Below are 144,179 nucleotides of genomic sequence, written 5' to 3'. Positions count from 1 at the left end.
GTAGCCAACAAATTACTAACAGTTGCAACAAAGGACTTTTTAGATTGGACAAGAAGATTTTTAAGTTGTATAACAAGACAATTTTAATGGCAATCTTACAGTACTGCGTGGCCATATGGGGACACCGAATTTTTATGAATATTAAACTAAAAGAAACATTGACAAGAGTACAGAGACTTATTTTAATAAGGATAAATAACTTAATGAAGACAATCCCAGCTGAAGTACTGCAATTACTCACATATGAAGAACCGATACATCTCCAAATATTAAGAAAATGTATCAAGACCTGGATACAAAATAAAGAAATGACGAAGATAGTAGGAATCACAGAAAAAATACAAAGCTTCGATGAAGATATTGAAAGAATCATCCGAACAAAATGGGAAGAAGAATGGAAAAATTCCAGGAAAGGTGCCAGGACTAGATTTAATACCAGATTTAAAAATAAGAGAAAGGATGGGAAATATAAGTAAAGATGTGATAGAATATATATCAGGACATGGACCATTTAATTGTCCGTATATGTACTTTTGTAAATAGTATATTTTTAAAAAAGAAGAAAATAAGGCATGGTTTATATAAATAGGCGCCATGCCATAAAACGGAGCCTCACCTCAAATCTGCTGAGGACGAAAGCCGAAAAAGAGAGAGAGAAAAATGAAATAAAAGAGTATATGAGAGAGAAAAATGGCAGAGGCAAGTTGCGACTGCCCTATAATAAGCCCGTAAGAAATCGGCCAAGGCAGGGGGAAGTGGAGGCTTATTTAAAAAAAAAATCACCATCACCAAGTTTAAGCAAAAAGGAACGTGTCACTTGACCCGGGAATTGGGGTAACACCGAAGGGACTACTCTTCCTCATTTACTTATTTCATTAGTTTCAAATGGACCACTTTTATGTGAAGTGATGTAGCTCCAAAATTGATTTATTTTCCAAGAGAGAACTTCGAAGTTCAATATCTTATGAAAAATTCATACTTCTTTTATAGTTGCAACCAAAAAAAAAAAAGTTGATTTTCTAATTCTGATCATTAATAACATTCTCTTGATACGATTTACATGAATTATTAAAATTCAACTTTCAGAACACGTCCACTTATAGTTTAGACATAATCCGCCTTATGCAGAATTGTTTTGACGTACGATTAACGTCATACTAAACGCCTGACTACTGCAGGAAATATATATTTTAGTCGAACTCTTTAGTATGACACTAATCACGCATCAAAACGAATCTGCATAAGGACCAATATATTTATAAATGTTGACAACAAGGAGAAAGTCATTCAGCATTTATTTTACGGGATCATCAATTTGCTGTAATCTATACTTCAGAGTTTAAAGATGTTTATTTGTAACAAAACAAAGTAGTAAATCGTTTAATAAATTACTATTTTTAGGATTTTTTAAAAATAACAATGTAGTCTATATATTGTTGTGGGTGATTCCGTCATATTTTAGGTGATACTTTTCTATTTTTAAGGGAATCAATGCATACATACTAGATATGTTTTCCCCATGCCGTAAACGTCCCCTAAACCTAGTGGCCCACTTTCGGGTAAATGTCGATCGTCGATATAGTGATGCGTCGAAGGATTGCCGCTAGTGTCTCACTGGCGGCAGGCTTTCGTCGAGTAGAAACAGACATCTCGAGTCGGGGTGTTGAAGTTAACACTGCGTAGCAGCGATGACTTCGTTTTGGTGCGCGCTCCTTTGATTCGTCGCCGAGAATCACTAAGGGACCAACACGAACTATCGCCAGTCATGTGCATGCGGTTATTATTATACGAATTGTTCCTAAAGTGTGCTCCGGGGGTCAAGAATAACCTCTGCCTCAACATCATGAAGTGAAAAATCTTGAGTTAAGTGCGATAATTGTATGAATTTAGATGGCAACTGTCGTCGATCATTAGAAAGTGAGTATGAGAGAATATGAAATAAAGTAAATAGACACCCATTATTTTATTATAAAATTACATGGCGAATGATTTTATCTTATCTCAAACAGTTATCGTCTAATATACACGGTTAAAGGAGCTCTGATTCATCAAATTAAAAAGATCATAACAATTTATCCCTTTATAAATGACATTTTCTTCATCGCCTCCGTAGTGAAGTCGGAAGAACACCTGCCTAGTAATCATAAGGTTACTGGTTAGACCCCCCTCCTAAGTACATTTTTTTAGTGTTTTTTAGACTCACTTTAAAGTAAACAAATCACACACATAGGCGATTTAACATATTTTTGGGGATTAATTTTGTGGTTCATTGGCGTTTTGTCGCGTCTCTGCCGCTGGTGGTATAATTTTCAAAACGTAAGAGGGGCCACCGCAGATCGTCGTTGCGGAGCCGCCAATTTTTGGCGAGATATCGTTAGTTGCCCATCGGTGGTTCACCGACGCTTACGGCATGGGGTTAGGTCTTAGAAATGCCAGCCCAACTCATTACAGTTAGTCATAAGCGGATAACGTGTCCACGTAATGCCCAGAATTTCTATTAGACACTGAAAGTCCCTTAGGCAGGTTTTAAGGGGCCATTTGCACATGCGAGAGCACTCTCTGTTTTTCATAACAAGGGGTATGATTTATTATGAATATGAATTCTTTATGAAAGTTATTTTTTATATATACAGACAAGTAGCACTAAACTGAGAAAATACAGAACCTCGTATTTAGATTAGTCTAGGGGCCGCCCCCCTAAATTTTTACTGCCCCCTTAAAATTTTCACGGGAAACTAGCAAATGAACTATAATATGATGATGAACTATAATATGGTTGGATCGAGCCCCACTAACTTCTACCGCTCCCCCCTCCGCTATATTTTTGGGCTAGCTACTGGTCTGCAAGCAATCTGTAATATAATTCTGGGATGGATTCGTAAAAGAAGTAAATACAGTTCGGTTAATGTATACACCGTAACCTAATACACTAGATTCTCGCTAATCCGGGCCTTAGTAGTCCGGCCTCTCAGTAATCCAGCGCACATCCAACCAAAAACACGTGCACATTGAAAGCCATTGCTGCTGAGTTCAATGTTGGACGAGCAACTATTTTTGACATCAAAAAGAAAGAAGATGTTAATCTTCAGTACTCAACACAAATGGATAGTGAGTTGGGAAAAGGGAAGGTTATGCGATACTCAATAATCCGACACTTCCGCTAACCCGGCACCCATATGTGCCAGGAATAACTGGGTTATGCAAAGTCGTTTTTTCATTGTATTAAGAGCTTGATTAAAGCGTGATGGTAACTTTCGTATTTAGTAATACGTAAGTGAAGTTATCAACGATTTATGTCGTAAAGGCCAACCTGGACTTTTTCACGGAGCTGTCCAAACATTTTCGAAGAAATTAAATTAAGTGAGTTCTATTTTTCTCTTATATTGATTTCTCCGATTGGAGAGCCCTATGGAAAAGTCGAGGTTGTCCTTTCTCGATATAAATCGTTGTTAATTTCACTTATTTGTTAAAATACAAAAGTTAGTATCATGCGTTAGTCAAGCTGTTAATACAATGCTGTAAAAACGACTGTGCGTAAGAACCAATATCTCGAATATTCTTAAAGTAAATAGATAAAATCCTGGTTTCTGTGGACTAAAGCGTGATATGTATAAAACACAAAACTTTCGAGTGTTCAAGAGTTCTCATGAATGTTATCTGAACTTTGTAAACACTCTTCAATACACGTTCAATAAAAAGACCTTACTTTAGGTTTCACTAATTTGTTTTCGTAAAAGACATTTCAGTATTGATTTGAGAAAGAAGAGAGTTTAAATTAAAAATTTGAATTCCCTGAGTCAAACGACGGAAACATATTTTTATTAGCCCTGTGTTAATTATGAAAAGCTTACAACATATATTAAAGTCAAGTAGTCAGCCTATCTAAGTGTAATGCATATCCATTTTACAAATTATTTTTCTGCACGATTATGAATATTAAACCAATCATTTATAAATATTGAATGGTGCAATTCCTTTCCAGTCGCATGTGGACATAAAATGTAGAATTCGTTTCTTATAATTATTCATGATTTTCTATTATTCATGTATTGCAGTGATAACAATGCTAAAACATAATACATTGTGATTATGTTATAGAAAGAGGATAGTGCAGTATTATAGCAAATACTAGTAGAATGCCCGTTCTTCGCACGGAGCAGAATAATTTCATTTTGGACATAAAGGACATCAAAACTATAACCAATCAACTTACAGACCCCCAAAACTATGAATTCTACGTACAGTAATATCGGTTATCTTCAATTATTTTAATGCATTATCCCTCTTTAGGAATACTAAAGGGGGCTGAATTTGGATTTAAACGTCATCGGAAATGTCGCTATTCATGTTAACGACACCGAACACTATAAATTCGACACTAATGTCGATAATTTTTTATCACTTTTATATCTCTCTCATTTTCTCCCCTAAGTTGCACCATCAAAGTGAAATGACAAAATCCATTCCAGGCCCCAGCATCATTTATGTTTAAAGTTTGAGCGAGATCAGTCGAGTGGTTCAAGAGTTGTTAAACCACAAATACAATAACTTTAATTTAAAACGACATATGACATGTAACACTTGAAATGTGTCATTTACTTAATTCTGTTTATGACTAGATTGAGAAAGTTCCGATAATAGGATTTTTTTAAAAATATTTTTGAGTACAAACTGCGACCTGTGCGAACCTATTCAATATCAGATAACAAAAACTTCTTTGTTCAGTTGAACCATGTTTAGTTATTCCTTATTATATCCGAAGTGTGAGAGTTTAAAAGTTTCCAAAATGGTAATGTAAAATTGGTTGTTTCACTTTCTATTGGTACGTAACAACGAAAAAGAAAAGGAAACATAGCGTGGTAGCTATTATGAAACATGACAATGAAAATAATACTTTTAGAAAATGGAATAAGGACATAACTGTTGCTCAACTTTTATGCCAGTGGACAACAAAAGCCATTCAAAATAGGTTGAATACTATTTAGCTGTGCAGGATTATAAAATTTGTTAGTTATTTACACGAATTACAAACAAAATTTACAACAACGTTTAATCCATGTGATTTCTCCCATCACTCGATACTGTATCCACTTTTCACCAGCTCAATCTTTACTAAATTTTATGACACAAAAAACACAAGAAGCATCGTTATTGATCCTAATTTGCTTCATTGAACTAATTTGCAGTAAGTAGTATTTGCTTATTTACTTGCGTCGCAAACGATTGAATTTTTTTTTATATGAATGGCTGTGGTGCAGGGCTGCCAACTGTCCCGATTCTGTTGGGACTGTACCGATTTCTGACTTATTTGTCCCGCGCCCCGACCGGACACTCGTCGGGACGCATATTGTCCCGATTTATCGATTTTCAAAGTTAATTAATATTTTACTGGGCCATTTTTAGAAAGGAATAACCTATTCTTTTATACGCACATTTTTATGTATAGAATCAATTTAACAAATTTGTGTTTTGTTTATGTTAAATAAATTACAATTGTATGGTTTGAATTTGTTGTATGATCGGAGGCAAAGAGTAATACTTGATTTTAGTAATACTTTTTGTCAGTAATTCCTTAACAATGTTATGTACTCATTTGTGATAAAAGAAATCTATACAGTTTTCTATTTTAACTTTGTTTATATTAAACAAATTCCAGAGGAATGAGCAGTGAGGGAAAAATAAAATAAGGTGTCGCATTCATTGAGGTTCATGTTCTTCAAGTGATTATTTACACTGTTTCCAACGGTTCGCCGTACGTGTAGTCGTCTCCTGGGGTGGGAGCTCCAACATTGATTGTCTCATCCCGATTTCTTCTTTAAAAAACTGGCAACCCTGCCTCTAATAGTGCTTTCTTGAAAGCGAGATAGTATGGCAGACAGAAAGCACATCTATGACAGAAGACCTTGAGACGAAATCTCTGTACCAGGTTCAAGTTTGGACATGGTTTGGATCTCGTTAGATCCCCCCCCCCCTAATGATATTCGCATTCTGGTAAAAAGATGTAAAGCTAAAACTATGAATGGAAATCCCCTTTCAATATTATTTTGCCTGTTTCCTTCTTTCTTTTTCGCATGGAATTTTTACTACTTAAACTGTGCACACGTCAGCAGAGTCATTTCAAATTTTGTTTCAGAAGGGGTTTCAAGATCCTCTATTGATATAATTAGAATTACGATGATTTTCAGTAGTTTAATATTTTAGTATTGATACTACATACATATACACACACACACACACACATACACACACACATTCACACACACAAATATAGGCGGCAATTATGCCCCAGAGGAAGTAACAGCACCTTAGAACTATCTTACCTCTAAAGATATAACACAAACTATGATAACCACTAAAAGACTTGTAATATTATCCATAATATAACGTAACTTAATCTTCAGATCTTAGTACTGCAGCAGACTGACACAAACTAAAATGTCGTGACATGCACTACACACACACACTGGTGAAGTGGGGAAAAACAGGTATACTACAACAAAGGACAAAAAAAAAATAGCATGACAACCGACCCAACAGTTTTCTAAGTAATATTGAGTATCCACGTAATGACAAAATCAATGCTATTCTCTGGTTGGTAGGTTAATAATCAATACATATAAACATTACAACTAAAGTATGGTCTTGCATGTATGAAGTTAATATGAAAGTATGAAGTACATGCGCACATAAGTTTTTCTCGGGTAAGTCCCGATTTCGAATAAAATTTCCCAGCCTCCCGACGTGGCTTTTAAATATCCCGACTTTCATGTTTATGGTGAAGTTGGTGATCATTCATAATATTATACAGAGTCTACAAAATGCAGAGAGCACCATAACAATGCGAGTCAGACAAGAAGAAACATAAAATATAGGCCTAGAGTATTTAAATTGTCCTATTTTATTATATACTAGCTGAAGTACCCGTTCTTCACACGGGGAGAATAAAGGTGATGCAATATATTATTATTGAAAGTGAAGAAACAAGTAAAATAAATAAGGAAGAACAGAACGTTCGCTTTTATCGTTGTTAATTTCCAAGCCTGCTTACATCTCACTTTCTGTCTAAATGTGTGCTTAAATCTAATAAGAACTATCACCAATCAGTTTGGCACTCCCGAAAACTATGGACTAACATCGGTAAATTAGAACATCTCCCTATTTATCACCTTCCTCTCTCCCCGATGACAATGGGAAACTGAAGTTTGACTTGAAAGGCGTCAAAAGTGTTATTATGCATCACAGCGACTCCAAGAACTTTGTATTTGACACTAATATCCGTCGTCTAGTGTATTCATCCTTTCCTTTTTATATCTAATATCAGTCTTGACCCCATTCCAATATTCCGAAAGCTGAAATTTGAAAAAAGAAGGAGGGATAACAAAATGAGTGAAATAAATTAATAAGGAAGAGTAATTTCCTTTGGCGTTTCTCTGTCAATATGAGTACAAAAAATATAGAAAAAAGAGTAAGGCCTCCGGTGTTGCCCCTTCAGTGTGAGTGAAATTAATAATTAACAAACTGCAACACCTCCTGCAATACCCCTGCTAAATCCCAGGAAAGCTGATATGCCTGTTTTTAAATAAATTTGGGTTAACTTTCATCGGAATAGTGATCAAATGACTTATTGATCCCCAGACCATGGATTTGATATTAATGTCGGGCATTTTAAAAATTTTATTCCCCCTTTCCCGTTCTCATCTCCCATGCTGGTGAGGTTGAATTTTGAGTTTAATGATATCTAGAGTATAATTATCTCAATGACCCCAAAAACTGGACTGCACATTAATACTGATCATTTGTGATTATTTGTATACATTTCTTCTTTTCACAACCCCAGGGGCGATAGGACACTTTATCACCCAGAATGTGAAAAACGTGGACGTAAACGGCATCGGGATGTGTCACTAATTAACTTAAATACGCCGAAAACTATTGATTCGACACTAATGTAAAGCCTTTTCCATTATTTTCACCTCAGGAGAGCTAACGGAAGTGAACTTGAACTCAAACGGAATAGAAACTTTGAAGATTCGCCTCAGTGACCACGAAGACTATGGATTCAACACTAACATCGGTTACAAGCGATAATTTTTATAAGTTACCCCTCCGACTGCCCCTGGTGTACTAAAGTATTTTACTTCGCTGGGGGCTGAACTTGGTTCTTGGTTTTGTTTGATTTTAGCGTCCCTTTCAGCATCAAGGTTGTTTAAAATGTGGACGTACTCATTAACGTGGAATCTTAACCATATAAGCTCACGAAGGGAATCGAACCCAGTTTTTCCATGCCAAGGTCGCGTACGATAACCGCTTAACCACTTAAGAACTCAAGAGATGAACTTGGAGTTAAACAGAATCGACACTGTTACGAATTAGCTTAGCGACCCCAAAAGCTATTGATTTGACACTAACATCGGTCGTTTTCGATTATTATTCAATCCCCATAAGGTTAGTAATAGGAGTTGAATTTGGACTCGAAATGCCTCGGTAGTGTCCTTTTCCTCAACTTTGAAAAGCTAATGTAATCTATATATTAATAGCGGTGTCTGTGAAAATAAAACTTAATAACTTTTGAACCAAACGATCAATTTCGATCACATTATCAACGTAGATGATGTTCTTGCCTGGGATGGATTTTACCATTCACTTGGACGGAACAATGTAGGTGATGAGGAGGAGGGAGGGAATACAAAAATCAATAAATATAAAAATAAAAGTTACCATGTTCGTGAGTTAATAACTCTTGAACCACCCGATCGATCTCAATCAAATTTTCAACATAGATGCCCCATCAGGATCCTGCCGCCTATAGTCGGACAATTTGTCCATGCCGACCAGATGCCGCGGTCGGATTGCCGGCGCCGGACACCGGCGTCTTTCCGCTCGATTTTCGACCGCGACGAGCAAAAAGAGATTCGTTCACCAAAAGATAACAAAGAAAGTTAGAAGGTAATTTGTTGCTTTAAAATACGAATTAGGGCTTATATTTCCCTCGTATAAAGCTTTCTCGAAACAGTCGGCAGACAGTCGGACGACGACTGCAAAAAGAGACTGCCGGCAATTTCTTAAAAAGCGACGTCGGCACGACGTCGGCGAAAGTTGCAATAACGCGTACCAGCGGCAAAGAGTCGAATTTTGGAAAACGAATAGAGCCTGTATCTTCTTTAATGATGAAGTAAAAATTGAAACTGTCCGAAGGTTTTTCTTGTGAGTGGGCACTAATTCCATAAAACATGTCTTGTGAAAACGGAGTCGGCAGAAAGTCGGCATACAGCGGACGGTACGACAGCGACAAATGATAGTTGTAAAGACGTCGAAACGTTGACGGCGTGCCGACCATAAAAAAAAGTAAATGCATTAAAAGAAATGTAGTAAAGGGACTGCACGTAAAGGGTATATGAGAAGTAAATACTTAAAATAAAATACAAGTACGAGAGGATCCTTGACAAACATTTTGGAAGGAGACGGCAAACAGCGGACGGCGACCGCGGCAAATGTCGGAAAGACGCCGAAACGTTGACGGCGTGCCGACAAGTAAGGGAGCCGGAAGAAGGTCGGCAAACAGCGGATGTACCGACCTTGAAAAGATGCTCGGACAGGCGCCGAGCCGCCAGTGCCACTGAAGAGCCTGATTGCAGAAATCGTAGTCTGGTTGCGCTGCCTGTATGTTTGGTTCGCGTTCTTCATTTGTCACATGGTGATGCAGTGTGGCCCAGAGTTCAAACATAAAGTTCTTTGGGGTTTCCAAATGGCGATAAAATGTTTATAAATATAAATATATTGCTTTAAAGAATATAGGCCCTATCATGCTGCAACAGTTCCCGAAGGAGCAGGACGCTCATAGTTTTATGGAAAATTCATTGAGTATTAAGTGGAGACAGCAATATACATTTGGTGAGTTAATTTAATATTATGCGTATACATTTCAAATTGTCATAAATTTTATATGTTGTGTTACATATGTTAATTGGTAGATTCGGTTATAGTATGTTCCCGCGCAGGCGTCTGTGGCATGTAAAATTTGGGGGGAAGGTATCAAAGAAAGTGATTTAAATGGTACTACCTAGCCCAACCTGTGTATTAACTTCAATTATATTTCTTACCTTTCTGCTTACCTTTACGGACCCCCTAAGGTATATCAAGAACTCGATTGCAATTGTAGGGTCCGCGCTGGTTCAGTGGTAGAACGTTCACCTCTGGTGCTTGGGGTCCCGGATTATATCCCAGCCATCACCATGTGAAGTTTGTGGTGGGCAAACAGCGTCTGTGTGGGTTTCGTCGGGGTTCTCCCGTTTATTTACACTTTCTTCATTCCACCATTTCATTCATTACTCATCATCACCGTCTTCTTTAGCCTAACCGGCATAACCGTGGGACAAAAAACTTAAGGATTTCACTTAATTTTTTACTTAAAAAAACGAAGGACAGTTAAGAAACTGTAGTACACGATTTTCTTCTTGAAATTGCAAAAGTTTACATGCCTTAGTTTTTAAGGTAAGTGGCTTCTAACTCAACGGCAATGTATTTCTACACAGTGTACGAGAGCTGTATTTTATGTTTAGAACTGGAGCGTTAATAGTATGAAACCATAACAAGTGATATCGAAATATGTATGATTACCAAAGCCCACATGTTTTCACTACCCTCGCTTACGCGTATACCCACCGTCGCTGACGCACTTGTTCCCTTCGAACACACCCCCGCGCGGGTCCACCAGCGTTACCCTGCTTGACTCAGTTATATAGAATTCGTGCTTTTTAGTGGCCAACTAGCACCAGGGGCGGATCCAGGGGGAGCGATCGGGGCGATTGCCCCCCCTTCCAAATTAGGAAACTTTCTTATATATAAATAAAACCCATTCCAGAGTTTGGAGTACTCAAAAGTAGCTCTAAGTAGTAGTATTACAACCTCCCTCCCTCCCCCCAGAAATCCGTCCTGGATCCGCCCCTGACTAGCACAGGTTGGTTTGTGTTTTTTGCACTGTAGTTTGTATGTCCCCAATCTAATATAAAGTAATCGAACGTAACTTAATCTAATCCAACCAAATATAACTGATCGGAGTACGTTTTGGTACTTTTTTTTTTCGATTTTCAAATTGGTTCTGCGATACAACAGTAAATCCCTAAATTTAGGTTAGGTTAGATTAGATAATTTTTAGATTAGGTGCTCTGACGTACTACTAGAGGTGATAGCTTGATTTTGTCTTTTGTGAATAGTTGTTGCATAATAGAGTGAGAAAGTGACCTTTTCTTATGGCTAAAATACTTAATAAAGCGAGGTGGTATACAGGCTGCACTCTTATAATACAATCAAAGGAACGCTATTTCCAAGCAGAAATCCTACTCCAGGGGAAAACGTCAGCGCGAGTGGTACACTGAGAAAATTAATCGGTAACCAACTGGAGGTTAAAGGATAACTTGGCTGCTAGAAGCAGTTAATAATTTTATCTATGCCAGGTGTGATATTTTCATGTCGCCCAGTGGAAATACTTTAGAAGCAATAACAAGGAAATTGGTGAAATAATTAAAATGTTTCATCAATTATTCCGGGTGGTGCGCAGAAAATAAACCTGAACGAACACAAATTCGGATTTGTACATAAGTTTTAAGCCGAAATACCAAAAAGGAAGGTAATTATCTTAGAGAAACGTGGACAATTTCTCATAATGCTTGTGCCATGACAAGGTTTGTGTTCCTTTAGTATTCTCTAGTATTTAGTGTATCTTTAGTAACCTAATAAGATCCACTAGATTATATACTGCAGGACTTGTTTCACATGTGAGCGAAAACTTCCAATTAAAAAAAAAAAGGAGAAATGAGGTAGTGGTTAAACGCTCTTGTGTACAGGTTTACTTGTGGCGCAATACTAAAAAAAAAATGAAAAATTATAATTCTTTCACCAGTTTCTTATTTGTTGTCCCCTAGTCGGTTTCAAATGGGCGGAATATATTTTACTTGGCATAAATAAAATTCAAGGGGACCTCTAGAAGTAATTGTTGAAAAATTATAATTCTTTTACGATTTGCGTATAAATAAGGCTTCCAGATGTCTAGCATAAAAACAGCGCAAAAAAGCACAAAACAATCTGTGCTGGGTGGCCACTAAATAGCACGAATGCTATCGAACCGAGTCAGATAGGGCGAAGCTGGTGGGCCCGCGTCCGAAGGGAGCAGGCACGTCAGCGATAGTGTGTATGCGCAGAAGTGAGGGTAGTGGAAGGAGGTGCGTTTTGAGAATAATACAAGTTTCAACAACACTTGTTGTTGTTTCATACTAGTAACTCTCCACTTGTAAACAAAATACAGGTTCTGCACACTGTGCAGAAATATGATGCCGGTGTACACGGTGCAGAAATAAGCCGCCCGTGGAAAATAACATCTAATAGTGCCATTTTTCATATGCACTCATTTGTTTTATTCGTCGTAAAGCACTTGTAATGGTTTAACATTAGTAAACGTAAGATACACTTGTATTACCTTGTATGTAATTAAGTTACCTGTAGACATTCGTTCCTTATAAACATGCCTTTTCATGGAAGTATTGAATTTTACCTGTAAATCTTCCAAAATGTAGTGCACCAAAACTACACCTGCACCAGACTGTCTTATTTTGATTTTTTGCTGGCCGCGGTGGCTCAGTGGTAGAGCGTTCATCTCTGGTGCATGGGATTCCTGGTTCAAACCCTGCTCCTGTCAAGTGAACTTTGTGGTGGACAAACACCGTGTGCGTGGGTTTTCTCGGGATTCTCACGTTTCATCCCACTTTCTTCATTCCACCATTTTCATTCATCTCTCATCATCACCGTCTCCTTTAGCCTAACCGGCATAACCGTGGGACGTAAAACTCAAATCTTTCATTTTCATTTTCCGAGTGTTAACCCTTTCTCCTGACACTGTTTCACGATGTGTAGGTACAAAAACTTGGACATCGGAAGTTTGAAAACATTAAACAATTTAACATTAACATCTGTAGAAAACCATTAGTGACTACTATTAAAACTTTTTTGAGGAGAAAAGCTCATCATGAACGAGGGTTTGAAAAAACCCGGGCTTTTTTGAAAAAGCCAAACCCACCTGGGCCCATTTTTTCGGGTTTATTCGAGTTTAATTGGGTTTTTTCGGGTTTAATCGTTTTTTCTCGAAATATTTCAATGTTTTTGGGGTAAAAGTGTTAAAATGTGATTTATATTTCAATATTGTCATTGTCACAACTTGCAACAATTTTCTACTCACTGCCGTTTTGAAAAAATGGCCGCCATTTTGATTATTATTTTTTTTTTTTTACATTGGACCACCGAGAAAATCTACACAGCAAATTTATCATATCTTGTGCTTCTACCGTCAAAATTTCAACTTAAAAGACTGAAAATTGCGCTTCGTAGCGTAGATAATCGTTCATTTGACAAAATGGCCGCCATTTTGATATTTTACGTTGGTATGCCGCCAAAATCTAAACAGGAAATTTAGTGTGTCTCGTGCTTGTACTCTGAAAATTTTAACTTAAAAGGCCGAAAGTTGAGTTGATTTTGTGTTTAACGTCCCTTTCAGCAGCGAGGCTATATAAGACGGGACCTACTGATTAAAGTGGAATCCGAACCACGTGAGCTCCCTCCGGGAAGCAAACCCGGGTCACCCACGCCTAAGACGCGTACACTAACCGCTTAGCCATAAAGGAGCTCGGCAGACAAACGAACAAATGTAAAGTTATAGTTTTGTGATTTTTTTTTTTTTTTTTATAGCGTTTCTCAAAGTTATGTTCATTCGATTGAATTCTTATTACAGATGGTTTGTGTTTTAGATATGTTACTCAAATTGACTCCTAGGAGAACATAAAATGTATTTGTTTTGAAACTTTTATCATTTTTGCCCACCTGATCGATTTTACCTGTAGTTTATTTAAGTATATGTGCATTTTATTTGTTCCATTAACAAGGTTTTATTTTAAGATGTAATATTTTGTATTCAGCCGAATACAAAATTCTTAATTGCCAATACAATAGTGTCGCAAAACCCTGACGCGTATCGAAGTTCTATTTCAAAGCAATATAATGCTATCTTCACTAAATATAATATTCTATTTTAATACATCTTTTTGTCTGGTGAGGGACTTAGGGATTTATTGTTTAACTTGCAGCTTCAAGGTAATGTTTCAAAGATTTCTCAAGAAACTCAAATTCCTACCATTGGATATACGGCAGGATTTCTTTTCTTTTCTGATTCTCGTTTGGGGTGGCGACCGTACTGTTGTAATAAAGATTAAGTAAAAGTTAACTGTTTCGACGTAATTGAATTCTTCATCAGTGACTATAGTTTTCATTACTCTTACAGGTTTTCTTGTAACATATAGCGTCTGACATATAGCGTTGAAGCCGGTTCATTGCAACAAGGTCTATTACACTGTGTAGTTTGGTTTGGTTTTGGTGTGATGAAGTATATTTTCGATTGTAATAAATATACGTGATGTGCCAACGCCGTACACATTGAAGAGTATATTTTACAAAGCATTATATTTGTTCTATTTTAGATACTTCATTTATTTCTGGAAGCAAGGGGAAATGTTGCTCAAGAAATACAGAAGTGTTGCAATGGAAGAAGACCCACAGAGAGCAGTAGCGTAGCCAGGATGTGTGTTTGGGGGGGGCAAGTGCTGTTATAGGTACATATGGAACAATTCCAAACAAAAAATATATAAACATAAAAATATATAAAAAATTACAAACATCAAACTACATTGTCGGACCTCTTTGGGGGCCCGGCCTCTCTGGGCCCCCCTTCCCTACGCCACTAACAGAGTATTGACAAAAATCATATGTACTAACATCCTTAAAGATATTTGTGAAGAGTGGTAGGATATATGTGGGAATACAATTTTTTTTTTCCTTTTAGAACGGGTGAATTTCATTCAATCATAACATTTGTAAAAAATTTCCCATTTTAATGCGGTTTATTTCAAATCACACGGGAATTATGGTCATCACTTACCTTTCAAGTGAATATTGAGAATTACGGTTTTGAAATTGATTTTTGTTTTGCCAATATTACCTTAGTCTCCCTATCCCAGTTTTTGTCGTTAAATTCTTTTTTTATTATTACTTCATCTTTTCTATGCAGTGTTGTAAAATTTTCTGTATCTCTCTATATTCTCACAATCCTGATTCTGAGCTATTTAAATTCTACATTACTATTTCATAGGTTTGAAGTTTTCTTCAATTATAAAGACAACTGTTGTTTGATATTGTTCTTAACTTTTTTTTTTTTTTTTTTTTTGCGTGGAATCAGTTAAGAGAGAAAGTGTAATTATATTTCTCAGAGTACAAGCTCCTTAACGGTGAGGTTCAGTACCATCGCCTCCTTTCTTTTCTATCTCATTGATTTGTAGGGGAAGTATTCTTCCTTTTCTTTGAAATGAATAAAATTTTTGATGTTCTGATTTTACTTATTTCTTCTGAATATCTATTTAAATGTCCCTTGCTTTGTCAAAATGATCTTTTAGTATATATAAGTATATTATTATTTAAATTAGATGTCATTTATGAATATTAAAAACATACAACACAGAATTTTATTTCCACAAAGTAAGAGACATTTAAATAGACCTGAAGAAAAATAATAAAAAGTAAAACCCTTAAAATCTCAAAGAAACAGAGGAAGATTTCCTCGTATATATCAATGGGCTAAAAAAGAAAAATGGCTGAGTTATTCAAGACAAAATATGGATAGCAGGAATTCTTAAGAATAATATAGTGCTTTTTTGAACATTGTAATCACCTCATATATATTTGCTTTTCTGATTTTACATACTGTATGAAGGCTATCTGTGTTAAAACTCAATGTTATGGAATGCTACAAATTTCTGTTTTAAAAAAAAAAAAGTAGTAGTACATCCGAAGGTATATTACATATAACTTCTAAATGATGATAAGGTTCATTACATAGGCTAATGTATATAAGTTAATACGATGTGCATTGTATTTTGTTAATACAATTTGGTGTGTTTTTAGTGCTAATATAGACCAGAAAAAATTGTGATCTTCCCTTCATTTATTCTCTTAAAGAATTCCTTTAAAACAAAGGATCTTTGCAAAGTATTATGTTAAAACACTTCATTTTTTATGTAAATGACTTCATTAACCTTTTTTCTCTATATAATGGGTATGCACTATGAGTATACTGTACATGTGGCTGTTTCATTTACGATATAAATTATTTTCTCACATTTTTCTGTTTCATTGTATACAATTAATGTATAAATCATATAGGAACGCATTAAATGAACAATTAGTTACCTACTTAATTATTTTATCGTAATATGATTTCCACTTTTAAAGTGTATTTAAATAAATATTTAAGGCATAGAGTTAGAACTGACAGCTTAGTCGTTAGAACTTGTGTTTAGTGCATTTCAGTGTTTGGTTTCTACGAATATAGTCATGGGTGTAAGCAGACAAGTGATCGCTCCGGCCACTTTTTTTTTTTTTTTTTTTTTTTTAATACCAAAGTTACAACAAATGCAGAGACATTTTGGCTTGGCTGCTTGGATACACGTCTCTGTTTTCCATATATTGACAAACTAACATGGTTACTGTCCACCTTTTTCTTGTTTACTTTAACCTTTTTTTTTTTTTTTTTGCGTGTAGGCTCGGTTGGGAACCGGTCAAAACCCCCACAGCCAAAACCCCCACACTCAAGAAATGTCAAAACGCCCACACGATCGGTCATAACCCCCACACAAATGGACAAATCCCCCAAACGCACGAACGGTCAAAACCCCCACAGCCAAAACCCCCACACTCAAGAAATGTCAAAACGCCCACACGATCGGTCATAACCCCCACACAAATGGACAAATTCCCCAAACGCACGAACGGTCAAAACCCCCACAGCCAAAACCCCCACACTCAAGAAATGTCAAAACGCCCACACGATCGGTCAAAACCCCCACACAAATGGACAAAACAGCCACACATAGCAACGGTCACAATCCCCACATAAATGGACAAAACCCCCACACAAATGGACAAAACTCCCACACAATCGGTCAAATCTCCCACACTCTGAAATGATCCTGGTTGTATGTCTTGCCCTTGTACTTTTTAATAACATTTTTTATTCCACTTAAACCGATGTTGCAACTATTCTTCTTGCACTGTTTTGTAATGACAGAAACACTAAGGTGGGCGTCGTAAAGAGCCGCAACAAAGACGTGCAATCACGGTATTTTCAGAGTGTGGGGGATTTGTCCGATTGTGTGGGGGTTTTGTCCATTTGTGTGGGGGTTTTGTCCATTTATGTGGAGATTGTGACCGTTGCTATGTGTGGGAGTTTTGTCCATTTGTGTGGGGGTTTTGACCGATCGTGTGGGCGTTTTGACATTTCTTTAGTGTGGGGGTTTTGGCTGTGGGGGTTTTGACCGTTCGTGCGTTTGGGGGATTTGTCCATTTGTGTGGGGGTTATGACCGATCGTGTGGGCGTTTTGACATTTCTTGAGTGTGGGGGTTTTGGCTGTGGGGGTTTTGACCGTTCGTGCGTTTGGGGGATTTGTCCATTTGTGTGGGGGTTATGACCGATCGTGTGGGCGTTTTGACATTTCTTGAGTGTGGGGGTTTTGGCTGTGGGGGTTTTGACCTAGACCCGCTCGGTTTGAATCTCTCCGCCACCACATACCTTTTATTACAGTATTTTTATTTATAATTTTTACTTCATTAATTTTTATTTAAATCTCATTTTCCATTGGGAGTGTGACCCCTGTACTTTAAAAAAATTTAGAAAATCATTGACGTTTAAAATCCCTTTCCAATAGTTGATGGGAAAACGACAACCTAAAAAGACCGTATTTCCGACGGATTGCTGCGGCTTTTTTTTTTTTTTTTTTTCGAAGAAAGCGTTTGCAACTAGCAAATTTTGATTGCATAGAACAGTGTTGTTCCTAGTGGTCGTGATAGTGAAAGATGTGCTTTCAGGGGGAAAATGTAGTGACTGTTATAAGTTTTTCACATTAGGCGCACAGACATGTTAATTGAATTATTCTTAACGTTCATTATTAGCTGCTCAGTTGTTATTTTTAGTTCGCTTTTAAGCATTTGTAAGTCATTCCCAGATACTTTTCCTCTATATAGCACTTAAATCGTACTGAGAATTGTAGAAATGTACTGCGTATGTACCGAGTGCAATATTACTGGTGGGGGGGGGGGCCGCGGTGGCTCAGTGGTAGAGCGTTCACCTCTGGTGTTAGGGGTCTCGGGTTCAAACCCTACTCCCGCCAAATGAACCTTGTGGTGGACAAACACCGTATGCGTGGGTTTTCTCGGGGTTCTCCCGTTTCCTCCCACTTTCTTCATTCCACCATTTCATTCATTATTCATCATCACCGTCTCCTTTAGCCTAACCGGCATAACCGTGGGACGTAAAATTAAAGATTTCATTTCATTTTTATTACTGGTGGGAATCCGCCATGATTTTCATTGCAGTGCTACGCATCTTTTCTGCTGTCTGTCGACTGGTCGGAAAGGCAACTTTCCACCGGCGGCGCTGGCGCATTTTATGCGCCTTTCCGGTTGTTTGCCGACTGCTCGAAAGGACCTCTTTTCGATGTCAGCTTCTCAATTCTCCCACAGGCGGCATTCGACCTCTTGCCGCAGTCGAAAAGTAGCCCTTTGCCGACTGGATATCAACCCTTCAGGAAGGCAAAATTTTCACCACTTTTTAGAGTAGCTTTGCCTAAGTTTGCCTCCGTGCTATGATTTCTCATGAAGGGCACAATTGCTAGTTCTGAAAGTATATAATACTTCCATGTCCCATTCAATTTCTTGTTTTTTGGCTGAAAGTGCTACAAAAAAGCAAAAAGAACAAATTTTGTACTGGGACACACAAAAAAATGCAAGTATTATACTTCAAGAACTTCCAAGGGTGCTCCTTGTCGAGAAATCATAGCATGGAGGAAGACTTAGGCAAGACTAATGTAAAAGCTGATGAAAATTTTGCCTTCCTGAAGCGTTGATTTCCAGTCGGCAAAGGGCCACTTTTCGACGGCGGCAAGAAGTCGGATGCCGCCAGTGGGAGAATCGGGAAGCCGACGTCGAAAAGAGGTCCTTTCCAGCAGTCGGCAAACAGCCGGAAAGGCGCATAAAATGCGCCGGCGCCGCCGTCGAACAGTTGACTTGCCGAGCAGTCGGCAAACAGCCGGAAATGAGCATTAAATGGGCCGGCGCCGCCGTCGGAAAGTTGCCTTGCCGAGCAGTCGGCAAACAGCCGGAAATGAGCATTAAATGCGCCGGCGTCGGAAAGTTGCCTTGCCGAGCAGTCGGCAAACAGCCGTAAAGGTGCAGTAAATGCGCCGGCGCCGCCGTCGAAAATAGGCCGGCATAAGGAGTCGGCAGAGGGTCGGAAAGAGGTCTTTCCGACTGTTTTGCCGACTCTGGCGGTCGGCAAAGGGCATTATTTTTTACGATTTTCGACCGCTTGCCGCCTCGGCAAAAGGTCGGCAATTTTGAACAAGTAGATCGTCGTGCCGCCGCGGACGGGTGCCGGCGGCCTGCCACCGTCGACGGCGGCAATCCCTCTTGCCAACCGCGGCATCCTGATGGGGTGAAGTTTTTCATTATTTGATTTTGTAGGTAGAACTTAGGGGAGGGGAGGGAGTAAATATATGAAAATGAATAAAACTTAATAACTCTTGAACCACCCGACAATCTCGATCAAATTTTCAACATAGATAAGGTTCAGACCTGGGATGGTTTCATCATTTTACTTTGACGGCACAATATAGGGAGGGGAAGAGTGACATATGTAAAAAAAAAAATATAAAGAATAAAAAATAAAAGTGACTGTCTTTGTGACTTTATCACGCTTAAACCACCGAACCTATCTTAGTCAAATTATCAACATATATGACGTTCGAAAATGGGGTGTTTTTTCATCATATCCCTTTTACGGTAGAACTTACGGTAGGAGGTGGGAAGGGGAGAGAGATATAAAAATAAATAAAACTTAATAACGCTTGAACTACCTGACCGATTTCGATCAAATTTTCAGCATAGATGACGTTCGAGCCTGGAAAGATATTTTCGCAATACTTTCCCTTTGACGGTAGAACCTAGCGGAGGGGTAGGGAAGGGGAGATTAATAATATAAAAATAAATAGAACTTAACTCTTGAACCTTCCAACCCATCTCTATCAAATTTTCAACATATATGACATTCAGGCCTGGAATAATTTTTATCATGCCGTGCCCCGCAACATTCAGAAGGGAGAGGGATAAATAAAAATCAACGAAAATGATCAATATCAAAGAGCGCTTTAGTAATAGTAAAAACGGAACATATTACTATTTTTCCTTAATTAAACCCAGCGAAATCGGGGTTTGTCTTAGATTCGGGGACGTTCGAGTAATTATAGAGAAATTCTTAATTAAAGATATTATTATCGTGTTATTCAAACTACTTTGCTAGCCATAAATATTTTAAATTTTGTATCATATTCAATCATTCAAACAACAATAGTGTCCTGCGCTGGTGCAGGACGTGCGAGTTTGCTAGTCGATATTAATGTTAGTCATTTTTCATCACTTTTATAAATTACTCCTCCCACTCCCACTCCTAGACGTGCTAAGGGATGTTGCCTCCACAGTACTCTTTTCCGAATTGTAAATAGTATGTTACCAAGATTGGTTGAAATTCCTCTAGGTGTTTCAGAGTTACGCTAGGATATACATGTATGCATATATACAAATAGACAAGCTGAAATGCCCGTTTTCTGCACGGGAAAAATAGGTAAGTATATTTATTTTATTTTGTCTTATTTTACATGGAGAAGTATGGGCTAATTATGAATTGCCTCCAACTTGACAATCCAATGATCAGGATTAACATTACGAAACGAGTATTTATAGAATAATATTGAAATGGCACACACCTACAGATACAAATACAAAAATTATTGTACATAATACAATAATGTATAAAATATGAATTTTTACGCACTATAGTAAATAATGCAACAAACAAAAGTTACACTCATAATCACATATACACATAGATTACTACAAACATTTAATATATTCACATACATTTAGAGAATAAAAGAACAAATGAAAGGTAAGGAGAATAAAAGTCAGCATTTTTGCTAGGTATCAATGAGCCTAGAGACACTAATAGAGGGCCTGTTCAACCAAATTCTTAAATAGATTGATTGAGTGAGATTTGTTTGTGTTGAGTGGCAAGTCATTCCATGCGCGAATAACGAATGCAAAGAACGCATTAGAGCAGTGGTCTTCAATCTTTTTCATATGGCGGACCATTTTCATATTCATAAAAGACTGCCGGGCCGCACGGTTCCGGTCAAATAAACAAAGTAATTGCAATATATATTCAGTATTTTATTCAGTAATAAAAAATGCTCCTTGTTTTTAAACATAAATGCAAATTGACAAGTAGAAAGTTCAATTGCAAATCGTAAATTACTCGTAACAGTTGAAACGGACAGTGTAAAGTTTTTCTAAATTATTAATTACTATAAATAATATATAAGAAACAAATATAGTTAAACCTGTTCTAACTAAAAATTATTTTTCCCAAAAGTTATTTGTATTTTCAGTGAGAACATTGAAATTGATTTTTCTTTACTAAAATATCAATATTTGTCATACATTTACTACTCTTTTTTTTTTTTTCAGACAACGTAAGTGAAGATTGACAAGTTGAAAGCTCACACACAAATTGTATAGTTCTTGCAACAACAGAAACTATATTAAATTCTAAATTATTAATTATTGTATATACATCTAACATAGGAAACAAGCATAATGAAACTTTTTCATGTCAAACTAAAAATAATTTCTCCACTCACACACACATACACAAATTGTCATTTTTACAATCAGTGAGAACTCTGTGATTGCATGTTTTTCACTAGCATGTCAATATTTGCCTTGAAATTGGATGTACATCAGTCATTCGATTGCGTAACTTTGATTTCACATTTTTTATTTTGGAAAAGAGCTGTTCACATGCATAAGTTGTACCAAACAGAGAGGTAATAAAAAGGGCATGATTGTATAAAACTGGGAATTCATGGTCTTTCACATATTTGGAGTAAAACTCTATCAGGTCCACAGGGTTGAATTTTCCTTTGAGTTCAGTACTACACTGCATCTCAATTAGTTCCATTTGCATGTTGCCTGGGGCACTTTCGACATCTACAGTGAATGGGCTGGAGAATATGTGAAACATGTTGCTCTGTGACCGGAAATCTTGAAATCTTGTAGAGAATTCATGCCTTAGCGCTGACACAGCTTCAGCATACTTCTCACTGTCTTGAACCTTCTGCTACGACAGCGCTGGAAAGTGTGTGAGATCGCCATTTCTAAGCTGATTTTCCCACAGGCGTAGTTTGAATTCAAAAGCTTTCACATGGTCATAAAGATGAGTTACCAAGTTGTTCTTCCCTTGGAGTTTAGTGTTCAAATCGTTGAGGTGCGTTGCAATGTCCGTGAGATAGGCTAAATCAGCCATCTAGACCGGATCATTGAACTGTTCAAGTTCATTACCTTTACTAGTCATGAATTCACTTATCTCATCCTTAAGGTCAATAACTCTTTTAAGCACTTTACCTGCACTGAGCCAACGAATTTCTGTAAAGTAGAGCATGTCACCGTATTCTGAATCCAAATCACTAAGGAAGACTTGGAACTGTCTGTAATTCAGTCCTCGTGATCTTATAAAGTTCACAATTTTAATAACGTCTTTCATAATTTCCTTGAAACCTGCACTTTTGGCGCACAAATTTTCCTGGTGCAGAATGCAATGATAGAATACAATATGTTCGTTTCCACGCGCACTTGCCTCATTACGTAATAATGTCACAAAACCTTCATTCTTGCCAATCATTGCGGGAGCCACGTCAGTAGTAACACCAGAGATATTTTTAAGGTTTAAGTGTATCGCTCCATGGACAACAAGACGACCTTAAAAACATCACTGCCTTTCGTGGTACCTTTTAAAGGAAAAAGCTCCTCACAAACGCTAAAGTTTTTTTGTAATACCTCTGACGAAGATAGCTAATTGCGCTGTATCAGATACATCACAACTTTCATCAACAGCCAGTAAGTAATAAACGAACTGAGAAGCATGTTCTTTAAGTGAATTTTCGATATCCCCTGCCAGTTCTTCTACTCTTCTTCCCACAGTAACACCAGCCAAACTCACTTTGGAAAACATTTTCTTTCTATCAGGACACAGAACAGCTCCTGCTACCATGCAGTCTTCCACAAATTCCCCATCAGCAAAAGGTTTTGACCGTGTAGCAATTTCTTGGGCTATGATATAACGTACTTTTGCAATGGAGTCATGTTCGGAATTACATCTTGTAAATGTGCTTTGCTGATCTCGGAGTTTCTTCTTCAATTCTGCAACTTTATTCACACAAAATTGTCCTTGGAATTCTTCAAATTGGAAAGCGTGATTTGTTTCGTAATGTCTCTTCAGATTGTATTCCTTCATAGAAGACAACGAGTCAGTACAAATTAAACACACTTGTTTGTCTTTCACACTCACAAAAAAAAAAAAAAAAAAAAAAAAAAAAAACATTTTCGTCCATTTTTCTTGAAAAACTCTATGTTCGTCTGTAATCTTACGCTTTTTGCTACAGCTAGCCATTATTGTGCAACTGCACGGAAATAAAAAAATCTCACACACAAGCAAACAATACACGCAAGTGAACTAGTCAAACAAATGAGCAGCAAATGATTTAATAGGGGAGGACCGCGAGGAGGGCGAGTCCAGTCACTTTGGCGGGGGGGGGGATCAATCGGCCCGATAGACTTCACATGTGCAGTGTTGCAGCCCCTGCGTGTTTCGAATTATTAAGGTCCGACAGCATATTTCCATTCTAAACATTGTTTGAAATATTACTGTCTGGGGGAAAGAAGAGATCATTGGCTCGTTCCAGTCAATTCCTAACTACAGGTAGTTAAAGTTTTTTTTCTTTTGGTTTGGATACAGTTACTATTAATGCGGAAATGGAATTTACGGCCTTGTGTTTCTAAAAATGGAAACAATAAGAAAGGGGGGATGTAATTATGTGGCAGAATTGTCTGAAAAAAGTTAAAAATCTTGGCTCGGTCCTCCTTTGTATTTCAATTTAAAACATAAGGTGGTCGCTTTATAGAAGTACAACGGTGTTAATCCAGTTTTCACATCATAAGGAAATATATTTGAGAGAACAAGCCAAACTTGAACTATCCTGCTGTCAGGAATTGACTGGAATGAACCAAGGTTCTCATCTACCTCCAGACAGTATAGCTCAAATAATGTACAGAATGGAAATATGTGGCTCGGCAAGAGTCATAATAATTCAAAAATTTATGATTTCTCTTTTAGCAGTTTCTCCTAAACGGAAGGTGATGAAATTTAATTTTCATGATTACAGGTAATATTTTAGTGGGCCGCGGGTTGAAGACCTCTGCATTAGAGTATTATTTCGAAGAGTGTAGTGGAAGAAAAAGGAGTATTTTAAACTTGGTCTTGTATTGTGGTCGTGATGAGCCTTTAATGATTACAATCATTGAAGTAACTAGGAAGATTGTTGAAAGTGTAAACTAGGGATGGCCACATTTTTTCGAAAAATACTTTTTCGAAAAATGGCTTTTTCGAAAACGAAAAACGAAAAATTTTTCGAAAAACGAAAAATTTTTCGAAAAACGAAAAACGAAAAATTTTTCGAAAAACGAAAAATTTTTCGAAAAACGAAAAACGAAAAATTTTTCGAAAAACGAAAAACGAAAAGTTTTTCGAAAAACGAAAAACGAAATTTTTTTCGGAAAACGAAAAACGAAAAACAATCGAAACAGAAGGACAAAGTTTGGAGATGGAACACGAAGGGACGAAACGAAACTGAAGAGAAATTTGTAGTTGCGAAAGAGCAACATTTCTTTCCCTGCCTGGTTTGATTGCAGTTGTAAACAATAGAAAATAAACGCATCATTACATACAGATAAGCTTTACTCCTGGACTGAAATTGAATAGTATCTTATTTCGCTGATGCGGCGTGTTCTAATCGTAATAGCTATTTGAGACTGCTTTTATCTCGTACTCGCCTTTGCTGATACGGTACGTGGTTTCATATTCGCTGTGACTGCATATTTTGGTAACAATAAAAGATTGTTGTTTGGAGAAAGGACACGTGTCCTACGATATCAACACTTCTGATATGTTTATTGGCCTAGTGGGAGAAGCATTAGTTCGTTATGAGGAATACCCAACCGACGTTCATTATATCAGTTACCAGCGCAGAGCTTGTTTCGAACTAACTGCAAGAAGATATTTTCGGGAAGTATTTACAATGGGAAAGTCAAATATATGGGAACATTTCACTCGTGAAAAGGGTGGTGTTTCTTCAAAATGCAATTACTGTCAAAGTATTATCCACAATCGAAATTCAACAACTGGCTTGTGGTACCATTTAAGATCACGACACGTTGGTGTTATACAGGAAACATCAAGACAGCAGTCACTGGAAGAGATTATTGAGGCCGAGGGTGATCCAGAGATGAAGCCACAAAAGAAACAGAGGTAAGTGGTTGTATATAAGGTCTACATATCTATTGGTGTCATTTGAAGCTTCTACCTTCCTCCCCGAGTGGGGTAGTTAAGATTTATTTAGGGGACACTCGTGTTTAACACTCTTAGGGTAAAAATGAAAAATAACGTGACACGAACACACTTAGTGGACTATTTATCTTTACACTCTTGTAACTTTTAGAATAATATAAAAAGAAAAAAGGCTGAAATTTTGTTACAAACTAAGGATGCTACAGTATCACGAACATCCACAAAGATCCAAATGTTTTAGGCTTCTATAACAGTAATTAATAACATGGACGGGCATGCACATCCACAGTACATTAGTGTTACATACTATGATCATGATATGATTTATTTCAAATAAATAGGTACAAAAAGTTGTCATCATAGGTATTCTGCCATTATTGGCAAGTTACTTACCGCAAATGAGAAGCTTCCATGCTACTTAGTCTTCATGTAAGGGGTTGCAATTTGACTTTTTTTCCCGAAAGATTTTATTTCGATAACTGCTTGGATGAGTATCATATCCAACAACATAAAAGGTTTTCAACGGACGTAAAGATAATAAAGCAGTTTACAGCAATTTGATATCTCAAACTGATCTGGAGATATGATACACATTGGTAAAGTTTGCAACACTGGTTAAAATTATGTAATTGCAAGAATTTATTGTAATTACAAGTACCAAAATCTGTTTCTGTAATGTTATAAAAGTATAGAGGATCAAGATAATTACAAACAATCCCCAAATACGTCATTTTTAGGAGTATCGCTATCAGTATTCACGTTTTTCATACCCCCTGAACGATTTGAGATATCAAATTGTTGTAAAGGCTCTGAGAAGTTTACGTCTTTTGAGAATCACCTACGTGATTAGACGTTCTATTTATGTAAGAAATTTTTCGAAAAAATCTAATTTTCAATTTCTTGTATTCATTCGAAATAAGCCATGGTCATAGTATTCGACACTAAGGTACTTCGGGTTTGCATTTCACCGTCTGTCTCACTTCTATTCATAGACAGATCAAGGGGGGAAAGGTCATTCACCTCCCTGAGTTTCACAATCACCAGTGCTGCAAAAGTCGGTGAGAGAGAAAATAGAATCTTTCACTACCTTCTTTCCTCACCGTTGAGTTCGTCCTGAATCCGCCTATGCTTTTATTAATACTATTAACATATGCCAACATATTGGACCGAAATCCGGACGTTGACACATACAATTTTATCCACACATAACTCAATGTATTAATAACCATATTAGCATGGGGGCAATTTGAAGAGTTTTCTCATAGTAAACTTAACCATTTAAATTTTAGGTAGAGCAAATAATTAGTTAAGATGGATGAATTAGATTGTAGAAATAAAAGTAAAGATATCAGATTAGAATATTACCCAAATCTGGTGCTGAGGCCTTACGTTAAAATTTATAATAGCTGTCATATGAATTTTGAAGATAGGATAAGAATTAAACGAATTTTGAGACAAGGTCGAATAATAAAGTGTGATATCAATTAATAACCAGCATTGTACTCACCCAGACTTTGACGAGTGAAAATTTGAGATGTCGATCCTTCCAGTCAGACGGTCACTTCAGAACTCTCTTTGAGTTCCCTACTCTTTTTCCACCTACCTTTTCTTTCTAGTTTTGGTAGCGTCATTTCTTCCGCTTACCATTACATTTTTAGACTTACTTCATAACGTGAAGTGGGGAAGTGTTATTATTTCCTTGATACATTGCTACGTAACATATTTTTATATTTCCTATTTAGAAGAATGTTTTAACTAGACATAGTTTTAAATTATTATGAGACTTCCTTGATTTCTTTGCATGTGTGAATGACCTACAGCACCAGACTGGGAATTGGATTTTATTTGCAGTTAATATAACAAGGTTTACAAAATATTGAAGTCAAAACCAATAAAATATTAATCGCCCTTCACCAAAATGCTTTAGTCATATTACATTCCTCCCCGCTTGGATATTCGGCATTTCCAATGTCGATATAAATATTTAAAAATCAAAGTAACACCAAAACCCTAAAAAATTGAATATATGTATATGACGTTTTGTTAAAGTAAAATTCAGTTTGTGGCAAGCTAAAATAAATGAATTATAAAACACTGCTTAGTCCCAGATAATCATATCAAACGTAGAAAGAAAGACGTTATGATTACGTTTGCATATTGCAAGGTCAGTAATACAGTCACAAGAATATGCATGCGTCCTTGCAATGTCACATGTAAAAAAATCTCCACACAGCAAAACAGAATATAGGTCAGTTATACATTGTTTGTGTTCTGTGATGGAGTGAATTGTATTTGTTTTTAAGATTTGTTCGCTGATATATTGGTAAGTAATTATTTATATCATTATATAAAACAAAAATTCACTTGTTTTTTTTATATACACTGATTGTATGTTATGTGAATTTTTCACTGATGTTCGCAACTGTACTACACTAAATAATTGTGAATATATGTATATATGTGTATAAGTAACATGAAGATAATCATAATTATATCCATCACCAAATTATTCGTGAATTCACTCTCACTTTTCTTTTTGCTAGAATTTAAAAATATGCACTAAAATCACCACACTATTCACATAATTATATATATAACATTTCACTATTGATACGACATTATTTCACACATAATCACTTAACACTGTTCATTTTCACACATAGATCTGGGGGAGGGAAAATCACACTAGGGGGGGTTCAGATGAGTATTTCCTGGTTCATCCTATTTCCAGTGGATATGGCAGGAATCCAGATGTGTTCTCTTCCGTTGTACTTGTTGAAATTTTTAGTGTCCATGGAAAATATATTGATGGAATTTAGTAGTTAAATATCGTCTTGATGTAAAGGATGATTATTTATTAGCATATGGTATGTCGACATAGCCGTCTTGAAATATATTCTTTAAAGTCAATGGTTGGCGATTTGTAATTTCAAAACTGTGGGGATGTCTTAGAGTACATGCATGCTGGTTTGATTGACACGACACAAATTCGACTTAAGAAGAAATATTTGAAGTATAGTTGGAATAAGTAACTATGTAATTTAAACCATGAACGTGCAGAGAAATATTATCTGAAGAGAAATTAGGAATGTTTTGATTTTGTTCATTTTCGTAGTAGATATCATCATATATAGGGTCTAGTTGAGGTAAAGATGGGATTTGGATAGAACTAATTTTCTGCTGTGGCTGTTGATTTACATTTTCTGAAGATTTTCTGCATTGAAAGTAAATAAAAATGGCTAACATAAGGAGAATTAAGATAGAAATGACAGTGAATATAATTATATAGAATATTGCGAAGTTCATGTTGATTATTTGCCTATAAAGGAAAACAGAAGAAAATGCTATATAATTTTAGTATGGGAGTTTAATGAATAGATTTATAATTACATAAGACACAATATATATTTGTTTCATATGCGCATACACACTTCCAAAAATTTGCTTTGCGAATACCTTTTTGTGTACCACTTTTTTTTGTCCAGTTTGATGTCTTGGTCTCGCTTTGCAAGAAATTGATATTCAAAACTGGAATTTTTCTTTAAAAAATAATAGTCTGTCTTTGGATTTGCTTTGCAAATCATGTTATGACTATTATTTGATTACTTCAGTAATATATAATCTAAGTTTCTATCATCATGTTGCAATGATATTTTTCGTATAAGGAAACCTTTATACACTATTCGTTTGCACGTGCTTAAAATCGTTTAAAGTTTCTTCATTATGTAAATGTAATTTCGTATTTATATTCGATAACTCCCTATTAATTTTAAATAATTTTATAGATAAAAATATGATAATGAGAGGTGACAGTACAGCACTTGTAATAGATATTATTAATAGCAACGACATTGGGTCATTAGAAATTTGTAAAGATGGAGTGTAGGCATTTACAGTTATATTTTCTATTTGCTGCGCTAAAGATTCCAACTTATTCGAAAAAGTATCCATATGAGGAGAAAATGGGGGATAAGTGATGTTAGGTATTAACATTTTGTGAGTTAAATTTAAAGTGCGTCGTGAATCAAGAATTTGATCGGCTATTGTTATGGATTCAAAATCTTCGTACACGAAAAATGAAGCATTTTCATGATTGACGTTGACACTGCTATAGGCTGGTTTTCCGTGTATCCTTTTAATTAGGTGACCATTTACATTTGTGGAGAGAATTATTCCCAAAGGAGTATGCTTGAAAATAAACTTAGCATTTGTTTCTCTGGTTTGCATTTCACAAAATTCTGTAGAATTATGAAACAATAAGTTTGATAAACATTTCGCTTTAGGTAAGATTGACATTTGATTAGTGTAGCAGAGAAACAAGAAAGAAATCCAATGGCACTGATCTTTTTCTATTAAGTGAAGAGAATCTTGGTATAAGTATACATGTTCTGGAAGCTTGAAGGAAACAATACGATTTTGTGATAAATAACCCAAATTGGTTACTTGGTATAAAGGATTTATGTTTTGTGGAAGTATTAATGGAATGTCTAATAAAACAGATAGCGTATGAATGTTGGGATTATACTCTAAAAGAAGCGTTTTCGTAATAGCATAAAATAAACCTAAGTCTTTTTGAAACACACTATACTTGAGTAATGAATGATTAGCAATAAGTTCTTTGGCATGAATAGAATTTAGAATTCGAAAAGTTAATTTATTTGATAGCACATCTCTAAAAGTACGTAAGGTTTCATCTTTTGAAGCTTCGTAAGCTTGTTTAGCTAATAACCAAGCATCAGATGACAGATGGTTACAATATTGTTCAAACATGTCTTTCTTTAATTCATGAAGAGCCGATTGTATTACCAAAATAGTGTCATGTTGTATAGACATTTGATTCTTAAAATCTGCCTTCAATTTTGAAATTTCAGTAGTGAGGATTTGATCGTGATTTTTAAGATTGTTAACTACGTGCTTTAACTTTTGTGTTTCGTAATAATTATATGATGAAAAGCCAAGACTTAAAAGTCCAGATAAAGCTGAGAAGAATAAGGAACGTTTCTTCTTAGATTCACATGCTAACGTGTTGTTTTGTTCCAAAAACATGAAATGACATGGAATGAGATTCGCTAATTGGTCGTAAAATGTCGTGTCGTTTTGAATCCAAGATTTCGCAAATAAATGTGAATTAGAACAATGGTTAATTCGTATTGTTTCAAATTTCAAATCAAAATGTATCCTTAAAGGAACGAAAATTTGGTCACTATGTTGAATCGAAAGTCCAATTTTATGAATAGCAACGCCGAACTTCTGTAAGGTTAACTGAGAATGTTCAATTAAATCGTGCACACTTGCGTATGTATCAACACTAGCGAAAACAATAATTGAAGCTATGATCAATTTCCTAATGATTTCGTTCATGTTGCCTGAAATAAAAGGAGAAAAACGAAATAATAGGTTGTGTACTTTACTAATGCAAAAAAAAAAAAATAACATTAATTAATCTAAAATGCAATATGTATATATATATATATATCAGTTTCAGCTAATGACTCTAACGAAAATGTTTATTCTGGGGGGGGGGGGGAATGGGAGGGGATTGCGAAATCGAAATGACGTCCTATTCTACCCCAAAGATAGATGAAAGAGACAACACAATGTTACAAGAGTACTAAATCGTATTCAATGTTCGAAAAATGAAGGTTTGAACTACATTTCTGCAGCTCGATTTTGCAGCTTTTAGCTTAAGGTTTGGTTGAGTTTTAGGAGAGCGCCTTATACTCGCTCACCCACAAGGAATACTATTTAGTACAAATAGACCACACCAACATATAACCTAACTTAAACCGTATTTACAGAGGGGGAAAAAGGGGATGAAAGAAAAAAAAATTCTAATTTACTCTTTTCTTTCATGAATTTCCCTAATTACGTTATTTAAGTTATTTTGATAATTTAGATATAGACTTCTTCTTGCACAATTATGCTGTGTTTCACTGGTTGCATATTTCCAAGGATGACGTTTGTCTCTTCTTGTCCTTTGTTAGCATTTTCATTTGCTGTTGAAGATTGCAGCGGCTTTAATCGACGTACTTCTATCTCATCTTGGACATCAGCTCCTTTTGCATTTTTAAAAGAAACAAGATATTTGTTTGAGCTGGGCAAACGTGATAGTATCACACCTTGCTTGTCATAACGGAAATCAAATGCTGCTGGTATTCCTTTATGTCTTGTCACGTTTTGAATGAGAACCTTTTGTCCAGGGTGAAATTGTGTTTGCGCATGATGGTCTTCGTATTTCTCCAATTGCTTGAGATAACTTTTATACATATTCTGATAGGCATCATCTCTCGCGAGACGCATAGTTTCCATCCGTTCGATATTTTCTTCCTCTTGAATTGGAGTATTAAATTGGAGATCAAAAACAATCTTTGCTTCAAATCCATGGAGCAAGTAGAAACTCGAATATTTAGTAGTTTGATTCTTCAAATTGTTTAATCCAAACACAATTTGCGGTAACGTGATGTCCCAATTATTTCCAGTTGATTTGATGTAGTGACGTAACGCTCTTTGAATTGTGTCACTTGTTTTCTCAGCCAAATTGAGAGAATAATGTGAATTAACTGGAATGAATTTCAATTCTATTCCCAATAATTTTGCTAACTCTGACATGATCTTAGATTTATGAGATGGAAGACGGTCTAGTATTAAAGATGATGGTGCCCCGTACTTTAAGATGAGTTTATTATAAATAGCAGTCGCAATAGTGTCTCCCGTTAAATCCGGTATGCTTTCAGCTATGACATATCTTGTACACACATCACACATAATTAAAATATACTTGTGACGATATGTAGAAGATGTTGGAAAGGGGCCGCATTGATCAATTGTGACTACTGAAAATGGGGCCGCTTTTGGAAATATTTGAGGTTTAATAGTAGCTACTTGGCTTCCTCTTTTATTCACTTGACAAGAAACACATTGTCTAATTTTCTGACGAAAGTAATTGCGCATGTGTGGAAAATACACCTTTTGTAGCGCTAATTGATATGTACGATTCTGGCCTGCATGTGCTGCGGCTGACGGATGAGCGTGCAATAAGTTAAAAATTTCATCTCTCATTTTGAATGGAATACACAATAAATGCTTCGTGATATTTCCAAATCTATGTGCACGGTATAACTTTCCATCAATTAATTGAAATGCTCTAGCTTGCCGTTCGAGCCTGTAGTCTTCTCCTTGCTTATTTTCCTGTAAGCATCTGTATATGGGTCCAAAATAAGGGTCCGTCTTCTGCATTTTTCCAATGTTTTCGGGTGCTTGGAAATTTACTAAACATCTCTCTTGGTCCAAATCTTCTAATAACAGGTCTCCCGGTTGTGGGGGAACAACCGAAATGCGACTCATCGAGTCTACAGGGTTATTCTCACTGCGGACATGAACAGGGGTAAAATCATACTCCGACAAAATTAAACTCCAACGAAGTAGTTTGGGCGGTAGATTAGCTGCTGTCTTGAGGTAGACTAATGCTCGGTTGTCTATTTTCAAATAAAAATGCCTTCCTATTAAATAATATTTAAATGCCTTTACTGTGGCTAATACGGCTAGCAATTCCTGTTCTATTGTTGAAAGTTTCTGTTCTGCTGGTGTCAAAAGCCTCGAGTAATAACCAATGGGAGTCCAATCTTGTAATTTTTCGTCCGTACACTGCGTACACATTGCAGAAATTCCGATTTTGGATGCATCTGTCCATAAACACAAAGGTTTGTCTGGCCGGTAAGGAGCTAGTATTGGTGCTTCCAAAAGTTTCTTCTTTAATGTCTCAAATGCCTGTTGGTGAGTAGAGTCCCAACTAAATTTCACGCCCTTTTTTAATAACTTTTGTAAATTTTGTACTACTTCCGCGTAATTAGGTAAAAATTTCCTTACAAAATTGCACAAACCGAGAAACGATCTAACGTTCTTCGTCGATTTTGGGACAGGATAAGTTTCAATTGCTTTTAACAGCCGATCTGAAATTTGGTAGCCATAACGCGACACTTTGTGTCCGAGCGCTAAAATTTCTTGAAATAAAAATTGAGATTTTTCTACTGAAATTCTAAGTCCTGATTTTCTAAGACGTTTAAATAGATCTCTTAAAATCTCAATAATTTGTTCCTGTGAGTTGGCAAAAATGTATAAATCGTCTACATAACAGGCTATGTTTTCTGGATGGAGGTTAGCCAACACCATAGACATGAATCTATTGTACACAGCACCACTATTTACAAATCCTTGGGGAGTAACACAATACTGAAATGTCCCAAGTGACGGTAGAGAAAAGGCAAAATATGGACGAGAATCTGGTGTTAATTCTATATTAAAGTATGCCGAAGATACGTCCAAATTTACATACCACACATGTCCATCCATGGAAGAAATTATATCATGTATAGGTGGTAAAGCCAAGGAATGATGAACCACTTTTGAATTCAACAGTCGCATATCAGCTATTTTTCTCAGCTTTCCCGATGGTTTTCTCAAAAATAACACTGGCGAATTAAAAGGAGAATTAGACCTTTCCACAACACGTTGCTGAATTAAAGTATTCATGTATTCACGTACTTCTGATTGCAAGGCTTTCGGAATTTGATATTGTTTACGAGAGGTAGGTAACTCTGACTTTAGTTGCACCCTGTATTGATATCCTCTCGCACGGCCTAATTTATTTGGATTCCAGGTAAAAATATCGGCAAATTCCCAACATAGATCTATTACTTTTTGTTTATATTCCGGACTAGCTTTTTCTCCTATTTTCAATTTTGAAGCATCAAATAACCTTTGACCTTCTTCCAAAAATTCGTAATTTATATAATCGTCATCTTCTAATGCGGTAATAACATCTGTCGGTTGAATATATACGTCTTCTGCCTTACCAACTACAAGATTAGTATTCAATACTACCTTATGTGCTAATGGATTTATTATTTCAATAACTGGAGACTTATCTGACACAAGAGCTCTCGGAATTAGAATTCCTAATCTTTCCGGTAATTCTTGATTCGGTTCAAGAACAATTTCTTTATGTGACCTAGATTGTTTTAGCGTAAGTGGAACGATAACCTTAGATCTCGCTGGTAGCATAGATCTCTTCTTTACAACAAATTTAGGTGCAAGAGCTTCCTCAACCAAAAAGAATACGAAATTCGACACATTATGCTCCTTATTTACATCAATTTCTGCATTTTTGGGTGGTAACCCAAACCTAGTTAACGTTAAAAGATTCTTTCCTAGACACAAGTTAGCTTGGTATTAAGAAATCGTTTCCTATTAACACTTTTGGTTTAAAATGCTCCAAGACACGAAACTTGTGGTGAAAAGTCCTTCCATTAATGCAAAATCTAACAATTGCCATATATTTTATAATTACGGGGTTCTGAGATACACCCGACACTTTAGTCTGTGTTTCAATAAGTGTTACATTTCTGGGCAACAATGATTTTTCTATGATGCTGATAGTAGAAGCAGAATCAGCAATAGCATTAACTGTCCTAGAATTTACGTCTATAGGAAACTTAGCTATTTCGTTTTCTATATTTAAAGGGACTTGAATGAATTCCTTTTTCGATTTTCTAGCATTTTTACGCCATTCGTTATATGTGACTAGATTATCTTTCTGTTGACGGTTTTGATTATTAGGCTGTGCTTTGATATTCTCCGAACATGCACCGCCGTCATGCACGGATGAACTCAGTTTAAACCTTGCGTCTGAGATGCATTTGCGTTTGAACCCTGCATATTTTGATAAGTAGGAACTACATATTGGGGAAAGCTTTGTTGTATTGGTACCATTTGTGGAATGCACAGATTTCCCTGTGACATACAATTTGGGTCATTAACTACTGGTAATTGCCAAGTTTGATACATCTGGGGTACAAATGACCGTTGTGGGTAGTAATTATTTCGACCTCTACTTTTAAAATTATTTTTACCCCTAAAAGCTTTGCCTCTATATGAACCTGTTCCAACACTATTTTGTGACTGATAATTATTTTGTCTATAATTTCTCGAATTTCCTCTGAAATTTCCACGAAAATTTCCTCTATGGAAACCTCTGATGTTCTGATTAAAATTTTGTTTCGCAGAATTATTTCCCTGTGTTATCTGGACATTAGTTTCCTCACATTGTTTTTGTGTATCCTCAAAATTTTCCATTTTCAACGTTAATTGTTCTAGTTGTTTCTGAACATTCTCCATTGCCTGCGATATTTTGTCATGTTCTTTGTTATTCCGTTCCGATCCACTAGTTTCAAATTTATTATCGTCCTGTTTAGTCACTTTCGCAACCTGCGAACTAGATCTTATATTAGTACGCGATCTCCTATTTTGACGCAAAACTATATTATCTTCATCTTCATCTGACTCGGATAATTCGGCCTCACTTGATTCTGATGATGTTTCAGAATCTGACGACATATATTTACGCAATTTTCCCAATTTACGCAACTCCTTTTTCATTGATGAATTTAGTCTAGCATGAAGCTCGTGTTTCTTCCTATTTTTCACCCTATACCTATTCGTTTCGAGATTATTCAAGGCTTGAATAAACTCGTCCAATGAATTAAATTGCTGCACACCTACTCTTTCTAAAAAATATGGCCTCAAACCATTTGTCAAAATAGAAATAATCTGAGCTTCCGTTAATGTAGGTGCTCCTTTATCTATTAGTCCTAACACATCGTATATGTAACTCTGTACCGACTCGTGTTTCTTTTGAACTCTGTTTTGAATTTTGGCAAATATATCTACATTCTCTTTCGGTGTTTTAAAACACTTTTTTACTTCTTCCTTAAATGTGTCATATGACTTAGAATTTAACTGCTTTCTATTTATAAAAACACGTAATCTTTCTTTATCTTTTCCTGAAAAACACGTAATTACTAAATCTTTAGCCTCATCCGGGGATAATTTGTTTAGCTTTATAGTATCGTCAAATGCAGAAAAGAATTGCTGAATAGTCATTTCTTTCGGATCATATTTAGGAAAAGGAAAAGCATTGCTATACACATTTACAATAGGTCGTGAATTTTGGTTGGGTGTTCCAGACTGAGAACTAGATTGAGAAACATTATGGGATGGAGATGGAGGGGTCGCCATGTCTGATCTTAATTTCACCCTACGTCTGCTCATAAGTTTTATAACAATAATATTTAATTCTTGAACGTGATTTCTGTACTGAAACTAACTTCGTTTTTCAAGATAACCTTCGCACACGCTATTGACCACATAAGCATTTCCTGTTTCAATGCACTGCAATACGATATCCTAAGAATGCCTGACATATGAAAAACAACTCAAACATGAACGCAAAACGTATCTATATTTATATGTAATATTTCTTTGTTGTAAGTTACCACAGAATTCTCTATAGGAAGTGATATGCACATATTCAAACATATATATCAGCACCATCCTGGATAATAACAAATCTGATATCCTCTGTAATTTTTCTCTGCATAATTTAATTCCTTACTCATATATGTGTGGCTTAGGGATCGATATCTATATTTTAAACGGAAAATTGTTCTATAACGTGTTTCTAACACGGGCGCTAGCCACAAAATTCGGCGCTTATTCCACCATAACATATGCCAACATATTGGACCGAAATCCGGACGTTGACACATACAATTTTATCCACACATAACTCAATGTATTAATAACCATATTAGCATGGGGGCAATTTGAAGAGTTTTCTCATAGTAAACTTAACCATTTAAATTTTAGGTAGAGCAAATAATTAGTTAAGATGGATGAATTAGATTGTAGAAATAAAAGTAAAGATATCAGATTAGAATATTACCCAAATCTGGTGCTGAGGCCTTACGTTAAAATTTATAATAGCTGTCATATGAATTCTGAAGATAGGATAAGAATTAAACGAATTTTGAGACAAGGTCGAATAATAAAGTGTGATATCAATTAATAACCAGCATTGTACTCACCCAGACTTTGACGAGTGAAAATTTGAGATGTCGATCCTTCCAGTCAGACGGTCACTTCAGAACTCTCTTTGAGTTCCCTACTCTTTTTCCACCTACCTTTTCTTTCTAGTTTTGGTAGCGTCATTTCTTCCGCTTACCATTACATTTTTAGACTTACTTCATAACGTGAAGTGGGGAAGTGTTATTATTTCCTTGATACATTGCTACGTAACATATTTTTATATTTCCTATTTAGAAGAATGTTTTAACTAGACATAGTTTTAAATTATTATGAGACTTCCTTGATTTCTTTGCATGTGTGAATGACCTACAGCACCAGACTGGGAATTGGATTTTATTTGCAGTTAATATAACAAGGTTTACAAAATATTGAAGTCAAAACCAATAAAATATTAATCGCCCTTCACCAAAATGCTTTAGTCATATTACACTATTATCAGGTTTCTGAAGTTTAGATGCTTGTCATATTGCAGCGTCCTTAATATGAAACACTGGATAACAAATTTGTGTTGTAAGTTATCGTTTAATATTTAGATTTGAGATATGTAATAACATGGCATAGTGCCGTTAAAAATATAACTTTATATTATGTTGGCAACACTATTAATTTGTTGGTACTGCAGAGTTTATTAGACAGAGTTTTCTTGTTGTTATTTGCATCTTACAAAATTCCAGCCATTTTTATCAATTAGTTTTAAAATTACATGGCCGCAGTGGCGTATTTAGGGGGTGGCTTCCGGGCTTAAGCCCCCACGAAATCTTACTTAGTATAGTAAAGTAAATGAAATATCTTGCAGAATTTTCACATTTCCAGGCAAAGCCCCTCCCGAAACAAAATCGTAAATACGCCACTGCATGGGCGTATCAAGATCAATGGTCCATCTCAAATTTTTATACTATAAAGTGAAGAAGTTCCATTATATATAATATAAGCCTAAGTAATCATTTTTTTTCTTTCTTTAAATGTAAAATCTCAAATGATTGTTGCGTTTCCTTCGTTTAAAGAGACCCAAGATATTTTTCAAGTGAAAAGAAAACATATAAATAGAAGAATTGCAATCTAGTTTTTATTTTAAGCTTAACACCTTGCAAATGTGTTCCGATGATGATGAGGATATTGGTTCTGGTTTAGCGTCCTACTCCACTATAGAGACGTGAACTCAGCGTAACATGAGATACAAACCACTTGAGCTCCAGCCTGGAATCGAATCCGGTCTCCCGAGCCGAAGACGCATACGCTAAACATATAACCACGAGGGACCTCGAATGGGGCTGCGTAACTAAGGGAGGTGCTAATGGGCAAAAATAATGGAATTAAGAAATTTAAAGGAAAGGGAAGAACCCGGGAAAGCCCACATGCACTGTGTTTATCCAGCAAAAATCTATACAATTAGCGACGACGCCAAAGAGGGGAAGAGGGTAGTTCTTTGATGCAACGCTACGCCCCGACTGCCGCCTACAGACCTATTGTAATGTAGGCTAAACAATATCAGGATTATTTGATAGTCCCAAATTCATCTGTGCCTGAGTGGTTGATGGAAGATAAGAGATTCCAAAACACAGTTTCAACATAAATAGAAATTGAAAGCTAATTATGAATATTTATTAACGTTTATTTGTGAATGAGTAAACGTTTAAAACATAACTTTGAACACTTCTGGTGTAAGTTAAAAGCACTTTTTTAATTTTCTACTTTATTTTACAAAGGTAAACAAATATTTTTTCCTAATTCTGTACTGAAGCGCCATTTCTCCCTCAAAACCTGTGCCCCTCAGTCAGTAGCGTAGCCAGGATGTGTGTTTGGGGGGTGCAAGTGCTGTTATAGGTACATATAGAAACATTACAAAGAAATATATAAACATAAAAATATATAAAAAATTACAAACGTCAAAGTACCAAAGTGCATTGTCGGACCTCTTTGGGGGGGAGCGGCCCCTCTGGGCCCCCCTTCCCTACGCCACTGCCCTCAGTTGTATAGAACTATCATTTTCGCTGTACAAAACATAGATCCCTCACCATCACCAAAATTTTCTCTGTCCCTCTCTTTGCCCCTTGAAGAAATTAAAGCTGACGTCGTCACTGACCTTATACTTAACATTCATTATAATATACAATTTTTTTCTAATAGTCAACTCAAAGGTTGGTACAGAGATTGCCGTAGTTGCGAACAGTAGTTTTGAATATTTGATAGCATGAAGTAATTATCGACTAGTACTACAGGTTTCAATGTTTTAGTTAGTGGCAACATGGCCACATTGAGTAGGGACCACTGGTTGGTCCAAGTTTATGAGCAGTGATCCTAGCCCCCAATCTTCCTGTAACTTACAACTGATATATGACCAGTCAAATTTTCTTCTGATTTAGGCGCTAGTTGTAAAAATGAGGCGCCAACTCAGAAACTGCTGGCAGGTAAAAATGGGAATACTAATTTTTAAAAAATAGCTTGGCGCCCGGGACTTTTCGTGAAACTACTATATATATAAATATATACACAGTGGTGGATCCAAGGGGGGCTATAGCCCCCCTTGACGCTCAGGTATACACTGGATAAAATGTGGTTCACTCCTGCTTTACACTGGATAAAAGGGCAAAGTATGGTTATATAGTCCCTCCCTTGGATCCTGGATCCGCTACAATGTATATATATATATAAATGAAACTACTTCTTTCGGAGAGTCTCGTCTACTATCTTTCAAAGTAAAATTTAAAATGATGCTACTGGACAAATTTAATAATGGAATTACGTGCATAGTCCATTGGTTACATTTTAAAATTTTGGGGTACTTGTTTCTAAAAGGTTAATTTATTTTGGTATGAACGTAAAATGTAAGGCAAAGTTTCTGACTATCTATGGGGAATTAAGGTGAAACAAAAGCACAAAATCAGAGTACTATTCCCATACTCAGAAATAAAAACTCATTTACTTATGACGTTCTGTAATAAGAAAAAATCTTTGCTGCAATTTCAGTTTATTACTTTGGGTGTCGCGGGATGACTAACTCAAGTAAAAAAAATCTGTGATAAAAACAGAACTATAATATGTGAATTATGCTACCACACTTTTTTTTTTTATTTCTTAATGTCTGAAATTACGTGTTATAGCTATACTAGTTTTTGCGGTGGCCCGTTGTTTGCCACGATTCTATTTTGTTGTTGTGTGGCATGATTTGCCACAGTATTTTAAATGCGGTTTATTAGATCTCGTTATCGAGAAGATTCACATACTTAATGTAAAAGGAAAGGTTTGGCAAGCACCTCTATTTTTGATCCTCTGTAAATAAGTGGTAAGAGTTCTTGCCTTTGGGACAAGCATTAGCTTTTTTCCTGCAAAAGAACATTAAGCTCTAAACAAACAAACGCAAAACATCATTAGGGGCCACGGTGCCTCAGTGGTAGTGTTCACCTCTGGTGCATGGGGTCTTTGGTTAGATTCCAGCTCGCTCCAAATGAGCTTTGTGGTTGACAAACACCGTGTGCATGGGTTTTCTCGAGGTTCTCCCGTTTCCTCTTACTTTCTTCATTCCACCATTGCATTTATTTCTCATCATCATTGTCTCCTTTAGCTTAGCCGGCACAATCGTGGGACGTGAAACTTTTTTTTTTTTTTTTTTTTTACAAAACATCATTAATATCGCAATAGCTTCATAAACTGATGTAATTGCAGTACTGCATTTTCCCATTTAACATAGATCTTAATAATGCTTCTTGTTATATAATGTTCCATTTTTCCGTTATGATATGCGGCTATTGTCAGAAAAATGAAATATTTCAGTTTTGCGCCCCACGATTATGCCATGTCGGCCAAATCAGAAGGTGATGATAAGAATGCATGAAAGATGGTGAAATGAAGGAAGTGGAAGAAAATGAGAGAACCTCGAGAAAACTGACGCACACGGTTTGTCCACCACGAAGTCCACTTGGCATGAGTTGAAATTTAATCAGACCCCACGCACCAGAGGTGAATACTTGGCCAGTGAGGCAAAGTGACCCCTATATACATAAGAAATGCATATATAATACGTTTGGGTGGTCACAAGAGTAGAAAAAAGTTCCAAAATGCCAATTGTAAGAAAAGCACACATATTAACTTACGAAGCTCAAAGCTGATCTCATATATCCCTTCTGATAATTCTAACCCGTTTTTAATATTCAGCAGCAACCATTCTACAAAGATAAAATAAAGAAGTAAAATTTATGCGCCCCGAAGCATGAAATACGAGTAGTGACTATAATATCACTTCACATTTAGTTCATAGTTCTAGGTGCCTATTAGAACCCCGTCCTTTATATTCTGTATAAACTGCACATCGTTCATTGACAAAAATGTAAGTCTGAAATAAAATTCAGCTATTAACTACTGAAATTTATGTATATACAAAGCTCAAGCCACTGAGACATTTTCTCAGGTCAACATGTTCTCTCAAATTATGAAGTATTGACTGTATCCTATTGTCAATTTTCATATACATGGCTTTTCTGTTATTTTGATTGATGCTCAGCATTTCCATTCTTCTGAAAACATGATTACATATAGAATCTTCCCTCAATATCTTCACAAGACTGGAAATGTGCAGGGGTTCTGGATAATATTTTGTTTAAGCGTTTGTGTCAGTCTCTACTGCTTTATTTGTTCGATTCCTGTGACTGCTACAATTCGAACTCTCCGGAGAAAAATTTGGATTTTCCAGCCATTGCTCCGTAAAGTAATCATTAAAGACTTTGACTTTTCGTCTAATCGGGCAGAGTCCATGTTAATCAACAAACCCTCAGAAATGTATTCTACGGGTACTAGTGCCAGTGTTGCACATATCCGGACGTGACTGCGAATCTCTTTAATCTTGAGATAGTCATCGACTAACCCTAGACTTTTTAGTTTCCGCCAGATGTTCTGGTTGAAATGATAGTTGTAGCCTGAAATCACTGCATTTGGAAACGTAAAGTGTAATGCACTATTTGCTGCAGTTTAAAAATCCATCTTCACAACTCCAAGTTTTCACAAGTGAAAATAGATGTCTGTAACTGTTCAAAGTTGGAGAAATGCCATGTGTCTTTACAGGCGCGCAACCAGAAGTTTTTGTTGGGAGGGGTTCATTGTTTGGGGGGTCCAATATTACAAGACAAAGTTTGGGGGTCTATGTAGTATTGAACTGATGTTGTTCTACACCCGAAAAGACTATATGCGATTGTTAAGTATTACCACCTATATTCTCAGAAAAAAAAAAAAAAAAAACATACGAAGTAGATTCTCTTATAAGCAAAGAAGGAGTATAGATGAAATGTAAGATCAAATGTTTACCCTACATCTATCATTTCTCTGTCAGAAAATTACAGTTTTATTATGTAAAAGCGTACAAATGTATGTTGAGTTACGAAGTTTGGGAGAGTCCGGACCCGGTGGATCCTCCACATGGGTACGCCCCTGTACCGTATCTTTACTTCTGATAGCCAATGCACAACCTGCATTGCCTATTTAGCTTTATATATTTTGCAGTTTTAGTTACTTCTGATGGGTTGTCTGGCTTCATGGGATGGCTATAGGCTTCATTGTCTCAATGTATAATCCACCTTATTTCAGAAAGGCTATGGAAAGAAGAAATTCCCCACCAGTGTATTGTATTTTAATAATATTTGTAATAACTATATCAAATAGCCAAATAATAATACGTCACTAAATTATTGTATTGTCAACGGACTAACCTTCATTCTTATCACCAAAGGTTTTTAAAAGATTGTTAAAATCATATATTTAGTTTCGTTTAATTTAACCTCTAGGAAAGTAATGAAAAATTAAAAGGAGATAGAATTTTTAAGGAGATAAAATTTTTATCATGCCCCCTCTCGAAGGTCTGAGTCCCTGACATTTACCGGGATTGCCACTCTCTCTCTCTTTTACAGATTGCCCTAGTGATATGCTTAGATTTAATGTTGGGTGCAGGGGTAGAGCGCTTACCTCTGGCGGGGTCCCTAGTTCGATCTACGACGTTTATGATGGACAACATAGTGTCCGTGGATTTTCTCGAGGTACTCCTGTTTCCTCCCACTTTCTCATCCCACCAATTCTTTCATCATCATTCACTTGCTTTAATCATCGTATTCCTTAGCCTAAGGGACATAATCATGGACGTTAAAATCAAAGATTTCATTACATTTTTCAGCATTAAATGCACATTCAAAAGCACACAAGTTGAACGTCATATCAAATTTGAAACGCTTTTGGCAGATTTCTAAGAACAGTAATGATTATCTCAAGAGCTTCAATTTAATTGGCATTAATAGACGATAGCTCAATAATCTAATAACGTACTTGATACCATTTGCATGTATTCTGTTTATAAACATAATGATTTTTTCATTGTTATATCTTCACCCTGGCAACCCTAAACTTACGAGTGGATTTATGTAAATCTTTACGATTGTAATATAAGATAAATCAGCAAAAACAATACTATGAGAAACGACACCGAAATCGAGTCGTGGAAAACCGCACGTAAGCGTTATTGTGGGGAAGCATTCGGCTAAAATTGAGCTTCATAAAAGTTTCAAATACTGTATATAATAAATTTAGTTCTTATTTGGTTATCTCTTGAGTTTACCTACCAACCAACATGCGGCTATTCAAATATTAATGCTCCAATCTACGCAAGTATGGTTACAGCCCTTGTCTAAAAGTAAATAGCAAAGTACGTTCATGTTCAGTGTCATCACTATCTATTTTGAAATATTCAAATTCATTAAATACAGCTTAAGTTATAATTAAATCATCACAATATATCACTGTAGAAATACAAAGTTGTTAATGCATAAGTGTAAATATGATTACAGTACTTGCAGTCGCCTTATTTTGAAATTAAATTGAAACATTACAGTTCTTGGTTGCAGTTAAATTGTCACAAAAGTTCTAAATCGGCAAACTGCCTCACGCTACCGACATCTGTTAACAAAAAACGATAATGGAAATAAATAGTTATTAGCGTGACTGTTTACTATAGGAATTCGTGTGATGCACTGAGATATTTACTGTTTATGAATAAGATTAAATTGAAAAGAATGACCTCGAATTCTACCTGGGGTACGTACAGCTAAATCGTCTGTAAAATATTAAAACTTACAGACCTCTTTCATTATTGATAACTTTACTCTTTCAAAATCACGCGTGCTTTGAAGACATTGTAGACTTCAATTACTTGCAGTGAATCGCATTCAATATTTAGGGAGAAAAAAATCCACCAACTTCGTAGGTCACTTAGTAGTGGAGTGCATCACTGAGAGAATTCATGTTCTTCCTGTACTGTTAAACTACATTTCTTTCTATTTATAACCAGGCCTGTAGCCAGCCCAAAAATATACGGGGGCCCGGCTGAAGTTAGGGGGGGCCGATGCAACCATATTATAGTTCATTACGATATTATAGTTCATTTGCTAGTCTATCGTGAAAATTTTAGGGAGGCAGCCAAAATTTAGGAGAGGCCTAGACCCCCCTGGATACGGGCCTGTTTATAACCTTATCATGCCTTATAAAGTTATAATGACTGAACAAAATTGATATGAAACTCAGGATACAAATGCAGCAAAAATGTAGGTTTTATTAAGAGACTGATGAGAACAAATACTGAAGGAACACGAACTATTATTCATAATTTTTGCATGTTAAATATTTTATGAAAAAAAATATATAACATTTTGTTCTATTTCTCTCAAATGCCCCCACTTACAGTCCTGAATGGATTGTTTGTAATCATTTTTTCTCCTTCATGTTAGAACGTGATCTAACTTTTTTTAAACCTCACATTTAAAGTATTATATATGGTAGTACTAGTTCCAATTTCGCCTCGAAATTTTACGAGGGCTGACAATAAAGTAATGAGAATTGTTAAAAAAAAAAAAAACTTTACTTACATTTTTAACCAACTACAATGTGATCACCATCAAAGTACTCCCCTTGTGCCTCCACACACTTACTCCATCGGCATTTTCATTGTTGGTAGCATCTCTGGAAGTCATCTTTTGGGATGCCTGCCAAAGCCCGTGCTACCGTTGTTTGAATGTCTGTTTCTGCTTCAAAATGGTGTTTTTTAAGAACTGCTTCCACCTTTGGGAACAGAAAAAAATCACACGGGGCGATGCCCGGTGAATAAGCAGGGTGTGGTAGTACTGTAATGGATTTTGATGCCAAATACTGCCGAACAGACAATGCAATACGGGCTGCTGCATTATCGTGATGGAGAATCCAGGTGTCAGCAATCTCTGGACGAACACGACAGATGCGTTTTCGAAGTCTTACTAGAATATCTGTGTGGAAATGTTGATTTACTGTCTACTCGGGAGGTACCCACTCTTTATGGACAATTTCCCTCGAGTCAAAAAAGCACACAAGCATGCATTTCACTTTGGACTTCGAAATGCGGGCTTTCTTTGGTCATGGTGAATCTTTCCAACACCATTGTGCACTTTGACGTTCATGAAGAAGTGGTTTACTTTTCTTTTCGGATACCTTTCTCAAAATCGGTTCAGAGGCTTGTGATCATATTTCATTAAACCTTACAATGTGTCGTGATTTTTGATGAAAAAACCGAGGAGTAATTTTCTCATGGGATCAAGTTTTCTTTTCAGAAGATTTTAAGAAATGCTCAAGCGATATTTCTTTTATATTTTATAAATATATATTTTATTAACAACTTACAATATGGTATAGTCATTTCTAATAAAAAGAGGTCGACAGGTGATAATTTTCTCTATGGGGTGAGTGTTGTTTGTACTAAGTTCCCCCGTAAACGCCTATTATAATTTTGTCAATATATCATAAATAAACATTTCTATAATAGCTACATGCCACAGTGGTAGCGAGAAACTTCAGTGCAGTGACCCATACCCTTTATTTCGATTATTCCTTACTGTCGCTTAATATTCAATGGTATATTTTGCATTGTACTGTATTATGTTATATTTGACTTGTACATTCCGTTTCTATATTCAGAATTGTATTATTATTCCAGATCACATTCAGAGCCAAATGTGGAAAGTGGCATTGCATCGATGTCATCTATGGATGTTACACCAAGTGCTTCTAGTATAAGTGATGCTTCTAATATTACACTCATTGTTTCCACATCCCAACCAAGCACATCGGGAATACGTGATGTAGTTTCCACTTCTCAGCCAAGTGTTCCGTTATTAGAAAGTGAGAGAATTAAATTGAGAAAAAAACAAAGTAAAATCCCAACATTTTACCCAAGTAACCGGCCCTGTCCGCCATCGCGAAGTGAGTTATTGGACGATAAAATAACGAAAATGATTGTTGATGATCTTTTGCCATTATCTACAGTCGAAGGGAGAGGATTCCGCGAACTCATGGCAAGTGTTGAGCCAAACTATCACGTTCCGTCTCGCCAGACTATCACTCGTCGGGTGTAAGTATTATACAGTAAGTGCAAAAGTTATGTTATGCGGAAACTTGCTAATGCAGATTATATCGCGTTAACAACTGATTGTTGGACTTCTACAGCCACACAGTCTTACATCACAATTACTGCACACACTTTAACAGAAGAAAATAAATTAATAAATTTTGTTCTAGAAACAGTTGAAATGGAAGAAAGACATACAGCAAGAAATCTTGCTGACACGCTAACAGACAGTATATACGATTGGAAAATTCAAGACAAAATCTGTGGTATCGTGCATGACAATGCAAGCAACATAGTAGCAGCGACGGCTTGCTTACCGTATGAAAGCGTACGTTGTTTTGCCCATATATTGCAATTATCCATCAACAAGGGACTATCAATAGTCGAAGTAGATGACATCTTAAAATTGTGTTCTATCATAGTAGCACACTTTAAACACAGTCCTTTAGCCTCCAATGAATTATGTAAAAGACAAGAACTGTTCGAGCTTCCAAAACACAAATTAATACAACATGTTAAAACCAGGTGGAATAGTGCGTACGACATGATTGCTCGACTTACAGAACAACGCCGTGCCGTGGTAGACATTTTAATGGACAGAACTCTCACATCATCAAGTGATGTAAGTAAATTTGAAATTTCTAGTGACAAGTGGAAAGTGTTGGAAGAGCTTGTAAAGTGTTTGGAACCTCTGAAAGCAGCAACTACAGTTCTTTGCAGCCAAGAACATGTTACTCTTTCTAGTGTGCTTCCTATAGCGTATAGTCTTACCTTACTCTGAAAGACGAAGATTTAGAAATTATTAAAAAGATGAAAGTGGAAATAGCTGAAGATTTAAAGCTGCGCTTAGACTTAAGTTGCACAGACATAAAGAAGATGTCTAAGTCCGTTTTGATGATAGCAGCTGTCCGTGATCCGCGATATAAGCACTTACCATTTCTTACTAGTGAACGTAAGAAAGAAGTGCAACTTGCTCTTGAAACATTATTCATTGAAGAAAAGTCGAAGAGTATCAGTGATGATTCGAGGAAAGATGATCAACAAGAAATCCGTAGCGTGGTGGATATGTTGCTTGGAGACCAATACACTACTCTTCAATCTTCAAGTCATACTGATGAAGTAAACTCTTATTTGTCGGACCCACAAATACGACCCTCAGATGACCCATTACAGTGGTGGAAGAAAAATGAACACAGATTTCCCATACTCTCAAAATTGGCCAGAAAGTATTTGGTTCTTCCAGCAACGTCAGTTCCTGCAGAAAGAGTGTTCTCAACAGCTGGAATGATTGCAAGTTCGCGAAGAAGTAGAATCACACCTGAACACGTTAATATGCTGTTTTTTTTAAACAGGAACATGAAGAATGAGTGAGGTCGAAAAGTAGATTTCATGAAATCTCAAGAGTAGTCCTTGTATGAGGTGTATACTATTGGGCTTATTATTTTCAAATTAAACGGCGTGACAAACATCTTGGCATTTGAAGGCGGCGCTTCAAGTTCCCTTTAAATGCTGCTAGCAAATGAGAGGCCAGCGATATTGCCACATTTACTTTGTACACATTCACGTCTATCCCTGTCATCTGATCGCGCTGTAGTTTGTCTACTTAGCCATAGCCACACTCTTTTACCACTTGGCAACTTGGCCCCAGAGCTTGCGTTTTATTCGTTTAGCTGAAATGCCAAGATGTTTGTCACAGGCTTTAGTCCTTGATGAAACATAATATTAATAATTTTAATTAATAGTTTTAATTTTTGATGTATAATTCTTGAAGTTTAATTTTTCCAACCCCAGGGTATAAGAAACGTGGATAGAGTATGTTCCGCACCATTGTAAATCTTTCAATATTCTCTCACTGATGATTGAACCCGGGCCCACGTGCACCAAAGGCGAATATGCTAATCACAAAGCCAGAGGAAAGGGTTGGATTTTAATTGTTATGTGCATCTATATCACTAGTCACTGTTCAGTGAAATCACATTAAAACTATGTGTATATTTTTATAATTGATTTAAATTTGGTTTTAATACTTATTAGTAATTATTTATGAACAAATGTTGGAAACAGCAAAATCAGAGTTATAAACTCCCGAAAATGATAAGTAACTTTGGATTTTATGTAGTTCAAAACTATGAACCTATAAAAGGTTGTCCGAAGACTTCCTTAGAAAGTAAAGTATGTGCTATCCATTTATCAGAATCCTACGGAACATGTATAACGAATATGGTTGAGGAAGTCTACTTACTGAACACTGCACTCCCATTTCTACATTTGTAGCATAAAATGTGTGCACGTGATTCAAGATTGTAAAACATGTACATTTATATGGAGCCCATATGAATTTTTAAGCTTCTTATTAGTTTGTATCAAAGGCTCTCGAACTACCTCGATAGGTACACTCATGTCCAAAATGATTGTCGCATATCTACAACTGTTCTTCTTGTAAGAATATAATTTGATAATGATTTTGCAGGGTACTTTTAATACTGATACTATGTGTATAATCGGGAAATGTGTATTTATGGTAAATATCACAGGAAAAGAATAATAAATACAAAAATTAGAGTGAGTAAAACAAAATGTTGCTAAATGGACAAGAAAGTTTTATTTTTCGTTTTATTGTTCTTATTTACTGCTCTTTTAACATGAAATTTGCCACATACATGTCTTTGCCGATTATACACATACTAACATTATAAGAAATACCGGGCGAATTCGTTATCAAATTATACTCCTACAACAACATATTTATAGACATGCGACAATAATTTTGGACATGAGTGTACATAGTTTTAGAGCTACAACAGATCAAATTAATAACAATAGTGGTATTTACGATGTTCGTATGAGCTTTTTCTGTTATTTCATTCCAAGTATTTCACTAGTGATTTTTGTATAAAATTAACACCCTATGTATACTAAAATCACTTTATATTTTAGTGGCAAGGATAATTTGTATTTTGGTAATTTTTATTTCTATTATGCTGATTCTTGATATTATTTAACAATGAGTTCTATTACGGTTCAAGCAATATACTTGGACTTTAAATATTGCAAAGCGAATTAAGAATACTGTAATTTTAGAAAATAAACCAATTAGATCTTACTGTCTATAAAACGTCATGAAATTAGGAATGGCCACATTTTTTCGAAAACGAAAAGTTTTTCGAAAAACGAAAAACGAAAAATTTTCCGAAAAACGAAAATTTTTTTCGAAAAAACGAAATTTTTTTCGGAAAACGAAAAACGAAAAATTTTTCGGAAAAAGAAAAACGAAAAATTTTTCGAAAAAACGAAAAGCGAAAAATTTTTCGAAAAACGAAAAACGAAAAATTTTTCGGAAAACGAAAAACGAAAAATTTTTCGAAAAAAGAAAAACGAGAAACGAAAAATTTTTCGGAAAACGAAAAACGAGAAACGAAAAATTTTTCGAAAAACGAAAAACGAAAAACGAAAAATTTTTCGAAAAAGCGAAAAACGAAAAAACGAAAAATAAAATTTCCGAAAATCGAAAAACAGATTTTTCGAAAAAGGCCATCCCTAGTGTAAACCCTTAAAGAGAAGTGTGAGTCGATGCAAATAACGTTTATCGGGAAGTTTCAGAAGGACCAGCTTTGAGATTATAAGGAAACAGCATACAGGCATTTTGAATATGTTGTAAACAGTACTCAAATTCTTTACGTAAGTCCTATAGAGCTGCATCACAAAATTCAAGGTGAGGAAATATTAGAGATCTTACAAGTTGTAACTTTGTTGCAGTTTGTAGAGTTTTCATTAATCTAGTGAAAAGATGCAAAGACCGAAACACTTTCTTACATGCAGTATTGATGCGAGGTTTCCTCTCAAGAAATTGATCTATTTATACAGAAATTTATAGCTTTCAGAAAATGAAATAACTGTTTCATTTATGTCTGCTGGTGGTATATTCGAACAGTGTATTTGTACAAGTTGTTTAGAGAAGACAGAAAAGTGCTTAGATTTAAGTGGATTTATTGCTAACTCGTTTCCATTTGACCACAAGTAAATGCGGTGCAAATCATCAATCATTTGTTGAATTGAACTATCCAAATTTTCGGGTTGACTTTGGATACACATTTGCAATTTATCTGCGTATATGTGATGCTTACAATGTTGTAAGACAGAAGGAAGGTCATTAATGCACAGGCAGAATAGAAGATGATCACGAATACTTCCTTGAGGGACGCCATGAATGAAATTCCGCAGTGAAGAGAAAATATCGAATATGGTTACAAATTGCTGCCATTCCTGTAGATAATTTTGAACACATTTCAAAGCACCATAGGAGAAGTTAAATTTAAGTTCTGTATGTATAATTTAGTTCTCTATTATAAATCCCCATAAATTATCATTTTGCTATTTCAAAATGTAGAACGAGAAACAAATGTAATCTATTTGTTAAGGACACCTTTTAAAGAGTGATGATTTCAGAATGGAACCTCTGAAACTCAGTCTCCCGAACTCAGAAATTTCTCCCTTCAGGGCCATATCTTCGATCGTGCTGAATGTAGACTACCAGCGTTTTCGCAGCACTTCCTCCCCTGATTATTGAGCATCTCTCTGGAGAAAAGCTTCTGAAACCACCATTCTTATAAATTGCTTTTTCATTATAAATCAGAGGATAATAACATATTTAATATTTTGTTTTTAGCTATGGATTTTAGATTTGCAATGCGTATTATGTTCTTTCTAATCGAATATAAAGAAAGAGTAGTTGCCAAAGAGTTATCCAAAGAAATGTTGTCAGTCTCTAGATGAAAATAGGAACACACTTTAAAACAATACTTCCTACAGAGTTTGAACACATAATCATCTGATTGATAGACTATTGACTCAAACCGTTCGACCATTTCGTATGCAATCGCAGATCTTCTCACTTTTATGTAAAGTAGTTTCTGCTTCATACTATCTTGTGTTGGCACCGATTATGCATAAAAAGAATATGTAGACTTCTACATGTAATTAGATTATTATTCTTTCACTGCCACAAATTATTTCCAAAATTTGAAATCCCTAGTTGGATCCCAGCTCAAGTGAACTGGACTTTGTGGTGGACAAACACCGTGAACTGAGTTTTGTTGGAATTTCCGTGTGTTATTCCACAATTTCATTAATTATCACCATCTCCTTTAGCCTACACAGTAAAACCATGGAATGTAAAGCTGAAAAAATTCATTTCATAAAAGATACTTATATGGTAATGAAAAATATTGATGAGAGATAAATTTCAAATTACTTAACTGAGTGGAATAGGAATACGTATCATAACTATTAGGTTTATTACAGTTAGCTGTGAAGTATCGTTAGCTGCATTTATGCTTAAGTTTTTCGTTATACATACGTCCTGTTATTCCATGTTGGTATCTCTTGATTTCATAGTTAGTACGACAATACCAAAAGAAAGAAAAACATGTTGCTTGAGAGAGAAAGAGACAATACAAAATAGTTTTTGAGGCAGTGATTACTCTTAAAAACTACACTGACATGAGCACAAAATAAAAAAAATATATTTTTTCTGTTTTAATAAATTCCGTGTTTTACCCATACTTAATATTTAGGACCAGATCAGATATTTATTATCTACAGGATTTTTCCTCGCCCGCTAACGAGGAAGGGAAACATCAATACGCAAGCGAAGTCGCAACTACATTAACCTTGATTCAAACACTATCTTCATTTTATACATTTATTATTGAAGCAGTAAATTGTATTAACTACAGTATATATATTAAATACTATAGTAAGCAAGCATGATAATCGAAAATATTTGGACATGTATTTCGAAGATCTAAGATCCAGGGAAATGAAATTGCCCTCTCTTACTCTCCGCTGTGGAAGTCTATGTTTAAGACTATACTATAAGACAACCGTTATACATAATCTGGCGTATCTCAATCAGAAAAAGGAGGAAATCTGCAGACTACTAAACTAATTCTAGCCCACCTGCATTGGTGTCCCAAATTTAAGCCAATGCTAAAATTAATTTTCTGCATTACACCCAAACTTCCTTCCTGAAAATTTGTCCAGGCTGAAGAGGTAGGATCAAAACGCGAAGTGGCTGGACCAGATAGAATTGATTTTTTCTTAGTTCCGAAGGGCGATTGTACAACATCTTGAGGTCAACACACTCCATAATTATGCCTTGTAGAAACACTACTACCACCAGCAGGCCCGTGCTGGGATACTAATGAGGGTGGTGGACAAGTCTACTAAAAGGGCGCCCATACAAACGGGAATATATATATATATATATATATATATATATATATATATATATATATATATATATATATATATATATATATTATGTACAGATTTTGAAAGAAAGTATAGGTGCCATTTTATATAAAAATCACCACCAAATGTGTTTTAGTATTAGCGTAAATAGCTAATTTGTGAAAACCTCGAATCGAAATCCTCTTGACTAGAGAAAAAAATTTTAGTTCCTGTAACATTTCTGTCAAATAAAAAGAACCTAAATATATCAACAACTTAATGTAGCTCAGTTGCCTATGGACACTGGGTGTTCAGTGCCGCGTTTACAAAAGCTCTCCATTGATTTCTGTCCTTAGGCCACTGGACTCAGTTTCTACTTTGTCTAGGTATATTCCAATCTCTGCGAGAACCATTTTAATGTTGTCCTTCCATCTGCGCCTCGGTCTTCCTAATGGTCGTTTTCCTATTTGAATTTCCAGTTAGAACTTTGAAAGCGTTTCTAATTTCTTCCATTCTAGCTACTTGACCTGCCCATTTGAGCCTACTAAACTTGATGACCATAATAATGTTTGGTAAACGTATAAGTTATGCACCTCCTCGTTATGAAGTTTCCGCCATTCCTCTTGGAGTCCGAATCTTGCTTTCAAATACTTTCAGTTGCGATTTTCCCTCAGAATCAGTGACCATGTTTCGCGACCTCACAGCACAACAGGCATGATTATCGTTTTATATTTCATGCTGCAAATTCCTCAACAGAATCCGCAACAACAAAAGTTTATTAACTGAATAATAACACGAAATCCCTGCTTTCAGTTGACGTCAAATTTCATAGTGATTATGGTTTTGGTCTGTTAACAATGATTCTAGATATTTGAAAGTATCCACTTTGTCGAAAGTCAACATTATCTGGTATTTTAACGCATCCATAGAATGCAGTATTACGATCCCGATAAACTTCCATGTATTTAGTTTTCTCTGCATTTACTTCTAAGGCCATATCCCTGCAAGCCTTAATTAAGATTTCTGCATTCCTTTCTCTTGTTCTATCATCCCGTATAAGATTTACATCATCAGCATACGCCATAACCTGGTAAATACAATTCAGTTCTAGGACCTGATTGCTGTCTTTGATTTTCCTTATAGTGTTCTCAAAACAAAGTTAAATAATAATGGAGACAACGCATCTCCTTGTTTTAGGCCATTCTCAACGTGAAAGCTCGTGAACGAGAATTTCTCTATTCGAAGCTTACTTTGGGATTCATTTAAACATACCTTAATTAATCTAACTTTTTCGGCATTGCAAATTCTGTAAGTATGTTGTTTAATGTTTCTGGTCGATGGAATGGTAAATATCTGGTCGATAGTTTATCGATTTAATCTAAATCCGCTCTGATAATCTAAAATAATTTCATCTGCGTATGAGGTCAATCTTGCTAATAGAATGTTTAAGAGAATTTATTGGATGTTGACGGAAGAAAAATGCCTCAATAATTATAACAATCAGTTTTGTTGCTTTTCTTCTGAACTGAAACAATGATTGATTCTTTTCACTTTTGTGGCAGTTCCTCCTTGTTCCAGATAAAGAGAATGAGTTTGTGTAACTTGCTGTACAATTTTTCCCCTCCAGCTAAAATTAAGTCAACCAGAATTTCGTCTACACTCGGAGAGGTGGGTTTCTTTTGTTTTCTAATAGCGATTTCTATTTTTGTATGGTTAGGTTCTGGAATATGCGGTTATGCTGCATGACTATATGTTAAGCAAATCGTCAAAGAAATATATCCATCTATTTAAGATGCTATCCTTATCAGTGAGAACTGTTCCGTTGGCTTTCTTTAATAGATAAGCACGAGGTTGATATGCTTTCTTAAATTCGTTGATCCCTTTATACATGTCCCGATTGTTTTTGTTTTTATTATTATCTTCAAGTTAATTAATTTTTGCTTTCAAAAATTGCGTTCCTTTGTTCTAAAAATTTTGGAAGTTTTTCGCCAGATGACAATGAAATTTTATGTAGTTATTTCGTTCCGATTTTTTAACCAACACTGTTTCTTCTATTTCCTCTTCTCTGCTACTTTAGTGCATTTCTGGTTGAACCATGGTTTGTTCCTACGTATCTTTGCGTGCCCCAGTTTTTCTTTTGTTGAAATTCTAATGTTATCTCTAATTTGAACCAAGTGTCCTGAACACTAGTGCACTCTGAACCTTCTAAAATCGAGAATCTATTTGACATTTTAATCTGGCTCCCCTCTCACCTGACTCTCCTCAAATTTCTTTAAATTAAACCGCACCGTTTTCAGATTTGATTATTTCCTTTATTCAACGATAGTCTCTCTCTTTATTAACGCTGCTACCAGGTAGTAATCAGTGTCACAATCTGTACGACCGAACATTAATTGTGCTAGACTGTTTTCTTCTATATACTAAAACGTGACCAGTTTGATTATGTGTTTTTCCATATGATGAAATCCAAGTATATTTATGAATGTCACGATGTGCAAAGTTTGTAATCTTCACGATAAGGTCTGGATATTGCAAAGTTCACGAGTCTAATGCCCTTGTCACAACCCTTCTTATGCAGACATTTACTCCCTATAATCGTTTTAAAAATACCCTCTCGTCCTACCTTTGCATTAAAACTAACAGAATTTTCATATGGTATTGCGGGAGATGATCAAATACGCGTTCTATTCTTTCGTAAAAACTATCCTTTTTATTGTCATCCTTATTTTATGTTGGGGTATGTGCATTTAAAACAAAATATTACACCACCGACCCTTAAGAGAAGTAAAAGAAAATCTATCATTAACAAATTCAATCCATGTAATTGCTAATATTATGCGTTTGTGAACGGATAGCCCTGTTAATAGTAATCTTTAATTCGTTCCCCTTAAAAGAACGTAAAATTTCCCGACCTGACTCCTCCATTTCCTTCTCATCTAACTTCCTGATATCCCACTAGCTCCACAAATTTTAACTCCGCTAAATCTCATGTCAATTTTAGTTTGCTGAGTTCGTGCCAAGTTTATCAGTTCTAATCCGAGAATTCTGCGAATATATCTGAACAAGTCTTTTTATACAGGATGAGGTTGTTCGCCCCACATCAAATCCCCAAGCTGGAGGATCACCCCTCGTCGTCTGTCCGCGACTGCTTATTCAGTATATTCGCAGCTAACCTCTATATCTAGAGGCCTTCTCCTCGATCCACAACCTGAGGACGCGCCATGCCGTGGTGACAGGAAGACCACATTTCACAGAAATTAATATAGCTATATCTTAGAAATACAATAGGTACTGATTATCCGAACACCGCTTTAAAACACACAGGAGCAATCAATATGCTCAGATATATGGATGCATATTAGGACTGTGCAAGCTTCGATGCCGTAAAAATCGTAAATTAGAGACTAGTCAATGTGGTATTTCACAAATGCATCGTACGTTTGACTATCCGAACTATTCTTGATGTATCACATTGTTTCGCTTTATAGCTACATAACTTTATAGTTATTTTTGTAAGTGATTATACTCCTTACCTGATCTCCACCAATAACAACTGTATGAATTTATATAACACAAAACTGGTATCCAGAAGAACAAATTAAAAAAATATGTCTATAATGTGATAATGCGCAGGGCACCTTTTGTAAAGGGTGCCTTGTATCCTTAACGGGTTTTTTTATTAACAGCCACTATTTAATTTATTATACAAACCTGGTATACAGAACAACTAAAACCACTTATCTATAATGTGATGTTTCGTGGAGTGCTTTATATAAAGGGCACACTGTATCTTTCACTGGTTCTTTACAAATAGTAACTGTACGTATTGTACAGGACCGTAGTATACAGAAGAGTGAATAAAATCGTCCATCTTTGATGTGGTCTCGCAAGAGCGTCTAACGTAAAGGGCACACTGCGACTTTCACGGGTTCTTTGCCAACAAAACTAAGAATTAATTACTAAATACTTGTATCCTCGTCGCCATAAGTGCCTTTACATCGCAGTGACGGGTATGTGACCGCGCAGTACTCCAAGGAAGGGATGGTTGTATAAGAATTTGTGATTAATTTTGAAGAGTTTTTATTTTGACTAGGGAATTAACATAGGTGAAGGGAGTAAAGACATAGATTTGAAGCATCAGTTCACTGCTATTGAAGCATCAGTGCACGAAAAGATTCGTATTCTCAGTTTTTCTATTTATTGTTTTATATGTTAAGTTAAACACCACAATATGTATCACTGATATCGCAGATCGTATTATTTTTTAAAATCGTGTTTGTAACCTATTGTCAAAACATTCACCTCCAGACATGATGTAGAGAGAAGAGAAAGAGATATGACATCTGTAATATATGTATATGTGATTCACTAAGTAACTGTAGAAATTAGTTAAAGGACAGATAAGAGAGCGAAAAGGAGCTCTAGAAGTCTGAACTTTTTAGAAACGTCCTAGATAGGTGAAAATATAGTTAAAAATTGCCAAAGGTATCATGTAAATTACCTCTCTTTTCTTATATTCTAGTATACTTTTCCTTTCACATCCAAACATCTCTATTCAGAATTACGAGATAAAGGTGGAGAGAGAAACATTCCCATTTCAAGAATTATATCAGGAAAAAAATCTTTTGACTTAGACTAGATTCGAACTCGCAACCCTTGCATCCATGGCTCAGCGCTCTACCGATTGAGCTAACAACTACTGTTGGAAAAGCCACATTTCTACAACTACCGGTTGCTGAATGGTGTGTATTAACCAAGTTTGCCGAGATAATTGCTTCATATAGCTATAATAATAATAATAATAATAATAATAATAATAATAATAATAATAATAATAATAATAATAATAATAAAGCAGAAGAAGAACAGAATCTAAAAAGTCACATATGTTAAAAGTTTGACGTGCAGAGTAAGTAATAATATGAGATTTTATTAATTATATATAATAAATGTAAGCGTGGTTTATTCGTGTGTGCTTCTCAAACTGCGCAACTCACTACCTAGTCCCATAAGGGTTGTACGCTTATGGTACAGTAGCCTTGCGTCCTCCAACCGTGAAGAATGTTTCTGTTTGAACCTATGCGTGCCCAAAGAGGAAGGAGATTGAAAGAAAGAAAAGTGGTTTAGAAGCGTGTCTTTCAGCTACTACTCTATACAAGACGTGCATCTACGACTTAACGTGGAACCCGAACCACACGACTCCTGACGGGAATCGAAACCCATATCACCTCTAGTTCTATCATGGGAGGCACAGGAACATGTAAAAATAATCGAAAATTTCTTCTATCTTTCTGATAAAGAAAACAAAGTTGATACCAGATATAAATAACGAAAAAACATATGAATTTAAATGTAAAATTTGAGTCCAAAATACCCACTTATAAACAACTGCTGAATTTTAGAAAATAAAGACATGTAAATTGAAGTTATGTGATTAACTTGGAGCTTCAAAAACCAACACCCAGAAACCGCCGTGTAAAGTCTAACTGATGCAAATTTTTTTATTGCATAACTTGCTTTCGTCTAGGCGGGAGTCCGCCCCCAGACGCTTGCATTTGCTCTTTCTCCGACCTCTCACTTCTCATATCCCTAAGACCTCTGATCTTAAGTGGTTTCGAGATATGGCTATCTTATTGTAACAATTTCAACTCCCAACTTTGACTTCCTGCTGTTTTTCTTCTAACCGTAATATATATATTCTTAAGGGATTTTGGAATATGGCCAATCTATTTTACCAATTACAATTTAAACCTTTTTTTTTCTAAGGAAAAATGAAAAAACGCAGAAACATGTCTTTAATTGTTTTACTTGCAAAACCTAAACACCAATTTTCATTCCCGGCGGGAGCTCATGTATTTCGAATTCCACGTTAATCAGTAGGTTAACGTTTCATATAGCTTCGCTACTGAATGGGACGTTAAACTCAAAATCAACTCAACCAATTTTCATGTCAATAACCTTAACGATTTTCGAGTTATGACCATCCAATTATAACAATTGTAACTTTACCCTATTTTCTTCCTTTCTAGGGCAAATATCATAAAAACGCTTACATACATATCTAATTATTTTAAATGAGAAGTCCATATACCAAATTTCATGTCGTTAACACTCAAAGATTCCAAGGTATGGGCATTTTAAGATAATTGCCACTCCTCTTTCTCCCTTTTCCCTTCAAATTTCCAACTATTCTTCTTTTAGTGGAACCTTACATTACAAATCATATGCCCTTTCTAAACTTCAAGTTTCTAGCTTAAGCGGTTTGGCCTAGCGTTGATCAATCAGCCAGCCAGAACTTGTTATTTTATATAGAAAGATACATAATAAAGCAAATTAATGACAAAAATATTACTACAAAAGCAATATAGCAAAGAACTCATATACTGTGTTAAAATATGTAGATATTCATTCATTTGGTAAATTTCATAAAACTAAGGGCACAAGCTTAGCGTACGTGCGTTTGGCGTGGGAGACCCAGGTTCGATTCCCGGTGGGAGCTCATGTAATTCGGATTCCACGTTAACCAGTAGGTCTACATATCATATAGCCTCGCTGCTGAACGGGATGTTAAACTCAAAATCAGCTCAGCTCTGCTAAGGGCATAAGCAGCGTGGACCTACGGCTTTTTGGGTCCAACCACAGATGACAAAATTACACTCCTATTGCTTTACAATTGCTGTAAATCTCCCTGCTTTGGAAATGAACGGAACTTGACATTCGCTTCACCAACTTTTCTATTTTGTGTGTGCATTTTAAAGCCGTACACAGCGCATGAGGGCATTGCTAAAGTTTTCAAAGTCAATGTAAGAAATACAGATGAGTTCTATTTACACAATGTGTACAGTAGAAAATATTCAATAATATTCCACATAGAAAATATCATACACAACAGTGTGTAAGAAATTCATCAAATGTTTAAAAATCAAAGAAAACGTACTTCAACACAAATGCAATTAAAACCTGACTCTGAGAGCGCAATAATGTTATCTTGTTCGAAGGGTCAGTGATTTTGTGCCGAACAGGCTGAGCGTGGGCTTACCCTGCCTTATGTTTCGCAACATTGCTCTTGGTCAGGTGGTTTATTGCTTGTGCCTTTAGGTATTTGCCCTAAAGCTATACAGCGAGTTGTGTGCGTTCTTCCTTCCCTGCCCCTCGCTGGCGAAAATATTATTTGCTTTTCATGCATTAGGATAAGGGGCAAGACAGCTTGCGACCTTGGAAGGGAGCTTCAAGCAACCTTGGGAAGGGAGTAACATATAAAATGATCGAAAACGACAACCGGTGTTCATGTAGAGTTCATAGTTTCGAGGTCGCTGAGATGGTTAGGCGTAAAGCTATCAGCTATTTTCTGTTAGTGATTTCTTCATATAACCAAGTTAACGAATCAGTGATAGAACGTTCACCTCTGGTGCTTGGGGTCACGGGTTCGATCCCAGTCCCCGCCAAGTGAACTTTGTGGTGGATAAACACAGTGTGCATGGGTTTTCTCGGAGTTCTCCCGTTTCCTCCCACTTTCTTCATTCCACCATTTCATTCATTATTCATCATCACCGTCTCCTTTAGCCTAACCGGCATAACCGCTGGACGTAAAACTCAAAGATTTCATTTCATTTCATTTTCAAGTTAACGAACCTTGACTTACCTGCGTACAGTGATTGGTTAGTGTGTCCTCGATGGCTATTTTTACTTTTTCCATGATCATCCCATACCATACAGTATTTTTTATGTTTTGAAAAAGCTTGATTCTATCAATTCGTTAAACAACAATGTTTCTTTTTTTTCTAATCATGTTTCTTAGTATTATCCTCTTCATTCTAACTAATTTAAATATTTTCAATAATTCAGAATTTAGACTAAAAAATGTTACAATGATCAAGAATTGTATAAGAAGAGGACTCTTCATTTCTAATCATTGTCATAACCGGAAGGGAAAGCTTTAAAAAAATTGAAATAACTTAGCAGACGTAGAAATTCGACGGAAATAATAAACATCAACTATTAGTTGACTCTTAGAAGTATAGTATATAGTTCTCAACCCAAGTAGAAGATGCACTCTTTGCTTCATGAAAATAATAAACATTTTCCAAAAATGATTACAGAAAAGTAATTTCATGACATTTACTGAGCGAACGTAGGTTACTGGTTAGCGTTGACCTTTGTAATTGGGAGTCTCCAGGTTCAAATTTCGATACGAGGCATCCTGACTAGTGATTTTGCAGTACCACTGGGCGAATACCGGGATACTTTTAATACATAAGCTTTGGGAAATTTTCTTGAAAACTTTGTTCTTATGTTGTTAATGTTTCAGTGTGAAATGGCATTTTGCTGCATGGAAAATATTTTTAGTAAACAAAATATAGTAGATGAATGGTTAGTATAAGGGACTCCTACTTGTTTTCTTTAGGTTCAAATCCCGACTGTTCTTATTGATTTTTTCTTTTAGTTACGCTCATATGTTGCGCTCCAGAAGTTCAATTTTGAATTAAATGTAGTCGCAGCTAGTTTAAACTGAAATTATTTTCAAAACTTTTTGCTATTATATGTTTTTGTTTTACTTGCGATGTTTCAACTTTGATATTAGATCTTAGACCTTAATGTAACTCATTTTCCTACGTCATATTATGATGAATGTTTTCACAACAACGATAATCGGGCGGTAATACAGAATTCCATTGTTACTGCAGGGCCGGATCTTGAATCCTGCGAACTACGCGTTCGCAGGAGGCGCCAGGTGAACAGGGCACCAAATTAGAAAAATGAATTTTGTTTTAAATGTAAATATTCATTTTAAAAATGTTATGATGAAAAATTTTCCTCATATAGCTTCGAATAAATATTCTACAGACTGAGATACAGATAAAATACATCAAAAGGACAATAAAGTCGAATCTTCGCTTGGTTGGCTGTAAAACACCCCTTTACAAATGAAATGGACTCGCACATCAATTTCTTGCTGTATTGTACTGTGGAGTTACAACCACAGTTATTTGCTCAATTATCAGTTCTTTACTGAAAGAATGTGGGGATAGCACTTTGCATGGCAAGAGAGAAAGTACGTGGGGATCTGAGCAGTACAGCGCTGAAGTAATTAATTGGGGATGAATGAAATGAAATGCATGTTTTCTAATAGAAGAAATCACAGAGACACAAAGGTTAGGAAAGGAAAGGGTTTTACTGTACCTCAGCCATTTCGATATGATGAGCCTCTTCAAATATCGGGTGAAGCCTTATCCTCCAATTCGTTGAGTGTTTCCGTCTGGTATCGATCCCGGACCTCACGTTCGAGAGTGAAGAACCTCTCGACCTCAGGGCAACAGCTCCCAGATGTCCTGGCCTCTTCAGAATGACACCTCTGTCATGCAATGGTGGTGAGGGCCCAGGCGTGCCGACCGTCTTTCAATTGCTGCTACGACGATTCTTCTGAATAGGGGTCCAAAGTGTGTTTCTGGCGGCTTCTGTCACACTTCTCACCTCGAGGGTCCCGTGTCCCCTGGTTTTGTTCTACTTCTTTGCTTTCGCTTCTTCCTGGTGCTCCGCACGTGGGTGACCAGCTCATCACAATTATCTTGGTCAATAGGGAAGTTTGTTAATTGCTGAAACGGCGTGGCTGAGCTTGTTTTGATGAAGTTACGGAAACTAGGAAGAGAATGGTAAGCATGAATTTGTATTGGGATGAGGTGACAACATAGGGAAGTCTCTTCTTTATTATTTAATAATTACAATTTCTTGTTTGAAGAACAATAACAACATACAGGGAGAATTCAAAATAGGCGCTAAGCCTGATATCCTCTAGAAATTGATGCCAATGCCACACTCACAAGAGATGCTAGTTTGAGGAAAATTTCCATGGCACAGGATAGATCTTTTAAAGAGGGAAAAGGGATATTTTACGAATATGAGATAAAATCAATGTAAATTTAGCTTTCCAATATATGTTGTATTAAGCACTATGACCGTAGAGCTAAAGACTGGTATTCTTTCCCCAATCCCACCATATGCACAAAATACAAATATAACAGACTCTTCATTCCTTTCTCAACAGTTAAGGGTTGAGAAAGATCACCGTAAATGAAATGCACATTACCAAAGTTGAAGCAAGCATGGGCACCCAAAAGGGGACGAAAGGGCCAGGCCCCACCTGGCTTACGATAAGTATAATGTATATGTATAATTTCTTAAGATTTTCTTAATACAAATAAAAATACCAAACGTAATATAGTAACGAGGGAGATGACCCCCCTAAAAACATTCTTCGGGCCCCCATGCAAGCAAGTAGGCTTTCTTGTCCATTCGTCCAGGGAGTGGAGCGAATACTAAGAAAAGACGGGCGGTACAAATGGGTTCTTTAAAAATCATTTCTGAAGGAAATTTTAACTTAAGTTCCTAATGACTCACAATCGCTGTCCAGTGCTTAATGCTCACTTTGTTAATATCTATTAGTCATTTGTCATTCGTCAACATTTTCATTTCTATCCTAAGTCATTTTGTTTTTGTTTATATTTTTAATTTATAATGATGTGTGCTTTCACTTTTTAATAGTACTTTGTTTTTCATGTAATAATAATGACCAACAATATAAAACCAAGTGAGCATTTTATCGGAAAAGAAAGCTACAAAACGTGAAAGAAGATAAGAGGCAACCGAAGGCTCTAAAAAAGTTTCTTTCGAGTGCTGGACAAAATTAGACAAATATTGAGGTGGGGAGTTGTCAATATCAGTCACTGTTAACGAAGCATTTGCAGGTCGACATTCTTTTGAAGCTGACAAATTTATTTTAACCTGATTGCAGTAATTTAATTGTTGATTTAAAATGGAACGATAAGGTCATTTCGGTTACGGGTCTGAATTAAATTTCATGTATTTCAAAATTTGTTTGAATACAATTAGTTTTCACGTGGCATATAAGTATAGAACTTGAAAGGATAAAATCGAAAGCGACGAAAGGTAATTTGGATGACAAGTATTATTTTCAGTACACTTACTTTCAATCACAGCAGCGTATACAGATGCTCGTTTTATTATAACTGATAACAATAATTATTAATCCATTCTCTGCTAATAAATTTAGATGGAGCGATATTTTAAATTAGTAATAATTCTAATGCAAAGTAGAGTTTGGATTATTAGTTACTTGTGTTCAGGGATGTAACGACATAGGTGCTACGGATGCGCAAGGGGCCAGGTCGAGACAGAAATTTCCAGACAAAATTCGAGTCGAGACACGGCTCTTCCAATAGAGAAATATACATTTTTCGAGTCGAGCCATCACTTTGACAGCACATTTTCGAGACGAGACAGCCACAAATCTTGTATCGTGCGCATCCCTAATAGGTGCAGTTTTCTATTCACAAAATATCTTCCGGGGGGCACACTTAGTAGGGCCACTGCTGGTACTCTTTTATTTATTATTATATTACAGACGTATTATTTTGATCTCCTCCCGGGGGAAAATGGCCCCCTAAAAATATGTGTAGACGAAACACTGCACAGGGAGTCTGAGAGTCTGGATCCTTCAATTAGCACAATTTCAGGGGCAGATACACAAAATTATTTGCATTTGTAGGCTATTCCGAAAAATCTTCGAACCCGAAAGAAAAATCTTGCTTGTGTTTACATTGTGTTACTGCCTGATTTCGTACGTTTATGTTGGAAAGAAACATGAAAGAATTGAATTGTTCTATAGGCCTAAAAGGCCCTGAAAAGAATTTTTGCGAAGGAACCTGATTTTAAAGTGCTGCTACTGGATCGAGGACAAATTAAATATCAATTAAGACACACACTTTTGTCATTTGTTGTGTATTGAACTAGTTTAACTAAAATTAATAAAGAATTATTTGAAATCAAGTACATCTCAAGAACGATTAAATGGACTAGCTTTGATGGCCATTGAAAATTACATTCTGAATGAAATTGATATTGATGCAATAATAAGAGATTTTGCCAAATTGAAAGCCAGAAAAGTGTCTTTATAACATGAACTTTACAGTAACAAAGAAAACGAGAAATTAATCTAACTACAATATTTGTATCACTGGAAAACACTATTTTAATATGCTTTTAATGAAGTGTAAGAGCATATCTCTTGTCAAAATCAAACCTGTGATAATGTTAAACTTAAAGCTCATTAGTTTTATTCTATTTCGACTTTTATGTTTCAACTGTATTTGTCAAAATACATCTTAGGTATACATTTTAGTTGTTTCCTGTGCTTATTTAATAAAAATATATATAAATTATTAAAACTGGAACTTTGGTCATGATTCATCCACAGTTAATTAGGTTTAATTTCGCCATTTTCCTTTAATACTCACAGGAAGACTGAATTATTATATATTGAAGAAATTTGTAACTTTAACAATTATCTGAAGAATTTTTGTCCATTACAGGATTCTATTCTTTTATTATCATTTAGGCGGGGGCGACTAAATATTGTTTATTTACACTTACAAAATGTTTACAACCGATCCTGTTACTGTTTTATATATATATATATATATATATATATATATATATATATAGAGAGAGAGAGAGAGAGAGAAAGAAAGATATATATATATATATATATATATATATATATATATATAGAGAGAGAGAGAGAGAGAGAGAGAGAGAAAGAAAGTTTTGATTCAGAAAAAAGTACAGTTGAACGTACGATGCAACATGGGCTCCTGGAGGGATTTCAAACGAATTTAGTATACGTATACATTACCATCTGAACAATTTAACCCTAAAAATGCTTTCGATCACTGAAATAAATTCCTGCCTACGCTCCTGTAAAGCAGTAAGAATTTTAGGTACTGATCATGGGGTAATGCCTCCCTGGAGCAACGACAGTTCCCCAGAAATCATACCTCTGATAGGTCCGGATGTGACACCAGTATTTGTGTATTACCACTCCTCACTCTAAGTGTATTGAAACTTAAGTCAAAGGAACTGTTCTGAAAACTTCACCGGTTCTCTCCTCTGAAACCGCATGCAAATGGGGCCAACCTTGGTCATATACCACATCTGGAATATTACTGTTTATGTCAGAGATCCCGAAAACTATATATTCGACACAAATAAAGGATGTTTTCGATTTTATTTTATTTTATTTATTTATTTATTTGCCTGTCACCCTCCCACTCTGACCTCCATGCCAACCAAGGCTTAACTGGAACTTAAGCAACATCGACAGCGTCACTATTCATCTGCGACTACGAAAACTAATACCATAACGATTTCGATATTAATATTGTTCATATTGAGTACTTTTACATGCCACTTGCCCCCTTATTACGGATGACTTCAGTGTCTCGCCCCCACAACTATGGAGCAATTTCAACAAACTTACGTATAGCTATAAACCACCATCTGTAAAATAAATGTGCGGGTGACCTTTTTCGGGGAGGAATTCATTAGCTACTTTTCCAATATCAATGTGGTGGCTTTTTTCTCTTTCCATGCTAAAGATTGCCGAAGAGCTCAACTGCATTTGCACCACTGTCCTATGAATATAGATTTTAATGGCATTTACTTTACTAAGTGCTTGCTTAGGTGTTACAGGAAAAGTGAGATTCTGTTATAAATGAGTAGGGGTCTAAACAAATACGGAAAACTATTAGCAATGACACTACTCGAAATGAGTTTTCGCAATATAATGGAACAGTATTTTATTCGAATGTGAAGGAAATCATTGCATAAATTGGCCCTTCCCCTCCTTAGAAGTCTAAGCTACAATACGTATCTAATAATTTTGAATTAGAAATATATGCATGGAGTTTCATATCCTTAACTTTAAGGTTTCCTGAGTTAAGTAAATGAATAACGTTCCTGCTAACGAAAGAGTAAAGCTTTGGGCTTTAATGGTATCTGGAGTGTAATTATTAATTTCAGCAACCCCGAAAACTATTGAATAGACACTCATATCTTTCAATTAAGAATTATTAAATTTTCACCCCTCCCATTAAACCTCCATGCCGATAATGCTAAACTTTGATGTGAACGATATAGAAGGTTTCATAATTCATGTACTCAATAGCTATGGATTTAACATTAATATCGTTTATTTTCGATTATTTTTGCATGTCCCTGTGTCTCCAGGGGCGCCCATTAAGGGAGTAAGAGGGGGCGATTGCCCCCTCTAGAGGAAATTATACTTTGCAAGATCAAAAACCCAAAAATTGTTTGAATATTTACCCCAAAATTTGGAACTATATTTGAAATGTCGCTTATACTTGCCCCCTTTGAAAACCACAATATGGGCGCCCTTGTGTGTCTCTCATGATAGAGCTAGAGATGATACGGGTTTCGATTCCCGGCAGGAGTCGTGTGGTTCGGGTTCCACGTTAAGTCGTAGATGCACATCTTGTATAGAGTCACAGCTGAAAGACACGCTGAACTCTATATCACCTCACCTCGTGAGATATTCTATTTTTGCATAATTTCTAAACCACTTCTCTTTCTTTGAATCTCCTCCTTCCTCTTAGGACACGCATAGGTTCAAACCGAATCTTTCTTCACGGTTGGAGGACGCAAGGCTACTGTACCATACGCGTACAACCCTTATGAGTTGCGCAGTTTGAATAGCACGCACGAATAAACCACGCTTACATTTATTATATATAATTAATAAAATCTCATATTAGGACTAACTTCGCACGCCAAATTTTTTAACAATGCGACATTTTAAATTCTGTTCATCATCTTTATTATTATTATTATTATTATTATTATTATTATTATTATTATTATTATTATTATTATTGTTATTATTATTATTATTATTATTATTATTATTATTATTATTATTATTATTGCAATAGCTATATGAAGCAATTATCTTGGCCAATTTCGTTAATACACACCATTCAGCAACCGGTAGTTGTAGAAATCAGGCTTTTGGAACGGCAATTGTTAGCTCAATCGGTAGAGCGCGGACTTATGGATTCAAGGGTTACGAGTTCGAATCTAGCCTAAGTCAAAAGGTTTTTTTCTGATATAATTCTTGAGATGGAATGTTTCTCTCTTCACCTCTCTTCACAAACATCTCGTAATTCTGAATAGAGATGTTTGGATGTGAAAGAAAAAAGTATACTAGGATATAAGAAAAGAAAGATAAATTACATGATACCTTTTGCAATTTTTAACTATATTTTCACCTATCTAGGACGTTTCTAAAAAGTTCAGACTTCCAGACCTCCTTTTCGCTCTCTTACGTGTCCTTTAACTAATTCTACAATTACTTATTGAGTCTAATTTACTTATAATTACTTATTGAGTAATTATACATATATTACAGATGTCTCATCTCTTTCTCTTTTCTCTACATCATGTCTTGAGATGATTTTTTGACAATAGGTTACAGACACGATTTTACAAAATAATACGATCTGCGATATCAGTGATACATATTGTGGTGTTTAACTTAACATATAAAACAATAAATAGAAAAACTGAGAATACGAATCTTTTCGTGCACTGATGCTTCAATAGCAGTGAACTGATGCTTCAAATCTATGTCTTTACTCCCTTCACCTATGTTAATTCCCTAGTCAAAATAAAAACTCTTCAAAATTAATCACAAATTCTTATACAACCATCCCTTCCTTGGAGTACTGCGCGGTCACATACCCGTCACTGCGATGTAAAGGCACTTATGGCGACGAGGATACCTTTATTTATACGGGCCTGACCACCAGATGCATGTTTGTTATTTGCGAGTTTGTGTTTTGTGAATGTCTCCTCTTCTTCCACGTTGCTGCGACTCACCCACCATAACAATGGAGTCAAGCACTGCTAAGTGGAGGAATTCGTAACAACTGTATTATGGAAGGTAACTATTTACCAGTTGCAGAAGTGGCTGCAATTCGAAGTATACTGTACAGGAACATAGTTGCGAACCAGTCTAAATCCGGTCTCCAAAGTTAAGAAATAGGAGCTCTCTCTCATATGCTCAATGTTGCTAAATCCAGTGGCAACGTTCGTTGCAACTTGAAATATAACCTCTCTCTTTGTTTCAGTTTTTACCTGATATTTTTTTATATGTATAGAGATTCATCAATAGGGTCCTGCGCGCAGAAGCAAAGGTTTATTCTTGCTTAAACACTAATTTAAAACAAAAGATACTGTTGAAAAAAGTATTCTGTTCCACAATCATGCAACATGTAGTAACCTCCCTGCTAATTAATGTATTGAGTTTATACTATTAACAATTCTATCGTATTACAATTCCCCCCTCGTCCTAAACATCTCTTATCATTCAAAGTAATTTCACATTGCTTTCTACATTTGACACTCAGCACCTTGAACTATTATATTGGGTATTATACATGTTACTGTAGTATAGGCCTATTTGATTTTCAATTAACATATTTAGAAGAATGAACAGAAAAATAAAAATATACAAGTTCTTAACTCTTTATTATTCATAAAACCAATTACAGTTACAATATTGTGAACATTGTTAAATTTTCATCAACTCGTGCAATGATCAGCGGTATCAACAACATTCTTTATTAGATGATTTCTTTGTTGAATTCAACCTGGAAATTAGAAACAATATGTGTATAATTATAAAGGTGCATAACACGATCACATTACGAAATTTGTAATCTTTATCATAGTTGAATGTAATAGATATCTAATTATAACTTAAATATGCATCACACTATTGTTATCTAATTATTTCTTACCACAAATTGATCTACCATTATCCCTTTTATTACTTTAGTGTTCATGAGCAATTATTATAAGTATAAACCATACGCTTTGCAATATTCTGATAAACAACATACCTTTATATATTACAGCAGTGCAAAGGAAGCAAAATATAACTAAAAGTCTACTCTCTCGTGTTGGGCTATTTGCAATCATCTTTCCCCTTGTACCTCGATTCCACGTTTTATCCTTTGAGGTAAAGTCAGTAACTGTTGCTTCCTTATTCTAGTGGTTGAGGAAGTATAATGATTTCAGGAAGTGCATCATGAACCGAAACAGGTAACGTTACCCTGTTGCTCTAGGACGCGCTTTCGGTTCATCAATGCAGCATAATTTTGGGGTTATACACCATACAACCAATCCAACTGTTCTGAATAGAGGTCAGAATTGAGAGCACAACTGTTATGAACTAACCCGAAATGAATGACCCGCTAATAGTTCCACCAGACAGAACATGGCTTTATGCTCTAAACAATCATGTCTAACAACTGATTCTGGAAGTTGGTCCTTGCTCAACCACTGTATTTCAACATTCGCATTTGAAGAAAAAAGCTACTTTTTTTATGACATGTGACAACTAGTTTCAGGAAACACATAATTTTACAGCAGTTTCAACACACTTCAGCTCTGTTCTGCGCCTGAACTAGGGTCAACTCATGTGGCACAATATATCACCTTCTGATAGTTTCTAAGACTGCGCAAAGGTGACACACTACAGTGGACTGTAACATGCTGAGTTTTTTACAATCGTGTGATAGCAGGTGGATTTTCCTCAATGGCATGTCGTACCCTGTAGTTTGTTACCCTATTGCTTCCGAACCTTAGTTGATCTTTGACATTTTTACAATCTGCACGAAATTCCTGGACTCAACGAATTGCTGTGCATTGCTTCACGGCACCTTTTCCTTTTGGACGATAAATGTTTTTGGTTGTCCCCAGCGTTATATACGAGTTCCAACTAATCAAATAACAGGTTTCCTATCAGACGTTTTTGGGCACTCATCGTTTCCGCCACTAACAACTAACAAAAGATACTGACAGCTTGACGGCTTCCATGTTATATGGTCCACTCGGTACACTAACACTTGGACCAGTTTGATCTTGTGCTGGTCAATCACGGCGCATGAACGCCCTGTTATTTGGGCTGTGGAAATATTGCAAGACTTTTGATTTACATTTGTAACAAGTTGTACATTAACTGCAATTGTTTCCTTCATTATTTTTAATGATTTTTCAAGGTTTTTAAATAAACATATTGATCATACTCTTGCATACTCAAAATACATGTATTCAGTTTTGCAGGTGAAGTTGAAAAACTAGTTTGTCCACTATAGAATCAACCTTTCTAGCTAAATTCAGATAATTTTAGTTTGCTGTTCGTTAACTATAACAAACCAAAAACTGATTTCACCAACATCTTTAAATTGTTATACGTGATGGTAAAACTTTATATTTATAGTGAGGTGTTAAACTGTATTAATTTTGGACCATTATTTTATTTATCTGTTCACAAATAAAATTGTATTGTAAATGTATAATGATTCATTGCTTTGATATATCATGCAACTATTAAAATCTAAACACCATATCAGGAATTACAAACAAATTGACATTATTCGAGCAAAATCCATTATAAGAAACACTCCTCCAAGATAACACTTACAGCTTTCAAAACAAAATTCTGTCTTTTTATTGAAATACGGTATGTTTCTTCAGTTGTTGAACTACGTTTAGTAAGATTCTAATAGTGAAACGATAATCATTTCCGTAAGCAAATGGTAATTAACGAAAAAAAATGGCATTCTCTTATTCAACTGATAGTAATTGTAAACAATATATACTTTCACTTAACAAAAGCAATTTGCAGTACAACATATAGAATACAAGAGGGAGACGAAATCAGAAGGCAGTATGTGGCATTCTGTGTGATCGCGGGATTAAAATGCTTTAGTTGTTTGACGATGCAGTTGTAAACTGTCTTCAGAATGTACTTATGCACTGTACAGTAACAACGGAAAACATACTATTATCATATTAGAAAACACACAACGTTTTCTCTGCATAAATATCATTTTGGAAAGTAGGCTTAGCCTACTATCTGTCTCCACGAGTCAAGATTACGAATATTAGAAATTAGATTTTAAAAAGCGATCTTTCGTTTCATCATAGCACAAACACATTGTATTTATAGTTTTCGACTCATTTCACTTTAAATTGTAGACTTATGTAAACGTTTGTAGTTCTACGGTAAATAATTTGTACTGTATGGACGTGTTGCATTAACTTTCTTTCCAAACCCTTATTTTTGTTAAGTATTTGTATGTTCGTACCTTATTAATAATTAACATAAATGTGATATAATGTTCACAAGGCCAAATTGTTGTTTAATATCTTTCTATTTAAAATATTTTTTGTCTTTAACACCGCAAGTTACGTAATGGATCATATTCTATCGTCTTTATTTTGATTTTCAGCAAATTAATTACATATGAAATAAAATTTTACACTAAAATTCAAATTCAAATAAAGATAAAAAAATGAAGTAACTTACTGGATGATGTTCTACATGTTCTTCCACTTAAAAATATCAAAAATAATTATTAGAAATATACATATGCATATATTTTCATTATATTACAAATATCTACTTTAAATACATACAGTATAAAATGTTCAGGTTTGTGCGAATGAAATACCTGCCGTAAGTGAATTATTTCCTAAAGAAAGAATGAAAGTTTTAATATCTTGTTAATGAAAATCCTTAATGTCTGCAACCACACATTTTCACACTTAGTCATCCATTGCATTACTTCTTGAAAGAAGTCAGGAATATGCGATTCGAAGTTCTCGAAGGTAGGTTGTGTTTCTCGAACATTAGAAAAATTCTTCCGCTCCCCACAAGAGATGCTTGAGATTTCAGAAGAATTGGCAGCGGGTGGGAGAGACGTAGGGAGAATACGGTGGATAAGGAACAATTTCGTACCGAAATTCATGCAATCTGCAAAGCTATTTCAAAAACATTTGAGGTTGGGTTGTTGAACAATAAACACACTACGACTTTACACATTTCTCGACACTTGGGAACTAAGTATGGAATTGAGCACTTTACAGATCCACAATTATGGTTTCTAACCGACGAAGTATGACATAATGCATCAACCACACAGTAAATCACTATACCCATAGCATATTATAGAGGTTTTGTAAACTGTCTTGAACTGTGAACAGCATCCAAACATTGCTCTAACTGTTTACGATTCTCGTTGCATATTCACTTTTCATCAAATGTGACAATCCGACCCAGAACCTTTTTCCGATGCTTCCAACGCTCAGGGAATTACAACTTGCCCTCCCTTCCCCCCAGACGGTGATTCTGGTTGAGTCTCACCAATTTATGTAGTACTCATGAGTCGCAAATGGAGCTGCCGAACGACAGTGCTATGATGTGTATCTAAATAATCTGCAATGACAGAATACTTAGAGTCTCCTCCCGCAATATTCTGAGGAGTTCATTCGAATGTGATATTGGGTTGTGTCTTCGGGATTCACTTTGCAATGTTGTGTAAAATTTGACAAATTCATTTTGATTTGTGCGTTCGTTCTTCAGCCTCTTCTAGCCCAAATGTACTATTTTTCTTTTTATTGTCTGACCTTGTAAAATATCCCCCTCTTTTTTGTTTGAATTCGTAAAGAAAAATAACTCGCAATTACGCGTTTTTAATGTCGAAATTTCATACGATCCCGTTTAATAACGCACTGCCTTATGGGTTTCTTGGTACTGCAGCCTATTTGTTTTATGAATACAGAAATTACGAGATTAGACGTGTGTCTTAGTTCATCAAAGTAAAAGTCAAATCGAACTTTCAATTCGCACCAACTAAAGCAAGTTTCCAAACTACTTTTTGGATTTAAATATGCACTAAAGTAATAAATTAGTGCATTTGAAATATATTCAATTCATCAATTTGTACATTTCTATACCGCGCATATTCCTCTTAAAACGTGTTAAATACCTGCCATATCTTCGTTGTTTAACCTATTGATTTATATGGGGATGGTAATTTTCTCTTTTATTTCAACTGAACTGGAATTAACTTATAATGGTTTCATTTTCCTATTTTTTTCAATCTATTTATATGTCCCTACATCGCCAAAACTTAATTTAATTCCCAGTGGGGACACTCGGTCGAGAAAGTGTAAAAGCCATCCTGAGAGAGGTTTTCCTGGGTTTTCCACATCCACGCCAGGCAAATGATGAGATGGTACATAGCATAAGGTCCCAGGCCGCTTCCTTCCTTCCCTTCCCTCGGATACTGTGACCATCAAAGAACGTCATTCCTCAAACGTGATGTGTTAAAATGACCATAGATCTAATTACTAGTTTCCTAAAATCCTCTATTACTAATCCCTTATTTTGTATCGAAAGTTATATCGAAGGAAAGAATACTTAATTGAAATTTAAATCAGATATAAATCATTATTCTAATTTAATTAATGATTTAGTTAATATTAAACAATCAAATCATATTGAAGTAATATGAAATACATATATAATGCAAATTAATTTTCAAAAAGCAAGAGGCATTTACCAAAACTTATAAAATCAAATAAATTAAAGTTAGAGCTCATATAAAAGATATAAAAGATGATTAGAGTCTCCTCTCCTCCGATAAATCAGCGAGGTAGTAAAACAGAGATGGCGCAGGTATTGTCCGTGACATCGGCACACAAACATCAGAACATTTCTAGCAATCATAATCTTAACGATATTGTTAGCTTTCTCTAAGCAATTATTTTCTCTTGCAGTATTTGTGTCTCTACCTGTAGCTTCTGAGCCAAAAAAAAAAAAAAAAAAAAATCGATAAGTACAATGAAATTAATGAAATTAATTTAACTTCAAACAACGTCATTTGACAGAAATGGTAACTCTGCCAGAGCCAAATGAGAAATAGAAACGAGTTGACATCATGGGTACTTTCAGCTTTGAAAAGAAAAAAGACCAGATTCCGAGTAGAATGTTAGTTCTTAATTACTTCTACCAATTGTCTCCAATTTCGTAACAATCATACCAGTAGAAGTAATCTGAAATTTGTACAGTAAAGTATAAATATCCTCAACATGATATCCACAAAGATACGGATTTACTGAGCTTCTTCGTGGCTAAGCGCCTTTGCCGTGGGAGACCCGGGTTCGATTCCCGGTAGAAACTCATGTGGTTCGGATTCCACGTTAATCAGTAGGTCCCGTCTCATATAGCATCGCTGCTGAAAGGGACGTTAAGCTACAAATCAACTCAACTCAACGGATTTGCTCAACGAGAAATACTTACAAGCAGTGTGAGTAGAACAGGTAAGGTTAGAAATAGAAGTAGAATTTTACTGTCTTTAATAGTTCAAGAATTAAAGCTTTCTGTCCTCAAACAGGAAATTCAATTTCGACATTTTTTCTTTGCAGTGGTCAAATTTGTCTCCCCTTTTTTTCAATAGTAGAATAGCTTCGTAACATTACAAGGTTACGGGATATACGCTTCCTCACAGTGTGACTTCGAATAACTGACCGCGGCTAGACTTTTTGGTTGATAAAATTGGCAACTACTGAAAGATGAAAGCAAACAGTTATGAGTGAATCAAGTATACCAAAACCACGTGATCTTGTTACAGAGGAGGCGGCGACGCCGTGATATCAAAATCATGAAAGTGATCTCAGATCTCTTTCTGTTGGGTTTTAAATTGTTATTTTTCCTGAACCAAGAAACTAAACTTTCATGAATTGTATTGTCAGGCCACTGTACTTTCGGATCCCTTTTATATAACTAATAAAATATGGATCTTTCCAAATTTTAACTGGAAATCCAATGGGAAAAGCGACCATTAGGAAGACTTTGGCGCAGATGGGAGGACAATATTAAAATGGATCTCGCAGAAATAGGAATACAAAGTAGAAACTGGATCCAGTTTACTAAGGACAGAAGTCAATTGAGAGCTTTTGTGGATGTGGTAATGTACCTCTGTGTCCCATAGGGCACACAGTTAGTTAGAACTAATCCAGACTGTCATATTTCTTATTGATTGTGGTATTGGAACCTCGTCTTGCATTACAATTAAAAACATTCATCCTTCTGTTTTACAGATCTCGAATGGATTTCGAAACTCCATCTGGAGCAGCCGATTGAGTTGGAAAGTCCTAATTTAAACTAAAAATCTGGAATTAAAAGTATAATAGTGTATATTTACAGCGTATACATATTTTATACTGTCTGATTGGATAGTAAAGTAGATTAGAAGTACAGTAATATTATATCACTCCTTCTTTCTTTTGTAATGTAATTATTGACATTAGTCACTGCAGACTTATTACTATTATCGAAACTTCGTTGCCCTATTTTTTCCTTCTAGTCCGTTAAAACGAGGGATAAATGTATCGTACATAATGAATAATGACTTCTTATTAAACAAATTTTACGTCTCAGTTGATTTACTATGAATTACATGATTCAAAATTGTTATACAGGGCTATTGTAAATTATCTTTCCGATTCAAAAGTTTAATAATTCATGTTTAGTTATTCACAAGGACATACAACTTGTGTTAAATGTAAGAAAACCTCAAAAAGTTTTTTTTATTTTTTTTTTAACACGTAAGGCTACGTGTTACGTTTCACTTCAAAGATACTTAATATTAGTGTTTTTTTATAAATCGATACATATAAACCCGATAGTCTAATTCTAGCTACACTTTTTCCAACATCATAGAATCAATAGATTTAACTGATTGTTGAACGCATACTCGAATACCAGGTAAATTTATTAGGTACAGGTGACTGATACACTTGATATTTAAATTAATCCTACAAAAAAGTCGCACAGATGATAACTGGCGAAGGGGGCAAAAGGAGAAATTGTCCCTCACCACTAACTCGTTCTATTGATTTAGTAACCTTCGGTTCAGTTCCCTCCTAACATCCTGGTGACAATGTAGGGCTGTCTCGTCCTGCCAGAAAATAAAATTTTTAATATCCCCTTTTAGTTACGGAAAAAGACATGACTGCAACAAAGGTAGGAAAGTGCGTTTACAGTGTCCTCCTTGAAAAACCTAGGGGTATACACTTTTTTACGTGTGACTGCACAAAACACGTTCACCTTGGGGGAATTCTCTTCATAACTATGGGGATTTTTGAAAACACAGATCCTCACGTTTTTTCTTTTTCTCGAAAGATTGAAGGTAGACTCATCACTAAACACAATTGACTCTGTGAAACTGTCTTTATGAGGTTTTACATTGCAACGCAAAACTTCAGTCTCTTGATTTTGTCAAAATGCTTAAGTACATGCAACAATTTCAGTCGGTTTCAGTAATTCTCAAACGTTTTGACAGATTTTTTTCACATTGTTGTCTCCTCCAAGTTCAATTCTTCGCTTGCGCGATTAGTTGATTTTTGTGGGTTTCTCGTAAAAGACGCGCTAGAGGTCTGCACGGTCTCGGGCCGGACTCGGGTCATAAATTCTTTACAACCACATTTCTTAGGCTTTTCGCGCCTAACTTTGTAACTATACTGTACAACGATATTTATTATATAACTCTTTCTGGACAACTTTTAAAGCACATCTAAATTTGTAACTTGTGACGCACACACTAAAAAACTATCATTGTGCAACTGACGAGAAAAGCTAATTGTGTAGTGGAGAGAAAAAACTAAAAGTAACAGAAATAAACATGCTTAGCTTGTCTATGAGTACACTGAATTAAAGAAATAAAAGTTCAGAACAAGTGGTCTTCTTTTTTTCTTCAAGGTTATTGTCAATTTATATTTTAGTTTTAGATTTTTATTATTATTATTATTTGTTTCTTTTGCTGATATTGGAAGCATTTCTTTCACAAATTCTCCACAAAAAATATAGCATTCCCATTTTCAGTTGTAAAAAGAGAAACCAACGTTGTCAAAACTGGATAGCAACAAAAACTACTTTCAGGACTGTCTGAGTGAGTTCAGTACACATCCATTTGCATAAGAATTTTTACACATTGCAATTTTGTTTTAAATATTTAGAGTATTCAGGTTTCCATTTCATGAGAATTTTTATATGGTAAATGAAATGAAATGAAATATGTAGTTTAACGCCCTTCAATTACGCACCGAGGCTAAGGGAGACAGAATTTATATGAACGATTAGCTTCTTTAAATAATTCATATACAGTATAACCTCGTTAACACGAACTCGCTTAAGCCGAACACTCGGTTAGGACGAACAAAATTTCGGTCCCGGCATCGCTGTACGTTATCTTATAGGAAGTTTTATCGGTTAACACGAATTTCGGTTAGCACGAATTACGAACTAATTTTTAGTCCCTTGAGTCAGTAAATGTTTTCATTTAACACGAACTTTCAATCCTTAGTTTTTTTCCAGAGCGTTTTTCTTATTTTAGATTTCACTCTAGATCAGTTTTTGTCATACAGTATTTATACAGACGAAAATTGTCTTGTAAATAAGAGAAAAACCAGAAACGGGTATCTTTCCTCTCTTATGAGGTGTTGATTCTGTCCTCCGTCAAGCGCTGAACATGCAGGTGCTTGGCAGACGAGCTGGTGACAGCTCGACACAAAACGTCTTCTCTCCCCTGTAACTCCAAACTGGTGACAGCAGTCATAAATATCTTTCCGTTACTAGTGGTACCCAACCTGCTAGCGGAGTTGTCAATTTTATAACTTGACCTTGATTTTCTGCGTGGAAACTTTCTTTTTTTAATCTTCGAAGATAGGATAATAAGCTTACTGTAGTGTTTTCACTTTTCAGAGGACGGTACGGAGACCGAAACTAGTCTCGATCTCGATCTTAACTCGAATTTGAGACCGAGCCGTGCTTTTCGAAATCGAGACGAGACCGAAACTCTCAGTCTCGTCTCGATACAATTCTGTGGATGGTATCAAGACGGAGAATAGTCTTGGTCTCGTCTCGAATTGGGAACCGAGACGAGACCGAGACTACTCAATCTCGTCTCGATACCATCTCTAGTGTTTTCTATGACATACATAATATACTGTAGTGGTATGTATAGTCTGCATACTGTAGTGCGTATGTATGGAGAAAATGTATTCAAATAATAAAATTTGGGTCCCCGGTTAACACGAATTCTTTTAACACGAACTCCTGATTTTTCAGTCCCTTGAAATTCGTGTTAACGAGGGTTTACTGTAGTTTGTAAGTGTAAACGATAATCTTTATATCGTTGTTCTCGTGAATCATGTAAGATTTTATACTGCAGATTTAAGCTTCTAATTGTTATTAATAAAAATAGAATTTTGTGTTAATTAAGTTTCTGTAATTTGGGCTTATTTCGGGCTCATTTGATTATCACACCGGCTCGGGACTAAAGGCTAAAGCATGTTTTGGTTCAGCCATAAATTCACGGGACAAACTGAGCCCGGGCTAAAAATTCCGGCCCGTGCAGATCTATAAAAGACGCACACATGATCAACTATCTTATCAACTCAGAGGGCGCGGTGGCTCACTGGTAGAGCTTTCACCTCCGGTGCTTGGAGTCCCTCGTTCGATCCCAGCTCGCGCCATGTGAACTTTGTGGTGGACAAACACCGTGCTCGTGGCTCTTTTGGAATTTTCCAGTTTCCTCCCACTTTCTTCATTATACCATTTCATTCATTTCTCATCATCACCGTCTCCTTTAGCCTAACCAGCATAAGCGTGCGACGTAAAACTTAAAGATTTCATTTTCATTTCATTTCATTTCTTATCAACTCCTTGTCGGCCTGTTCTTTTTTCTTGTACACGCGCACATTTTCTTTAAATTGCTGTACGACTTCCGAATTCAGTACACGTCTGATGAGGATCTTGGCTAGAAGATCGAAACGTCACGTGTAAATGTGTTTTTATATTAAATAAGTAAAGCCTTGTTCAGCAATGTGTTTATTTTTCGGATTTTATTTGCAAGACGTATGACTATGATTGTGTGTCAATATGAAATTCGAGAACGCAAAATGCTCTCCTGTCTTTATTTTCTCCTATCTTGATTTACTGTCTCACTAATGGTGAAATGCACAACATCAGCTATGCCAGCTACTAAAACTTCATTTTTAGTTTTATCCTTTCATTTAACTTAAGTTCATGTCATTGTGGACAAATAAGTGTGAGCTATTGAACTTAGAAATCGGACAGATTATTTTCAATATGCAAGGCACCAAAATTTAGTATAATTCTATAGAGTAAATAAACTGTACAAAACAGCGAAAGGAAACCACTCAAATTATCTTATTTTGGACATGTTCTAAGCTTTCATGAACTTTTTCTCACCCTTACGGATTGCTATCTTTCTGATATCCAGTAATATCCTATGATATCCTATGTGAGGCAAAAGGGTTATTCGAATTCTACCGGTATGTATAAAGATAGTAGCACTTAATTTGCAAGTAGTCTGTAATCTACCGTAACTTACATTACACAGTTGTTACTAACCAAAGGAGTTACTAAACTAATGATGGGATAACACTTTTTGGGCATTATATGCATATGGTAATGAATGAAAATTAAGAGAAGTATTTTTTTTTCAGCTGATACACCGTGAATTTATTGCATGGAGTTAATTCACAAATAATATCTGTTATATTCTCTTTTACTTGCTCAAAAATAGATTTCTCTACGGCATCAAGTATATTGATTTACGTAGCCACACAGTAGATTCATGGTAAACATGTTTGCTTTCGTTGCATTCGTCAGCAAAGTGAACCTTGTTGTTACTACGTCGTAGCGAACAAAATGCATTTCACTTAATCGTACCCTCTTTATTAAATGGCGTTATAAAAAATAATCCATAAATATTAGATTGGTAAGTAAGTATTGGACTGGTTTGCAAATTTAGCACATATACTATCTATAAATACCGTACTGTATGAGTAAGCAGTTCTCAGTATGAAACCAGTTGAGAATTCTCCAAGAGCATTGCCAGAACTAACTTTAAAAAATGGAGCGGGAAGGATAATTGTGATTTTTCCTACATGTAAAAGTAAATCTTTTTGTCATCTTGTTCTGCTTCTCGCAAAAATTCACAAAATATCATCTCTCTATGACTTACTGTTCCCGCCGAGGTATGGCTCCTTAAATCTCCCGAAATTTGAACTTATTTGGCTAATATCTGGGGAACGGTGGCTAGTTGGCCAGTGGCCACCGGTTATTATTTGGTACCGAAATGTTCACCGTTTTCTTAAGATATTGATCAACACCAATATCATCTCTCCCTAGTTTAGGTTAGCAAGATATGGCTCCTTAAAGCTCTGGAAATCGTCTATTTTTTTGCCAGTATCACGAGAACGGTAAGTAACAGAGAGATGATATTAGTGTTAATTAATACCTAAGAGGATGGTAAATACTTTGGTACCGATATTAACTGGTGACCACTGGCCAAACCAGTAACCAATTGGACAGTGGCCATCGGTTACTATTTGGTAATAAAATATTTATCATACTTTTAGGTATTGACTAGCACTAATATAATTTCTCTGTAACTTATGGTTCCCGAAATATGGCTTCTTAAACCTCTGGAAATTGGCCATGTTATGGCCAATATCTCGGGAATGGTAAGAGTGACGTGAAAAATGTCATCACTTTTTCAGATATTTTTTGATGCTCTTTCGAATGGAGGGCTCAAAATCGAAAAAAAGTCGCAAATAACAGATAGACGGACAGACAGACACAAGGATAATTTAATAACGAACTTTTTTAGTTCGTTGAATATTTACTTCCTGTAGCTCTTTGTATGAGCATATTACTATGTATTATGTAAAGAAATTATATATATAAATGAGTTATATACACATATATCTCGGTTACCAGTGTTTGACCACATTGAGAGTAACGTGTAAAGCATAATTCAACTTACTTGCCATAAGCAATGGAGCATATTCCATGCATCTTCACATGTTTCAACTGTAACAAATAAATGCAGAATATAAGTCTTACGTTTATACACAATGCACACAATATATGATAAATCCACCACAACTTATACAATACTCCTTATCACTATACGTCTTCATTTTTCGAACCAGTGATCAATAGTGTAACAAGGATATTTTACTAGAGCGCCATGGCCTCTTACTTTTGGAAATTGATAGATCCCTACCTATGGTTTAACGGTATCCTAAACGGACGGGGTACAGTGTTCTAAAAAGGACCTGGCCTCTTTATTAATGCTTATATCAATAAAACATTAATTTGTCATTTGTGTTTGATTAAGGGCAATATTATAAATTGAAATGGTAGCCAACTCAATGAATATAGGGGGCGCGGTGGCTCAGTGGTAGAGCGTTCCCCTCCGGTGCTTGGGGTCCCTGGTTCTATCTCAGCTCGGGCCGTGAGGACTTTGTAGTGGACAAACACGGTGTTCGTGGGTTTTCTCGGGGTTCTCCCGTTTCCACCCACTTTCTTCATTCCACCATTTCATTCATCGCCATTCATCCTTTAGCCTAACCGGCATAATCGTTGGACGTAAAACTTAAAGATTTCATTTCAAAGAACTCACTGAGCAAAACTCACAACTCACTGATTGTCATTGTTGGTGCATCACAAACAGTACATTGCAAATTATGATCTATTAGCAAAACAATTTTGAAACTTTCCACTGAACTACTATAGAAAGCATCGTTATGGTACCTTTTGTGTGGGTGTCTCTTCTACTTTGTGATCATGGCAACTATCAAGCTAGTTGCCAATGTTACCAACCATAGCGAAATTCTGCTATGCGTAGCGATTTTTCGTTGCCCTGGCGACAAAGCGTCGACGGACGAAAAATATGAAAAATGTAGCGAATTTTGAAAACCTATCTTAAAACTTTCAACTTTCAGCCATAGCTTGGAAGGAGTGAACAAATTAGATTACAAAACATTTATTTTAAGTTAGAAAACATGTGACAAAAATTTATCAATTTGAGCCTTATGCAGAGTCGTTCTGACGCGTGATTAGTGCCATACTAAAGAGTTCGACTAACATATGTTTCCTGCAATAGTCAGGCCTCAAGTATGACGCTAATCATACGTCAAAACGACTCTGCATAAAGCCAAATCTATCTTGTGCATTTAATGCTTGTCCGGGTCTTAATTAAAGTATTGTTTTGGGAAGAGATGGCCAACTTGTTGTAAGGTAAAAGTACTGTTGAGACAAAAGTATAGAATTTTTTTTTATGCAGTTAAATACAGCGTTGTCCGGAAAGTAATAGGATTGAGTCTATTTTTAAAAAAAATATTGAGCCAATCGTTCCAATTCTTTAAAAACTTTCAAAATAGGTTCCTTCTGCGTCGATGCAGCGCTGCCAGCGCGATTTCCAAGCATTGAAGGCGTCACGGAAGTCATTCTCCGGAATAGCCTTGAGAGCCGCGGTGCAAGCTGCTTGGATCACCTCTGTCGTCTCAAAATGTTTGCCTTTCATCGGGCGTTTCAGGCGAGGAAACAAAAAGAAGTCCGGGGGCCACATCTGGGCTGTAGGGCGGCTGAGGAAGCGTTGGGATGCCGGCCTTGGTCAGCTAGCTGTTCACAAGAAAGGCGGTGTGAGCCGGGGCGTTGTCATGGTGCAGCTTCCAGTCGGCTCCGATGTCTGGTCGGACCCGATTGACCCTTCGTTTGAGTCTCTTGAGCACTTCCACGTAAAACTTGGCGTTGACGGTTTGTCTAGGAGGAACAAATTCATGGTGGACGATGCCCTTGATGTCAAAAAAGACAATGAGCATCGTTTCACTTTGGATTTGCTCATTCTTCCCTTTTTGGGGCGAGGAGACGTCGTCGTGTGCCACTCGGAAGATTGCCTCTTTGTCTCGGGATCATACTCAAAGATCCATGATTCGTCACCTGTGATTACGTTATTCAAAAATTGGGGGTCACTTTCACACATGTTCAAATTTTCTTGGCACAATTCCACTCGCCGCAATTTCTGGTCGTTAGTGAGTACTTTTGACACAATCTTCGCGCAAACCTTGCGCATGTTCAAATGCTCCGTCACAATTTCATGAACCACAGTTTTTGGTAAATTTAACATCTGGGAAATTAAACGAATACTTAGTCGACGGTCTGAGTTCAAAACTTCGCGCACACGAGTCATATTGTCGGTGTTTGTCGAAGTCGAAGGTCTTCCAGCACGGTCTTCATCGGCGACCTCTTCCCGGCCCTCCGAAAAGGCCTTGTGCCACCGAAACACACCACTTCTTGCTAAAGCAACATCTGGGTAAGCCTGCTTGATCATATCAAACGTCTCTGTCGCAGATTTACCGAGTTCAACACAGAATTTAATCGCGTACCTCTGCTCTAACGAACGCTGCATTTTCGGCTTGCACCACTCACAGAAACACGTTGCGCGAAAAAGCCTGTCCTGACTCTCCGTGTGCTCGGAGACAACTGACCAGCCGCTCATTCGTTAGCTAGGAACACCCTCTACCGGATCCAGTCGGTGCGCGCACGCTCCGAAGTACAGTCATGGCGGAATAAAATCAGTCCTTTTACTTCCCGGACAAACCCTGTAGTATTTTATAGTAGTTTTCTGGAGAGAAAAAATTAAAAAATAGCATTAAACGAAACAAAATACTTTTTCCTTGAAAGTAATTGTAATGAAACATTTTATGAATTTTATATTTGATGCATGTATCAACATTATTTGCACATTTACCTTTGTTTAATTCGTTGTCAAGTGATATCATTGTAACTATTCTTACATTATAATTTAGTAGTTATTGTACTCAGTAACGAATAAAACATATTGAGTCGTCCATTTGCAAACGGCATTTTGTCCAAGAAAATTCGATTTTGAGATATTTTCACCATGTATCCCTTTTCTTCCAATTCTATTATTGTTTTTAGAGATGTTTACAATTACAACTGACGTTACAGAATGTTCATCTAATATAAATAAAATAAAGAGTTTGCTTCTATGTTTGTCTGTGTGCGGCCTGGAGACCAGACGAGTGGACCGAGAGTTACCAAAATTTGGTCACGGATACCTTGGTCCAGGCCCCAGATCAAAACGAAGCTTTTTTTTTCTTTTTTGAAATTTCGAACCAGAGGGGTCTCAGAGGAGGGGAGCGTTTACCGGAACCGGCCTGGGGACCAGAAAAGTTGACCGAGAGTTAACAAATTTTGGTCATGGAACCGTGGTCCAGACCCTAGATCACGTTTACCGGGACATGTAAAAGTAGTAGAAAATGACCGATATTAGTGTCTGATTCGTAGATTTCTCAGTCGCTGAGATCGGTGGTGAAGTTTCGATTGCATTAAATTCCAAATTCACCCTACTGGGCAGCGGGCCGGGGGTCATCCGACATCAATGGTAGTTTCCGCGATCGCTGAGAACAATGGTAACACTTCCATTAGCAATGACTTGTAAATTCAGCTACCATTGTATGGTGGCCGGATGTCAGTAGGGAGGGGGATACCGAGACATGTAAAAATGACCGCTATTAGTGTCAAATCCATAGTTTTGGCGGTCGCTGAAATGAATGGTGATCCTTTCACACACGTTGAGTTCCAAATATGGCCCCCATGCGAAGAATGGGTATATTCAGCTAGTATGTTAATAAAGAACATTAAAATAAAAGAATAATAAGCATTGATCGTGACTTTTACTTCAGGAGCTCCTCCGTGGCTAGCCGGTGGCAATAGCCGAGTGGTCTCGGGCGTTCGGCTTCGGATCATGAGGCGCAATCCACTGGGGGTTCGAATCCCCCTGGAGAGCAAGGTCTGAATTTTACCTGTCCTGGATGTGTGTTTGTGTCCCTGTCGTGTTTGGATTACGCAGAAATTGCGCGAATTGCCAGTGGCGAACAGTATCCCAGTTGGGACGAACTTTAAAAAAAAAAGCGGTTAGCATACGCGCCTTTAGCGTGGGAGATCCGGGTTCGATTCCTGGCGGGAGCTCATGTGGTTCAGATTCCACGTTAATTAGTAGGTCCACGTCTCATATAGCCTCGCTGCTGAAAGGGACGTTAAACTCAAAATCAACTTTTACTTCGATAATATTAACTCAAATAAGACTGATTCTTTTTTAATTCATGAAATTTAGTGAAACCATAAAGCAGGGCTTTCTATTTGGAATTTAGGCGTATTATTAATTTGTGAAATATTTTGCAGTTTTGTTAATACCTTTATTTTAAAAAAATAATGTTTAAATTTAATTTTATAATGTAGCGGAAAATAGCAGAATTTCAGTAAGGGTAGCGGAACGTAGCGGAATTTTGACGGCACAGTAGCGACTTTTCGAGCTGGGGACTTGGCAACATTGATAGTTCCACGTAGCAGAAAGTGGCAGCTCGCTAATTCGACAAGTAACGGCGTATTCTGAGGATTTGAAGATGGTTTCCGCAGCTTATCTGCCGTGTCGTGACAAAACGCTGTAACTTTGGCGAAGAAGTTTTGCGAAAATGAGCCTTAAAGTTTTCATCCGAAAATGTGATCTGTATCGTGTAGAAATAGTGTATCTTGACTTTGGAAACACGTGGTTACATGTAATGTTACGTAAATGCATGTTGTGTGATTAAATTTGGTGAAAATTGATTGGTTGACTATTATTGCCTAGTTACACTGGTTCTACACGATACAGATCACATTTTCGGATGAAAACTTTAAGGCTCATTTTCGCAAAACTTCTTCGCCAAAGTTACAGCGTTTTGTCACGACACGGCAGTTATGCAGTAAAAACATGTTTACAATGTAATATTTTTTGATACATGCCGTACTTTCTTTTGGTATTTTGTAACTCATACATAAATACTGTCTTCGTAAGAATGGCGTAATCATATTTTTAGCTGGGGCACAAGAGGTAATTTAATCTTGGGGATAAACTTTCCCTCACGATTTCTCGAAAACTGTTGATCCTATTCTGATCCTATTTCACAAATAAACACATTAACAACTTTATGATATGGTCATATTTCAAGTAAAAAGTAACAAATTTCGTTTAATCTTGGGATTAGTTTTGCTGAAAGTTTTTCTAAAAACCTATATTGTAATTTTCTTCATTCTTGATAAATGTATTAGTAACAACTTGCAATATGACTTGATTTAATGCAATAAATAGAAACGAGAAAGCTTAATTGCGATTTATTTTTTACACTTTGTATGTTTATTACTTTTCAAATATGCATTTTCATCACTTGCGTATTTTATGGACAACCGAGTCTACCGGCAATAGCTATGCAACAATTAATAAAGAAAGTTAATATAACAAGTATAAATTAATTTAAAATAATACGTTTACGGTTTATTATCTTCTTTTCGTGGTACTAGTTTCTCTATATTTTCCCAAATGTGAACACGTACTATGGCAGCTGTTAACGCTTAGTACGCAATCCCTCTCTCTTTCGTAGACACTGATAATTTGATAATCCCTAGAATACAGCAGTCGTCTGCCAGAAGAGAGAAACGTGTAACTGCTTGCTCACCCACGTAGACTCCTCCGTAATAGTGTACTAGTGAGCCACCTACGGCATGGCAACCAAGCAGGTTTCTTCTCTGTGGATCGGTTTCCGTAGGCGAAGCGAGTAAATCGAAGTTAGGAATAATGACATAGCAGCCATTTTAGGGCTATCTGAGAAATTCGGGGCATCACGTCGTAGCGCATTGCGTCAACGCAATTGCAAAATTTATGTTTTACTTGGCGATCGTTGTTATTATACTCTGTAGTTATAATTACTTATTGCGCTATTTCCATTGAGTTGAATCTGCTGATTTTGCACCAACAATTACAAAATGAGGCATGCAGACAATATTGTAGCTTGGAGAATGTGTTAACTTCTATTACTCTGGTGAGTATTGTGAGTAATATCTAGCGGGAATATGAAATGCTACGAAGAAAATTATCAATTTTTATTTTGTTACAAAGTAAATTGATTATAGAACTTCTTTTTTGTAAGGCTAAAATCAATACACTAATGGATTTAAAACCAAATAGTAAAATCACTATACCTATTTCGTGATGCAAATTGATGAACGAGAAATATTGTGTGGGAAAACCGGGTACATTTCGTAACCATATGCGTTAACACAACTCAAAATTTGCGATTTAGGTAGCGGTAACGGACATAACAATTATAGTGACTGCATTTTTGCGTTACGTTGCTATACTTAGTATTTTTGAAAAGACTGATACGGAACGACAACCAACGAACAGTAACAGAAGCGACTCTTGAGGGAAGTGACATTGGTAAAAATTAAAATTTTACGAATGCAATCCACGAGAAGTTAACTGCGCAAATGAAAGATGGAATTTCATTTACGGTGGAAAACATTAATGGTCTCAAAGCAGAAGTTCAAACAAAACACACCAACCACTTTTTGTTCATTGTTATGCATATTATTATTATTATTATTATTATTATTATTATTATTATTATTATTATTATTATTATTATTATTATTATTATTATTATTATTATTATTATTATTATATACAAAGTCCGTGGTAGTCTATGCCTTTAAACCATAATACGTCACTGATTTTAATAGATTACTTCAATATTATTGCAAGTAGTACGTGCAACATCCTTAGTGGAAATCGAACAATAACAGAGCTATACTCAATGTGCTACTAAACGGTTTATATTTTTCTTGTACAGAGCATAAGTTGTTAATACAGAAATCTATAAAGATTAATTTTCTGGAAAGGTTAAGCATAGTAAATTTGAATTATTATCATTCAAAATTAATAGAAATGAATAGATAATTAATTTCTCTTTAGAATCTTACCAGGATTCCAAACTTAACCCAAAAGCAGAATACAATATCAAAATTTTTGTTAAACAGTGGTCTAGTATTTCGGAAATACTCTTCAACAAAGTGAAAAAAATATCTTTTTTTCTTTCTTTTTATTAAGATTGGATAAAACTATCATGCATGAAATTTATGACTCATATGTAAAAACTGTTTCTGATGCCATTTTCCCTCCTGAATTCAAATACATATTCCTTTTTCTCCTAGTAGATTAGGTTTTTCCACAATTAAAAAAAAACTATTTGGTGCATAAGAAATATACATTTGGCAACCGTGCAAAATGTGGCAATGTCGACACGTCACGTAAAAACAATGTAGCAGACAATTATAAGTTGAGTGTGGAGGTGTTGTTGTCTGTTCTGCAGCTGTTTACATTTTTGCTTTGCAGCTGTTAGAAAAGAACCGGTTGTTATCTTGGTAAATCGAGTTTGCGTAAATACCCAGATTCATTTTGTCATATTTGTGGCAGGTTTATTCTTGAAAAACAGCGACAGAAAATAAGTGAGTTTGTGAAGGTATCAGTTGCGTACTTCGGTATGGATATGGGTGATTAAGACAAGAGTTTCGCTCCTCACATTGTATGTTGGTCTTGTGTACAGGGATTACGACTGTGTGTGAAAGGTGTTAAGACATGTATGCCGTTCGCCACACCTATGACTTGGAGACATCAGAGGGATTATATCACTGACTGCTACTTTTGTCTTGTGAAAGTTACAAAAACTAGAAGGAACATTGTACATACCAACCTTCCGTCAGCAATTAGACCTGTTCGATGAGAGGAATATTTACCTATCCCTGTTCCACCTGACAAATGTGACAGTATGTCCGACATAGAAGATGAAAGTCAAACATCATCCAATGTTTAGGTACTGGTAGAGACGTCTGAAAACAGTCATCAGTTTCCACAGAGTGAAATCAACAACCTAGTCAGGAACCTTAATTTAACAAAAGGCTCTTGATTCTACTCTGAAGCCAAGGAACTTATTCGCGTCAGCAACAAATTGTGCATCGTACACTTGGTACAGTCATCCTGAAAGGATCTCTTGCCCTTCATTTCAAAGTCACACTGTATGTGTACTGTTCAAATGTAAATAGTTTAATGCATCACCTTGGAGTAGAATACAATGCTGCTGATTGAAGATTGTTTATAGATTACAATTAAACAAGTATAAAAGGAATTTTTTTTTCACAACGGAAACACATTTCCATATATCGCTGTAACACATTCGGTAGTAATGAAGGAAAACTACGCTAGTATGTAGTTTGTATTGAACAATGTGAAGCATGGTGAACACAAATGAACAGAAGTGGTGATTTCATTGTTATTAGTCTATTGCTTGAGCTACAGACTAGTTACACAAAAATTCCTTGCTTTTATGTGAATGGGACGTAGGTCAAAATCCCTTCATGGAAGCAACAGCTGTGACCAACCAGAACTTCTTCACCCTGATGAGAAAAATACATTCCATGTACCATTAGTGGAATCTTCTAGTGTCTTCTGTCTTTACACATTAAGTTCGGGATTACGAAACAATTCCTGAAGGCTTTGGACAAAAATGGTACATGTCTCAAATACATTATTAACAAGTATTCAAAACTAAGACAGGAGAAACTAAAGGATAGAGCTTCTACAGGACCACAGATACGGAACTTGATGATGGATTCAGGTTTCGAGAATACGATGGGTGAAGTTGAACTGTTTCCGTGAAAAAGTTTTAAAAATGTACTCAATAATTCTTGGGTAATAACAAGGCTGAGAACTACGGAGAGCTAGTCAGTGATATGTTACTACACTTCCGATGATTAGCATGCAACGTGAGTGTAAAGCTATACTTTCTATATAGTCACTTGAGTTATTTCCAACATACTTTGGGAGAGTTTAGTGAGGAAAACGGGAAGAGATTCCACCAGACTCACAGAGGAAAGATATCAGGGAAGGTGGAATATTAATAAGTTTGCTGATTTTTGTTGGCTTCTGAAAAGAGAGTGAAGTTTTGCATTCTTTTGTTTCTGAACTAGCTTTATTTATTGATTTATGTTTCATGCGTATGTTCGAGTAGCCACTGTTATTGCTTTTTGTTGGTACTAAAGTAATTACCAAGTGTTCTAATGTATTTGGTAGAGTACGTGTATTGCCATGTGTATGTGTATTTGGTATTACTACTGCTACTATAAATATTATAAACAACACCAATGGCGATTAAATCATTGCAGAAATATGTTTAGATATTTAACATAAAAGCATAAATATCCATGGAAAAAATTGAAGTATTAATACGTAGGTGTTCCCATTTGTGTTTATGCAATAAATATATGTGTATGGAGATTTTAACATATGTCTAATTTAGCTGTAGGTTAAAAAATAAATGTGCTACAGAAAAAAGTAATATTTGGGAAATCTACGCAAATTTGCAATTTAAAATCACCCTGAACATTCTATTTTCTCGAGTTTCAAATTATATATATATATATATATTTAAAAATACACAAATTTCGTAATTATTCTGTGTTTGGACACTTTTTCTGAAAAAACCTAATGTTTTAGCGTAAAACGAAGTTCGTTTTCATAAACAGCATCCACAAATTATAGAAAAACAAAAAGAAAAGAAAGATCTAAGTCATCAGAAATTGCATCTCAAAATGGCGAATTGTGTAATTTTACCAGTAAGGTACGAAAAGGAATTCCGAGTTTTTACACTTATTACACAAGATATTATGGAGATAAAAATCATAAAATATTATACAAAAATCCTAAAAATGATATGAATCCTAAAAATGATATGAAAATCCTGTTTCAACTTTCCTCCCTTAATAAAATTTTATTTCGTTATTGAATTTGACCATCTACCAGCTACCAGTTATTGAATTTGACGTCACACGTAGTAGTTTTTAAGTATTTGATAATTTCCACACTTAATCTTTAATATTGACACATGTTTATCCGTATTTTATAATTTATGAGAGAAGGGAAAATCTACGTTTATATTCTCTTCAAATGAATTGCCGAAATAAGTTTTATATTATATATCCATTTAGATTTGATTATAAGAATTCAATTAAAAAGAATTAAAAATATTTAAAATGAAAGTGTTTTATTATGTTGCATACTTTGGGAACTGCTTGGTAGTTCTGTGGATAAAATGCAGATGACGTGAAACTTATATTTTATATTACTTGTCTGAATTGCAGCTAAATTTGTGAGCAACTTAATCTAATAGTTATCTACTATTGTATATAATACTATATATATGTTATCTGAGGGCTTCTTACCTGTATTTTTACCACATTCATCAACAGCATTAAAGCAGTTTTGCTTCTTCTCTTCATCCCCCTGACTCTTACGTTCGCATTTCTTCTTTGCCATTTCCTTATTCAACGATCCATTTTCAATCTGTAAATAAGCAATAATCTTAAATTATGGACACGTTAACAACGGAATAGGAAAAACAAAATTCATTAAAGCATTCTTTATAGGGCTATTTACGTTAAATTGACTAATTCAAATCTCATTAACTTCTTTCTATATTATAAATTTTATTTACTCAGGTTTGTCGGTGGCAGTAGAACTTTGAGCATAAAGCATTTTGTGTTACAGTACTTTATGTTGTTGCTTACATAGACACCGTTAAAAATGTGAATACCAACTAAACGACGAAAAATTAGCAATATATTTCCAAATATGGTTTCCTAAGTCCACTTAGTTAGTTTACCCAAAACATTTGCTCCCAAATGAGACAGATTCACCCAATTCCTTAAGCTTTTTAAACCATTTTACAAGGTAAAGATGACACTGATTCCATTCATTTCAATATGCAACTAGGATTTACTATTATAGAATGCATATTAAGTTGCTGCGACTCAAATGTCCGGTTTCTCGTCTGGTATACTCGATGAAATAAATATTTTCCATCCCTAAATACGTTTTGCAACATTACACGTGCCGCAAGGTAAGAGCTTCAGAAGATACTGCAAAAGAGGAGACGTATTGCTTGAAGCTTTATGTGTTGGCCTTCCAGTTAGGCTATATATAACGAAGTTTGTGTGTCTTTTGTATCCCTTTCTCCTCTACCCCTTGCTGTATTTGCTAAAACAGTGTTTGTTTTCATCTTTTGCAATAGATTTGGCATATTGAATTATCAAAGAACCAGCTTTTTTCAATGCTTATAAAGCATATTAACACGAGAAAATATATCTAGTTAACGAATGGTATGAATTACTGAAGCTGCTCTTTTCTTCTAAGATTGATTGTGAACAACATCGTGCCCGTACTTTACCTCGTAGTACTCTCGTCTCCTCCTACTTTCTCATTACACTAACTATTCCATAATTTATAGTTGCTTTCATCATCCGCCTGCCTTAGTCTAAATGGCATAATCGTAGGACGTTAAACCGAATTACGTTGAATTCCATTTTTCTTCTATGATTTAAGATGGGAATGCGTTCGAATTTTGAACTTTGATAATTCTGGAAGCAATTCGGTTGGACGATTCTGAATTAACAGGCTTCGGTTAAATAGCTCTGAAGCCGTGTAACTAGCTAGAGTTAATCGGAAAAATTAGTGCGGCAAATTTGAAATTTATGTCTTTAAAAATTATTCAAGAAATTAAGAATTTTCTAAGAATGTAAATAACACTAAAAGGTCATTTTGTTTTAATTCATCAAACTACTTTCCATGATTCTTTAAGATGCTGATCAATTTTTAGTTTTTGTTATAGATCTTTGTTCTTGGAGTAGAGAGAACTGGTTCTTCTATAATAATACAGGGTGTACCAAAATGATCTTTCCAAATATGATAGCATGTAAGTCAGAAATAAGGGTAGATAGAAAGGTGCGGTTTCTGGTGTAATGTTGACATATACCTAAAATTTTACTAGCCGTTTAACAAAGTTCATTGTATATGCCGTCTGTCGCACGCAGGATATCTAAGCGATGTTCCAATCCCGCCCACGTCCGGTCTAGTATGTCCTCCATAATGTATTTCAAGTGCTATACCGATTCGAGCTCACAGTTCCCGCAGGTATAGCAACGGGGTCTTGTAGACCACATCCTTAAGAAAGTTCAAAAGAAAAAAAGTTTAGTGGGATTACATCGGGAGACCTTGGGGTCCAAGCAATGGGTCCTCCTTGACCAATCCAGCGACCTGTAAATATGTCGTCCAAAGCAATCCTAACAATCGCGAACCAGCGACGAGCGGCACTGCCTGCTGCAGCAGGATGTCAGGCTGCAGGTGTTCAACCTGAAGAAATGTAAACTGTTCCAACATTTCCAGATAAGTAGTCGCGGTGATTAACGCATTTGCAAAAATATAAAATAAAATAAAATAAAATAAAATAAAATAAATAAAATAAAATAAAAAATAAAACGGTAAAATCAAACAGACCACATCACACATTTAACTTTGGACTTTTGCGCACGATTTTCTGGCTTACATGGGGGTCTACGCGCCAAGTATCTGCACATTGTATCGGTTTACTATCCCGAATACGTGAAAGCACTCTTCGTACCAGAATATCATCTTTATAAAAAAAACTAAATATTTTTCGATGCGATTCAGAATCCCAATTGAAAATGCATTGCGCTTTGCTCTGCCATCAAATTGAAGCGCTTGCAGCAGCTGCAACTTGTGGGCAGGCAGTTTCAGTCACTTAGGTGACACTCTGTGCACCGTGGTCGGTGGTTCCGCAACAGTCGAGACGGTTGACGGTCTGATTTGGTTTGGCATGGAAGAAATGCCTGTTGCACCCACTCAACAGCTGCTTCAATCGTGTTTGGACGGCCAGAACTCGTCGCCTTAATGACACTTTCGGTTTCCTTGAACCTCGTGTAACACTGCCGGATGGTTGGATGTTATATGGGTGCGTTTGTAACGCGCCCTATGTTCCGTTAGACCTGGGTGGAAGATTTGGTTTCTACCCACCATTCCACACACACTGTGAAATCTTCTGGGGATGGTAATTTTGGTCAAAGCCTCACCTGCAAAAGACAAAAGAAAAATAATTTAGATAAGAGAGATTTGTTGTAAGTGTTGGTGTAGAACAAAATTTTAGGTGTGTGTGTATGTGTGTGTGTGAGAACAATATGCTGCAAACCGCACCTTTGTATCTATCTCCGTGATTGACTTACACACTATCAAATTTGGAAAGATCATTTTGGAACACCCTGTATAATAAGTACAGATTTATAAATATATAATTAATTATTTTTTCCATTTTCATTCTAAACTTTTGTAATGGTGGTTGAAATTTTTAATTAAGTATAGAATGAAATTGTACTATGTCCAAACGTTTAGCACAGACATATTTAGAGCTTCTTACAAAATTAATTGTTTACTTACAAATCCAAGTTTCTCCATGAAGCACTTCTTGAAGCACTGAAAGGCAAGTAAAAATACCTTAAGTATTCTAATTTGATACACAATATTCATAATATTATTACTTTATATTTTTAAGTATATTTTCCTATTATGTTGTGTGTCAGTGTTAAGGATACTAATCATCAAATCACCAGATTTAGCAAATTAGTGAGCTTTCTTTATGCACGATCATCTTGTTTGTTAATCATTAACTTTTTAAGATACAACTAACCTGCCCGAATTTTGCAATTATCTTCTAGAATCAGTATGTGGCTACTTTGAAGTATTACCCATATAGAAGTGCAGAATTAATGAAATATTAAATATACATTAAAGTTTTATCGGACTTTGGCACTACAAAGAGAAAGTGATAACATTGAGAGAATGAATTAGATGTAGTGGTGTTATGTAGCCATTTTACCCAAATCTATTGTTAAAACTGTTTGTTAACTTTCAAATCAATTTCTTACAATTTCTATGAATATATATGACTAGGGTCATTTCATAAATAATGCACACTAGTTTTTTCGGGAATTACACTTTTATTGTTTAGAGAGATCTCTTTACAGCCCTTCAGTATAATCTCAGTATACTCTCCCTGCATGGCAATGACGGAATCCGAACGTCCTAGAAGCTTCTGTATTCCAAGGACGACATCTTTGTGGAGCCGTCGAATGGTTCGGGTAACGACAACAGAAAGCTCTTCCAGACACGGGGACCGACGTCAACTTAAACGTTGTTTCAACTGTGGGAACAGGCCGTGGCCTGCTGGACACATGTCCGGACTATAGGGAGCATGAGGTAACATTTCCCAACGGTATTTGCAAAGCTTTTTACGCATTATCAGTGTGCAGGCGAACGTTGTCATGAAGAATCAGTGAAGCCTTCTCAGCAACAGCGGTCAGGTTTTATGCTTTTCTCTGCGCAGTCTCTGTAGGAATTTACAATTATATGCTTCTTTGACACTTCTTCCACATGAAATTCAGCAAGTTATGACAATGCCCTGGTGATTGTACGCAAAAATCATCCTTTCCAATGCATAAAGTAACTATATTCAACATTAAATCTTTGTTTCGGCATTGTTGCATTATTCAGACGTGTGTGCTTTTGCTCAGCAGTGGGGGACTCATCGAGCAGACATTCCTCTCACCTGTGAATTACTTATCAGAATTCGGTTTACTGACTCAGATTGAATCCCTGTAATTTCACACGTCCATCTGTGTCACACATGTCAAATGTCACACGGCGATTTTATTCGCATCCATCTGTCACAAGTTGCACACTTCTTTCTTCGGAGATGATTTCGGCCTTTGACACACGTCTTGCTGCCTCAACATTTCAGCTTCAGATGACCAAATGCTTACCGCGACTTCATCATCCACTCCGCAGTGTTCCCATAGTGTGTATTATTTATAAAATGACGCTTATATATATATATATATATATATATATATATATATATATATATATATATATATATATATATATATATATATATATAATTTTTTACAGAATCATATTAATATGAATGTAATTGTCTGGGGTGGAGCCCTAGCTGGCCAAAAGCTAGCGAATTTATAAAATATTTATGTACCTTAGTTTTTTTTTTTTTAAAAAAAAAAGAATGTGTTCAGAGAGGAAACTGTGCGTCTTCCCGAGGAGGGCGCAAAGGCACTGATGTGAGGAGGGCGCAGCGGACATCGGGCCGGTACTTGATTATGGCCAGTCCACCCCTGGGTTTTACAATGCTGATTTATCAGACCTTTGTTGAATGCTGGCATATTCTCCTCTCCGCTTCATTAGTCTTTGTTGATTTTGTTGCTTTTATAAATTCATAAGGTATTCAGGTCTATGTAATTGTTTTTGGACTCTGCATGTTCAATCCATTATCAATGATATCAAACACTAACATCTTGTCTATATCTTACTTTATTTTTTTTTATTTTTTTTTTATTTTTTTTATTTTTCATTTTTATTTATTTTTTTTTACTGTGAAACGATATGCGTACAGAGCGTGCACGTTGTTTCCACGATCTAACCTGGCATGACTTGATTAGATATTTATATTCTTTACGATGGCATGGATCTAATTGATTCAAGAGTTATGTTTATTTATTTACTAGCTGAAACGACCGTTCTTCGCACGGAGGAAATTTATAGCAGGTAGGTGACTCGCTTAAATTGATTTCTGACTACTTAATAAGTTTCTTACTTTTATATATGAAGTGCACGGTTATTCAAGAATTGAAAATTTGGTAAACGGAAATTCATTTAAAAAGAAAAGCAACAATAATGCTATTAAATTCAAATTAAGAAAATTGTAGTGATCCATTTTACCAACGACAACGTGTATGTGCTTGTTATATTCTTTAGTGGGATCATAACGGAATGCCTCACCTGACAAACTATAATCTCTACTTTTTCTGCTTCGCACGTTCTGTGTTTTGTTCATGCGCTTTCGATCGTTGTCTTTCGCGAACTCCACTCGTTGTAATTCTACTTAGTTCGTTTTGTAATCTTGTTTCTGTAACAGTTTCTCTGTGTCTGCTTGCTGCGTGTCTCACTCGATCCTCTTCTTTAATTTCTTCTCGTTGTGCAAGTTTTTACATAATGTATTCATTCTCTTCCGTTGTGACGCTAAACATGCTTCGTGCTCCTCATCTGTTTCATTTCTTCGCTGTTCTTTCTGCGAGAGTCATCAGTGGCAAGATTACCTCCTCTTTTAGTTTTCGGCGTTCTGTTGAACTTTATTATTACTTAACACTTTTAAATATAATTTGATACACTGTTCACTAAGTTTTACCTTTAGCAATTTACTTTCACTTGTTACGTTTTAAACATATAACTGGGATACAATTAACTGTCTGGCATTTTTACTTTTCCTTGATTTGATCTTATATTTTAAAAGTTTCCCTGGAATATATTTAATTTCCAATTTATAGAGAGTAATTCATTTCCTATAAACGTATTTTCCTTGTGCTAAGAACGGGCATTTTAGGTACTTTGTGATAATTCTGAAACCATCATTGTATTTTCAACGATGTCTGTAGACATTATATCTTCTTCTTTTAAACAAATTTGTAAAAAAATTAATTGCTCAAGCTCCGGTCCATCATTGCCTGTTAACTTTCTTTGGTGCTATTTGAGCACACTAGTGCCAAAGAGCATTAAGTAATTTGAAGATGAAACTAACATGTATTTAACTTTCTGTCAATGTGCTTCCCAGAAAAAATGTTTCTCAGTAATCAATAATTATAGTTAATTATGCTTCTGAATAAGTAATTCTTACCGTGACTCTGAAATACGTTTCTTTGTGGAAATAGTGTCGCTACTCTATATCGACTCTTCTTGTGTTGGCGCATGGCGATACTCAAAAGGGAACAGGTAAATTTCAGAGACGCTACAGAGATAATTGTGTATAGGTATGGGAGGCAGCCTTTAGTAGAAGTAGTGGCAGTAGTACAAATTGTAATAGTAGTAGTTGGTAGTAATAGTGGTAGCAGTAGTAATGGTAGAACAAATAATAATAATAGTAGTAGTAGTAGTAGTAGTACAAACAATAGTAGTAATAGTTGGTAGTAGTAGTAAGTAGTGCTAGTAGTAGTACAAACAGTAGTAGTAATAGTTGGTAGTAGTAGTAAGTAGTGCCAGTAGTAGTACAAATAGTAGTAGGAATTCGGATTCGGTTAGGTTAGGTTAAGGTAGGTTTTGTTGTCTGGCTCCCATCATCCAGACGTAAACCCACCATTTTCCTGCAAAACATTAAATAGGTTGAGAAGAACCTGAGACCCCGTATTCTTAATGTGTACCTTCCTAGTGGTGCACATTCTAGAACATCTTCGAAGCTATAGGAAAATAATATAATATGCTGGCACATTCTACAACAATTTCGAAGATTTAGGAACATTCTAGAACATCCTGGTTCATTCTAGAAGGTTCTAGAGCATCCTGAAAATTCTAGAACATTCTCGAACCTTTGGGCAACTTCTATAACAGTCTGTAACATTTTCCAAGATTGTTGATAATTCTAGAACATTCTGGAATATTCGATCAATAATGTTTTGTGTAGAAAGAAGAGCAACATTGAAATTGAAAATTAAAAAATACACGCATTGTCGTTAAAATTTAACCCCTTTTTTTTTTTTTTTTTTTTTGCAGCAACACCGTTGTTTGGGCGTTTTCTCCCTCTAGGACCCCTGCTGGTCCAAACCGAAACATGCTTCATGGATGGGAGATACAGGGCTACAATACCATATAACTCCCATAGGGCTCCGGATCTTGGTTTCGGAGCCTTTGCGGCACTCACGGACAGACCACACTTACTTTTATTATATATATTGATTTATTTATTTACTTAGGTGAGTACTACAGGTAAAGGTACCCATTTATAGTATTCACAAAACAGACAAACATAATAATCATAATTTTAATGACTGGTTAATCATTGATTGTGGCACTCAAAGAATTTATTACTTTTTCAAATTTAATGAAGGATATTATGAATACATCAATGTTTGGATCAAACACACAAAGCTTATTGTAGAGATCACTCATGCTTCAAATAGGCGAGCTTTTCATCAAAGGTTGTTTTTAATGCTCTACAATGAAAGCCCATGACGTAAGCCAGCTTGGACGTCTTCTAACGTTGGGAACTTTAAATTTCAGAATTTCAAGTAATTGCGACACTTTGATTTTGTTGTTTAAATTTTTAAATATAAGACAGAGTAACCGAACTTTTCTTCTGCTGTCGAGGGATACAATGTTCAGTTGTTAACTTAAACATTGGTATGTTTGTATTTTGATTGTATAATTTCTATTTTGCGGCTACTTTTTACTTGCAGGGTTCCAGATTTCGGGAACGTATTCTAGTTTCGACTTAACGATTGTGTTATATATCGTTTTTAATGTGTCTTGTTTCTTGACATCATTTCCAGTTCTTATCGTATATCCCAGGTTTCTATAAGCTTCGCTCACATTTTTTTTAACGTGGTTGGAAAATGTTAGTTTTGTGTCAAAGATGAACCCGAGGTCTTTAAACTCTGCGATCATTTTAATATTTACATTACCAATGCAATAATTATGTTTTAGAGGTGTGTTCTTAGAGAGATTATTGAGTTGACACCATTTGAAACAGCATTTATATTATTTTGTACGAATACCGTCATTGACATTACTAATACATCTTCCGAAGTTTACATCATCTGCATACAGTAGGCTCTGGGAATATCATTAATTACAATTAAAAATAAAATTGGGCCAAGTTTTGAGCCCTGAGGGATCCCTGAGAATACTGATTAATCGTCAATTTGTATACCTCTGCACGGTATTCTTCGACGACAATTTTTATGATATGAAGAAAAAGATCAAGTGCCAAATCTGAGAGTTTTAAACATTTTAGTTTGCTTAAAAGAAGATCATGGTGAACCTGATCGAAAATTTTCCTGATTGTATACTTAACATTAACCTGTTTTTTGTTCTCAAAATACGTGGCTATAAAGTCAGTAAGAAGAGTTAGGTTTGTAAAAGTGGCTATGTCAGGTAAAAAGCCATATTGGTCCCCGAATGAATTCTCAAAACTATGTTAAAAAAATGACGTATTTCCTCTACTTCATTTGAAGATTTACCAACATTTTGAGCGTCGACCTGTTCTTAATTTCTCTCCATCATAGCGTTTTTACTTTTCCATATAAATAAAAGTCATTTTTCTCGGCCAGTGTTTAAACAACCACCGTTTTAACAAACAGAATATCTCAAATGTGATTATCAAAATAGGTGATTCTTTTATGGTAAGGTGTGCAATAAATGTTGTCTATAATTATTAATTAATACTAATTGACATATTTTAAACACGGTTTTATAATAACAAGGCTACATGCGACGGAACCTGCCATTTTAACTGACCATTACTTTGGTTTTCCGTCCGTGGCAAGTATCTTCTGCAAGAGTCCAATCTGCGACCACGCTCGGGGTTTTTTCGTATCATTTGTTACAAAGAGTATTACATCGTATTCATATAGCACAATAAATATACTGATCAGATGGTCTTGAGCTACTGAACACAATGTTACTTGTAAACCTGATGTTTTGTCTGGACATTTTATTATCCTAACCAAACGTAAAGTTACAGATGATCTTGACAGTTAAGGTATATATATATATATATATATATATATATATATATATATATATATATATATATATATATATAGGTATATAGACAGATAGATACAGATATAGATATAGATAAAGATATAAATATGGTATTAATTAATATTTTGTGTATGAATATTTCATCTCTTGTTATGAGTAAAAAAATAATCAGCTATAAACAAGAGATGAACATTCTTGTACAATAGCCATACAAAGTATTATCACGCATATCCTGCAACATTAAAGGTTACATCTTTCAGGCTTCTTTGTTTCTTAAAGATAATCTTGAAAATTATGTCGATAATCGCTTCAGTTCAAAGTTAAATAAGTTTATCTTTTTCGTTACATTGCACTCTTCATTCTCGAGTAGTCTGAATAATTTATATATATATATATATATATATATATATATATATATATATATATATATATATATTCTATAGTTTTGAATATACATACCTTAATATTTTCTGTAGCTTCTTTAGTTTCTTTGTATCTCTCCCAATCCTCTGTAAACAAATAATACCAATACATATAGGATGCATTTATTGTCAAGGTAACATGAGAAAAATGTCAACATTTTAGAATTTTATTTTACTATTATGAAATATAGTATTAGAATATGCTAATGCTGGAGACGAAAATTTCAAAGAAAATATTCAGCTACAATTCAAACTGCACATTCGGAAATGATGGCCAATCGTACTTGTCACTAAAAATTTTAGTAATTGTGGGTTTCTCTTTTGCGGAAAAAAATATCATTCATTAATTATGTTAACAAATCCTAATTACAAGAACAATAAAAAATTATTTTTTTTTTCTTGGAATGCTCTTATAAATATTCCTCCTACTGAATGGGGATTGATCTTTACTTAAAATAATATTTAAGTTTATCAGTATAAAATTCTTTTTTTCTTGAAATAATAATCTCAAGTTAAATTGGCTAGGTTGTTCTCAGAAATAATTTGGAAAGAGAATACTTTTATTAGATAATTATGCACTACTATCTTACATTAATATAACAACAGTAAAAAACTACGTAGAAAGTAGGAGAGAACATAAATTTAAAAATTCTTACCTTTGGTGATACCATTTTCTTCAGAACAACTCCTCACGACTTGCCTAAATTTTTCACCTCCCTAAACAAGAAACAAACATAGTATACTTTAAATTTAAATAGCAACCACAAACATATAGATCATGATCATCTATCGTAAGATACATATATCCTTGAATCATAAGAATACTATATATATACGCATTTATACGCATATGCATATAGCATATTCCGTTAACATCTCGCTAATTTCAATTAATTACTGTGAACGAAGTACGCTGAACTGTAAAATAACTATTACTTGAAGTTGTCTGTTTGCTCATTATGCAGCATCATGGTCGCATAAATAAAACACTGATCAATACTGTTCAACAACGCGCGCCGCTAGCGTTGTGATATGCTGACACAAAATCTGTGATTTCAATATAACGAAATTTGGGGCGAGTGTACGAAGGAGTTGCACATGATGTTAAATTATTTAATTTGTGCTCAATATGTGTCTAACATCTAACAGTGTTCTAGAATAACTTGGTAGAGCTCACCGTCTGTGCTAGATGAGAAGGTAGAATAGATCCTAGCGTGGTTTCAGAGAAGCCCGAGTAAATCCATCTGCCAAGCACCTAAGAAATTCAATGTGCTTCTAGTTATTAGCGTGTACTCCTAGTTATTAGCTCTACATCACATTAATTCGACATTTCTTAATTGCAATGTTTTCTCTAATATATTCCCTGTTACTGATGCTATGGTATCATGGATTCGAGTTCGTAGCTTTAGGGTGTTATTCACTGAAGCCACAATTACACGTTCCTTGAATTAACCCCAGAGAAAGAAGTCAAAAGGAGTGAGGTCTGATGAATATGGCGATCAGTACATCAGTCTATCGCGTCCAATTGATCGATTAATTGAACATAGATTAGATATTAGTCATGCTATCAATGGGGCATATGTACAGATATATTAGTGTATGGAAAACACAAAATGCATGAGTTTTTGATATTATTGTAATGATCAACTAGGATCAGTACAATATATCACTGGTAGAATGAAAATCGTAGACTCGCGGTGAAATAGCTATTGCATTAACATTGTTCATAGGAAAGTCACGGTTTTTAGCTCATTCTCTTCAGCATGAAACAAGCTTTCCAGAGGTTTTATGTATTGGGGCCCATAACATGCTTGAACAGGGAAAATTGGAAAAATTGCCTCCAGAAATCCCTCCCATCAATTTTCGACCCGTCTGGAGTGGTCCCGAGTAAACGCATACAATCCAAATGTATCTCGAAATATACTATAGGGATTAAGAAATGTGTGTACCTAGTTTTGTGTTGATAGATATGAGGAAAAAGCTTGTATACCAAAGATATGAGGGAAAAACTTGTATATCAATACACGGATTTCTGGAGGGAATTTTCCAAACATTTTTTTTCAATTTTCCCTGTTCAAGTACGTTATCAGCCCCAATGCATAACACCTCTGGAAAGCTTATTTCATGCTGAAGAGAATGAACTATAAACCGCGACTTTCCAATGAACAGTGTTGATGCAATACCTATTTAACTGCGAGTTTACGATTTTCCTTATACTACCAGGGTTAATGGGCCCCAGGAACTTACTTCCTTGTCCATGGCAAATAATTGTCTGTACATGGACATATCTTTGTTATGTTTATTGAATAGACTAGCTTTGATTCGGATGTCCAGATGACAGGTTCATGTCCGTTCCTTGTCAGTAACTACTCGCCAGCTCTAAACTAAATTTAGTGGGCATGTGCCTCATCTTCTAAGGTATAAAGATCTTTATATTTGGTGACCGAGCCCTGCAAATGGCAGGCTGGGATTGGCTTTATACCATATTCTATTTCTTGGTAATTATTGGCCGGATCTGAACGAAACTTCGTGGGCCATAGCCCATCATCTAAGGGATAACCCTTACAATATTCACGAAAATGTAATTGAAATTAACTTTGTGGTTTGCTTTTATATCTACTAATACCATTGAAAATTAATAATAAATAGAATATCTAAACATAAATAACAGTCAATGATTTCTTCAGAAATGAAAATTGTTACTAGCAACTTTTGATACAGAGAGAAGAGGAACGACAAGGTGAAAATTTAGAATTTGCAAGATTCTGTATGTCTTTTACTCCGGATGAGGTCAGTAATTTATTATATTCTTTTGCAATAGTAAAGTCGAAGAGAGTTTGTTTTGATTGCCTATCCGCTTATGTAAAACAAATAATAAGAAAGTAACGTATGGATTTACAATTTCCTTACCATGCGGAAATACTTCATAAAACAACGGTTCATTTCCCATGCTTCATCGCAGTTACTTGCTGCAAAGCAAGAAAGAAAAAAAGTTATATTAAAGAAAATACATCAATTATTTTACTAATTAGTTTTGTCTGTCGTTATTAATATAGAATATTTAGGAACTCTTTTGAAGTGAACGTAAAACATTAAAGTTAATAATCAGTGTTAATAATCAAGTTAATAATAAAGTTAATAATCATATACAAAAGAAAAATAATATAGTTTACAAAACGGAACAGAGCGTTTTCCCAGATTCTACATTTCCTTCTTCTTTCAGATTATCATCTCACCAATTCTTCTATAATCGTTCATTTTTATTATTTATGAGTGTTCTCTAGTCTAAAGGGTATAACTATCGGGCATTAAATCACTGTTTATTTACAAAGAACATATAAAGGTAACCCAGAAAATCCTGTCGCTTTTTGTGGAGGTATGTGTTCCATTGGCCCTCACACCGTGAGTTGAATGCGAATGAAGGTACGGCGAAGGCCAGTTATTGGTGCAGGTATATCCAGCATACTACTTGGTTGTGGCAGTTAAGTTACATCAAAAATTTGTGTAAGGACAGAGTGAGCATGCGACCTTCACAAGGTGTCATAAGGGCGTGTATGCTGTACAAGCTCAAACGCGGACCGTGCAGCAGTGGTTTAACAAGTTTAAGGACAATGACTAAATACGCGAAGACACACCATGTGCCGGAAGATTAACACATGTACAAAATGAAGATCTTCAGGCAGCAATTGAGGCGAACAGTGGCCAGACATGTTGGGAACCGGGACTACAATTCACTGTGAGTGGAGAAACCATCCGGCAGCACCTCCGTCAACTTCAGAAGCATTGCAAGTGAGTTCGATGGGTCTCACATGATTTCACTCCGTGCCAGAAGACAACGCGAGCAGACACCTATGTTTCTTTGCTGTTTCGAATGAGGAAGAAGTTATTTCTAGACAAAGTATTTACATGTGATGAGAAGTGGGTTCTGTACGAAGGTCCACCGTGCTTTCATCATTGGTTTGCATCCCATGAACCGGTTCCAAAACAGCCGAAACCAGCACTGCAACAAAAAAAGGTCCTCTTGTGTTTTTGGTGGACTGGTCGCGGCGTCGTGCATCGGGACTGCTACCAGCTGGTCAGAGCATCAACGTAACTGTATACTGTCAGCAGCTGAGCAGTGCTCAAGAAAAAAATCAACATTCTGGAGCCAGCACTTCTGAATCGCAATGGGGTACTCCAGTTACAGGACAACGCTAAGCCTCACGTGGCTAGGATGACCCGGGACAAAATTCTAAGCCTTGGATGGAAAACACTATTGCATCCGCCATACTCCCTGGACATTGCACCGTCCGATTATCACCTGTTCCATTTCTTGGACAATCACCATAGAGGACGTCAGTTAAAATTCCTAGTAGAGATGAAAAATGCACTTGATATATTCTTTGCTTCACGACCCACCAAGTTTTGCCACGATGGGATCCATGGCCTTCCAGAACGTTGTGAGAAGGTCGTTGATGCTGATGGGGATTATTTTTGATCTTCCAGGTAGTCTTAGATGACACATCGATGTTCGAAGATGGTGGGTGAAAGAGAGACAGAACTTTCTGGATTACTTTTATAGATAAACGTTCAATTTGATTTAATTTGATTTGGGGTTTAGCTTCCCTTTTATCAGGGCGGTTATGTTAGACAGGGACTTAGAGTTTGACGTGGATTCTGAACCACATGAGATCGCGCCGGGATTTAAACCTGAGTCTCCCATACTGAAGTCCCGTACGCTAACTGTTCATCTACGAGGAACTCCTAAGTTTCAATTTTATCAATTAAATGTGATCATAAATTTAAAAGTTCATTAATTGCAATGATAGTATACTATGATTTACAAGGCATTTTTTCTTGAAAACAATTTCATTGATTCATGTGTGAACTCATTAAATTAGATAAACGCATGAGAGAAATGAAAATAATATTACCTGGTAGGCTTCCACATTCATTGATCATTTTCTCACATCGTTCGTTTCCACTTTGTTCTTCACCATGCATTTTGGTGCACCATTGAAGCACTCTTTCACCGTTAAATTCTCCATTTTCAGTAATCTACAGGAATACATAATACAATTTGAGAATATATATTTTTCAATATACTTAGCGCATTGCTAAAATAATGTACAAAAATGGGATATATATATATATATATATATATATATATATATATATATTAATTGATACATTTTCTTGGGTTGAACAAGATTATATGCGTTAAGTGAAAATATCATGTGTAGATTTCGAGAAAACAAGGAAAAACTAGTTTCTGTAAACCTAAGAATGAACCTGTGTATGAACCGCGTAACGTATTAAAGTGGAACTTGTGGAACAGTGGAAGAAAACTTCATCAAGCTTATTATCAAGACCGTTGCAACAGATACTTATAGTGAAACAATGCCCTGCAATCTAATTGTGAGCTACGTAAATCTGGTAAATTCCAAACTAAGTGGCCGATCGTAGGAAATACAATGCAGATAAAGTAGCAAGTCATCAGTAAAACCGTACATACCCAAGGCTAAAGTATATATACCAACATCTAGTGCATGTGGCTATTGCATAGCGCATAAACTGTACACAGTAGGACGCTGATTATAAGAAAAAAAATGCTCTTGGAAGCTGGGATCAAACCAGAGATGCCATGCGCCAGATCGATGTACTTCTAGTAATCCACAACGGCTCACAAGTAGGCAACTTGTTGGCACATTCTTTTCTGACCAAAGTTTGTAATTTATAGACTTCATCATACACAACTAGTCTTTAATATACCACATAGCAAAATTAAAAAAAAAATCTTCGTTACGGAGATACAACGTTTCAAACAATGCAAAAATGAGCTGTTTAGTCACGGCAACCAGAAACAAACGTTTTAGCGTGACGTGATATCTCGGTATTACAACGACTTACCGAGGGTAGTCGTCAACCTGGTTCGACAAAATATGATATACAAATCTCGAGTGGTAGTAATCTTTAATAATTATATACTATCGTTCTCACCTTTTTATATAAGAATGATAACGTCGATAAACAGTGCTAAAATGGTTTATTAGTTGATATACTTTATAATATATTTTCCTTAACACTGTCAAGCACACAAACTTGCTGACTCGGTATCCATAAACATATACATAGCAACAACTATCCCATAATAATATCTTACATATCTTAAAAACATTCTTCTTCTGTTATTATTAAATTAACATTCTATGAAGTATAGTGCATATGTATGAGCACTTTCTGCCCAAGGTACAGGTAATTATTAACCTATCCAAAGTATTTTGTTATATAAAAATGTCGCCCGACAAATGGACTGAATATAAAAGTCATAAGCGAGTTTGGCTTTTATGTTCAAGAACCACTGGTCCGTTTACAATAATGGTCTTAAATTACACATGTACTTTATATTTTGATCACACCTCGTATATATCTTCATTACATTTCATATATATATAAATACATTTATAACAAATCTTTAATTTCATTAATCCTTGTCTTTTATTACATTAATTATATTTATATTATTATCATTCATCACATTATTATTATTATTATTATATTTTATCCTTTATTACTAAAAACGTCGACACTTATTAATATAATTGACGAGGGTGAAACACAAATTACCATGATTAATAGTTTTGATCATTATTAAAACGTTGATGTTGCAAATAATGTTTGCTCTTTCAGGGCGCATTGAATAACAAATAAGTTGGATGTTGCATTTTAATGTATACATCGTAGCACTAAAATGTCATAAATAAAGAAGAATTTTGTTCGAATAATATATAGGATAGCTCATAAAAACAGTCGTCGAATAATTAGTTTTATAGAATAGATCTTCTTCTTAACATAATCTTTGACAATTAAGTTTTCAACGCAAGTCAATCTAATATAAATAACCTTTGCCTTTAATTAATTATAAATCGAATTATGATTCGTAACATTAACAAGAAAGAATAAAAATCATTTGAAAATTAGCTTTTCAGTCTACCTAAAACTCTATTTAAGCACTTCAAGTATTTATAAGAATCGTTTTCATTATTGATATTAACACATAAACTTAAAAATAAACATTCACAAGAATCTATAACTGATATGAATTTAACCTAATTTCATTAACGGTAATCAGGTTACGTTCGTACTTGCATACGATTCTAATAAAGTACATTGTACTGCACAATCGTGATTAGGTTCTGTACTATTTTGTACATGTATTACGTCGTGATTCTGATTTTGATATGAAGTGCCATCTCTTGACCTCCAATTACGTCTATCCACGTAGTTCGCTGTATTTCTGGAATTTCGCCATACATTCCGTCTATTTTTAAACCTATTTTGATTATATGGTCTAACATATGGATTGCTACGATTAATTAGGTTAGGCGGATTCCCTACATAACTTTGCCTATTCTGCTCATTTTGACTGCTAGAATTTACTCGGCTTAGGTTATGTTCCATATTGTTCACACTTCGGATATTCAAATTCCGAACAGGCACAAAATGATCTGAATTATTCTTATTTTTACCCGTTCCTGCTTGTTGATTCATAGCATGGTATTGAGTTTCATAGCATTGGACAAGCATTAATAAATGGTTGAAACTCATACACTGTGTGGAAAATAAGATCTGTTGTAACTTAAATGGAAGCAAATTTCGAATTGATGCTATTATTCTCGATTCCGATTGCAATGGATTAACGACCTTTAATTCGTTGTATGTATTTACAACAAACTCTACAACAGATTTATGCAATCGAGGATTGAAGTGTTGATTTCTAATGGTGGCATCTCTATTTGCAAGCAAAAAGTCATTTTCATAATTCGCGATCAATGCCGCTTTGAATTCCTCATATGTACTGATGTGATCACGTACTGCTTTAAACCATAGTGAACAAGGTGGGAGTAATACATGAGGGATTAATTTCATATATTGTGATCTATCTATACACATTATATTGCACTCATCCTGGAATTTCTCTAAGAAAGAAGTAGCATTCTCGTTACACTTACCACTGAATTTACTCATGGCTCGTATTTCACTCATCTTAACACTTAATTTTACCTTCCTTTTATCATTCCATGTACCCATTGGGTGACAGTTCCTATTCATGACGTGATGTGTCGTTACACCATCTATGTTTCGCCCATCTGTACTCTTCGGATGAATTTCTTCTAAAATGATATCCTCATCAGATACCGGCGAAGGTGGGTTCATCTCTGGTGAGTGTGGAAACTCCAAGCGACCATCACACAGGTTATTGTGGTATGTGGGGTCCTTAACCTGTAGCATTCTAATTTCTTCCTGTAACGTAGCTAACAATTGCGTATTTGTACGTATGTTGTTAGCATTACTGATGACCTGGATCTTTTGTTGTTGAACAGAAGATTCGGTTACTTCTAAATCCTTTTTTATATCACTGATTTCTTGGCTCAGGTGGTTGTGATTACTCTGGCATTGCTCCGATATTCCTTTTAACTTTTCCTCGAACTGCGAGGTGATATCGCTCATCGTCTGGATAATTAATTGTTTTGTTTCATCCGACTTCTGTTCCATTCGTTTGCTTAATTCCTCATATTGTTTGTTAGATTCATCAGACTTCTGTTCTATTCGTCTACTTAATTCTTCAGAGTTATGCTTCATCGTCTGCTTTAACTCAGTAGACATCTGCATCAATTGCTGTTGTAATATTAGTAAGATTCGATCTTCTGATGATGTCATTTCTGGTGCTACATTATGTTCACCATTGTCACTATTATGGGATTCCTTTTCCAGCAACAACTATCCCATAATATATATTTTACATATATTAAAAACATTCTTCTTTTGTTATTATTAAATTAACATTCTATTAAGTATAGTGCACATGTATGAGCACTTTCTGCCCACGGTACAGATAATTATTAATCTATCCAAAGTATTTCGTTATATAAAAATGTCGCCCGACAATTGAACTGAATATAAAAGTCATGAGTGAGCTTGGCTTTTATCTTCAAGAACCACTGGTCCGTTTACAATAATGATCTTAAATTACATATGTTCTTTATATTTTGATCACACCTCGTATATATCTTCATTACATTTCAAATATATATATAGATACATTTATAACAAATCTTTTCACTTCATTAATATTTATCTTTTATTACATTAATTATATTTATTTCATTATTATCAAAAACATCGTCGCTTATTAATATAATTAACGAGGGTGAAACACGAATTACTATGATTAATAGTTTTGATCATTATTAAAACAGTGATGTTACAAATAATGTTTAATCTTTCAGGGCGCATTAAATAACAAATAAGTTAGATGTTGTATTATAATGTACACATTGTAGCACTAAGAAGTCATAATAAAGAAGAATCTTGTTCGAATAATATATCGGATAGCTCATAAAAACAGTCGTCGAATAATTAGTTTTATAGAATAGATCTTCTTCTTAACATAATCTTTGACAGTTAAGTTTTCAACACAAATCAATCTAATATAAATAACCTTTGCTTTTAATCATTTATGAATCGAATTATGATTCTTACATATATTAAAAAAACATTTGAGAATTATCATTGATTAATGAGAATTAAAGAAAATTAAATTGAATAAAAATAAAATAAATGTTCATGAAAATCTATAGCTGATATGAATTTAACCTAATTTCATTAACGGTAATCAGGTTACATTCGTACTTGCATACGATTCTAATAAAGTACATTGCACAGCACAATCATGATTAGGTTCTACAATATGTTGTACATGTATTTCATCGAGATTCTGATTTTGATATGAAGTGCCATCTCTTGACCTCCAATTACGTCTATCCACGTAGTTTGTTGTATTTCTGGAATTTCGCCATACATTTCGTCTATTTTTAAACCTATTTTGATTATATGGTATAACATATGGATTGCTACGATTAATTAGGTTAGGCGGATTTCCTACATAACTTTGCCTATTTTGCTCATTTTGATTGCTAGAATTTATTCTGCTTAGGTTATGTTTCGTATTATTCACACTTCGGATATTTAAATTCCGAATAGGCACAAAATGATCTGAATTATTCTTATTTTTACCCGTTCCTGCTTGTTGATTCATGGCATGGTATTGAGTTTCATAGCATTGGACAAGCATTAATAAATGGTTGAAACTCATACACTGTGTGGAAAATAAGATCTGTTGTAATTTAAATGGAAGCAAATTTCGAATCGATGCTATTATTCTCGATTCCGATTGCAATGGATTAACGACCTTTAATTCGTTGTATGTATTTACAACAAACTCTACAACAGATTTATACAATCGAGGATTGAAGTGTTGATTTCTAATGGTGGCATCTCTATTTGCAAGCAAAAAGTCATTTTCATAATTGGCGATTAGTGCCGCTTTGAATTCCTCATATGTACTGATGTGATCACGTACTGCTTTAAACCATAATGAACAAGGTGGGAGTAGTACATGAGGGATTAATTTCATATATTGTGATCTATCTATACACATAATATTGCACTCGTCCTGGAATTTTTCTAAGAAAGAAGTAGCATTCTCGTTACACTTACCACTGAATTTACTCATAGCTCGTATTTCACTCATCTTAACACTTAATTTTACCTTCCTTTTTTCATTCCATGTACCCATTGGGTGACAGTTCCTATTCATGACGTGATGTGTCGTTACACCATCTACGTTTCGCCCATCTGTACTCTTCGGATGTATTTCTTCCAATATAATATCCTCATCGGACACCGGCGAAGGCGAGTTCATCTCTGGTGAGTGGGGAAACTCCATGCGATCACTACACATGTTATTACGGTATGTGTTGTCTTTAACCTGTAGCATTCTAATTTCTTCCTGTAACGTAGCTATCAATTGCGTATTTGCACGTATATTGTTAGAATTATTGATGACCTGGATCTTTTGTTGTTGAACAGAAGATTCGGTTACTTCTAAATCCTTTTTTAAATCGCTGATTTCTTGGCTCAGGTGGTTGTGATTATCCTGGCATTCCTCCGATATTCCTTTTAACTTTTCCTCGAACTGCGACACGAAAATTATTAAGAGTCTAAGTACTATATCAATTCAAATTAAATCACACACAAATTGAGAATAACTAAGCTACCATATTATAGTTTTTCTTTATTTTGAAGATTTGTTGTGAGTCTTCATGTTATTATACTACAGCTACAAATAAGCGTATTCTTTACTAAATAGCTATTAATGCCTTAGAACAATTGAGGGGGGGGGGAAGCGCAACAGTGGTCTAACCCACATTTTTAATTAGGAGAAAAGTCAAGTTAAACTTAAACACATGTGTTTTTTTCTGTACAATGTATGGATGTACAATGTATGACATATTCAACCACTTGTGCTTGCTTTTGTTATATTGCACAAAAACCACATGTGTTTAAGTTTAACTTGATTTTTCTCCATTTTTAAAAATGTGGGTTACATCACTGTTGCCCTCACCCCCTCAATTCGTATTCTACTCCATCCTTACGTTGTTTCTATTGTGTACTCTACATATTTGCAATTGGTCATCCCACACCATTGCCACAACTATTTTTATCTATCTTTTTATGTTAGAAGAATCGTATTATATTCCACTGTACTTTTTTTTACTATATTTCTACAAGGAAAATTATCAGCATGGTGGTTTGGAGCTGAAAAAAGCTGTAGCCAATATAGGCAGACAGATGATTAGGCTGCCGAAAGAAGACCATGAACAAAAGAAATACTCGAAAACTTTTTTTCTGACCTAGGCGTCTTTTATCAAAACTAGGCACCATAATAATAAAATTTCATACACGGGGTTACATAAAGATTTTTTGATTTAAATTATTTAGGCGCCATTTCCAATGGCCATGACTACCTGGCACCTGAAATTTTTCGAGCCTGAACAAGAGGAATATTGACAGAAATTCATAATGTATTACATATGTTGCTACTTTGAAACTTCAGTTTCTCGTTTCAATAACCTCACAAGAAATAGTATTTTAAGCATACAAACATAAGTTTATTTATATTCTTTCTCTCGTCAGCTCTAAAGTTTTTTATGTTTGGTATGAGGTAGTACACTTTCAAAAGATTATATCGTGAAAGTGTTGGGTTCTGCATGTTTCCGGAGGTACACAAGGTAAAAAGATCATAAAAGTAAATTTTTGAGAGTTCAGATTTTTGTTAAGTTTTGTCCATGTAGATTGGTTCTCCATATATTGCTTCACTCACTGGAACAAAATATTGTATTTATTACTTGACATGACATATCACAAACCTTCTTTATCAGACTACACAGTGGATTTATAGTGGAGCGCTCACCTCTAGTTCGAAGGGTCCTTGGTTCGAACTCAGGCCATATGAGTTTGTGGTGGACAACAACATATCCGTTGAGTTTCTCGCTATTCTGACGTCTCCTCCGACATGAACATTCCACAGATTCCCTTATAATCGTTCACTTTCATTGGTCATCCAACTCCCCTTACCTATAGTGCATACTAGCGGAACACAGAACCAGAAATCTTATTTGATTTTATTTTGTAATCAGGCAATTGTAACTAGTTTGCTACATTACTGTGTTACCATATCTATTTATTTGTTGGTTTAAATGTTAACTCATGTGTTCAGACACACTTCAATCGATCTAGAAATATTCACATGGACTAATATAAACGATTTGCGAATATGTTCCATAGACTAAAGAAAACTACGGTTAGCGCGAAGATATGGTAAAATAATATTGTTAATGTGTAAAGTAGTTCGATAATAGCACTGGTGAATCTTAGAAAGGTCATGGAGATGATTATCATCTTAAGTTTGTACTTCCTTGTTTTGAACTCAGTAAAGAATTTAGATTTTTTTTTTTACTTGGGGAAATGTTTTCTCATGTGTTGCTCCCCCCTAAATGTATAACTATCGAATCCACGACGAAGTTGCATATAAGAAATTAACACTCTACTATCAAATCACCGTGCTTTTACATTCTTGATTTGTAATTAAGAACGAATAAAATTCACTTTATGAAGTCGGTGGATGACTCAAACATGGCAACATTGATTAGTTTATTAACTCAGGCTACAAACAATATCAATTTACGTAAAATTAGTGATTATACTTGTAACCTACATTAACAGAACTACAAAATTTGAATGAGTACGTATGTTCATAGGCACTGATTGTGCTGTGCTGCCAAGGAAAGTAACAAGAGTTACATATTTAAGTGTTTAAGGAAGTTCAATGCGTTGACTATATTACTGAGCAATTATATGTTACATACTTGATCGTATAATATTGCAAATTAGTACATTGCTACTTTGTCCTTAGATATACAAGTATATTCAAATAAATTGATAATTGATAATAAATTGATATGGACAAATAGTTACTTTTTAAAGAAGCCTTAAAATTTGTTACTTTTCCTATTCTTTGTTTTATTAGCCTTGCAATAGGCGCGCGGATTTTTGTGACATGGTTGTGACATAGTCGCGCGGGCTACCACTGTAGCCCATTTGTTTTAATTTTATTATATTGGCTAGTTTGTTAATATTTTTATCTTTCTTGTTGAGAAATGTATTTATAAAGTGTTTTAAGGGTCTTATACCCAATTTGATAAATATGGTTATTTTGAAAGCAATGTATATACAAAGAAGATCAACGCCATTCATTTTTCAAAAGTAATACACGAATAGGACTCTAAAAGTTATTTGTAATTAGCAATAAATGCACCAATCTGGGGCATTCGAACTTTTCTTCATCGTTACCATATGTGTCGGAATTCTTTAAAAATATGCATTATTTTACAAAATTTTAGAAATAAAGCTTACAGATAAACGTATTATCGACAAAACATTTCTTTTCAGCGAAATATTTTTTTATGATTTCTTGCTATCAAAAGTTAGATTACGATTTTGCATAATTGTACATATGCTATTTACTCTCATATATTTTTTATTTTTCTATTTTCCTATTCAAGTTCCTCGAAGCATGTTCTGCACACAAGTGGTTGAGTGGTCAATGCACACTTTCCTTCAAGCATTGACCATTCATCAAAAGCAACAAAATGCCAAGAAAGGGAGGTATTTCAGTCTCGTCTGTAAGTTTGCATCACGGTCACGTACAAAACTCTTTCTAAAACTGTCGATGTAAATATTGCCACAATCAACCATAAATCTGAAAATGTTTACATCTAAAAGCAATTCAAGACATTCAAGTTAGGACAACGCAGACCTGGCCTCACCTTTAGGTCCAGGAAAACGAAGCAAAATATTATGAGCACGAGTGACAAATATTACAAGTAGAGTTTTTCTAGATCTGAAATTGTCTTTTGTTACATAATAATTTACTTTACAACTGTCTTTACTACCCCTATAATCAACAGGTATCAGTGATTCCTGCCACCCGGCATTCTCAGTAACATCTTCTGAATTTTCACTATTTCTATGTCCGAAAAATGCAGTTCTTCCGTCTCAAAATATTTTCCCCATCACTATCGCAATCTAGAAATCATTCCTCATCAGAACTGGCATTTTGCAAACTCATTGACCATCTGACCAACACTCAAACTATGATGAAAAAAAAAAAAACTTTCGACGTTTTGGAACACTTATGACAGCAATTGTCACGCGGGCTACAGATGTATCCCATCAAACTTTCAAGCAGAATAACAATGAGCTCGTTTTGATTTTACGTTCGACCACACATTAAACACACAGAATGATAGTTGATAGAAAGGTACACAGACACCCTTTGTGTTAGCATTTCAAACTACTTTGCGGCAAGGAAAACAAAAACGCTGGGCTACAATAGTAGCCCGTGCGCGTATTGCAAAGTTAGTAACGTCGTATACATTTCAAAAGAAAAAAAATGAAACAAAAAACATTCTGTACATCACATCTTTCGCTAAGCCGTTTCCCTAGTGAGTAGCTCATACAACTTGGCTTGAACCGACACATGACGTAGCTACTAACATGGCAGTCATTGTTTCAAGCGAACGAGTAATAGACCGGAATTCAATCGCAAATTTTGACTAGTTAAAATCAACGCATGAGCGAAAGGAAATGTGCTCCATAATCAGCTAGCTCTGGAGTATTTTATAGGGCATTAAGAAAATCAGTTGGAATATCCAATAAAGAAATTAATACTTACAGGCTAATATTTCATTTTTCAAGATTGAGACAATAAGCAAAACTTTGCAAGGAAACTCAGTGTTATAAAGAGTATAATCCATGTTTAAAAGGCCAGTACTACTTGTCACAGAACTGTGCACGATAAAAGGACAATCAACAACAGGTAAACAACAAATGGTTATCTGTGTGCCAAGGTCAAACTAACAATCACAGCGCAGCGGGAAGGGGGGGTCAGAGGCAGCTGTCTGTAGGCTATTGAAGTTCACATACCATAATAGATATGTGTGGCAGAGAGGTTTCTTTTTTCTTTTAATTGCTCAAACGCTCTTTTAGGTGAAGTGACAGAATATGCAGAAGGTGTTATTAGATTTAAAATCTTATCATTTTATTATCTCGTATGTTATTTCGTTTTCTGTAATTTTCTTTTCTTTTCTTTCAGATTAAGCCATCAAGCTGTGAACGATGAAACAGGATGTTGCTTATGACAGTTTCGTCAAGAACAACGTTACTGTCACTTCAGTTAAGCGTGAACATGGCCGCCCTTTCAATATGCACACAAATGAAGCAAACCTCTGTCGTAACATTATCCTACCTTGGGCTAAAGCACTTCGTAAACGAGGTTAACTAATGAATCAAAAATCGCCAGGGGCTCATCGAACGGCACGTATTCCAGAAAATGTGGAAAGAGTCAGACTAGCTACGGTCCGCAGTCCGTGTTGATCCACTCAGAAACAGAAACAGAAAAGTTAAAAATAAGGACGCCCCTCGGGAAAGCCCGCGCCCTCGATAACGACTAAGGCATCAACCAACATTCTATATGCGTCTCCTCCATGCAATTAGTAAAACTAAAGCTGGTGTCGGTGTGTGTGAGTGTCGCGGTTTTCAATCTATTCGGCTAGACATTTACACGCGTATCTGTAACTAAAGTGTAAGACAGAAATAAAGAACGGTAAAATAGAAGATAGGAAAGCACGAGAGATTTATTATGTATTGATAGAGGGATAAAAAAACTGAGAACCAGGTGGAAAAACCTGTGTCGGTCATGCTGCATGCATAAGTATTTACATGGCAAAAATACATTTGAAGGGTGGCCAAAATCCATGTAAATTGTCTGTAATGATACCTAGGTAGTTATTTAATATCTGTTAAATAAGTGACCTATCTTAATATGTTGAGGCATGCGAGCAAACTTCTCTTCAACACACGTTCGAGCAGAAATATTTTGTATTTAGACCCATGTCTTCCATACAAATTGGCCGCTGTACAACCATTGAAACCAGGGGATTACGCACAATGACTAAACTGAGCACAAGCAGTTGAAGGATTTTTTAAAGCAAAATGACAACTTCCGTTTATTAGTGAATGATGAAGCTAATATTCATCTCAATGGTACTGTAAATCAATAGAACTGCCGTTATTGGGTTTCTAACAATCGGAAGGAATTACACGAAAGACCTCTGCACACTCCTTATGTAATGGTTTGGTGTGCTGTAGGCAAAATTACTTTTTTCGACGGTAATAAGGGAAAGATTTTTATCGAGAACTCGGAGCCCTATATTGAGATAATCAACAACTTCTTCTTGCTTAAACTACGAAGATACCGAATTTACAATCGTCAAGTATGGTTCAACAATGTGGGAGAACAGTCCACAGAGCTTGAAAATCATGTCCGTTCTTTTCCCTCTCTTCTCTGGTCGTCTTATTTTAAAATTTGGGGACATTGATTGGCCTTTTCGGTTCCCTGACCGGTCTAATTGCGATTATTTCTTGTGGGGCTACACCAAGCTACGTTTATACAAGCATATATTCCGTACATTGGAAGACCTGAACAAAGCTATTCGCTCGGGAGCCGTCCAAATCGAAAATGCTGTGTTTGAAGGAGTTGATGCCATCTTGAGAAAGGCATCAATGATAACGGACATAAGAAGTCAAAGGCTGTATTACACACTTGATTTTGTAAAATTTCTTTTCCAATGCGAATTCAATTCTGTCAATGTTTTTTTTTTTTTTAAATAATGATTTATGATTTTTTAAAACCACCAGTATCTCTGCTCTATTCAGGATGAGATTTACGTCAAGCTATGGCATTTCGTGTAGCGATTTTTCCTGTTCAATCACGTTTTCTCGCTCCTCCGTCTATATAGCTTTGTCGATAAATTGCTGTCCATCTGTCCGTCTTATTTTCATCATACATTTTCATGGACCACTGTCGCACTCTTTCCGCTTTAAATTATTCATTTCCAGTAATCTCTATAATAAAGTCAATATATGTGATTCACACATTATTCATGTGTGCAATCACGCTTCCTCATTTCTTGTTCATTTCTCCGTACCATCTGTTCACCCTTTGCTTTTACTGTACATTTTAGAGCATCATTGTTTGATTCTTTCACCACTAAATTCCGCATAATCTGTGTAATAAAGAAATGCGTAACATCATATGGGAAAACATATTTTACGATAACATTGTCACATAGGTAAATAATTTCCAAATGTGGGACATATGCCATTATTAGATCTGATTGAGCTCACAAAGTTATATGGATTAAGTATAAAATCTCACGCGGAATTTTCGAGAAAACTTTTTTCGTCAACTTAAAAAAGATGCTGTGCATTAATGTACAGTATTACAATATACGTATGTGTGTTTCAATTTATTATGCTACAATATTACGCACGCATTCTCCGCACGTAAGTCCTGTTCATATGTAAACCTTACACACCCACAGAAACCAAGTATATTCTCCCATACGCTGCGGGTGCAAGTTGAGTCGTTCTTTCCATAAATTGAGCTAGATGCGTACAACATGTAGTTCATAGTGGTTAAGCATAAATCGTATATTGTCCGTATATAACTGTTTTTTTTAATCAGACCGTACAAAGCATTCTTTTCAATTTCACAGCCCAAAATTATAATTAAACTTTAAATTAAAGTTGTCTAAAAATAAGACGTGTCAAGTGATAGGTAATACTAAGCTTAACAAAACGACATGATTCGAGTTGAAATTCTCATAAAAATTTTCGAGAATATAAAAAGAGAACAAATAGCAATCACAGTTCACACCGTGGGAAGAAATTTGTTCTGTCATTGTAATGTGAAAATTGAAGTTTTTGAATTTTTAATGGCTTTACAACGGAAGGTTCCTGCGCAGTCTGTTCGTCAACAACTCTGTATTACTAGACACTTATTATTACTAGACACTCTGTATTACTAGATATTCAGTGTTTAATAAATTTAATTTTATTATTTATTTATTTATTTTATCTTCTGTGATACAACTTTATCCACGCCAATAGAAATATGTTAATATTTTAAAGTTTTATAGGTGGATGGAGAAATATTACAGTAAAAATAATATATACTTACCACTCCTGTTTCTTGTAGCATGCAACGCTTGAAACACTGTAAAGGAAAATGTTATATTGTAAATGACATTATTAGAGCAAAGGGTATAATTTATATTAATAGTAGCATATGCCTCCGCGTGTTATCACGGACAATCTCTTTCCCTATGTACAATACATGTCCTGTTGTCTTCGATATTTAATATGTACATCTGAATAACACACACATAATTTCATAATTCCGTTCTTAATAGTTTCAGAGATCTGGTAAACGAAAAAGAATTTTTAAAAAATATTCCCTTCTTAAGGGCCCTATTTCGAAACACCCCTTCTTATCTACAGCCTAGTATGCAAAGATAATATATATACAGAATGTTAAGTTTCTACGTCTGATAGTTTCAGAGATCTGATAAAGTGCAAAAAAATATTAGATACTCTCTTTGCATTTTTCATTTCGCATTTTATACAAAATTCCAAGGTTCTACGGTATTTCAAAGATCACTACAGAAACTAAGTCGCTTATAAAAGAAAACAATTCTCATCTACGGTCTCGGGTGCAAGGAAAGCATCATTACCAAATGTGAATTTTCTACGCTTAACAGCTTCCGAGATCTGGAGAGCGGCAAAAATTACACAGGGACCCTACAGACCCCTTTAAGACTCGTATTTCGTAAAACCCCGTCTCATTAGGAGCGTAGGGTGCAAGGTGGTTATTTGTTGGTTCTACGCGTAATAGTTTTATAAAGCTTTTAATATGTAAATGAGCTAGTGAGTCGTTTGATGTAATCTTTTATACATAGATATCGGTTGATAGGTTAGTACAATTTTTTTCCCAAATGTAAATTGTTTAAACTAAGAACAATCTTACAACTAGTTTAATCATTAGTAGTCATTAAAACGTTTCATCTTTTATTGTATTGTATAAAGAACAAAATTAAGCTTTTAAGAGCGTTACCTTTTTGAGGTCTATAAAGTACGGCTTAACCAGAGCAATAAGTGCTTGAATATATTATTTTTATTTAAAAAATACGTCCTACGAATATTTAAAGAATTTATGAAATCATTATATTAACGCCAAACAAAACCCACATAACTTGTAGCTGGGTGAGATATTTATATCGATCGTTGTTAAAATGGGATACGGGCAAGGTATTTTGGGATGGAGCATATCCCGTTTTTAACAATGACTGATTACAGTAGTTAAAGATTTGGCATCTGTTTACGTTGAGGTGTGATCCGAGAATTTGATGTTCAGTATTCACCTTCTTGAAGATAAAATTCATAACAATCCCTTTGACATCGTATCGAAAATCGGATTGCAACTCAGAATATTAAGTAACTGGTCTAAACTTCACATAGTTGCTCAACAATATAGCCAAAATCTAATATCATACTAAAATGCATCCCTCTATAGTTATATAGCATTTGAATACCTGATATAAAAATTACCGCCATGTTTAGTTCCTAACACATACTGCTCATCGACATACTACTCATTACAAATTCCAGTTTATATTTAACTTGATATTATTCTGGCTCAATTAAGTAAAGTTCCACATATTAAAATATTAAAATGGGAGACCCGGGTTCGATTTTCGGCGGGGGCTCACGTGGTTCGTATACCACGTTAGTCTGTAGGTCCTGTCTCATATAGCATCGCTGCTGAAAGGGACGTTAAACTCGAAATCAATTGAATAAACTAAAATATTAAAAATAGATTTTTTTAAATTGTTACGCGTAAACATATCAGACATTCGGCTATTTTTTTAAAGAAATGTTCATGTCAAACCAAAATTAAAAGAGTGTACATTTTGTTTGTTCTGTTTGTATTTTAATCATATACGTTCCAAGTGAAACGTGGACAGAAAATATTTATTTTAATTTATTAAGACATATTTACTTCGATATTTACATGTTTTATTAATGCTATTAACATATTAATTCTTCAAATGTTCTTATTTATTTACAAGAACTTCTTTATTTCTTTATTTATTGTGATTCTGATTGACAGTATTCCAATATGATTGAGATTAAAAAAAACTTATTTTGGTATAATTACTTACCTTAATATTTTCATTTGGTTCACCTGTACTCTTAAATTCCTCCCAATGTTCTATGATCAAGTAAAAAGCATAAAGTAATATTAGAAATTAATTTCAGTGCTGTGAATAAATTTCACTATTTGAAATTATATGCTTGTTAAACAAGACCAATATTATTACTCTACAATGTCCTTATTATTATTATTATTATTATTATTATTATTTTTTTTTTTTTTTGAAAACGAATGGAAAAAAATATGGCGCAAGAAACAAACTGAATAGCATTAAAATTACCATTCATGTTCCATTAGTAAAATATCACTTTCAGAGTTGCTATATCGAGTAGGTTTTAATCTTCACTTTTTATATATAAAACGACTAACTGTACATTTTCTAAAATATCAGTATATACGTTAACAAATTGTAATTTTCGCAATATGTAAGCCATTTTGTACTTGTGTTTCTCATTAGCGGGTAAAGAAGGCATGATTATGGGGTTAAATATTTATGAATTAGGTACGCAGATGACACAAACAAGAAAAATAAAAAAAAATCAACTACAAAGTGTTGCATGGCAATTCAAAACATTTCATTCAATACAAAACAAAATACTTACGTGAATTGACATTTCCCAATATATTAAAGTAACAGAACATAAAGCAGATATATTTGTTATGATTTAATAATTATCATAAGCTAGTTTTTAAATGGTATTTTTACCGCATTTTATTCGTATTTTCTCAAAAGTCTTCATGATCACCATTTTTATCTTCAAGTTGTCTATGAGCTACGTTGTCATAGAACGCATGGTTAATGGTTGATAAACACTAATTTAATTATACTAAATCTCTCTATTTCTACAAAAATATTTTTTCATACAAAATCTTAATTGCAGAATGCTCGGAGAGAAATCACTTTTTCTGTGGTTGTTTCTCGAATTTGTTTTATAAAACATTTCCCGGAATCTGTTATCCTTACTTGGAGCCAAGTATATTCAGACAAACAGAGTACGTTTCCATTAGTTGATTTCTTTCTCTTAATAAGAAGATTTTGCCTTCTTTTTGCATAGTTTTCAAAATGTTTTAAATCAATTGTCTCCATACTGCTAACTTTAAATTGAGGTTTATTTTTGGGAGTGTGTATTACCACAATTCAATCTTATGGAGTACTGATCTTAAACTCAAATAACAATATCGTTTTCTTTCTAATGATGGAATTAATTACATCCAATTCATGTGTGTATGTTTTCTTAGCAGATATTTATTATTGATTATTTCAACAAATATAATGGAAAGTATCCACAGAGAGTACATGATGATCATATTTATGTTTTGGCTAGAACAATTATCTGAGTAAATTATCTGTGCACTCGTCGTTTATGCATTATCAGAAGTCTATTTACTGAGGTAGGAAACCAGTTCAATTTCCCCCTTTCCTTCCTGTTTCCTTTCATTCCATAAACACCAGCTACTTTTCTCTTCTATAGAAAAAAGAAAAAAAATGATGTAGTTAAATGTCCGCAGTTTGTATTAAGCAGAAATTTAGACCATATCTAAGCACTTGTATGGATAACAGTTAATATAAGAAGTGTCTCTTTGAAATTTATTCAGTGCCCAAGAATGAGTTCTATCTTCTCCTTCTGTCGTCTATTCAAACTTGAATTAGTTGAAATAAACGGTTTTTGGTGTCAACCTTTATCGCCGTTGAACAAAACCATTAAGAGATAGGGAGTAATTTCTCTTCCGTATGAATTCAGCGTCAGAGAAACTGGTTCCACCTTTGATCTAATTACTCTATGGCAACCAGTACTTATAGATGCACTACTTGAAGTTTGAGTATTGAATTCGCATAGTTCGGAAGTTTTAGTTCCACACTGTGAAACGATACTCACTTATTTCGCTACCGATTCAGTTTTCCAAGAGTATTTCCTATCTTCTCCATTAACCCTCCATTCTATCCCACCATCTCTGGTTTTAACATTTATCGCCATAGAATAAAAGTAGTAATTGGTAGTGACAAGAGGTTTTCTGCAATCGATAGAGAGTGTGAAGAGAAAATACCTTCATAATCGACACTATAACAAAACGAGAAGCGATTCAAATTTACTACTACTTCTGGTTTCAATGTTCATTTCTGTAGAGCAATAACCGTTAAGAAATAAAGAAATGTATTTTTCCGCAATCGATTCAGCTTCCCAAGAGTAGATTCTATCATCATTTAACACTCTATTCAATCCGAAAGGATTTCAATTAACAATTTCTGGTTTAAAGCTATTATCACCAGAGAACAAAACCAGTAAAGGATAGCCAGTAATGGGTTTTAGATATGCAGTCCGCGTCTGGGAAAGAGATTCCATCTTTGATCTTATTAATATATTTAAACTCTCATAGTTTTGAAGTCTACTGTATTTTCATATTATTAAACGAACCTTACTTATTATTTTCATTATAGAGAAAACAAAAATCGTCTCTCAACATTCTTTTAAGATACCGTTTAGAAGTATGCTTCCATCGATTAAATAATCGGTGTATTATCATTTCACATCTTTGGCTTAACACGCAGTTTAGTTTCTTATACAACTAAAATTTCTTTTTTCTTTAAAAAAAAAAAAAACAATGTTATTTATGGAAGCATGAGTTCAAGATGAAACCCTACGTTGTAACAAAACTTAACGAACAGTTTTTTTTTATTCCCGTTAGAAATCTAATACTTTAATTATTGCGTGAATCTAACGTGCTTGCTTACACAAGACCATGAAATTAGTTAATAACTAAAATTATTACTATTACCTGGAGTTACTTCATTTTCTGCTTTACATTTGTTTTTTATTTCCTGATGTCTCCCTCCACCAGCCTGAAATATAAAACATATGATGTTACAAAAACATAATAAATACAAAAAAATCATCATATTAAATAGCTAACATCACACTATATCAGATACAATTTTGAAATTATTTTTGATAGCATTGAAAACAAATTTTCTTTTTCCATGTGTATACTACTATACGTAGGCCGTACAATGGCATGTTGATGAGATGTTTCGGCTATAAAGATGTATTTTATAATGCCCTTTATATCATAAAAAAATATTTGATGTATTCACTGCCTTCTAGGTACTAGACCGTAAAGAATTTCAGATAATTCATTGTATTTCATGTATATGAACAGGTGAACACTAAGAAAGTTTTGTTGGGAGAGATTCAATCTATTGATGGGTATCCAATACTACAAGGCACTACGTCTATGTAGTATTAAATGGGTATTTTTATGCATCCGAGAGGACTGTAAGTAACTGTAAAATACTTAAACCTATAATTTCAGAAAAAAAATATAAAACTAGATTGTTTTTATAAGAGAAAGAGTACAGATTAAGTGTAGAATCATATTGTAATGCTACATAAATCATTTCCTTGTTAAACAGGTATAGTTTTATTGAGAAAGTGTAAAAATGTACGTTGAGTTACGAAGTTTTGTGTAGGCCGGACCCGGTGAACTCCCATGGGTGCATCACACTGGGATTTAGGATTAAATGGGAAAGCGACCTGGGACCTATAAGTGAAGTACCACCCCGGCATTTGCCTGGTGTGAATGAGGAAAACCCAGGAAAACCTCATTCAGGATGACTGGCGTTTTACACTTTTTCGACCTAGTGCTCCCACCGGGAATCGAACCCTGGACCGTTTGTGGACTAAATGGTCCTCTATCAGCTATCTAACAGGTTATACTTTCTTCGTAGTCTGTTAGACGTAAAAATCAATTAGCAACTGTATTATTAGCCTCTTCGCAAAGGAATATGTAGCTTAACACTTTTTCGTGTTTTTATGATTTCTGTTTTATGATTTCTATAAATTAACAGAAACGTAATGTAAAAAAATGCCCAGTAATTATTTATTATTCTTGCGTAAAATAATTACAGTGTTTGCTATTTGGTCTTCACCTATTTATATTCATTCATGCATTACGGTAGAAGAAAAGAAATAGAACGACGTGGCACATAACATTCAACGAAGCATAGCAAAACAAAATACCTAAACAGGTAACAGCTTTCATCTTAAAAGATGTTTACATTTTCATTGCTAGACATCAAACGAATAATGCTTTCTTCCAGGTGCGAGCCACAATAAATTTTCTTCGCAAGCATCACAACCCAAGAAAGCATTCTGCGAAACTCCTTTCTCATTAAAAAAATAGCCAAAATTCTACTTGATTTTAGCATTAAAAGTGTTTAAATTTCTTCCGGAATGGTTCTAAAAAAGAGATTCAAAATAGTCATAAAGTAGGTGTGCGAAACAAAATGTACAGTCTTGTTATAAGAAAGTAATCACAGACACGACCTGTACAAGGTCGTAAACGTTATATTTAACAGAGTGGTTCGTATCTTGCTCTTGACATATTACATGCTTCCAAAATTATTTTGATATATTTTGATATTTTTTCTGAAAATCGACGAATGAATACTTTCATTAATTAACTTCTTGTAATCTTATAAAAATCCCCCAACATATTAATCTGGCGCGTGGAGTATCCTATTCGATCCCAGCTCGCGCCATGTGAACTTTGTGGTAGACAAAAACAGTGTGCGTGGGTTCCACCCCTTTTATTCATTCCACCATTCCATTCATTTTTCATCACCGTCTCCTGTAGCCTAGCCGGCATAACCGTAATACGAAAACTCAAAGATTTCATGTTTTTCATTTTTTCCAACATACTAACACTAGATTTCGTAACCTTCACCTTATGCATTGATGTTTCGATATGAAATTCAATGCTAAGATTACTTTGGAACGGTAATTTTCGACTTCAAGTAACACCAGGAATGTACTCAAATTCATTTCGTCTATTCTAGATATTCCTCCCAGTAGAATATACTGTGCAGACGAAACAAGACGAAACAAACTAGAACTTTAAAGATAATATAATAGTAACAATTAGGAAAAAAGACTGGTTGAAGGGAAGGGATTTGCAGAGGATCAACCGAAGAATAAAGGATGTAGTAGAATAAATTATGAATAAAACAAAACAAAATAAACAACGATCCTGAAAGAAAATGTTTTAAAAAAGTCATATTTGGCTGAATGCAAAATATTATCCTTTCAAAGCAAAGTTTTATCAATGTTAAAATAATCACAACTAAACTTAATAACAGTAATGCATTTAAAAGAGTGAAGATCCGTTTGAAACACTAACTAGATACTTCATGGACGCCAAGTATGAAGAAAGAAAAGTTGATTCATTAGACCTTTTAAATGTATCGCAGTTAAGTTTGGGACACATGTTACCTACATATTGAACATTATTCAAATTGCATACTATTTGATATTTTAATGTACAGGTGTGCTATGTGATTAACTGAATATTGCATTTTAGAATTGTTTAATGGAGCCATTCAACCTACGATAACATTTAAATATATTATACATATAAAGTTAACTGATAAATTAAAATTCTGCAACTAAAAGTGTCATTTATGATAATTCTATAACGCTGTAAATAGAAATATGTAGAAAACTACATCATACTAGTTAGGCCTTATTATGAATTTAACGCTCACCTAATGTGATAGATGGTGATCCCCTCTGAATCAAAACGGGATAATTTCAGATATAGATATGAGCAGGCCACTGACGGATCTAGAAGGTAAAATCTGAGGGGGGGAGAGGGGTTCATCGATGCGGGCGAGTTTTTAATGTCACTATTATCTATTTCAAAGATAAGTAAATTGTTTCTATTGTGGTATGTGGGCTAGTAGCTTTTTTCTTGGGCTAGTAAAATTTTGTTGCTTATTTGCATTCCTGATTTATACATTAACAAACATGCGCAGGAGAAAAGTGCGAAGAATAGAGAGAGCCAACAGTGTGGGGCTTTAAAGCGTTCCACTACAATAACATAGTAACTTGTTAAAACTGTTTGTTGGTGTGTGGGGAGGGGGGTGGAGTTGAAGAAGGATGGGTCATTCTGTTACAGATATGCTGCCTTTTGTTCTGCATTTCGAGAAGACACGGTATTTGACAATTTCATGAGTTTTTTTTTCTCTTATCACTGCAAGTACATTATAAATACTGCACTCAATGAGGGATGTTCGAGCCGGGTGAGCCTCCCCTTAATACGCCACTGGATACGATTATGTTCCTGTTTTTGATTTTTACACGCACGAGAAGATAAAATTTTGTTCGCACAGATATGTAGTAGAAAACGGCAATCAATGTCATACAGCAATTAGAAATGTCAGGATAAGCAACTTTAGACTGAAGGTAAAATTCTACTAACGCTAAAAAAAAAAGGAAACAGCATTTTGAACGTTGAATCACAAGACAACTCGTCAGTAGAAAGTTCATATTTCACCCAATATTTTTTTCTTTGTTTCAGAACAAATCGGAAAATACTCCAGGTATTTTATATTTTCAATCCCACGTTGAACGACATCACTAGAAAGAAGTGTTTCACTGGAATCAATGAAATCAGTCAGTGTGTAAGAGTAATTTCGGTTTTCTTCTCCAAACGTTTGCATCACGAATTTGACTTCTTGGTTGTTGCCTCTATCTTAGATTATAGTTTAGGGTCTCTTTCAGCAGTGAGGTTCTATGAGACGTGGTCGTACAACTTAACGCGTGATGCAACCCGCATGGCTCTCGACAGAAATCGAACACGTGTCAAATACATTGAAAACAAATCCATTGCCATTATATTATTTTACACAGAAAACAGTGACAAATGTATCTTGAAGACTAATATTAACAGTATTCAAGATTATAATTGGGGAGAGGACTTCAACTTCTATTTGAGGGTCTCCTCTGTAAGAGTTTGGCAACATGATTCAGGGAAACTCGAAATAAAATCAAAACATAGGTTTTATTTAAATGTTCTTCTTGTATATACATAACAAATAGCTTTGGTGTGAGAACATAATAAGTTGAAGTTTCATGAAAATAAAATGTTCTGCGGACCCCTCCTTTCAATGTGTCGCGACCTCCGCAGGTCCGCGGACCACAGATTGGGAAATACTGCTTTATAGTGCAAGTATTACGAAATAGAGAATTTTTTAAAATCTAATTTAGACTTGAGCTCTGTGTGCCCGGACCAAAGCGGCAAACTAATATTTATTTATTTATTTATTTTGATGGTCAAAAACACACTCAACTCAAAGTTAGCAACGCCATCTATTTAGCTGTACATGTTGTTATAGAGAATTTATCAGAGAACTGCATTAATATGCTAGACAAATCTGCAAGGGGTCCGAACTTCTTACTCCAAATCACAATTTAGCTTAACAGGTTGTTTCTCAAATTTATTCGACAGGTATATGAGTCACAAATTATTTATTATTGTATATTTGATATGATTTGTTTTCAATGACAGTCTTAAATAGAGTAGATAATACCTTCTATAATACTTTACGGAATTTCGAAAGGAGGAGTGCTATATTATAATTAATCCAAGAGACACGGAAATTGGAATTCGGCCCTAGTGATATGAATTTAGGATATGGGATGATAATGTTAAAGTCTCATAAATTGATTGTATCATGCTTCGCACCTGAAAATAACATATCAAACTTTTTGTTATTCTACACATTTCTTAGTGCTTCTCATGTTCTAGATTACTATGTTCTATAGAGCTTAATAATGCCTTTTGCGAATTTTACATTTATTTTTTTTTTTAAAAAAAACGTAGAATGACATCAGTTCCATGTCGAATAGCTTTTAAAAGGAAATTGTTTATCTCATTAGAATTTGTCATGTTTTTAAATAATATAATGTTAAATAAATAACTATAGGTTTTATAGAACTTGTTTTGGGGTATGAGAGAACTCTAAGTTTTTCACAGTTACAGTTTAAAATGTGCTTCAAATTACTGGGCAGAGAATCGATTATGATGTTAGGAACAATATTTCTTTTAAGTGCAAGATCTTAAGCACTCAAGCAAACATATTTAGTTTCAGTTTCAAAAATCTGGAAAGTCATTTCAGTCTGAAAGATTAACAAATAATAATAATAATAATAATAATAATAATAATAATAATAATAATAATAATAATAATAATAATAATAATAATAATAATAATAATAATGGAAGAAAGCCAGAGAAGTACAATCTCGAAATTATATATTGAAAGTACCATTAAGTCATTAATCTGATACAACTGAGAAAGTAAGTTAGCCTAATTATGATGTACGGACTTGGGCAGGGGCGGATCCAAGGGGGGCGATCGGGACAATCGCCCGTCCTCCAAAGAAGGAAACTTTTTTGTATATATATATTTATCATATATATAAATAAAACACATCCCAGAGTTTGGAGCTCTTGAAAGTAGCTCTAAGTAGCAGTATTACAACCCACCGCCCCCCCTAGAAGTTCATCCTGGACTTGGGATTTGAATCTAAGATCTCACGAATCGAAAGAGCAGCGCAAACTATTTACTTCACATTCTTTTAACCTTATCTTTACCTTTTAACCAAAGGAAATATTTGATAGAACTAATGGTAAGCCTAGTTGTCAACTACGTATGTTAATAATGGCAAGTTTGAACTAAATATTGAATTAAAATAGAATATTTAAAAATATATATATAATAATAATATATAATTTATTCAACAAATATCGGAGAATCATGTTTCCAATGGCGTCAATAGAAACTCACCAATTGATCTATGTAACTTTCATTGTGCCTTGTAACTTGTTCCACCTCGCAATACTTTACTCACCACTTTTAGGTTCTAAGAATTTATGAATTAGTGTAGTGATTCTGCCTGAAATTTGTTTCTAGAGAATAGTTGAGTAAATTGGTTGCTAACTAGACATTTCATACTGTCTAGTGGTAGTTTACGTCGTTTTTCAGCTGGATTGATATCAAACATGCAATATTATTTACAATTTTATTCAACAAAGTACAATTTTATTTGACACCCTGCAACCCTACTAATCAGAGATAGTTCGAATAGTCAGCAGCAAAATATTGTCCCTCTCCTTTCTTCTATTAGTTAAGAATTTCAGCAGCAATCTTTCTTCTTTTGGCTAATGACCATAAGATGAAGAAGAAAGATAAGCACTACAGGAAATGGCCCTATTTTGACCACTTGAAGAAATATGCTGTTGAGGAAATAACCCTATTTCTTCTCATAGAGGAACACAGTAATAGGATGGGACAAGCTATTTTTATATGGATTCAGAATCCATGAATTATATTTTATCTCAGTTTTATTATTCTACTGAAACTGCAAGTAGTAACAAACAGTAGACCTTTAGGTTTCAATAGTGATTCCTATATGTTTGAAAGGTATAGGACGAAATTGTTTTTGATATGGATTAAGTGTGAGGTGAACAGTTCCATCTCATTTATTATTCCTATATTGCAGCCAAAAGTTATAGATCTCTTTCAATATTGAGTTCGTACAGTTTGAAAATCTACCGTAGGTTCAAAACGAAACTCACTTGATATAATATTCCAAACAATAAGAATTATTTGGAAATTTTGGTAATGTAAAGTTTAATTTAATTTTTCAATTTAAAACAGTACAAATAAGTTCAAGCATAATATTATTCACAATGGATGGGAATATTACCAATAATTCTATGTGGAAACATGCTTCTAAGAAGTCAAATCTATTGTAAAAAGTAACACAAAATTTTAAGGAGAGAAGCTTATGTTCGAGGGATGCTTAAATTAGATTAAATATGGTGCATATTTCGAACTGGAAAAAATTAACAAACATATCATTACAATAATTAAAATATTATAACATTGTTTCTTACAACTACGAAATCAAAATTCCTCTTAAAACTTTATTATTTAGACATTTTGAAATAAAAAAATGTTTTAAAATATTTACCTGAACATATACAACTGTAATAACTACAGAGGCGACAAGAGATAGAAATTTAAACGTCATACTCGTGCTGGAATCTTGATACAATAATAATACACTGATGAATGAAATATGTTATTTATACGGATGTAACTTAACCTTGAGTAAATGAATTAGAAGATTTCAAAATTGCACTGTTGCGTGTTCTCTGGTACATAATTATATGTTTCACAATTTTACACGTGACCATATATACGCAATAATTTCCGTAAAGCAATATTGAACAATGTAAGTTTTATTATTATTATACGTATTTACAAATTACCAATAGATTTGCTAGTTGGAAATTTTAAAATAACCAATCTTTTATTGTTTACTATCTTGAATTTTTCTAATGAATAAATTAATTTAAAGCCATTGTGGAAAGATCTTGAACAACGCAAATCATATTACTCATGATATTCATACGTTATATACGAGGTATGTTAGAAACGCAATGATGCTGATACGATTTGCACGAACCGACAATGTGACTGTCTTCATTTTCACATGGGAATTTAGTTGGTCCTTACCGTTGACTAAGTATAAGCTTGAAAGTTTCAACTTGATCTACTTGCTACACGATTGCTGGGAACATCTGAAGTATAATTGTGTTTGTTAGATGCCTTACAAAAATTGTTCGTTGAATGTTTGAGTAAAGCTGTGCCATCAAATTTTGTGTAAAACTTGGTAAATCTGCTACCGTTACTTACGAAAAGTTACAAAAGACTTACGAAGATAGGGCACACAAGTTTTCATTTTTATAAGGCTAAGAGTAAGTAGAAGACGAACCAGAAGAATGAGCAAATCAGAATCAGATGTATGCTCCCCCTTCTTTTTGACAGTCGGGGGATCGTCCATAAGGAATTTGTGCCACCGGGACAAATTGTCAGTCAAATTTTATATCGAGAAGTCCATGAAAGACTCAAGAAAAGGGTGACACCTGCGAGACCAACTATTACACGCAACAAACCATATCACACATCAGTCTTTATCAATAATGTTTCTTTTTTCTTCTTTTCTTTTAGAGAAAAGCATTCCAGTGATTGTTCAGCACCCTATACCCGGATTTCAGCCCCTGTGACTTCTTTTTTTTCCTTTGCTGATAAAACACATGAAAAGGCGCTAATTTGGTAATTCGGATAATTATGCAGTTGACCGTAGCGGACGAGCTGAGAGATATTCCAGCAGGAAGCCTTGTAGCACTACTAGGACGAATGAAAATAACATTTCCATGGCAGTGTAGCTGCTCCCCTGAGTCGTCCGTACTCCCAGGGCCGTCGCATGGGTTGTAAACTCCCGGAGCGAGAATTCCAAGGCGCCCCCCCAAAGTGTTATGAGAAACAATCAGAGTTTATTCTGTACTAATAGATTTAAATATGGAATGTAAGAGAAAAATGTTGGTATTATATCCATTTTTTAAATTGAATGGCTTTTGTAGCTAAAAGATAGTAGTTAATGAAAACATGGTTTTGAATTATTGAAATCGAGTGCTATTCTTGTTTATTTTGAAATTGATACACATCAACATAGTAATAGCATAGAGTATACAAATAACGATACAAATATTAAGTTCCAAGATTTAAAGAAAATCTTCTCACAAGGGACTGCAGAGAGTTTCAGATGAATAATCCTAGACAATGTTTTACATTATCGGAAATCTTCAAGTTCAACACTCTATCGGGAGTCCTTCAAGGATCTAATCTAGATCCCCTGTTGTTTCTTCTTGTTATTAATGATATTCCTCTGTGTTTTAAAACCTCTCAAATTCTTCTTTTTGCTGACAGTCTCAAATTACACTACAAATAAGTTAATTTGATGACTGCGTGAATTTCAATAAGATCTACAGAGTTCAAATATGGTGTGATAAGAATAAAATAGTCTTGAATGTGTCCAAATGTGAATCTGTATCTTTCACGATTAAAGAAAATTTAATTAACTTTACCTATACAATAAGTGGCACTTCCTTGTCTATCCCAAATACTATCAAAGATCTCGGACTTATATGAGATAGTAAATTAACTTTTGCTCAATACATTGACGCAATAACGAGCAGTGCATATAGAAATCTAGGTTTAATTTATAGGATAAGACAGATTTCTACAAAGAGTCAACATTTATAAGGTTATATTTTTGATATGTGAGGTCAAAATTAGAATATTTTTGTACTGTTTGGACACCAAATGTCACTAAATACTCTGATGCAATAGAAAATATACAGTTTAAATTTTAAAAAAATGCTAGCATACAAGAAAAGTGTTTCATATCTAAAGAATGTCCCCTATGAAAACATAGTAACGAATTTTAGTTTTCGAACATTAGAAAAAAGGAAATGGGTGTTTAATCTGTTGTTCTTACATAAATTATTAAACGGTACTGGCAGTGGTGCAGTAAAGTAAGATAGAATGGGTAAGAGTGGGGTATACTTCACTATTCCAATGAATTCAGGATTAATCTTTTATAACTCCATCCCTGTTATCCTTGGAATGGCGAAATTCTTTCAAATTTTGTTTCTGCAAAAAGATAGATAGTGTAAGGCACGTTCATTGCACACTATAGGGGATGTCATCAAAGAAGCAGTGTTGCTAACACAACATAAGTTACATTTTTTAGTGGCACAACATCAGGTTTTTGCTCCTATGGAATGAAAATGTGAAACGTGAGCTAACAAGCTACGACTTCTCTGTCAGTTTTGGAAACTAACACCACTATACCGGTATAGTGTGTTGATAGAACCTGATGTTGATGAAGTACAAGGAAAGATGTCTCCTACACGAAGAATAGTTCGGGTGAAGTCATCTGTGAATAATGCAGTAAAATCTATATCAACAAAGGAAGTAGCAGGTAAAATTGTTATTTACTCTGATAGCCAGGGTCGTAATATGTTCTCTATGCTAAAAGATAAGGTAAATAATATTGGTGTACAAGGTTTGGTTAAACCAGGCGCAAATCTTAAAGAAGTTACCCAACCTATTATGGCATCTGTTGATAAACTTACAAAAGAGGATACAGTGATAATATTCGGAGGCACAAATGATGTGTCAAAAAATGAGTCAAAAAATGTTATAGACATACTGCGTCTATGGTTGCCTTATATGACACATACAAATGTAATAGTTGTACATTTGCCTTATAGGCATGATCTAGCTGATTTCTCGTGTGTAAACAAAGAAATGCTGAAAACAAATGAGAGTTTGAAGAGGTTGTGTAAGCACTTTGGGAATATAAGGCTGTTAGATGTTAGTAGTATGCCAAAGGAATACCACACAAGGCATGGTATGCATTTAAATCGTAATGGTAAAGATTACATTTGTAACGAACTAAGTGAAATGATAAAACGTGACATAGTAACCTGTCCTATTCCCCTCCCTTATCTAGAAAGAAGGAATGAAAATGTGGTAAATTCCTTTTCAAATGTGGAAGAACTTCCTTTTCTAGTTCTCATCCAGAAAAAATATGCAAAGGTCCATTAAATATTTATCATCATAATGTACAAGGGCTTGGAACAAAGCTTGAATTATTAGAAGTGCTCCTGGATAAATTAAACAATATAAACATTGTATGTCTTTCTGAACAGTGGCTTGATAGCAACGCCATAAAATTAGTGAATTTTAGTAAGTTTAAGTTAGCATCATACTATTGTCGTTCGGCAAGGAAGCACTGTGGAGTCTGTATTTTTACAAATGATGATGTAAACTATACTGAGTTAGATATAAGTCAGTTCATCTGTGAAATGCACATTGAAGCAACGGCCCTGAAACTAAATGAGTCTAATGCTTACATAATATGTCTATATAGACCTTATGCTGGCGATATGTCTATCTTCTTTAATAAATTAGAATCCATGCTGAATCATTTGTTTGTTAAGCCTCGAAACGTAATTATTTGTGGTGATGTAAATATTGATTGATTAATTGACTCGAAGTATGTCTCATTTAGAAGGTTTGCTGAACACATTTAATATGCATGCCGTTATAAATGAACCCACGCGATTTGAAAAAACAGCTTTAGATCAGTTCATAATTATGAAAAATCAATCAATAAATGTATCACGTGTTTTCAATCCTGTTTTTTTCAGATCATGACGCTATATACGTACAATTACCATTGATAGATAAATTAGTTAAAAATAAAAACTATACAGCCTTAAAGAGATCCTTTTCAGAGAGGATTATTCAATATATGTGTTATTTAATAAGTCAAGAAACATGGGAGGAGATATGTAAATATAGTTCCATGGATGAAAAGTTTAAAGCTTTTATGGATACATTTTTATATTATTTTAATATTGCTTTTCCCTTAAAAAGTCGCACTATTTCGAAACGCATTGATAAAAGTTGGATTACAAATGGAATTAGAAAATCCAGTACCAATTTGATAAGATTTAATAAGATCCTTAAGTCTGGTAACTTTAAATCTGATGATTTAGAGAAATATATACAACTGTATAGGAAAATCTATAAGAAGGTCATAAGGGCAGCAAAATTAATGCGAAACAATAGCTTGATTTTAAATGTCCGAAATAAGACTAAAGCAATGTGGCAAATAATCAATAAAACTCTTGGCACAAGCAGGCCTAAGAGTGTAGAATATCTTAAACTAAATGGTAAAATTATAAACAATCCACAGCAAATTGCAGATATATTTAACGATCATTTTGTGAATTCAGCTGATCAAACTAATAATACTGATCACTCAAAAATAATGCAGAAACTCCCAAATCAAGGAGAAATAAACACAAAGTCTATGTTCTTATATCCAGTTTCTGTAGATGAGATAAAGGAATAATTAAATCCTTATCAAACAGCAGTTCTTCAGATATGGATGAAGTCCCTTCCATTTTAATTAAAAAATGTGCGAAACATATCACACATCAACTTTATTACCTTATAAATTTCTCTTTAGAAAACGGTATATTTCCCACACTACTTAAAAATGCTAAGGTTCTTCCAACTTTTAAAAAGGGTGATGAAAATGTCATGACAAATTATCGACCTATTTCAGTGTTATCGATATTTTCAAAAATATTTGAGTCAGTCATGGCAAAACGTCTTAGCAAATTTTTAATAAATCATAATATTATCTCGACTTTTCAGCACGGATTTCAGAAGAATAAAAGTATTGATACCGCTTTATTTGATTTTCTTACAGATGACCTCAAATCACACGATAATAAGAATTATGTTATAGGTTTGTTCATCGACCTGTCAAAGGCATTTGACAAAATTGATCACAATATTATGCTAAATAAATTGTCTCAATATGGCATACGTGGCGTATTAAACCAGTGGTTTTCATCCTAACTAACAAATAGATGCCAAACTGTTCAAATAACAGAAGTTGATTCAAATCGATCCTGCACTTTCTTCTCAAAAGAAACAAAAGTTACCATAGGTGTCCCTCAGGACTCTATTTTAGGCCCAACTCTACTCATAATTTACATAAATGATCTGATAAAAACTTTACACCCCACAAAAGGCATGTTATATGCTGATGATATAAATATAATTTTTACTGGACAAGACCCAAATTTAGTATTGGTAAAGACAGAAAAGGTTATAAGCAAAATAGGTACTTGGTCGAATGCAAATAACCTTCTCCTAAATACAGATAAAACAGTCGCGACAAACTTTCGTTTTCCAGGAAATAATCCATCCTTCCCTTCGCTAAACATTAATGGAAAACAAATTGAGTATTCTAATGCAACAAAATTACTTGGTGTTTACACCGATGATGATTTGTCTTGGCAAACCCATGTTAAAACATTAAATAAAAAATTGACTACTTTATGTCTTGCGTTCTCTAGGTTACGTGATACAGTTTCACGAAATAGCTTATTATCGATATACTATGCAAAAGTTCAATCACTCCTCAGTTTTGGAATTATTTTGGGGGGATCAGCCGCATGCAGTCAAGAAACATTTCGGATACAAAAGAAGATACTACGAATAATATTCAGACTAAATAAAAGAACATAATGTGAACAAATATTTAGATCACAAAAAATTTTAACCCTTCCAAGCCTATATATATATAAATCTATACACTTCGTGAAACAAAACTAACAGATGTTTGTACAAACAAGAGATATTCATGCATACTTGACAACTGTAGAACTTATAGGAGATACTCTCCATATTGTAAGTCAAACAGGTAAAATAAATAAATAAATATAACATCATGAATATTACAAGGGGTTCATTGCAAGAAACGTACCACTGCTTCCATTTGTGCCATTTGCATTACCTAATAAAATGTTCAATATATATATATGTATGCTTATAATATAAAGTAACATATTTAGGTGTTAGCAGATTTGAAGGAATAAACAAGTAGAAAATAAAATATTTAGGTGCACAAAAGTAATCAGAAAAAATGTATATACTAGTTTTTATAATGTGAAGTTGGCAACACTGCACCAGAATAATGCCTCTGAGTGCCCCTGCATGTTGCGATACCAAAATTGTTTCAAAATAAAATAAAATAAATAGCCTAAACACTGGATTATAACAGTTAGCGTATGCGATGAATAGCCTCCTAGTACTACCAAGGGAGGGCCTCTGAGGCCCACAGTACTTTCTTTATTTATAAATAGAAAAACAAAACACTGAAAAACTAATCAAGTACGTTTTACGATGAATGGGGTCAAGCTTGACAATATCAATTTCTTTTTCAGATTTTTTATGCATTTAAGTTAGAAATGATACAAAATGTAACAAAAATAATTTGTGGTCTCCCCCCCCCTTGGTGTTCCTAGGGTTAAGCCTATTGTGTTGTCCTTCAAAAAAAAAATAAATTGTAGTTAGCCGTAGCCTCATCATTATTAAAATATCTGAATTAACATTATTTTTTTTAAAGTTTCATTACCAACATATTCTGAATTCCTTGAATTTTGTTTATTTGTCGTCCCGGCGCCCCCTCTGATCGAGGCGCTCAGGGCAATCGCCCCGCTCACGTGACGGCCCTGCGTACCCCCTTTTATTTTCAGAAGTCTCAAATACACTTTATGATCTGGGAACGTTTTACAATAACTGAATATTCTGAGAAGGAACAAAACCTGAAGATAAAATGTTATTGCGCAATACTTTTATGAGCAGATTTAATGGCTTAGTACGATTATTTGTGTATTTTTCGAGCAACAATGAGTATGAGGACTGTACAGGAAGATGAAATTAAAATAATGTATGTTAAGAAAGCCATCAGGAAAGTCGAAGTAACATTGCAGATGACGATAAAACGTTAATATACTCTGAAAGTGATAGAGAATGTGCTGACAAGTCAAGTTTTAGTGTTGATTCTATTGGTGGAGCGCCTAATATTGGTTTGTTTTGTAAGAATGGTCTTAAGTATATATATATATATATATATATATATATATATATATATATATATATATATATATAGAGAGAGAGAGAGAGAGAGAGAGAGAGGAACAATGGGTCGTGATAAATTCAAAGAACTGTTGTCCTCTTGTGACTTGTTGACAGAGGTACAGAGGTGCCTGAGGTGAAAGGAGGAAATTAGTTTAATTTGTTTCCTTGTGGTAGATTTTCGACAATTTCGATTCGTTGTTTATGATATACTATGTGCCATGCGAACATACAATAGTGACTGAAAAGCTGAGTTTGTATCATGGTGGATGCCGATTCGAGGTAATGAAAAATACGCCAGGAAAGTATAGCATGCTCATTCGTATGCTAGCAGATGACGAAAATCGTTACGGAGGTTCGTAATTTACTCTGCCCAGCCCATTCTTCTTTTGCCAATATGTGATACCACCATCGTTTGCATTGTCTATCTTTCATTATTTTTTACGATTCAACAGTTTATTTTATGTATTTATATAACATTCCATAGAACTTCTCCCACCAACTTTGATCCCCTTCCCCTCCATTTCTTATGATGCTCAGCAGCTATTATAACTTTGCACATACACATGCTTTCACATCCTCTTTGTGGCGCAGTATGTCTCATAACGCAACTCGGTTCATCCATTCGGACTCTTGTTAGGAATATATCGAGAACTACAGTATTACTTCAATAGGGTCCTTGTAAACTTATCTATACATTGAATGGATGATTAAGCTAACATAATTTACTTTCAGACATTGATCAAACCTAACAGTAGCAGATATAGTATCGTAATTTGTTCACAAATACTAGCTACATATCTTCTAAACAACCCCTGCAATAGCCTGTATTGACAAACACATTTGTAACATTTCTTATTAAAATAAAACTTCATAAGATATAATTTTACAACTCATAATTATTAGTAGAAGTCAATAAATAAGTCAGAAAGATATCAGTAGTGGTTAAAAATGAATTTCACAAACATGCAAAATTGATCCCCCTTTTGTCTTTCATGTGACAAATTATACCTCTGGCTACCTAGGGTTAAGCGTTCTTAGGCGGATGCCTCTTTTGTTTTCCATGCGAAATTAATACTTGTAACATAATTTGAACTTAGATACACATAAACGTGTCTTCTTCACCTGTCTTCGCGCCGAAATAAATGTACATAATTTTTTTAAAGTTGGAATACTAAACATGTGGCAAACATCCCTTAAGCTGGTCAGACAGTTTTTGTTTGATTCTCAGTTCAAATCTCAGTCCCTTCTCCTAGATATTTGCCTTTGCTTCAGCGTCAATAAAGAAACGCATATAAAAACAATATTCAACAACAAAAATGTAAATTGAACAAAATCAGCTAATTCTTATTGATTTTGTGGTGCTGATCACGAATTTGAAAGTTATTTTGGAATATTAGCTCTACTTTTCATTTTACAGGCATGTCTAATAATAACGCTTTAAAAATAAATATATTCGCTTCGTTTGGGGTAAAATGTTACACTGATCTGGCAACACTGGAGAAACTATATGAACGCTTGGTTTCATTGTGTTCCTTATCTCAGTAGTGTTCTGCTATTGTTAGAAAAGACAGGTTTAGTGCAGTTATCAGTGTTTTTGGTGTGACGTTTGTGTAGTGCAGGACATAAAAATACAACTACAAGTACGCAAAAATACTGGTATTTCGAATGTATATTTTTAAATAGTTGTCGGAACTATTTCAAGTGACATTTTGAGGATTTCAATAAATAAAAATGCCGCGAAATTGTGTAAACAGTGCGGATAGCTTCTGCTACGTGTGTGGGGAAGTGACATTTTCCTCACAAAAGCAGACTATAACACCACTAATAAGAAAAGCCTATCAATATTACTTTGATTCTAAAATTGGAGACCAAGATAAATCTTGGGCACCCCACATTGTGTGTAACACTTGTGCCAGCAATCTAAGAAGTTGGATTAATGGAAAGGGGCGCTCAATGCCTTTTGCAGTGCCCATGATTTGGAGGGAGCCAAGCGACCACATCAGAGACTGTTATTTTTGTATGGTTCCTTCCGTCAAGAAGAAGCGGGCCTTGATCTATCCTAACATTCCTTCTGCAATACGCACTGTTCCACATGGAGAAGGACTACCTGTTCCTGACCCACCTAAAGAATACGATCTTTTTTCTGATGATGATCAAGAAGTTGAAGCTCCTGAATCAAGTACTTCGAAGGACCCTACGTTTGTTGTAGAAGAACCTCCATGTGAACCACATAGACTTACTCAAGAGGAACTAAGTGATCTAATCAGAGACTTGGACCTCTCGAAAAGCAAAGCCGAAATTTTAGCGTCACGCTTAAAGCAATGGAATATATTGCAGGAAAAAGTAAATATTTCAGTGTATCGGAATAGGGAGAAGATGTTCACTTCATTTTTTACTATGGAAGACACACTTGTGGCATGTACAGATGTAAATGGTCTCATGAGGGCACTTAAAATTAATTCCGAACGTACGGAGTGGAGGCTCTTTATGATTCGTCCAAGGTGAGTTTAAAGGCAGTGCTTTTACATATTGGAAAGGAACTTCCTTCAATTCTTGTAGGTTACGCAGTTCATATGAAGGAATCTTATGAAAACTTGAAACGTTTACTTCAAGCCATAATATATTACGATTTTCAGTGGCTCATTTGTGCTGACCTTACAGTAATAGCACTGTTGCTAGGTATGCAGTTAGGGTATACAACGTATTATTGCTTTATATGTGAATGGGACAGTAGAGATCGTGGATCTCATTACCGCAAAAGTGATTGGAGTACCAGAGAAACTCTTCAGCCGGGAGTGAAAAATGTGCAGCATGAACCACTGGTAGATCGTAACCGAATATTGCTTCCCCATCTACATATTAAATTAGGTCTTATGAAAAGTTTTGTTAAGAGCATGAACCAAGAGGATGAGGCCTATAAGTACCTAAGAGGACAATTCCCTCGATTAAGTGAAGCCAAAGTTAAAGAGGGTGTTTTCATAGGGCCACAGATTAGGCAACTATTCAAAGATCACAAGTTCGACGAAATTCTCCAAGGTGAGGAGAAAGCTGCGTGGCAAAGCTTGAATATTGTTTGTTCACAGTTCTTGGGAAGACACCGAGCAACAAATTACAAACAACTGGTAGCAAAGTTGTTATTGTGCTACGAAAATCTTGGTTGCAATATGTCTCTGAAACTCCACTTTCTTCATTCACACCTAGACTTCTTTCCCGAAGATTGTGGAGCAGTAAGTGACGAACATGGTGAGCGTTTCCATCAAGATATTGTAGCCATGGAGAAGAGATATGAGGGAAAGTGGAGTTCTAACATATTGGCCGACTACTGTTGGACTATTGCAAGGGATGTTCCAGATGTAACCTACAAAAGGCAAGCCACGCGAAGACGCTCAAAATAAAATAAACATAATCCTGTACAAGGGATCACTTGAAACTTTTGTCTACATTGCAGTGTACTTCTTGCACAAAAAGGCATTTGTACATGTTTTTCATGTTTTGATGTTAATACTGATTTTCATTACGGAATTGTTAATGTTTAATTTGACCACGGTTACTTTATTTTCTGTATCGCTGTGAAACTGGTATTTGCGCGATTTTGAAAAAGGAAGTACAAGGGTATAGAAAGCTATAGGTTAGAATATTTCTTAACTCCCCAGCTTATCACATCACAGTGAAATAGATAAAAAAGTGAAATGTAGGCTTTTACAAGGATTTTGCTTAAATGTTCTATAAAAATTAATACATTTGTATATATACAGCTACTGTTGTACAAGGGCGTTTTTTTCACAACCTGAGCTAAGAAAATTTTTCTATTATCATTTCCTTTCATATTGTGCTTAAATGAATGTAAAAATCACAATTTCATAGAATTTACATACTTTCGATCAAAATTTGTTGAACAGTGAAATATTTCTAGGCCTAGTTTTCTGCCGAGAATGTCCAAATCGATAATTCTTACATTTTAGGCCGCTTTTTCTTGAAATTGTATTACTGCCTCTGACTTTACAGATTTTATTAAAGTTTAAAATTCTGTTTGTTGATGTTTAGTATCCTTTTCAGCACCGACCTACAGTTGAAGTGGAGTTCGAACCAAAGGTTCAATATATTCTCCTACTGGAAACTGAACCCAAGAATAAAGATGCACGGATAGTTACTGGACTAGGTTAGAAAACTAAAATAAAGTTGTGTATGGTATTTCAAATACAAACAAAATCCACACTTAACTTATTTCTTTACTTATCAAACTAAGATGAGAACATTATTCAATTACTCAGTATTCACAGAATCTTACGATGATCTTAGAATGGGATTTATTAAATGTTATACGTAGTAGTGTGTACGCAAGTATCTAACTTTCCTTATAAAGTTTCGTAAAAGAATGCACAAATGTCATAAGCTTACAAGGGAACCTTCCGAAAATGATAGTTGCAGGGAAAGATGTAACCTATGCCAATTGAAAGAGTTGTAACAGAGATGAGCATTCCCAAAAAATTAGCTGCCCATAGCAATAAGTTCAAGAAATATAAGGGATGGAAGTTCGGGAAACTGCAAGGTTGGACAAGGGGGGAAAAGTGCAAATTCCGCAAAAAAGGTGGGCACGGCAAAATACAATTCTGACAAGTGATGAATAGAAAGAGACTTGCCACAATAGGAAAAAAATAAAGGTTATCAGTGAAGTTAACAGTGTTGCCAACTGCAATGAATAGTACATGTTTTGCAAAGAGCTCTATATGAAGTGAGTGCAATATTCAGTGTCAACCTGTAATATAGAACATGAGATATGACGTGTATAATCATTGGTACAAAAAAAATAGAAAAAAAACAGTAGTACGACAAATACGGAAAAGACGAAGTTGGCCATAATGCGCCACATTTGATCACAAGCTGTGCATATTAGAATGAACAAAACAAGAAATCAACAACTATGCAGGAAACCGACGTACCTAGAGT

At 35.1% G+C, this 144,179-nt stretch overlaps 4 protein-coding genes across 4 annotated transcripts; 1 reads left to right on the top strand and 3 right to left on the bottom strand.

Annotated features, from left to right (window-relative positions):
• Positions 1-22,504: 22,504 nt before the first annotated feature.
• Positions 22,505-22,879, bottom strand: LOC145661058 (general transcription factor II-I repeat domain-containing protein 2B-like). The gene has a single exon (XM_081726496.1). It carries the CDS (start codon positions 22,877-22,879, stop codon positions 22,505-22,507), a length of 375 nt encoding a protein of 124 aa, XP_081582622.1.
• Positions 22,880-23,014: 135 nt separating this feature from the next.
• On the bottom strand, positions 23,015-23,491 carry LOC145661057 (general transcription factor II-I repeat domain-containing protein 2-like). The gene has a single exon (XM_081726495.1). The coding sequence runs from the start codon at positions 23,489-23,491 to the stop codon at positions 23,015-23,017; it is 477 nt and encodes a 158-aa protein (XP_081582621.1).
• A 23,471-nt stretch (positions 23,492-46,962) lies between these two features.
• On the top strand, positions 46,963-47,706 carry LOC145661056 (E3 SUMO-protein ligase ZBED1-like). Its single transcript, XM_081726494.1, has one exon. It carries the CDS (start codon positions 46,963-46,965, stop codon positions 47,704-47,706), a length of 744 nt encoding a protein of 247 aa, XP_081582620.1.
• Positions 47,707-69,652: 21,946 nt separating this feature from the next.
• Positions 69,653-131,904, bottom strand: LOC145661055 (uncharacterized). The gene is made up of 11 exons (XM_081726493.1): positions 131,845-131,904; positions 124,805-124,868; positions 122,037-122,086; positions 106,443-106,566; positions 104,440-104,498; positions 102,186-102,246; positions 101,567-101,616; positions 94,940-94,975; positions 91,876-91,996; positions 81,740-81,786; positions 69,653-69,679 (listed from the first exon to the last, which is right to left on the bottom strand). Exons 1-11 carry the CDS (start codon positions 131,902-131,904, stop codon positions 69,653-69,655), a joined length of 699 nt encoding a protein of 232 aa, XP_081582619.1.
• Positions 131,905-144,179: the final 12,275 nt, after the last annotated feature.

The sequence above is a fragment of the Thermobia domestica genome, chromosome 9 (assembly GCF_964235325.1).
Source record: "Thermobia domestica chromosome 9, izTheDome1.hap1.1, whole genome shotgun sequence".
Taxonomy (NCBI): Eukaryota; Metazoa; Arthropoda; class Insecta; order Zygentoma; family Lepismatidae; genus Thermobia; species Thermobia domestica.
Note: the sequence above shows the minus strand (reverse complement) of the source record. Positions and strands in the feature narration are given on the sequence as shown.

What these genes read in the sequence shown, in the direction of transcription:
- LOC145661057 (XM_081726495.1), bottom strand. Translation starts at nt 23,491, where the DNA reads ATGAAGGAATACAATCTGAAGAGACATTACGAAACAAATCACGCTTTC.
- LOC145661058 (XM_081726496.1), bottom strand. Translation starts at nt 22,879, where the DNA reads ATGATTGGCAAGAATGAAGGTTTTGTGACATTATTACGTAATGAGGCA.
- LOC145661055 (XM_081726493.1), bottom strand. Translation starts at nt 131,904, where the DNA reads ATGACGTTTAAATTTCTATCTCTTGTCGCCTCTGTAGTTATTACAGTT. An exon ending in TGAATGTGGAAGCCTACCAG is followed by an intron (nt 104,499 to 106,442) that starts GTAATATTATTT and finishes CTTGCTTTGCAG; the next exon opens with CAAGTAACTGCGATGAAGCA. An exon ending in TGCTCCATTGCTTATGGCAA is followed by an intron (nt 69,680 to 81,739) that starts GTAAGTTGAATT and finishes TCTAATTTCCAG; the next exon opens with GTTGAATTCAACAAAGAAAT.
- LOC145661056 (XM_081726494.1), top strand. Translation starts at nt 46,963, where the DNA reads ATGCGGAAACTTGCTAATGCAGATTATATCGCGTTAACAACTGATTGT.